This window comes from Lissotriton vulgaris, chromosome 2_1 (genome assembly GCF_964263255.1).
Source record: "Lissotriton vulgaris chromosome 2_1, aLisVul1.2, whole genome shotgun sequence".
Taxonomy (NCBI): Eukaryota; Metazoa; Chordata; class Amphibia; order Caudata; family Salamandridae; genus Lissotriton; species Lissotriton vulgaris.
The window spans coordinates 1,125,088,322-1,125,232,500 of record NC_141687.1 but is presented as its reverse complement, the minus strand read 5'-3'; positions in this window follow the sequence as shown (position 1 = coordinate 1,125,232,500).

Sequence of the window (144,179 nt, the reverse complement as noted above, 5' to 3'; positions counted from 1 at the left end):
TATAAATCCTTTGGCACAATCTTATAGTAAAATTCATTGTGGGACCTTCCCAATTCCCCCTGTAAAATACCAGCTAAACTCTACTTCTTTTTCATCATTGTTTCAGCCCTAAATTTTTTTAAAACACACTGTTCGCCTCTAGTTTCCCCAAATGTTTTTATGGCAATGCTTTCTGTAAAGTTATTTTAAATTAGTGGCAAGTTAAATTAAAATGAAGTTGGTTCGAATTATGAAATGTCTCACTTTATTCAGCAGATGAAATTTCCTAGACTTATATGAGGTAATGTTTATCCTTTATGGCCTTCTAGGTGTGATAATTACCAGATGTAGAACATCACATGTAGGAAATCCTCACAGCAAAATGATTTAGAGTGTGGAGGCTGGACCTCCATCACTTGAGGTAAGAGGTGTGGAAGGGAGGGGTCTAAGCTGAGGCCCGCTTCTTTTTTATTAAAAAAAAGACCTTGATAAGCTTTGTATTGCACAAACCTTGAACAGTTTAGAAATTACATAAAGTTGTGTGTCAGCCTACTTTACAACTTTACACCCTTCTATTATAAATCCCATTAAATCGATAGGATTTAAAATTAGACTGCGAAAAGGAGATTAAGTGGCTTTAATCTGTACCTTAAATAAACACACATATTCCTTCACACAGAATCACTTAGGGCCCGATGTAGGTAGGGCTTTACCGATCGGTATCGGCCGAAAATACCGATTTTTGGCCCTTACCGATCGGTAAACAGCCATCGAGATGTAGGGAACCAAAAACAGAACGAATCGGATAGAAAACCGATTCGGAATGAGTACCGAATGGGAAAGAATCCGATACGTACATACCGAAAATCGGATATGTAACGAATCGGAAAAACACCGAATCGGTTACAAAGACCGAATCGGTCCATGTACCGATTCGTTAGTGACACCGAATCGGAAAATCACCGAATCGGGCCAAGAACCGATTCGTTAGTGACACCGAATCGGAAAATCACCGATTCGGTCCTACTACCGAATCGTTAGTGACACCGAATCGGAAAATCACCGATTCGGTCCTACTACCGAATCGTTAGTGACACCGAATCGGAAAATCACCGAATCGGTCCAAGAACCGATTCGTTAGTGACACCGATTCGGAAAATCACCGATTCGGTCCATGTACCGAATCGGAAAAAATACCGATTCGGACATGAGCCAAATCGGAAAACATGCCGATTCGTATGAATCTCCGATCGGGAAATTCCCCGAATCCGACAGTTGGGGAGATGTAGGCAGGCACAGAAACACCGAAATCGGCTCAAAATCGGTAGAATTCACTCGGTATTTACCATGGATTGCAATCAGGTGGTAACCAACTCCAACCCATATAAACAGTCCCAAAATGCATTGCAACTTGCAGGATGGCAGCTTTCTATGTCATTGCGAGGCGGCTACGGCTACAGCAGGAAGGACAGAGGGAATGGCTAAGAAATGAACAGGTCTACAGACAGAGGATAACCCTGTTCATGCTCACTGAGGCTGAGATCCTACAGAGATACAGGCTGGACTCTGACACCATACTTGAGCTCATCAGGGACCTTAAGCCATACTTGGACCACCACACCCCAAGGGCACACGACATCCCTGCGCACGTCCAGGTGCTATGCAGCCTACACCTGGTAGCGTCTGGCAGCTATCAAAGTGGAGTAGCAGCAGCAGGAGGGGTGAGCCAGAGCAGCCTGTCAAGGTTCTTCCACATATTCCTTGACGCCATGATAGACAGGATGGACCAATACATCTCATTCCCTGCAACCCACGCAGAACTGCTACAAACCAAAGCTGACTTCTACCAGATGGCACAATTTCCCCAAATCATCGGTTGCATAGATGGCACGCATATTCCGATTTGCCCACCAGCGGACACCGAATACATATACCGCAATCGGAAATCTACACACACCATCAACGTGCAGGTGATCTGCAATGCCAAGTGCACCATCACAGACCTGGTAGCAAAATTTCCAGGAAGTACCCATGACTCCTATATATTCCAACAGAGCGGCATATATGCATGGCTGATGGCTGGCGATTTTGGAGAAGGATACCTCCTAGGTGAGCCACATCATCAGACCCCCATAACACATAGTAGGTAGGTGTAATACATGTATGCATGTGTCTAATGTGACCCCTTTCTCTTCCAGGCGACAGTGCATATGCCCTCCGCTCATTCATACTCACCCCCTACCTCAACCCCTCCACACCCAGCCAAAGGAGGTATAACCGGGCCCACATACGCACCAGGAATGTTGTTGAACGGACCTTTGGCATCTGGAAAAGTAGATTCAGATGCCTGCACAAGAGTGGAGGTGCAAGGCAGTATACCCCCATCACCTGCTGCAAGATCATAGCTGTATGTGCAATGTTACACAACCTTGCGGTCAAGAAGGGCACTGAGGTGGAGTTGTCTGACTACGAGGACTATGACGACGACGAAGCTGTGCCACTGACACAGCCAGCTGGGGTGTGTACGCCAAGTGATGGCAGATACAGACGTGAGGAGATCACTGAGAACTATTTCTGACTGAGTACAGATGCAAAGACAGCTAAATGTTGCTTGCAAAGAATACATTTTTAATAGTGATGCACCACAGTTACAGCACTGATGTGCATCAAAAAATGGAGATTGTAAACTCAAATAAAGTCCAGGGTTCTGGTTTGCTCATCCCCCCTTGCCAGGCTATTTTTTGGCCCGCTTTCCAGACCCACTGGGGTGTCCCTCGGCCCCCTCCGAATGCCCAGCAGCATCAGCGGATCGCCTGGTGCTCCTCCGTGGCTCTGATGCAGCGCTGGCTGGGCTGCTGCGGCTGCTGCTGTCTCCAGCATCACCCAGGTCCAGGGCAGGATTGGAGGCGGTGTTTGATATTATCATGGCCTCCATGGCCGTGGTGATCCTGGCCATCCCCCTAGTCAGCTCAGCCGTATGCTGACTGAGCACAGACTCTTGATTGGAGCTGCGATGGCACAGTTGTGCGGTCGCCGCTGCAAGGCGGGCCATGGCCCGGTTGAGCACCCGGGCATCCCTCCTGCGTGCAACCTCATGCTCCTCCTGTCGGGCAGATGAGTGGGTGATGGCAGTGGTCAGCCTGCCTAACCCTGCTGCCACCTCCTTGTTGCTGTCCACAACAGCCTGGAAACCCTTCACCAACTCCCCCATCTGCATGTTGTGCTGCAGGAGCTGGCGTTGGCAGGCCATGGTGGATCTGGCCTGTTGGCGCTGGATTTTTACCATCTGTCCCTCCAGGCCCAGGAACACACTGCCCTCCCGTGCTGGTGCAGCAGTGGTGGTGGTGGTGGCACGGCGTCGGGCACTGCTGCTTCCGGCCTGCTGAGTGGGCTGGGGTGCCACTGGTGGGGGTGTGGTGCTGGCCGGTCCCTGAGCCCCTGCTCCCAGGACTGGTTGGACAGGTGGCAAGGCCACGATTGTGGCAGGAGCTGGTGTAGGCGGAATGGTCTGCCTTGTAGGGGAGTTATCTGGTGAGAATTGCAAGGGGGGTGTGCTGGACAGTACTGGGGAGTGCACTGCTTGGAAATCAATCACCAGGACTCCCTCCATTCCTAGCCCTGGGGTGTCTCCTTCCTCATCCTCCTCCTCCTCCTCCTGGCCAGCCTGGCTGGTGCTCGGCCCTGCGACTGCAGTGTTGGACGTTGCTGCTCCCTCTGCTGTCACAGTTGTGCCGCCTGATGGTGCCCCTAGGTACAAAGAAGCATTTGTAAACTGAGTGCCGATGTATTACAGTCAGTACAATTATGGCATTCCACATGTCCTTGCATCTCCTTACACCGTGTCACACTGTTTCCTGTCTTGTGATTCTGCACTGACATATTTGGCTAACTTCTGCTGACTACATGTACCATGATGCTTGTCTCTTGTATGTTGGTGACAGTACAGTCCTGGTGTTTGCCTATGCATTGTGTCTAATGGGGAGGTGTCTGGTAGGGTGTGTCATGATGCGCATGCTTCTTACCTGTAGCTGTGGCTCTCGCAGAGCTGTCCAGGGTCCCGATTCCTACGATGCTCTCCCTCTCGATGGTGCTGGAGACAATTTCCTCCAGATCGGTGAGGGGTGGCGCCGGGTTCTGGCCTCCTCCAGTGTGTCCAGCCTGCCTTTGAATGTCAGCCAGCTTCCTCTTCGTGAGGCTGCGGAGGTCGTAAAACCTTTTCTTCAGTTCCTCAATGGACCTGGGGGTGACACCAGCAGCATTGACCTTCTGGGCGATGTCGGCCCACATTCTCCTCTTGGTGCTGTCTGGCACGTTGAGGGACAGCTTGCCAAACAGCTGGCGGTGCACCCTCACCACCTCCTCAACCAGCACCTGAAGTTCGGTGGTGGTGAACTTGGGCTTCCTCTTTTGGGAGGACTTCTGGCTTCCTGCCTGATCTGCCATTTTCTCCTGTTCAGTTTGCAACCTCCTTCTCCCACTGCTGCTAACTGTGTGTGTTGGGCTCAGGCAGGCTTTCCAGAAACTTCTAGAAACTTCTTAATTAGCTGCACCTGCCAGGGTTGCCACTCCCTGTTTGGGTGGGGGAGGGGGAGCCACCTCATTGGCTGAATCGCCGATGGCCGAATCGGCTTTTACCGATTCGGTAATATCCGAATCGGTAAAATCCGATTCGGTATTATCCGATTCGGTAAAAGCCGAATCGGTTCATTCAATGCATTCCTATGGGCTTTTTCGCCATGGGTCTATGATTGCCGATTCGGATTTTACCGAATCGGCTTTTACCGAATCGGTATTCGCCGAATCGGGAATATCCGATTCGGTGGTAGCCGATTCGGTGATTTCCGATTCGTTGTTGGCCGATTCGGTAATTTCCGATTCGGACCGAGCAGAATCGGAACGTACCGAATCTCATTACCGATGCCGACCGAATCGGTATTCATTCGGTATTTTTTTCCTACATCTCGTTTTCCGATTTCAGAATACCGATTCGGCCCGCCTCGGTATTTTGAAATCGGAAAATCGCGTTTACCTACATCGGGCCCTTAGTGTGCAGCTGAACACCAGAATATCAATGGCACAGAATATTGAATCCAAAATATCAAAATGTAAGTAAGTATAGTCTTTCTCTACCTTATTCCACATATATGTGCCTTTCTGATATATATATCTTCAAGGTATGCAGATGTAGAGTTAGGAATAGTACCTCATTACTTTGCTATGTGCACTTACCTTTCAATATTCTATCCTCTAAATTCTTGCACCCTGGTATTCTAGGGGCGATATTTAGCTGTCTAACCAGTATTTGGTAGTGAATGCACTAGCATAGCTTTAATGTTTGTCATAGCTGTGGTCCATACCTCCCTAAAATTATACTTATGGCTACATGCCTGGCCTGGCCTGTGATTCATTTGGCAATGCAGTTTACGTCAAACCTCTCCTGAATAAAAACATTCCCTTTTTAGAGAAATCAATATCACGGATAGCTGGAAAGGTTTCAAATTGATAATGGCATTTTCATAATTTCAGTGTAATTATGAGTGACATTCAGCGACTACGAGTGACACTTTCTAGCGAGCAAATTCAAGCAATGAAGACAAAGGAAACATATAAATCTCAGAAATTGCATCCATTTGAGCAACAACAAGAAACTGTAAGATCATCTTAAAATTCCCGCTGGGTGCTGACATCATTTGAATACCATTGTTCATGACGAGCTCAGCTCGTCATAAGCACACAACCAGTGTACTGCATGACGAGCTGAGCTCGTCAGGAGCAGCAAAGGGGTTAAGACGGCTGCGTAGCACCAAAAATGGAGGGCACCTCAGTGCCTGCTCTGTCGTGCCATGAGAAACATGTAGGACACCGTGGGGCACGCGTTTTACTGGTAAATAACAACAGCAATGTGTCACCATCAGGATGCACAAGAGGGCACTTCACTGCCGGTGCCGCGGGTCCAGATAAATGTTTATATTTATCAAACATTTCACTGAGACACCGCAGTTTCATGGTGTCTGTATTCAAATTTAAATTTAAAACAACTTTATTCGGTTTTCGTTATGAAAGCCATAAAAGTACAGGTATACACAATAAAATCTTTTGAAAAGCATTAAGTTCATACTATGTTAAAATTAATCTCTCTTTCTTAAAAAGAACAGAACATTTACTAGAGTTCATATTTAAGGCAGGCAGCTCTATGATTTTCATAAGTTCATGAGATGCCTAAGACACAATTTTAGGTAATGTGCCACAGATTTTGACACTAAGCTGTTTTCCAAAAACTGCAACGCCAGATATGCAGGGCGGCATCTTCGGATCTTCATTACTTTTAAAATTGGTAAAATCCACCTCTTATGGAGTGGCATATAAAATTTACAGAAGAAAAGAACGTGAATTGTGGACTGAGGGGAAATGGAGTCACAGGGACACGCTGAAATGTTGTGTGTCCAAACATTCTGGGAAGGGAATAAAACCATAATATGAAAAAGATTGAACCTAAAACGGGTGAGAAGAAGTTTTTCAAATTGTGTCAGGTCGTGCTGCAGATATGGTTGGATGGATGGAGCCGATTGTATCATTAGGCAGTGTTGAACTGATGTCTTTCCTATTTCGATCATCATCCGTAATTGGGTTAGATGGGACAGGCATAGTTTTTTTAGATCTTTTTTGGTTATGTCTGTTACTGACTGTGGTTCATCAAAAAACCTCGGGAGACCAATGTCTGAAAGAAAAGATTTTACGTAGCACAACCATTTTATCTTTTTCATACACTCTAGTTTCATGCAGTCCTCGATGATTGCTCTTGTGAGCTGGCATTCATCCGTTGCCCAAATTCTGCGCCATAACAAGATGGGCTGGATCTTAATGAGATCTGAGATATGATCCACTCCAAGTTCTAAGTGGCAGCCAAAGGTAGTTGTGCTCTTTGGGACAGCCAATAGGAATTTTAGGAAAGAGTTTTCAACTTTCTGAATTTGTTCGGCGTTTGTTATTCCCCAAACTCCTGCTCCAAAGATAGCTGTACTGATGCATTTTGCATTATAGATCTTTATCATCTCAGCCAGAGGTCGTTTTCCTAGACGGAGAGAGAAAGCTTTTAAAGCGCCCACTGTTCTTATGAGTGACAACTTACGTGAGATGATTGCTTCTTTCCAATGAAACGCCTCGTCAATGGTGATGCCGAGATATGGGTAAGTTTTAGTTCTTTCAAGGGGCAGTTTGTCCACAAAAATTGTTTTCACTTTTTTCCCCTTGGTACCGGCATGCATCACATAGGTTTTCTTTATATTGACTTTTAAGTTTAGACTTGTCATAAAAGTGCAGTAGTTATTTAGGGCCCGTTGTAGCTGGATCGGGGTTCGTGCAAGGATCACCGCATCGTCGGCATATAACAATGCTGGGATCGATCGCCGGCCCGCTTCTGGAAGATCTTTTACGCCCTGTAACATTGCAGCTTCAAGTCCATTAGTATAGAGCGTAAATAAGAAGGGGGCCAGCACGCACCCTTGCCTGACCCCCTTCTGTATTGGGAAGCTATTTGTTAGTTGGCCTTCCATCCCGAATCGTACCTTTCCCGTAGCGCCGGAATATAACTCACGTAGAAAATCTACTATTGGTGGCTCGATCCCCATTTGCAGCATTATTAACCAGAGTTTTGAATGTTCCACACAGTGGTGGTGTCTGTATATTTATGAGTGGCATTCAGCGACCAAATGTGTGACACTTAGAGTGACACTTTCTCGCGAGTAAACCCAAGCAATTAAGTCAATAGGAACAGATAAATATCAGAATTGACTTCCTTTCCAGCAACAAGAAGCTCCTAAAAGATCTGAAAACTGCTGAAAAGCACCTGAATTGGAAAGTCTTTAAACTACTGCCTCTTTGTAAGCTGATTGCATTGTAAAACTGTTGTGTAACCATGGTATTAAACAATAACCAAGTCTTCCAGAGGCAGCACCTTTCATTAACAAAACGATCACATGAAGATCAAATGATGGCCCCCCTCTCCCCTCCTGACATAAGTGCAGGAACTGCGCTGTTTGTCAAATGACCATAAAGGGTTCTGAAATAGTACACAATCAACAAAGAATTTAAAATTCTGAGTTCACAAATTGCAATACCACAACTGTACTGTGCAGCAAGACGTATGTGGGAAACACAATGCAAGAAGTACGAAAACAAATAATTCAACGCAAGTCTTGGACCCAAAATAAAATCTTGAATGCTCTGGTAGTTTTACATTTTGCAGTGTATATTTGCACAGAAAATGATTTGGCATAGAGAGTCTTAAAGCATGTGCTATCTAGACATTCAGATATCGAAAGAGCACTACTGCAAGCCGAAGCACAGCTGAATTAAATTAAATGAGATGTCAGAAATGAGTAACACTTAAGGATAACATTCCACTAAAATGACTTGAACTCATTTTAATGTTCATGAATGTCTGGTTTCAAGGGAAGCGAACACAATTTCCATTGATTGGCATCGAGAGAGTGAGGTGGAGGTAGGAGGTAGTGTTGCTTATCATGCCACGGTCTTTCACAGAGGTTTAAATTCGCCTTTGTCTCAGCACGCCCACTGACAGAGTTACTACACACACAGAAGTCAGGGAGTGTGTGGCACAGGCACTGCAGACTGTAAAGCCCGCCTTCTTTGGGAGCCAATGAGAGATCATCATGCCTCATCTCGGCCACCCGCAGATCTTCTGCTAATCCCTAGGCTATTGCCCCCACCATACCACTCTATTTGGCAGATGGTGGCGGCTGTGCGAGGAGTGGGTCAGAAGAGGGTTTGAAGGCTGGAAAAAGACCGTGGCGTGATGACAGAGCAGGCCGGGGTGGCAACTCTAGGCAGGGCTGTAAGTGGGATGAAAAAACTAGGGGTCCCTCAAAGGGGCGTGGCCAATGTAATTAAGGGTGTGGCTTTAAAATACATATACGTTAAAAATCTGTGCTTACATAGTGTGCTGTCCGACTTGTATTGTGCCGTTTCTGTCATGGCATCCATATATGATACAAGTGATATCACACCTACAACAAATCAGGACTATTGGCTTTGTCAATGGTTTAGTTGCATAAGATAAATAAGCAGCAACTGTGGCTTGCATTTAATATTGAAAAAACTTCCAGTAACTGCCCTGGTGACACCACGACAATGTTGCTGCTCCTGAGTTTCAAAAAGAGAAGGGAAATCCAGAGAGAAAATGACTCTTTGGAGGATTTCCCTTCCCCTACAACGCTCACCTGGCATAACGGTCATGCCGTAACTTCTCTAATAGTGAGAAGTGAGCAGTGTGAGCATGCACACATCCATGTGCCTGCTGTCACTGCAGTCCAGAAAAAATACGGACCGCCTGTGCCAGGGCACAAACAGATCAAGATAGAGACCCATTTCGAGGCCTCCTTTAAAAAACTGCTGAGGCTCCGCACAGGTGAGACCCGGCCCACTTAAAGCCCTGACTCTAGGGTTCAAAATCATGCTCCCTTTAGAAGTGCCCCGCTGCAGGAACCTGCTGTGCAGACCCGCCCACGGCTGCCCCAAACCTCATTGAGTACTTGAATGCTGCAGTGCTGTAAATGCAGCTCTGACGGTCCCGGTCACTCTACCTGCGTCACCATTCTAGCACACAGGTGGTCAAGGTGTTGAAAGAGAGTGAATATTGCATGTTAATGCAGTGATGCAGACCCCCGTATTAAAACGCACTAATCTAACACTTGATGCATGGCACTCGGCAGGGCTGATCACGTTGCCTGCACAAACTTTTGGTTTTCTGGTTTGGCTATTTTCAAAGAAATGCTGTTCTCTTTATTCCTCAGGCTTATTCCTCTGTTAGCCTGATGTGCTGTCCTAACGTTGATGTTTGTAGCGTCGTGCTGCTAATAATGACGCTGGACACTGTTGATATGCACAAGCTCTTTATTTTACTTCTTCACTGTTCCCCGTCCCTACTCTATCTAACCCATTTCCTGTCGCTGCTCCTCCTCTTCCTCTGTCCCCCTAGCTCGACCCACCAATGACTAGACTGCACACAGTATTACATCTCTCCCTTTGTTAACAAAATGATGAAATAAAAGTCTGACTTGATCATAGTTCTTCGATCAGCCGCACAGGTCGTCGAATGTCTCTTCTGGGTCGCAGGACCACACCTCTCTCTTCCGTTTCAGCTTCGGCCGGAATCTCAAGTCTCTGTACGGCAGCTGCACTGCCAGGTCTCTCGGAGCCTGGTTGTTCATTCATTTTGCTGAGGACATCCTTAACAGCCGGAGTACACCGTTGAAAATGCGAGACATTCCGAGTAATCCTCCTGTTATCCGACTCAGCTGTTACCATTGTACCCTTTTGTTGGGTAATCATTAAAGGTTCAGCTCTGAACTTGCAATCTGTCTTTTTCTGTTGTTCCTGCTTGACCAACACACAGTCCCCTTCGTGAAGAGACGGAGATCGGGCTCTTCTCCGGGTGTCAGCATAGGACTTCATTTTGTTCTTGTGCTTGTGGTCGGCTACCACTAGCTCATTATGTACACGTGTTGGCGACACTGGTCGCAGGGCTCCTTCCCACGTAGGTATCCATGTTCTGATCGGTCGTCCTAACATGAGTGTGGCAGGACATTTCCCCGTAGTGGCATAGGGTGTCGTTCGATAGGCTCTCAGAACTTTATTGAGGGCCACTTGAAAGTCCCTTTTATCAATGGCGGCCTGTTGGAATGTTTTCTTTAGTGTTGCCAAGAATCTCTCTACCATTCCATTAGCCTGAGGCCATAGGGGAGTGATCTTGCGATGCTTGAAATTTAGATGCCTCGCAAATTCTCCAAACTCATGTCCATTAAAAGGGGGGCCGTTATCCGTCTTGAGTTCTTTAGGGACACCCCAGGCAGCAAACACTTCATCCAACACAGCAATGGTGCTCGTGGCACTGGTGGATGATACAAACTGTGCTATGGGAAATCTCGAGTATTCATCCATTATTACTAGGACATATTTGCCCGACTGAAGGGGTCCATAGAAATCCATGGCAAGCTCTTGCCAGACACTAGTAGGTAGGTTTGACATCTATAGAGGAGCTGGAGGATCTCCATGATTGACCAGTTAGCACTGGGGGCAATCCTTTGAGGTGAGTTCTACCATCTGATCAAGTAGCGGGAACCATACTCGCTCTCTGAGCTCTCTTATTGTAGCGATCACTCCATGGTGTCCCTCATGGGCTAGATTGATGACTCCCTGCCAGAGTTGCATAGGGATGACAATTTGTTGATCCCTCAGTAGGAGCCCCTCTGAAGTGGCAGACAGTTCTTCACTCACTTGCCGGAAAGCCTGCATCTCTTGACGGACATGTGGGTCGCACCCTTCCTCCTCATTGTTGTGACGCCATTGATTGGTCCGCAGTCGACGCATCACTCTTTGAAGGATATCGTCTTGAGCTGTGGCCTCACTTATCGCCACCAAGGGAACCGCCCGTGGTCTGGCTTGGTCCACTACGAAGTGGATGTACTCTTCGGCCACGGATGGACGTGAAGCCTGTGATGCTTGAGGGTGTCTCGACATGTAATCGGCTGGATTCGCTGATTTTCCTGGTTTGTGCACTGTTGTATGGGTGTACTCTTGTAGACGCAAACCCCAGCACTCAATTTGAGGTGGGATTTTGGCTCTGGGGTTGCCGAAAATGGTGACTAGCGATTGATGATCTGTCACCAGCGTAAAATGCTTGCCATATATGAAAATGTGAAAGTGCTCACAGGCCCACACAACAGCAAGGCTTTCCTTTTTGGGTTGGGAGTAGGCCTTCTCAGTGTCTGACAAACTCCGGCTGGCATATGCCACGATGTGTCTCTGGTCTGTTTCATTGTCAAATTGAGGCAGTATTGTACCCAGTCCCACTGGGCTGGCATCTAGGGTGATTTCGGTGTGTCTCTTGGGGCTTGAATATGCCAAGTTGTCCGCTGACTCAACAGCTCATTTGATTTCCTGGAAGGCCTGCTCACATTGGTGAGTCCAAATGAATGGTTGCCCTGGTTTGGTAAGGACACGTAGCGGGTGACTGATGGTGGCGTAATCCTTTATGTATCTGGCACAAAAGCTTGCCATGCCTAAGATCGATCAAATGTCGCTCACATCTTCTGGACTTTTGGTATCGTTCAGTGCTATCACCTTCTCAGGATCAGGCTTCATCCCTGCTCCAGAAAACACATGTCCAAAGAACTTAAGAGTCGATTGATGGAACTCACACTTGTCTTTGTTGAGTGTGAGGTTGGCCTCCAGGAGAGCATGGCACACCCGGTCTAGTGCCTTGTCGTGCTCTTGGACATTTGAACCGTAAACTAGAATGTCATCACTATAGTTTAGTGTATTTGGTATGCGATGTATGGTCTGGCAAATGGCTTCCTGAAAGATCTCCGCCGCAGATGAAATTCCAAAACTGAGTCATTTGTAGCGGAACAACCCTAGAACAGTGGCAAATGTTGTTATATAGCGCAACTTTTCATGTAGTCCCTGCTGGTGGTATCCTTTATTCAAATCTAGTTTGGAAAAGACTCTTGCGCAATTTAAGGGTGAAATCATGTCACTTAAATGAGGCCCTGGGTGGTGCTCCCTTTCGATGGCAGTGTTGAGAAGCCTCATATCTACACACAGGCGTACCTTTTCGGGTGTACCGTTCTTTGGCACGATGACTACCGGTGAAACCCACGGTGTTGGCCCTTCCGTCCGCTCGATAATGTCCGTTCTCAATACCTCTTGGATTTCATCCTCCATGGCTTGTTGAAGGTGGAAAGGCACCCGCCTGTGATGTTGTGCGACAGGACGTATTTGTTCATTAATGTGCAACCGGATCTGGCATTTATTCATTTTTCCCAGTCCGGTGAATAGTTTAGGGAATTTGTGTATGATGTCCGGATCATCGTTTACCCTATACAGAATTTCAACCAGCCTGAGACGCTCCGCAGTGGGCAGACTGAGGAGACAGTCAGCTTCCAGGCCTTCAATGACACGTACATAGGCCGGCACTGAGGTGGTTTTGTGCTTAAGTGTAGTTGCAAATTTTCCCAGGCATGGGAGAGGTTTCTTCTACATCCATGTGAACACTCTGACATGGGCCGGGCTCAACTTGGGTTGTGGTTTCATTTTGTTGTATTCAGTTACAGGGATATAGTTCAGTGATGCCCCACTGTCCAGTACAAACTTGGTTTCATGAGTTCCCACACTGATGTCTAACCTTGGGTATTTTTTTAGTTGGTCTGGATCAGCTACCATGCTGGCATACTCATCAGTGTACACCGATTCCAAAGACGCTGACCTGGGTTCTCTGGATGGAGACCTTCTCACCCATTGGGACCTGCGAGACTCTCTGCTGGAGTGTAAGGAAACCGAGGACGACTCCGGCCGATCCTGCACCGCCTTGGCATGATGTCGCCTTGTGTCTGGTCGAGATGATCTTGTTGGTTCTTTCATCCTTTCTTTGCGATATTCTCCACACATGGCGTCAAAGTGATTTTCCCTTCCGCATTTACGGCACTGCTGACCAAGCGCTGGACAGATATCTGTGTGCGGAAAATCGTACCCGCATCGATAACATTTTCGTGGGTGATCTCGTTTCTTGTCTCCACGGCCAAACTCATGGCGTCTGCGGCCTGTGTACTGTTGGCGGGAAGACGGCCTGGATGACCTCCGTCGATCTCGCGAGTGTCTGCGAGTGCTCTTTACTTGTACACAATAGACTTGTTCCCGTCTCTCACCGTGTCCCGTCTCCATTCTTCTAGCATGTTCCTCTGCTTGGTCATGCACCCGGGTCATCTCTTCAATCTCGTCAAGGTTGTGACTCTTCCTGAGTAGCCGCCTTTTGAGCGTTTCAGATTGGCACCCTTCAATTATTTGCAACCTTATGTCATCCTCCATGGAGAACGTGTCAAACTCACAGTACAGAGACAGTCGTTGTAGTCTCATTATAAACATAGTCATCAGTTCCTCTTTTTCTTGACGGGCTAGGTGAATCATCTATCTTTCATAGTCCACATTCTTTTATGTAAAACACTTTTATTTAACGCATCTCGCACCTTGACATATGATCCTGTTTCAGCTGTTGGCAATTCCTTTATTAACTTACTGACTTCTTTCCCTACCAGATTTCGTAATGCAATTAACTTCTCATCGTCATCCGTGACTTTCGATCCTTTCATATAGTCCTCAAAGTCCTCGAACCACTCCTGCCATCTGGGGCCCATGGCCCCTCCAGCTATCAGGGCCAGTGGTTCTGGGGCACGCAAATATGAGATGCCCACCGTACTTGGCGTGGTCGCCGCTGTGGCCGCGACATTTCGCTGCGGTGACGTCAACATTTTGGTGTATTACTTTATCTCTCTATCTTTGCTCATGTTTCCTTGTCTTTCTTTTCTCACTGTCTTTGCCTTGGCTTATGCTTGTTTTCTTGCTTCACCTCTTACATTTGCATGTACTTGTTTGCTTATTTCACCCTTTGCATTAGCTTGTGCTTGTTTGCTAGTTTGTCTCTTGCATCAGCTTGTGCTTGTTTCCTGATCTGCTTTGCACTTGCTTGGGCTTGATGACGAAACTGGAAACTGCCTGACTTCAAAATGGCCGCTTTTTGGCCTCGAAAGGGGATTGGTGGGGACAGCCTGACCTCAAAATGGCCACCATGCTCGAAATCTCGTTCTTCCTGAGATTTTGCCTCCCTCCAATGCAATGCAGTCACCCGCCGGCTTCAGGACACTCACCGGGCACATGAGGTCTACACTGGATGCTGGGGCCTCCGTTCTTCGCCCCCTCCACTCGCGCAGAATTTCCTCTCACCAGGTAGAACCGGGGTGAGCTCCCGACGTCGCTACTGCGCCTGCAATTCCTCATCCGTCTTGGGTGAGCACCCGATGCTAGCACTCGGCAGCGCTTTTCGACTGGGCAGCTTCGGCGCTCGACCGCGCTTTTCTTGCTGGGGCTTCACGCGACCGGCTGGTCGCAGGGCAGCTCGTATTCACCGCTGGCCGCTTCTTTCTCGGCGGCGGTTCCTGCCAGGCACACGTGTCGGGACGGCGACTTCCTCAGTGTGCTGCACGGGACGGGGCACTCATCTCCATGAAGGACTGGGCTATTCTAAGGCCCAGCGGTGCCAGGGAACAACACCTGAAACCTTCGTGGGTTACCTGTTCCGGCGTACAAATCACAGAGACACAGAACACTTCCTTCGGCGTCAAAGATCAGTGTTTATTTACTGCAGGGATACAGAGATCGAAAGAAGTACACAATGTGTAGGTTCTGAGAGACTGCTTCGAATTGCAAAAGTGGGTCGCTCCTTTTATACACATTTTCGTCATTGCACAACATGGTGAACAAAAGGTTACAACTCAGTTCCCGCAGTAAACTTCAAAAGGGTTGCTTTCATGTTTCAGAAGCCCGGAACATAATTACAGTAACATCGCCGGTTCCCAACTGTAAAAGCACGTTATCCCACCATTAAGCACATTCCATTCTGGCTGTAAACGAGCTAAGAGAAGAGACAGAAACAGGTGCAAGGAAGACAAAGACAGACAACAAATTGGAGAAGAGTGTAGGGGGCAATATCGGAAGCATGATTGCAGGACCAAAAGGATTCGTGCCTAATGCATGCACAGCTGAAACAATAGACCGACACGCAAGATGAGCCTCGAGCAGAGCCATCTGCCTTTGCTTTGTCATCCCCCTCGTCATAAAGACACACTCAAAGGAACATGTGTCTTCCGCAAGAGCTTGGGAATCCCAGGGTCACGAAGCGAACAGTGTCCGTTCGCTGGCTACTTGAGGGCAAGAAACAAAATGGATGCCGTATCTAAAATGGAACCCGTGGGCTCAGATGGAGAAACCCACGAATAAGACAAACGGTGCAAAGTAGTGTAGCGAAAGCGCGTACACCCACTAAACTCGTCGTTTGCGGTTCATAGATATCAAACTCGTCCATATTCGAACAAGTCAAAAACATCATTACGATTCTCACAGAACCTCAGACGCTCCTTTTGCCCTCATGTAGGCAAGCACTAGTCGATATCAGAATCGATCTCGATATTCATCAGATCGTTCAGATGTTGCTGCAACATTATTCTATCCATCAATGCTTCTTTGGTAACAGATGGCCGTCTTATACACGTTGTAGCACAGAGGCCACATAAGGCAGGACCACACTGCACGCAAAGACAGCACGTGAACAGAAACGCCACAACAACCCCTACGATCATCAGAAGTTTCCAACCCCAAGTCGACATCAGGCCCCAAAACCATCCTAGTAGTGTCCAATCACCTACGTCCACGTGTATGGACTCGGAGATCTTATGCAACTTTGAGATGGCTTGATATACAGTTGGAGCGTTATCAGGAATGAAAATACAGCAACTTGAATGGATCACCTTGCACACACCACCTCTATCTGCAATAACAACGTCTAGAACCATACGGTTCTGCAACGTCATAAGCCTATCCGCCTGAAGCTCTGCTGTCAGATTACCAAGAGCACTTGCAGTTATGTTAGCAGTTGATTCTACCACACGAGTCAACTGTCTCAGGTTCCTACTATTAACCATAGGTCCCCAAAACGGCAGGAAACCCTTAAAGAAGTCTCCTGCTTCTTGACCGGCAGTGTCCTCTTTGCTAATAACGCCTCTCACAACTCTAGTCTTGTGATAGTCCGAGGCAACAGTGAAAGTCGGTGGCAAAAGATTTGCAATATAACAGGTGCCCGAGAAGTCACGGGGCAACCACGTATATGCGCGATCATAACATACAAAGAAGGTACCCTTGGCAGTCAAGAAAACAGGGGAAGAGAGCATTGGTAAAACATACGTTTCAGTACAAGCACTCTTCCCAAGCTGAGCTCTCGGATTTCGACCAAGACCTTGCAAGCAGAAATTACAGAGATGGGGTACGATCCAGATCGGAGACAAGCTCTTAAGCTGTCTATCACCCACTGATATGCTATACTCAGCCTCACTCAGATCCTTGTATGCTCGCACCTCTTCCTTCGGAATAAGCGACACATCAAAAATATCTCTATCTAAGTCAGCAATCGCTATTGCCAAAGTCTTGTGGTACGGGCCGGGACCAAGGTCTGCAGAGCGTGGCTCTCGATGGGGGTAGGAATCTAGTGCACTACGGAACATAGTTTGGAATGCCCGAGCTGACCCCTGGGAGCTGTAAGGAAGAACCAAATACGGAATACCCTTATCCATGGTATGTGGCATTAGCCCACACACCCAAAAGTTAGTAGTATTCATCACCAACTGATGCCGATGTAGGAGCTGGACAAAAGAGTTGTTCATGAATTCCGCACGTCTAACCTGTTCATGTTGGGGCAGAGGATGAAAGGAATGTGGAGAAACAGTGGGAATAGAATTCAGTTCAGGAGAAGAAGAAGTAGGTGAAGTGGAAGGCAATAACGTCTGTATTCCAAAATACACTCCACCCACCAGTAGTACAGAAACAGTCAGAAACAACAGGAATACCTGAAACAGAAAACATTTTGTTCGTACAACCTTATGGAATTTTGATCTTTGCGCCGACATCCTCTCTACTTCCGACAGCTTAGAGAACTCCATCCTCTAAAAACCGTCCGTAACGTTCTTGACGCACTTCGTTCTGAGTAGCGATTATCAACTCCCAGGAGTTCCCAGGAATCGACAAAAGTAACCGACCTAGTGTCAGGAACCTGCTAAACAGAAGGAAGTACCCGCACGGCCCTACGGTCAACCCTGATGACAGGTTTTCTTAAACAAACTTTCAATTTAATACAAGTCTCCTAGCTGTACAAAAAGAGGAATACACATGAAAAAGAACCCAAAAATCAATAAAAAGATGCAATTGTTCATAATGTTCATAGCAACAGTGAGGGGGGTAATATGAATTCAAAAACAAAAAGGGATTTTTTTTTTTATTAGTCTTTGTCACATGAACGAAGAAAATATCGACTTCTTCCAGGTCGAGTTTGCTCTTCAAATAACTGTTCAGATTGCGAAACAATGTTCGATCGATCAGATGACAGTTCAGACCTTGAATTCTCCAATGCTGACGATTCAACAGATGTATCTGGCTGCGCTGAATTGTTTCCTACAGGTTGAGCATCACTAAACGGCACATAACGTAGAGGGGTCTCGGTCTCCGTTGCGGCAATTCCAGTTCTGACCCAGTTATCTGCTGGCAAAGGAATTGGGACTTTATTTGTATGAGTGGCATGCACCCAATTCTTCCTGCCTTCCAATCGAACTGCAGTCCTTGTTGCCAGCAGAACTTGAAAGGGTCCCACAAATCTTGGCTCGAGATTACGCTTTCTCCCAAAGTTGCGGGTGACTACCCAGTCACCCGGTTGGAGCCGATTTCCAGGACCCTCTGTCTGTGCCGGTAGAGCTTCAAAGACATGTTGATGAATTGGATCACTGACATAATATAGAATGACAAAATATAGACTTACCAAAATATAGAATGCCAAAATATCGAATTCCTATCTACAAACAGGTAAGTACAAAAATATTGAATCCAAAATATAGTCTGTAAAAAATATAGTCAGTCAAAATATCGAATTTTTTTAAATGTCTTAAAAGTAATTTAAAATAAATGAAATAATAAATATAATTAAATAAAACATACTTAAAAATACTCAAATAACCTTAAAATTAAGATATAATTAATTTAAGTTATTAATAAAAAATGTACAATATTTTACCGTAGGATAGCAGGAGGGTAACATTTAATATTACCACTCCAGTGAGTGCAACAGTAGGGAAAGCGTTGGATAGCGTAGGGGTAAAAAATACTATTCCCACTCCAGTGAGTGCAACAGTAGGGAAAGCGTTGGATAGCGTAGGGGTTAAAAATACTATTCCCACTCCAGAGTGCAACAGTAGGGAAAGCGTTGGATAGCGTAGGGGTAAAAATTACTATTCCCACTCCAGAGAGTACAACAGTAGGGAAAGCGTTGGATAGCGTAGGGGTAAAAAATACTATTCCCACTCCAGTGAGTGCAACAGTAGGGAAAGCGTTGGATAGCGTAGGGGTAAAAAATTACTATTCCCACTCCAGAGAGTGCAGCAGTAGGGAAAGCGTTGGATAGCATAAGGGTAAAAATTACTATTCCCACTCCAGAGAGTGCAACAGTAGGGAAAGCGTTGGATAGCGGGAGGGTAAAAATTACTATTCCTACTCCAGAGAGTGCAACAGTAGGGAAAGCGTTGGATATTGGAAGGGTAAAAATTACTATTTCCACTCCAGAGAGTACAACAGTAGGGAAAGCATTGGATAGCGTAGGGGTAAACATTACTATTCCCACTCCAGAGAGTGCAACAGTAGGGAAAGCGTTGGATAGCGTAGGGGTAAAAAATACTATTCCCACTCCAGGGAGTGCAACAGTAGGGAAAGCGTTGGATAGCGGGAGGGTGAAAATTACTATTCCCACTCCAGTGAGTTTAACAGTAAGGAAAGTAATGATTTAATATATTATTAAAAATAAATTAAATATCAATACCAATAAAACATGAATTGAAATTAATAACCAATTTAATATTATGTAATAATTAATTAGAAATACAACAGCATATTAGGTATTAAAAATTAATAACTTAGTTCATAATTATTTAACAACTAATTCATTTTCAATAACAAAAACTAATTAATAATAAAAATTAATACCAATTAAAAGTTAACAGTAAATTAATTATCAATACACAATAAGTATTTTTAATATGTCATTAATTACAATTACATTACTTCCCACCCTATTCCCCTATAAACCCACATCCCACTACAGAAAATACATTAATACACTTATCATAATTATTAAATATTTAATTAATACAAAATAATTACCAATTAATAAAAATTAATTTCCAATTAGTATAAATTATTTACCAATTAAAAATTAATTAACAATAAATTTAAAATCAATACCAATAAATGAAAAAAAATATTTACTTAATTACAATTAAATTACTTCCCATCCTATTCCCCTATAAACCCACAACCCGCTACAGAAAATACATTTAGAAAATAAACATAATTAACAATTAATACAAATTAATTGGCAATTAATAAAAATTAAATACCAATTAAAAAATAACAATAAATTCAAAATGAATACCAATAAATAAATAAAAATATTTAATTAATTACAATTAAATTACTTCCCACCCTATTCCCCTATAAACCCACAACCCGCTACAGAATTAAATTACGCAAAAATTAAATAACATAAAATTCATTAGTTAAAATACATTAAACATACATTACAAAAATTATTATACACTTTTCACACATATACTAACATACAAAACACTTTAAAAAAATTGATATTATTAAAAAAATCGATATATTTAATGCCTATATTGTATACTTCGATATTTTGACTTCTATATTTTGAAAATCGATATTACTTACCTTAAATTCGATATTTTTAACCACTATATTGTGTCCATTCGATATTTTGTCCATTCTATATTTTTACTTCGATATTATGTCCATTCTATATTTAAGAATCGATATTATGACTGTTTACCTGATGAATTAACCTCAATTTAGCAGTCTGATCATAAAGATACTCAATCAACATTGGATATTCGAGACTATCAAATGCCTTAGGCCTCGGAACTCCCCAAATGTTCGCAGGACGGCCGAACACAATCTCATATGGGCTAAGCCCTACTCGAGAGCGCACAGTCGCCCTGGTTGACAAAAGAGCTAGAGGCAGGGCATCGGGCCATGACAGACCAGTCGTCGCTTGAATCTTAGCAAGTTTCATTTTCAGAGTACCATTGTACCCTTCCACTAAACCTGCTGACTGGGGATGATTAGCGCTATGGAATTTCTGCCGTATTCCAAGGCCCTTACACACACTCTTCATCACACTCCCCACAAACTCACTTCCGTTATCCGACCATACGATCCGTGGCATTCCATACCGAGGAAAGTATTCCTTCAGTAGTACTTTCACTGTGGACAGGGCAGTATTATCTTTAAGAGGATAGGCCTCAATCCATCTGGAGAACGCGCAAACCACAACCAAAACATATTTCAGGTTTTTGCATCTCTCCATATGGATGAAGTCCAATTGGATAACTTCAAAGGGACATGTAGGAGGAGCAAAATGACCAGGTGGAGTGGGGGTGCCCTTGCCAGGATTATACATCACGCATACCATACAATTCTTAACCGCCCTCTCAGCACACTTAGCAATACCATCATTCTTCCATACAGGAGACAACAACTTACATATACCTTTTGCGCTAATATGTGACAAGCCATGCGCCATAGTCCCAACGGCTAGCACATATGCATCCGGTAACATCCACCTCTGACATTCTGACAAATCAACCCAGCCTCCATGCGCGTCTAACTTTCCCGTGCTTTCTTTCCATTTAGTCTTTTCAATTTCGGTAGCCTCATTCTGAATCGCTTTCACGCTCTCAACAGTGTCCTCACACATACCAGTCTCCGTCGGCCACCTCACTGAACTCGTAACGTACATTCGGGTTGCAAGATTCTTAGCTGTTTCTTTAGTAACCTCATCCGCAAACGCATTACCCCGACCAACATCATCCGTAACCTTTCGGTGCGTGCTGCATTTAATGATTGCCACCTGCTTAGGCAATGTAAGTGCGTCCAAAAGATCATTCACGAGCTGTCCGTGTTGGATCTTCGTACCATGCGATGTCATAAATCCTCTTTCTCTCCACAATCGACCAAAGCTATGTGCAACGCCAAATGCATATTGACTATCAGTAAACACATTCACTCACTTTCCTTTAGACAAAACACACGCTCTTGTTAACGCAATCAACTCTGCCGCTTGCGCTGAATTCTGGCTCAATCTCGCAGTTTCCACAATCGTACTCAACGTCACCACAGCATACGCAGTCGTCACATCACCATTCGGCAACTTAAAACATGAACCATCAACATACAGAGTACCATCAGGATCTGTCAAATGAGTGTTTTTTAGGTCAACACGACCCTTCATTTCTTCTTCAGTTCTTAGATAACAATCATGTGGTGGTACATCATCTGATTCCATATTAGTCGGCAACAAGGTCGCCGGATTCAGCACATTACAACACTTTATTTGTATATGACTTGTCAAAAGTGTCAACTCATAACCAGACAACCTTGCGCTCGTCAAATGTTGAGTTTTCGTTTAAATTCAAGAGAGTGTCAACTGCATGCGGAACCATCACCGTAAGCATATTATCCATGACCAGGCCTGCAGATTGCCGGATGGACACCGCAGCTGCCGCTGTCGCTCTCAGACAACTCGGCAATGCTCTAGCTACTGGGTCCAAGGTCGAGGAAAAATATGCACATGGATGCTGTTTACCGACAAATTGTTGCGTCAAGACACTTAACGCACAACCCTCTCTCTCGTGAACGTATAGTGTAAACGGCTTACTGTAGTCAGGAGTACCTAACACAGGAGCCGAACACAACGCATCACGCAATTCAGAAAAACTTTTCTGACACTCTTCAGTCCATGGCAAAGGAGTCGGAACATCCTTGCACGTGAGAGCTAACAATGGCTTCGCTAGCAATGAAAAACTTGGAATCCATTGCCTGCAGTATGACGTGATACCTAGAAAGGCACGCACATCTCTCTGAGTTGTTGGCACAGTCATTCGAGCAATCGCTGCAATTCTTTCCGGGGTCAACCTTCTTCCCTCCTTTGACAATAAGTGACCTAAATAGGTTACTTCTTGACAACAATATTGTAGCTTAGAAGGTGACACCTTGTGATGTAAGTCACATAGATGCTGTAACAGCGATACTGTAGCAGTTTTGCAAATCTGCTTAGTGTCAGCAGCCACTAACAGATCATCGACGTACTGAATCAAGGCCGCACCAGCTGGTTACACAAATGCATCAAGTTGACTCTTAAGGGCTTGGCTGTAGATCGATGGACTCTCACAGTAGCCCTGAGGAGCGCGTTTAAACCTGAAGCTGCGACCAACTAATGAGAAGCCGAATAGATCTCTGCTTTCCTCAGCAATCGGAATGCTAAAGAAAGCATTCTTCAGATCGATTCCCGAGAACCAAGAGGCAGAGGCTGGAATCAGAGTCAGCAAAGCTGTAACGTCAGGCACCACAGGAAATTGTGGAATCACAATTTTATTTACCTCTCTCAAATCAATGACAAAACGGTACACAGGAGGCTTGGATGGATCAGTTCGTTTCAAAATAGGTAACACAGGACTATTACACACATTTCCCCGAGTTTCCTCAATAACATCCTTCTTGATCAAGTCATAAATGATCGCTAATAGCGCTCGTTCACCATCAAGAGAAATACGATACTGGGGGATACGTGGTAATCGCACATTCGATTTCAATTGGACAACATAAGGTGATATGTCCAACAGGCCCACGTCATTGGGACCTGTTGCCCACAAAGACTCATTAAGAGAACTCAATTCCGGTGGGAGCTTATCAGTTGACAGGTACATAGGAGAGATCACTCTCTGACCTAATGCAAGCTCCACTCCCGTAGGAGAGCAATACAGAGTCGCATATAACCGCTTCAACAAATCCAGGCCCAAAAGATTCTCACCACAACCAGTAGTTAAAATCAAAGGAGCTTCTAGCTCACGTGGCCCAATTGTAAGGGGCAAAGGGCTAGAAACTGGATTGCTAACCGGGGCGCCAGAGAATCCAACAGAAACATTCATTAAGCCAGACAAAGGTGCGCCAGGGAGTTTTGAATGCATGATGGAACTTTTCGCTGCACCAGTGTCCAACAGAAAAGGCTCAACTACGCCCGCTGTGGCAACTGCGACATAAGGCCCTCTCTGATCAACCGGAACTGATACTACTCCCTCTCTTTGTCTATGGCTGTCCTAGTAATTACAGTCAGCATCAATATCATGTTCGACGTAATAGTCGTCCACATTATACTGTGCAGATCTACCAAACGATGAATCGCGCTGATCAAAGCAATTGTTCGAGTCCGATGAAGTAGTAGAACGCTCATTCTGATTTTGAGAGATACCGTGACCTCTACCACGAGATGCCTGTTGAGGACCACTACGACCTCCTCGAGCCGAAACACCATTATTTCGGTCACGTAAAACCGGACAATTAAACTTCAAATGACCCTCACCCCTACAATATGCGCATTGATTATACCCCAGCATAGATATTGGTGTAGAGGAGTCAGTACGCGACTGCGTCCTAGAAGACTGTGATTGCGATCGATTTTGCTGTTGTGAGTCATTTTGATTAGAGCGCGGAGGATACGCTTGCTGCAACAAAACCTTAGTTTTAAGCTCCTTCGTTTTTTTATCTGCCCGATCACTTTCTTCCTTTTCTCTATTTTCATAATATTGAGCCGTGGCTAATATTTGAGCAGTGGTCGAAACAGCCCACGAACTTTCGGAATTTTTCAATGTGTTGCTTAGTTCAGGCAACAAATTTGACACAAATTTATCAACAAACAGTCGCTGACCTCCCTCAGTGCTCATGTCCTGACCACTATGATCGATAAATGCCTCCTCAAATCTGGTAAAGAAATCGGAGACACTCTTGTCTTTCTTTTGCTTGCACGCAGACAGTTTATCCCAGTTAACTCTCATTGCTGGCATAAGTGTCTTCATAAGTGTAATGATCCTCTGGGGCAGATCCGTAATGATCTGTTCAGGCTTAGCCCCACCAACTTGTCGTCCGTCAGCCGCCGCAAAAGCAGCCCAATCACCACCTAACTCAGCTACGTGATTCTCTTGACGTATTTTTGCCCAAATTGGTTGAGGTACTACGTTACCGAACAACATGTCAATATTGGCGAGGTTCATAATAGTAGCATCCACTAATTGGGATAACTCCTTATAATAACCTGCCAGATTTTTCCGGGGGTCAGGTAAAGATTGTTTCACCTGCAAAACTTCTGATCGCTTCCATGGGAGGTGTATCCAAACTCTCTGGAAGTGTGGCAAAATTACAGGGTTAGCAGCAGGATTACCTGGCATCCACACTGGGGGGACTTCTCGCATGGGATACTGACCAGGTTGTGCTTCCCAATCTTCAGTGTCGTAATCAAACAATACTCGAGGATGCACTGTAGATCGAAAAGCTAACAGACGCTCTAAAGCACGTCGGACATTACCGCCCACAATCATACCGTTCGAGAACTGATTCTGGAGTTCAGTCATTTTGGGCGGTACATTGTCTACCTCATCATTATGCCACTCCTCTCTTAAGGATTTACACATTTCCTCAAACACGAATCTTTGTGTGGGCTCATTAAACTGAGAGAACGTGTCGAAAACTATGCGCGGGGTGTACTTAGCAGGATGCCTAATCCATTTACGCGTCATTTTCACTAACGTCTCACTCTCCCTACCACCAGGAATTTGACTTTGTCTCTGAGAAACATCAGAAACATCGGACCCAAGTATCGGTCCGAACAGTGGAGAGTAAAGATTAGCCACAGCATTAGGTATGCGACTACGGACAGAAGGAGAAGAGGAGAGAAGTACAGGGGCAACAACATGAGGACTGAACGTAGGAGCAGTAGGAGTAGCCAAGAGAGCAGAAGTAGCAGGAACAATAGACTGAGAAGGTATAGGCAGTGGAACAAATGGATTCGGAGGAACAGGACCAACGGCAGGCTGACCAGCAGCTGCCGGAACAACAGGTTGAGGGACAGGAGGAACCACAGGGGCTGTAGTATCCTGTGCATATGGAAGTGGCGATTTCAGTAGATAGGACAGCAAAGGGTCCTCTACCGCTTCTTCTCCCTTTTTATCAGAACTCGACGGTAAAACCGGATAACATTTATCCACCGCCATATGATGCAGTCTAGCAAAAACTTCCTTTTCCTTCTCGTCTTTGTCTCGCTGATACTGTTCTGCATTTCGCATCACCGTGATAATACCTTCTCTCTTATTTTTCTTAATCTGTTTGATTTCTTTCTGCTTGGCCTCTTTGCGCCATAACCGAAAGGAATCAAACATGGCCGGACTAGCTTTCTTTTTAAACAATTTTGCTTCAAGATTATCTAAAATTGCAGTTTCGAAACGACCATGGGGTGGCCAATTATGGACACCATCATCTTTAGTATAACGGATCCAATATTCATTATATACGATAGGGCCTACTCCGTGGCGACTATAGAGTTCATAAATTGGAGTTCCAACTGGAGGTATCAGACATGAGTCCTCCAATCGGGAATCCGTACCGCAACATTTAAGGAAACCAAACAAAGTACTACGGCCAGGCATCGTGCACACTAACCGAGTTTACAAACTTCAAGGGTTATCGAATTACGATGTCCTCGCAAAAATGCAAGACCCTCGGTTTTTGGCAATTGCAATTGTCAAATAAAAACTCAACAACTAAGAACCAACAACTAAGAACCACAAATGCAATGGAACCATGCAAACAACCAAGTTTCAATAACAACAACCAAGGTTTCTGGGAGCGACCCACCAATACTTAACTGAAAGAACAATGGCGTCACCAGGAAGGCCCGTCTATCGTCTCGCCGTACAAAGGACAACGCCAGGCGCCAAAACAGGTCGACAGTCAGGGCATCAGTCCGTCGCAGCCGTCAGGAGGCGGGAATCTTCGCGGGAAAAGTCTTCGGACCACTTATTTCGACAACAGGATCGATGAAGCGGGGTGCACCTTCCCTCGGAGATTTCACACGAAGTTCCTCACGATCGTCAGGCTTTGGACCGGTACCGCTGATGTCGCCCTACGTTGGGCGCCAACTGAAGGACTGGGCTATTCTAAGGCCCAGCGGTGCCAGGGAACAACACCTGAAACCTTTGTGGGTTACCTGTTCCGGCGTACAAATCACAGAGACACGGGACACTTCCTTCGGCGTCAAAGATCAGCGTTTATTTACTGCAGGGATACAGAGATCGCATGAAATACACAATGTGTAGGTTCTGAGAGACTGCTTCGAGTTGCAAAAGTGGGTCGCTCCTTTTATACACATTTTCGTCATTGCACAACATGGTGAACAAAAGGTTACAACTCAGGTCCCGCAGTAAACTTCAAAAGGGTTGCTTTCATGTTTCAGAAGCCCGGAACATAATTACAGTAACATCGCCGGTTCCCAACTGTAAAAGCACATTATCCCACCATTAAGCACATTCCATTCTGGCTGTAAACGAGCTAAGAGAAGAGACAGAAACAGGTGCAAGGAAGACAAAGGCAGACAACAAATTGGAGAAGAGTGTAGGGGGCAATATCGGAAGCATGATTGCAGGATCAAAAGGATTCGTGCCTAATGCATGCACGGCTGAAACAATAGACCGACACGGCAAGATGAGCCTCGAGCAGAGCCATCTGCCTTTGCTGTGTCATCCCCCTCGTCATAAAGACACCCTCAAAGGAACATGTGTCTTCCGCAAGAGCTTGGGAATCCCAGGGTTACGAAGCGGACAGTGTCAGTTTGCTGGCTACTTGAGGGCAAGAAACAAAATGGATGCCGTATCTAAAATGGAACCCGTGGGTTCAGATGGAGAAACCCACGAATAAGACGATCGGTGCAAAGTAGTGTAGCGAAAGCGCGTACACCCACTAAACTCGTCGTTTGCGGTTCATAGATACCAAACTCGTCCATATTCGAACAAGTCAAAAACATAATTACGATTCTCACAGAACCTCATCCAGGGGTGGCAGACTGCACATCCCACCCTCGTCGCCAGCTGTAGCGCTGTGCTGCTAATAATGACGCTGGACACTGTTGGTATTCATGAGCTCTTTATTTTACTTCTTCACTGTTCCTCGTCCCTACTCTATCTAACCCTTTCCTGTCGCTGCTCCTCCTCTTCCTCTATCCCCCTAGCTCCACCCACCAACAACTAGACTGCACACAGTATTACAATGTTTAACAATTAAAGTATGGAAAGCTGAATTTATATATCGTATTATAAACAATCCAAGAGCAGAGCTATTTTAGACCTTGGGCCATATTTGAAATAGAGCGCACTGCCCTTATTTGTGCCACACCTTCAATTTGATGCGCCGGGTTCAAACTAGGCCAGGGCACCTTATTACTGATAGTGCACTGGTCCCACAGCAGACACAAGCTTGTGACTGCCGTCGAGCCAGTGCATTAGTGAAATACGGAGCAAATGCTTCAAGCAGCCACTCGGGCTTTCACTGTGCAGACAGCAACTACCTGACTTCAGAGGAGTTCATAGGACCACTTTTCGTCCTCCAGAGGGCTGCCTTCAGGAGGTGCACTGACTGTGCACCACCTTTTTGTGGCACATGATTAGTACGCAGACATGCCAACATTTTAGGACAGGGAAGTGGGAGATTTTGAAATAGAAATAGGGAGAATGTATTTTCCCCATTGACTTCTATTGAACAAGATGCAATTTCAGGCAGGAGATAGTAAAAGAAAGCCATTTTTGGCATTACAAATCGGGAGTCTATTGGCATGTCTGGGTACGCCACTAGAAAGAATCTTTGACTGTGCACTTGAATCCACAATGAGGTGCGCAGCTGAGGCAAAATTTTCCCCTCATTTGGATGTGACCAGGTTCCCATGCAAATGAGGAAGGCCCTCTTAAGGTAGCTCTGGTGTCATATATGTGTCAGTGCTATTTGCATTACAGAAGGGGCTGTACAAGGTCTGTGGTCCCTTCTGTAAAACTATAGTGCCCAGGGGGCCCCAAAATAAGTGTTCATGCCTGTTGGACCCCGGGGTACTGTACTTAATATGACCCCTGATCTTCATGGATAGATCTGCAGTTCAATACCCTTAGCAGACAATGAACCACCAAAGTCAAATTGAATAAATAAATAATCAATTTGTATTGTGAAGTGATATTTCATAGTTGCTGTGACTTCCTAATGAAAATACTACATGAAGAATGTATCACGTGCAGGTTACAATGAATTCCAGGTTACACAAAATGACCCAAACCACACAGGCTGTCCCTTATTCTGCAAGATTTAACATCAAAGTGCCTTATTTGCTTTTTCATTGTATTTTAACTTACACTATTGTAAGTATTCCTTGTTTTTTCAACATTGTTTTGCATTTTGTTACACGTTTTTCTCCCACTTGGTCCCCTGGAAAACATTTCCACGTATATGTCCTCTTTAGGTTTTCCTTACACTAATTCTGTGTAAGGAAGGATCCAAATAATCTAGTGCTGCACAGCAGAGCTCCTAATTGACTCTAGTTTCCAAGATCATATCATGACCCTTCAATGGCTGCTTGTCAAGGACCAATCAGAGATTAGTACCCTGACCTTGGAGGACAATTCTCTCAAAGCCTGTCTAAGTGTACATTGCCCTGTCAAACATTTCTACCTTACAGACCTGCCACATTAATACTAACTACTTCCTTCTGTCGAGACATATTTCAATATCAGACATATCTCTTCACAGCCTGAATATGCCTTGGACACCTTATCTGAACTTCCAAGAATCTTTTATGGCTTGCAAACTTTTTGCAGATACCTTTAATCCATCTCTCAAACATTTCCTCTGGGTCCTCCTGTTTTCAAGCAGCATACACTTGTTGATAGCTACCACCACATTCCCTTAAAGCCCGATGGTCTCCCGCTTTCCAATCACACATGACCTTTCATAGATAATTCACCTCTTATATTCTTTAAACAAAGACCCTTTTAGTTCATCTCAAAAAAATATCGGAACAACATCATCTCTGACCGTAACATGACACTTCCAGGGACCAGTCCCTGCCTCTGTATCATATTAGGGTTAGAGGCGATGCTTTGCTCATAATCCCCCAGCCACTTAAAGACAGAGCAATCTGAGATTTTCATAACTTTAAAAAAATATTTTAAAAATAATCTGTTTGAAGACCATCTGTGTCCGGTCTTTATGGCAACTCAATTGCTCAAGTGATTTGAAGCCTGCTGAAGACAGGCTGGACCTTTGCGTCTCTAGGTATCTATGCAGATATCTGTGGAGTGGTGATAGCTTTGTGGCCACCCAAGCACAGACAGTTCTTAAACAGCTCTAAAAGCCGAAATCTGCTCAATCAAAAGTGCCCGTTACAGAAATGTGTGCTTCAAAGAACGCAGCTACGCCCACCATCATGCCTCAGTCAGTTCTGGGCAACATGACTGAGAGTTGAAAGTCTTCGTGACATTTGGAGTCAGTAATCTTTTTTTTTTCTTTTCTTGAATTGTAGCCATCCGTAAAGAGCCTGAAAACAGCCTTTTTCTGAGAGCTGACATTTCTTAGATTGCAGTAGTCGAAAGTGGTCTGTGCACTCCTCTCAGATGAAGGGCGTTTACCTTGTGAATCTGACCTGAAGTACACAGTCGTAGGGGAATGTGACTTTTCCTTTAGCTGTGCATAAGGGCAGAAGTCGCAATGATAGATAGGCTTGTCCGTCTTTTGTCACTGTGTATTAGCAGGCAGTTAGTTAGTTGAGGGAAATATTTTTTTCAGTTTAATAAAGTTTTTTATTAAGCATACGAAAAATGATACATCATAATATCACAACATAAGATAACACAAAGTCAATAGGAGATAATCATGAAAGACATTTTTTGAGAATAGAAACAGAAAAACGGTAAAGTAAAATCATGTAATTGAAGAAAAATCTTATAGAGAGGAGAAAAGAAAAAGAAAGAAAGAGAAAAAGAGGAGGAGAGAAAGAGAAAGGAGGGAAGGGGGGTTAAGGGGGGGAGAAGAGGATAAGAAGGTGGAGAAAGGTAGCCAAGTAAGATCAGACTTAATTTTTAAGGTGACAGACGAAGAAGAAGCAATAGCAATTCTATGCTCATCACACACAAAATTCCACCAAGTCTGCACAGACAGTTTAGAGTTATCCTTCCAGCAAGACAGGATTACTTTGTATGCAGTTGCAATGAATAGGTCAAACAATTTTGCATTATAAGAGTGTAAGTCCAAAACCTCAGATATAGAACCTAGAAAAATATGCAACGATGAAAATGGTTCAGAAAAATGAAAAATACGCATACAGTATTTCCAAACTGATTTCCAAAAGGTGAGAACTCGTGGGCAATCAAATAAGAGGTGTTTAAGTGTGCCTGGGTGAGATGAACAGGACAAACAAAGGGGAGAGGAGGAAGAATTTGGTAATGTTTACAGGGGTAAACAGAGCTCTATGGTAAATGAAAAAAAGTGATTGAGTAATACGGGCCGAAACCGAAGTCTTAAACAGTTTGGACCATAATCGATTCCAAGTATCAATAGATAACGATAAAGAGAAATCAGTTTCCCAAGCAACTTCATGAACAGTTTTAGGTCTAGGACCAACATTCTCTAATAACATTTTATAAATCAAAGCAGCTTTGGGTATTTGTTGAGTAAACAACGGGTAAAGAGGGGTGGAAGGAGTAAGGGAAGGAAGGGTATCAAACGTAGGTAGGGTAGATAGGTGAGACACAATGGCATTCGTAATAATATCAAATTCATTACGATGTTGTACAGATAAATCAAACTTAGTTAGCATTTCATCAAATGAAATAATGGATGAATCTGAAAAGAATTGATAGACAAACATAATATCCTTTTCCTTCCAATATTTGAAGTAGAAAGATTTACCCTTGTATTTAAGATATTTGTTGTACCAAATACTGGAGGAAAGAAAAATCTGTAAGGGCGATGAGTCTTTTGAAAAAATATTGTGTAGCAGTGTATGGGAATATTTCAACACAGGGTAATGCGTCAAAAATGAGCAGTTGGACATAAAAAGGGATTGTTGAAAAGTGAAATCTTTTAACAAAGATCTCTCAACTACAATCCATCTGGGTAATGGGGTATCAGTAAAATCAAATGCCAATGAAAAGGCTTGTTTCAGTAAAAAGGCCGTATGGTATGATTGGAAGTCAGGGAAGCGAACTCCCCCTTCAGATTTAGGGCGTATAAGTTTTTGTAGGGAAATGCGGGGTCGTTTATTGTTCCACAAAAATTTAGAGCAGATGGAGTTTAGCTTATTAAAATACAATTTAGGGATCTTTACAGGAAGCATGGAAACAGTGTATAAAATATGTGGGGAAATCATCATTTTGATGGTGTCTAAGCGACCCCACCATGAAAGGAAAAGAGGAGACCACATCTGCAGGAGTGATTGAATTTTTTGAGTAAGGGAGGTAAAGGTCAGTTTGAGTGTGTCACGTAGGGTGGAGGAGAACCAAATACCCAGGTATTTGATCTTGGAGGGACACCATGCAAAATCCGTGGAAGCAAACATATATTGGTAACAGGATGAGTTAAGGGGTAGGACTTCCGTTTTGGAGAGATTAAGTTTATAACCAGAAACAGATGAATATACGCGGACTTCTTCTAAAAATGGAGGAAGGGAGGAGACAGGGTTAGCCATGTAGACCAGAACATCATCGGCGTAGGCCGAGAGTTTCGTCTCAATCGAGGATTGTGTGAATCCCTGAATGAGGGGATTAGAGCGGATTTTAATAAGGAAGGGCTCTAGGCAAAGAATAAAGAGTAAAGGGGAGAGAGGACAGCCTTGTCTTGTTCCTCTGGATAAAGGGAAAAACTTAGAGAATTGATTGTTAACAAAAACACTGGCGCGGGGAGCAGAGTAAAGGAGTCTAACCAAGGAAATGAAATGAGGACCAAACCCAAACCAATGCAATGCCTTAAACATGAATTTCCAATTAATTCGATCAAACGCTTTCTCAGCGTCAAGGGAAAGGGCAGCTAAATGGGCCTTGAAACGGTTGCTGTGGGAGATAATATTTGTAAAAACACGGGCATTGTCTGCAGCAAGTCTTCCTTTTACGAAGCCAACTTGATCGGTCGTGATTAACAGAGGTATAAGGGATTCTAGCCGGGCAGCAAGGATTTTGGCAAAAATTTTACAGTCGTAATTAATAAGGGATATGGGGCGATCATTTTTGCAAAGGGAATGGTCCTTGTCCGGTTTGGGAATGATGATTATAAGGGCATCCAAAAATGAACCCGACGCTTTGGCATTTGCAATAAAGGAGTTAAAAAGTTGTAAAAGGTGAGGAACAAAAATGGAATGCAAGTTGGCATAAAATTCGATAGGGAGACCATCTGGACCAGGGGCTTTCGCTTTCTTAAGGGAGGTAATAGCCTTAAGTATTTCCTGAGGGGTAATGTCAGCTTCTAATTGCTGAAATTCAGTAGGAAGTGATGGAGGAGGGGGAAGGCCTTCAAAGAAACGAGAGAGATCCTCATCACCAGGCAGTGTATCATCTGTATATAAGAGTTTATAATAATCATGGAAGACCTGTGCAATATCCTCATCAGAGGAGACCTTTGTATTAGTGTTTTCATTAAGAATAGAGCCAATCGATTTGCGTTCAGATTTGATTTTAAGGTAATTTGCTAACATTTTCCCCGCTTTATTTTGGCCCCCATGAAATTTGGATTTGATCTTTAAAAGGGTGTTGCAAGCTTCAACTGTGGCAAGTTGATTAAGTTCAGATTTGGCTTTAATAAGGAGACGGAGAGTGTCAGGATTCTTGGAAGAGAAGTAAGAATGTTCTAGGGTCTTAATGTTGGCGAGTTGGGCATTGTATTTGGCCCTGTTAAGTTTCTTCTTCCTAGATACATAAGAGATCGTAAACCCTCGCAGTGCAGCTTTAAAAGCATCCCAATTGTTTGAAACTGATGTGTCTTGGGGTAAATTGAGGGAGAAATACTCAGATATAAAACTCTTAACTTTAGACATGAAATCCGAATCAGAGAGAAGGAAAGTGTTAAATTTCCAACGAGTATAAGAGGTGGTAGTGTGGGACAGGTCAAAAGTGGCATACACAGGTGCATGGTCCGAAAGAAAAATAGAACCAATTTCAGACGTCTGAATAGCAGGGAGAAGAGATTTACTAACCAGAATATAGTCAATTCTGGACCTGGTATGGTGTACATTAGAGTAGAATGTATATTCGAGTGAATCAGGATTACATGTTTTCCACACGTCAAAAAGGGGACGGGAGGCAATTGCAGATTGGAAAGCTTTATGAGTCTTATCCGGCTGGAATTTGGATGAGGATAGTCTATCTGAGAATGGGTCCAACCATTGGTTAAGGTCACCAGCTATGACAACATTAGGGCAGTCAATAGATGAAATGAGGATTTTAATATCATTCCAAAATTTAGGGTCAGGACGGACAGGACCATAGATATTGAGTAGCACCATAGTTTTGCTTTGTATAGACACTTTTGACATAACCTTCAGCATCCGATTGAGAGGATAAAATTTGAACATCGAGACCTTTACGGAATAAAATAGCAACCCCCCCTTTCTTATCAATTGCAGGAGAAAACACCACTTGACCCACCCAAGCCCTCTTTAGTTTCAGCGATTCGACATCTGAACAATGCGTTTCTTGGAGAAAAGCAATCTGAGCATTCAATTTGGATAAGTGGGACAATACCTTTTGACGCTTAACTGGGTTGCCAAGACCACGAACATTCCACGTTACGAAGTTACACATGATGGGAGGTAAGGGAGGAGGGTAACAGTTGGGTCCAGTAGACTGCAGGTAAGGAACTAAAGGGAGATACAAGGAAGACAAACATGTTAGGAATACAAAACGGGTAAATATAGGAGAACAAAATATGAAGGAACATCACAATCCATATAGCGAGGCATAAATAAACATGAGGAACACTAGAGACTACGAAAAGAAAGACAAGAAGGGATACAAAGAAGATACCGGAACATGAATGAGCAAGGAATATGCAACAATGGCCTGTGAAAAAGAGAAGAAAAAGAGAGGAGAAAAAAAGAAGGAAACAGCTAAGAAACAGGACAAGGCAAAGATGCCAGTCCTGAAAAGAAAGAGAAGAGCTAAGTAGTAGAGGCATGGAGACGCCAGCGCGGGCGCCTATCCAACGGAGCAAGGAAAACGCGGGAATATAAGCAGGATATATTCAAGAAGAAATAAAGTTATAGCCAGACATGACAAGAAAGTAACCGGGACAAGGCCACAACAGTCGTCAAGACAGTAGGAAAATGATTGCAGAGAATAGAAGAAAGTTAGTTTCAGTCATTGGTGTCCATCGTGGGTGAAGCGACGGTGAGAAGATATTCTCGAAGCTTCTGAGGATCCTCAAAGGTACGTGAACGACCATTGTGGGTTATTTTGCAGAGACAAGGATGAAGGATTCCATATTGGATGTTGAGTTCTCTCATGCGTGGACGTAGATTAAGGAATTCCTTGCGACGAGCATTCGTAGCATTCGATAGGTCCTGGGATATGTAGATGGTGTTACCAGACCATATGAGGCGACGTTTTGCTCTTGCAGCTTTAAGAACAGTCATCAATTCAGTGAATTCCAGAAAAAGCAAGATGATACCTCTAGGTTTGGTTGGGTTGGACGTTGGTCGACCCAGACGATGCGCACGCTGAATGTTTAGTGGGACAGATTCTGGTTGGAGGCCCAAAAGCTCGTAAAGGAGTTTGCGGACGAAGGTCACCATATCGCCCTCCCCAAGGGACTCCGGAACACCATAAATACGGAGGTTGTTCCGCCTGTTACGGTTTTCAAGGTCCTCAGTGTGAAGTTTCAGCTGCTGTATCTCCTTTTCAAGAAGAGGAATTTTTGTAGATACATCCTGGACGTCACTAATACGTTGTTCTAGTTGCAAGACTTTGTTTTCCATGACTACCCATCTGTCTTCAATCTGCTTGAGCTTCTCATTAGTTGCCACCATGAACGGTTGTAAGCCACGGACCTCTTCTAAAATGGAGTCTAGCACCGGGTTTTGAGAGGTGCGAATTGGGGACGGAGGGTCATTCTTGAGGCGTTTTGGTTTTGTTCCGGTGACAGACGCTCTCGCATGACCTGCGTCCTGAGACATGATGCCACCAGAGGGGCAAATTAGGAGGACTGCAGGAATAGAAGCCAAACCAAATATCAAAAATTATGAGACCCTCAAAATAATGAATAGAGAATACTTGGTGGAAGAAGTCCTGGACGGGGTGACATGCAGCACTGGAGAAGCAGTAATTCCAACCTATAGGACAGGCGTCTAGAGGCAGCAAGAATCAGAGAATCACATCAAGGAACCAACCAAGGATATAATGATGAAGAAAGCAGCAGAGCGTCCATAGAGGTTGGAAACCATGTGGTTTATACGTTGAGCAACGAAGGGTTAATGGTGACAGAAATGCAGGAATAGAGCAGGTGCACAAGTATCACCTCAAAATGGCCGCCTATATGCAGTACTAGTAGTAAGAGAAAAGCTGAGAGGAACTCTGGCGCCAAGATTCATAAAAATGTAGAGGAAGCATTCTGCACAGTATTCATGGCATACCTTGTCCAACTGTGACCTGTGGCGGCAGCATATGAACAGGAACAATGGTAAATCCGCCAAAAAACGGGACGCGAGCGCGGCAGCACAAAATAGCGGCCGCCCGCGTCCCTGTACTGAAAGGAGAAGCTGCAGTGGAAAAAGACGTTAAAGCGGCAATTTGAGGCGCCGCCGCCGCTCGCAAAGTACGGGGACCATGTTCCGCCGTACGAAAGGAACTTTCCCCGGTGTCCGTATGAGGGAAGTATGCAGAAAAGACAGATTAGGTCCCGCGTCGTCCCGGAGCTCAGCCGGGCAGCGCCATTCCACGTCGGCGCGTAAGCCACGCCCCCCAGTTGAGGGAAATATGAACAAGTCACCTTGATGCTCATCACCGGACAGTTTGGTGGAATGGCGGATCCATTCTGAATTGGTGGTTCAGCCATATGCCGCTAACCCATGCCTCCCCCGCTTCACTTAGACATAGGTTGCTGTTGTCAAGGCCTCCGCTGGCTCTGCAGTTGGAAACCTTTGAATGGCATGCCATCTATCACCAGGATGGTAGCGACAATGCATCAAAGGGTCTCCCCTATTTAAGGTGGACCTTCCGACACATATTTTATTACCTGTGACCACTATCAAAAGGGAGAAATAATCAATTGCCCTGTTAGGAATAAGAATTTTTTTATATTTCAGAATCAAACCCATGCCTTGTGGTTCAACATTAAATTTTAGCAAAAAAGGGGTCCCCGCAGCTTCACACTCCCAGGTAACTGATCCTTGCCAAGCCAACCAAGTCCGAAATGCAGTGGACTGCCCGGCAAACCTTACGGGGCATATTTACTAGAGGTTTCTGTCATGCTTGTACCATGCAACCTGGAACATGCATGACGCAAACCTCTAAATCAGATTTTTGAAGCCACACAAAGACACTCTGCATGGTTTTGAATGGCTTAAAAAATCTGGAGTAATGAAACGCAGCGCAAATGGCTGTGTTACTTTACTCTGCACAAGTGAGGCATTCCATGGGCATAGCGTGGGATTTCCAATGCAAATCCCATGGTTTTTGACACATTCCCAGATTTACCACATCTAGTAAAGCTGGGAATGTGCCAAAAACATACGCCTCCCCAGAAGAGGTGTAACAAGGAGAAATATCTTTATTTCTCCCCCTTACTTCCTCTTTGTATGTGTGCTGCATTCAGCACCACACGCATATATATAGGAATATGCCTCTTAGGGTTGTTTTTGTGCAGGAAGGTGCCCCTTACTGCACAAAAACAATCCTGCATGCAACGTAGGCATCCTTGCACCATGTACAAAGGTACCTTCGTTGGCACTAGGCAGCCAATTGTGCACCAGCACAGGGGGAAAGGACAGAAATGTGTTGTATGCTTTAAATACGGTGGGTTTATGCCCTTTCCAGTGATGCAGTGCAGCACAGCAAGGTGACTTTCTGCCCTACGCTGCACCACTTTGCCATAAATATGACCCCAAATGTGCCCCCATGATTTTTATTTAACTCATAATGTACTACACTGCAAAGGAAGTTTACCTGAAGGTAGTGGATTGATATAGTCTATAATTCTGACCATAAAATCTATATTCAGACATACTCTTATTAGAATTAACACCTGAAAAAGTCATATACTTATGACAAATACTATATTTGCCTTGTACCTTAATTTGCAAATACCTGCAATGTAAATATGTAAAAAAAAAGATATTGTGTTTTGTACCGTATAACCAGGGCCTCGTAAATGAGGCCCTTATGCCGCCATTATGTCCCTTTTCAGTGACGCTGCTGGTGACGTAAACACTGCGCCACATTTTGCCTTATTTACAAAGTGACGCATCTAGGCAGATGTGTCACTTTGTAAACTCGTGCGATACATTATACAAGCAACAGGTATAATGTATGCAGGGCAGGCGTTCCGCCTCAGAAAAGCCTCGGAGAAGTGGCATAGTGAAATCTATGAGATTTCACTGGGCCACTTTTAGGGCGTCACTGAGTCAAATCTTTATACCTGCTTCAAGTAGGTGTACGGAGTGACGCTGGGCTTTTCAGATGGGGCTTTCCCCCTGAGAAATGACACATTGCTGGAATTACGTCTGATTTCAGACACACTCCAGCAATACGCCATTTTTGCGTCAACAGATTTGTCAGGATTACTGTAAACCCTTTTGAAATGGAGCGGGGTACTGGAAATGCGGCACATCCATGGTGTCGCAAGGATAGCACACTGAAAAGTATTGCATTGCTGTTTTACCCCAAGAATGCAACACTTTTCTTGAAGAAGACCCTGAGTCTTTAGTACAGTCATTCCATTCACTTTTGACTTTCTGTAATCTGGATCAGTTCCAGGGCCGGACTGGCCCCAGTGGCTCCGGGCATTTCCCTGGTGGGCCGCAAGGGTGGGGGCCGGTTTTGGGCCCCTGGGGGCCGTTTTTGTTGCCGGGTCCGGGAATATCAGCCGCCAGTAACAAAATCGGCTGAAATCGGCCCTAGAAAACAGCTCGGCCGCACCCTCTCCCCCTTGGAGGGGAATCAGGCCGAGCAGTTTGCCAGGGCCGGTTTCAGTTCCCAGTCCGGCCCTGATCAGTTCCGGCTTCAGGAGGGTGCAACTGGTACAGTCACAACTGGTGCTGAGTTCAGCGGTGGGCACAAAGATTGATGTTCCTGCTAGGGAGAGATCAGAGTTTGTCTAGTGGAAGTTTTGACTCATCATGAAGTAGCGCAGAGGGTGAATATGCATGCTGAAAAGAACATGTACCATGCGGATCACAGGACTGTACTTATGTGGATAGCTCAGTGAGTTACTGTTTTTGTCACAGAGAACCTTTTGTTGCCTGCAGTTCAAAAGTAACAATCCTAAAACTGCACCTATAAACGGTCATTAAAGAGCTGCATGCAAACTGCAAGGTATTGGTTAGAAAATTATGTTTTCCCTAGTCTTTTGTTGTTCTAATGTTGCTCAAAAAGGCTTGATTTGGATAAAAATGCATTCTTATTAATAAAGCCAAAGTCCGATGGCACTGCCCTCTATTAAAACATTAACTTAAATAGTTGATATTTTTCTTTTTAAATGCATCCCGTTTTCCAATAAGGAAAATGGGTAGCATTTAAAATGAAAAAAGACTTCTCTATTTAAAAGCAATCACAGACATGGTGGTCTGCTGACCTCAGCAGGCCACCATACCTCTAATGACAGTGAATCCTAGAAGGTCACAAATTGCAACCTATCTCATTAACCCCGTCAGTGCTGATGACGAGCCCAGGCTCGTCATGCAGCACGGTGCTCGTGTGCTCATGACGAGCCTGGGCTCGTCATGAGCCGTGGAACGCTCACACGCGGGGCTAATTCCCCCGCTGTGCTGAGCGTTCCATTGCGCGGGCGGGTTCATGACGAGCCCAGGCTCGTCATGAGCACACGAGCACCGTACTGTATGACGAGCCTGGGCTCGTCATGAGCACAGCAGCGCCGTGCGCGGCCCCCCTCCCCCCGCACCGCGGGGAAATTAGCCCCGCAGTGAAGGGGTTAATGTATGAATTAAGTAAAGTTGCGACCCATTAGAAATTGCTATTGAAACTCAAATGAGTTTCATACATTATAAATAGCGATTTCCAGAAAATCGCAATTAAGAAACTGATATTTCTTATTTTCGTACATCTGGCCCTGGTGCACATTTATCGAGAAATCATGCAGTGCGGCAAGCCACCTTGCTGTGTTGCATAATGGGGAAAGTGCAGGAATGCGCTGTATTTAACATTATACATCCTGTCTTTTCATTGTGCTGTATATAATGCGCTGCCTCGTGCCAGCTCACACACCCTTGCACCATCGAGCAAGGGTGCCTGCATTGTATGCAGGATTGTTTTTGTGCAGGAAAACAATCCTCAAAGCATTTTCCTCTTTCTATGTGTACTGTAGCCTTCCGGGGGCTGAGTAACGTAACACAGCAATTTGCACTGCGTTGCGTCACTCTAGATTTACCAAGCCACTCAGGGCCATGCAAAGTATCCCTGCATGACTTGATATATCTAACTCTTGGAAACATACTTTCTATAAACTCGTACTTTTAACAGAACTATGCTGCAACTGTTTGGATGTGTCAAACATGCATGTTTAAATTGTACTTCCAGGAGAAGGTGAAGGTTCCAAATATGACAGAAACATTAAGGGGCATATTTATCAAAAGGTTGCATCACACTTGTGCCATGCAAAGGGCCACAAGGGTGACACAAAACTAAGTAAGATTTATCAAGCAAAGAAAAGGCACTTTGGATGACCCTGAGTGGCTTGATGAATCTGGAGTAATGCAATGCAGCTCAAATCACTGCGTTGGATTACTCTGCACCAGGGAGGTGTTCAATGGGTGGAGTGGGGATGTTGCCACGCATCCACCCATGGCTTTTGTTGCATTCCCAGATTTATGATTACTGGTAGACCTGGGAATGCATCAAAATGCTACGCCTTCCCAGGTGAAGTGTAATGTGGTGAAATAAATGTATTTCTCTTCGTTACTTCCTCTTTTTATGAGTGCAGAAATCTGCAGCACGCATATAAAGAGGAAAATGCCTCACAGTATTGTTTTTGTGCCGTGAGGTGCCCTTTCCTGCACATAAACAATCCTGCTTACAATGCAGACACCCTTGCACCATGGTGAAAGGGTGCCCGCACTGGAGCTGTGTAGCACATTGTACGCAGTTCAAGAAAAAAGACAGGAATGCTGTATATAATGTTAAAAACATCGCATTCTCACAGGTGGTTGGGGCCCAAAAATATTGGAGTTTTAGTCATGTCCGCAGCCTTTTTTAAAATGCTTTCCATTACAGAACCTCACGTATTGTCTGAATACCCACAACACTTCCACCGGGCTCAGCTCCTATAACATGCATCAAATACAATAGCCCAAAGTGAATCAGCAAGATATTGCACCCAATAACAAGTGCCAGTCAAATTATGTAATAGTTAAAAGTTGTTTGATATTTCAAGAGAATAATGTTATCATGAAATGGGTTATTTGTCATTTTCTGTCCTCACCAGTCCATTATCCCTAACTTCTGTTATGTTGCTGTGGCAACATGTACTTAGTTGCAGTGTCCAAAGAGTGCAATTTACATAAAATGCTAGGGAGAAAATTTGATTCAAAACATAGAAAGAGGAAAACCACTCAAATTGTTCACATAATGGGTAAACACAAAAATGCATCAAGTGTATCTTTTCGTGGGTAATGTCTATCTCTCTGAGCAACATTAATTTATTTGTTGAGCATTCTAAAGTGACATTTGTGAGAGAATACTGACAAATTAAAGTGTGTCTGACTCATAACTGAGCAGCATCAGTGGGTCTCAGCACCAGTAATACATTACAAATATTCAGGCTGTAATGTGCATATTAGTTTTCGCTATTAGAGATGAAGTCTTCTATGTCTTTTACAGACACAAGCGTAATCCTCCTTCTAGATCAATCCCCTACTTACTCTCATCATTAAATATATAATATCCCTGCTTTTCTGCTGCCTGAGAAGCCACTAGTCACATTCAGCAAGCCTGCTACTTTCAAGTCAGCTCCATTATTCAGATAATAATGGCTCTTATATGTTCAATTATGCCAATGTTCAGGGGCCTGAATGTCTGCCAATGTAGGCTAGCACACTAAGACATTTTAAAGCATAGGGCACATAAGGCTAAAAAAGTTGATAAAATGTTTCATCTTATTTTCCTCATTGTTTACTCCTTATTAATTAACATTTATTCAAATTTATTTTTATTTATTTTTATTTTTTATTTTATGAACTTGTAAGGCGCAACAGCTACCCAGGAAGGGTTTCCCGGCGCCAAAGACACAGCAAACAGTGAGAGTGGAACGTCATAGGTCATTCAGAATTATTGATCGAATAACCAGGTTTTTATTTCTTTCCTGAACTTAGAATAGCACTCTTCTTTGCGTATGTGGATAGGTAAGGTATTCCACATAGAAGGACCCTGATGTGCAAAGGATCTCCCTCCCATTCTAGAAAGCTTAAATCTGGGCACACAGTATGTTGCTGCTGAGAGTGACCGTAAATTTATTTTAGGGATGTAGGGGTGCACTAATGCCTGAAGGTATTTGGGTGCAGTGCCTGCTTTTATTTTAAACATATAGTTTAAGGTCTTAAATTTGATGCGGTTTTCCTCTCTGAGCCAGTGTAGTTTGCGCAAGTAAGGGGTCACATGGGTATTTTGGGGTATTTGACAGAGAATCCGGGCAGCCGCATTTTGAATCATCTGAAGTCTTTTAATTGTTCCTTTGTTGGCACCTAGATATAAGATGTTCCCGTAGTCAAGCCGGGATGTAACTAAGGCATTGACTACTGTTTTCTGCATAGAGATGGACAGCATCCATAGTATCTTTCTGAGCCATCTCAGGATGGTGAAGCAGAGTCCAACCACTTTGCAGACCTGTTGCTTCATGCACAATGCGTCGTCCAGGATTACCCCCAGATTCCTAGCATGAGAAACTGGTATCGGAAGATTTCCTATCTGAGAAGGCCAATGTGAGGCATTCCATAGGTCGGGTTGTTTTCCCATTAAAAGAATCTCTGACTTGTCTCCGTTTAATTTCAGCTGATTCACATTCATTCAATTGGAGATGTTCTGGAGACCTTGTTTAAGCAGAGAAGGTGAAGAAGGATGGGATTCTGATAGCCTGAAGATAATCTGGGAATCATCCGCGTACGTCATAAACGTCAGCCCAGATTTTTCGGCTAAATCTGCCAGGGGTCCTAAGTACAGATGAAAGAAAAGAGGGCTCAAAATTGATCCCTGCGGTACTCCATGTGGGGAATTGAATAATTCCGAGCATGCCATAGATGAAGCTATCTGGAAGGTCCGTTGTTCCAGGAAGGATTTAATCCATTTCAAGGCATTGCCTTGAATTCCATTATTTTCTAGCATGATAAGCAGCTTTTTGTGTGACACAGTGTCAAAGGCTGCGCTTAAGTCTTGTAGAATAAGCGCAACCGTTTGACCATCATCAAGATGTTTCCGGATAGTCTCAGAGACTCCCAGCAGAGCGGTTTCTGTGGAGAAACCCGCTCGGAAACCCGATTGGGTTGGATGGAGAAGGGAATTTTCTTCGGCAAATGTGGTAAGGGCAGAATGTACATGTCTCTCCAGACATTTAGAAAAGGCTGGGAGAAGGGAGATGGGTCTATAAATAGCTAAGATATCAGGGTCTGCTGTTGTTTTTTTAGGAGAGGGGTTACTATAGCATGTTTCCATAGACTGGGTACTTCGGCGAGCTCCAAGGATGAATTTAAGGTGTCAACAATGATTTTAAGGGAGGAGGAGTCTTGCTCTTTCATTATGTTCATAGGAATAGGATCCTGCGGAGAGCCGGATTTGATAGACTTCAGGATAGATTGAAGGGTATCCATTGTTATAGGCGGCCAATTGTGTGGGTTTGATTAACAGTGGGAGTGTTCACCAGATCATGTTTGGTGGTGGTATCAGCGTTATTCTTGTCTATTCCAATGATTAATTTCTCTATTTTATCAAAAAAGAATTGGGCGAGGTCCTGACATTGGTTTTTGTTTAATGGGCGGGCCGGGGCAGTGGTTTGAGCTCCCGCTAGATCTTTAACCGTGTTGAATAAAGTTTTAGGTTTATTCACAGCTTCCGTGATGGTGTTAGAAACATATACGGCGCGTGCTTTCTTACATGCTGTATGATATAAGTTTCTGGCAATTTGATATCGTTTTTTCTTGTCCGGAGCAAAGTCTTTGCGCCACACTCTTTCAGGTACCTTGCATTTGGTTTTTTCCTCTTTAAGGGATTCAGTAAACCAGGGGGCCGGAGGGCGGTGTCTATTAGTGTTTGATGTAGGCAGACACGACTCAGCCGCTTTGGCGAGCCATTGTTGAGTGGCAGTTGCATTGCCTTCCATGTCTTGAATTTTATTAAGTACATTCGCACAGAGTGCAGTGTTGAGTTTAGAGATGTCTAGTTTTTTCCAATTTTTTCTCAATAAGACCTGGGGTATAGGGAGAGAAAGGGAATTGGACGGTGGTTTCAGAATAAGTTTGATTAAGTAATGATCAGACCAGCAAACCGGGGTATTTTCCTGCCAGATAAGTTCTGGGAGATTTGAAAGAATAGGGTCGAGCAGATGCCCCGCCTTGTGGGTGGGTCCAGAATTGATGAGGTTACAACCTAATGCTGACAGATCTTCCAGTAAGTTTACACAGGCGGTGTTAGATGGATCCTCTAAATGTAGATTTAGATCTCCAATTATAGAGAGGTTTTTACAGGCCAATAAAGGAGGGGTAATGCGGTCTGCAAATTCAGAAGCCCATTTGGTACCATTCCCAGGAGGCCGGTAAATTAAGGAGCCAGAAAAAGTAAAATTAGGATTTAGACAGAGTTTAAAAAGTGTGGATTCGCAGTCAGGAATCTGTAGCGTCTCGAGTACACATGTGAAGGTAGTATCGTAAATAATAGCAAGTCCACCCCCGGTTTTCCGGGTTCTGTCTTGTCTGAGAATCGCATATGTAGTTGGCAGGGCGCTAGCTACATCCGGGCCAGAGGCCTCATGTAGCCAAGTCTCAGTGAGGAACATTGCGCTAGGTTTTTCCTCTAGCAGCAGGTTAAAAATGTCCAATTTATGTTTGGGCAAGGATCAGCAATTTAAATAAAAGAATGTAAATACTTTATCAGTGGGGGAGCAATGTTTTTGATCTTTCCTTGTTCTAGATCTGCGTGGAGGATATGGTTGAAAGGAAGACAGTGACAGACTGCAATTAGGGCAGACAGCCTTACCCGTATGTGGAATATCTAGGAAGGTACAGTCGACATGCTTCCTGGGTTGGAGTGCTTTCAGCTGGGCGGATGTCCAACTTTGTAATGGTTTTGAGAGTGAGACATAGCCCTCTGCCCCGAGCCCCGTCCTGTCCCGGACGGGCCCAGACGGGCTAGTCTTTGGCGTGTCTTTGGCGCGGATGCGGCGCTTCTGCTGCACGTCATCGCTGCGCGTCTTAGATGACATCAGTGTTTTGTAGGGGCGTGCTATCGATCAGCACCGCCTCCCTACACTCTCCACCAATCGCTGCCCGTCACCGGGAGGGAACCCGGAAGAAAGGTAACGCCCTGCACCCTCCACAACAATCAAGCCGAGTGCTTGCGGTGGACCGGGGTGTCAGGAACAGCAATGATCGCCTCAGAGAGGTCTGCGAGTGGAGTTAAGTACAAATTAAGTACAATTTAAAAAAGGAAAGTGCCTTCGTGCAGTTAAAATACAAGAATAACACACAATGGTTAAAAACTCGTGGTCGCGCTCTCTAGTGCAAATATCAATCATGTACACAAAGCGTTAGATCAGGTTCGCGCTGCACAATCAATGCGCGTGTCACATTGGCAGATCTTGCAGTTGTTGCCGACACTGGACTTTCTCCCTGAATGCAAGCCAGCTATCCTGTTTTTGTGAAAAAAACTTTTTGTGATACTCTCTGAAAGAGATCAGGGGGCTTATTATTAACTGACAGCGATAAATATCGCTAAGCGCGCTTAGCGCCATTTTAGTTATCGCCGGCTATTACTGGATTTTATCGCTGAGATAGCACGTTATTATCAACAGCTATCTCCAAGGTGATAACAATTCCAGCGATAGCGGCGAAATGCTGGAATACGCTGGTAATCCAGCGGTAAAATTACAGCGACAGGGAATTCCTTGATAATAAGCCATGGTGGATTTAGCCTGATAATCCATCTCCCAAAGGGTAATATACCTAAGTCAGAAATTGTTCTGACATTAGAATCCAGCGTTAATGGGGGGTCTTAGCATGATTACTATTGTCGCTACGCGGGTATGTTTTTCCATGTAGTGAATGTGAGGAACGCCTACTTTGCATCTCATTAGCGATAAGATGCAAGGCGGTAGTGAAAAGGGTGCTAACACAAGGAAACGCAAGCTAAAGCCTGCTAGCGTGTCCTTGTTAATACTGTGATAGAATTATTGCCGCTTTTTGGCCAAAAACGGCTGCTAAAGCGGCGATGATTGTCTTGATAATATGCCCCCAAGATTTTCTGTATGTAATCAGGCAATTTTGGCCCAAGCCACCTGATAAGTCACATTATGTTTAGGGCTTATGTAATGTTTGAAATATCACCCCAACCCCTGGTGAGGGGCCTCAGAGCTGGAAGATTCACAGACAGGGAAGGAAAAGTGAATGTTTCAGTGAAACTGATATGTTCTGACACTGTGCCGAAATGTATTTAGGTGCTATTTTTTTTTTCTTAGCGTCATAGGCAGATTAGATTGCACAATCCCAAACAGCATATCTGACAAATTTGGTCTGTTGCATTTTGAGATAAAAAAGGTTCCTCATCTCTTTTTCAGATGCCTTAAAATTTGGTGTGGTTTGAAGAGTTAGCTCAAACAAGCATTGGAAATGCAATAGGTCTCGCATTAGAAAAGTAGGAGCTATAGGTCTTGTAAATGATTTTTTTTTTGTGTAGTTTTTCCAAATAGCTACATTGATAGATTTGTCATTTACAATGCCAATAGTTTTAATTTTTGTGAATGTGACACCTATAGCATTTGGAATGCCACATGATTTGTATTGACGTGACTTTGATGGCAGCTTTTGTTGTTATGCCACATTTCTAGAGAGCAGGAGAATGCAGCAGGGGATAGAAGCACAGCCCTGCAAGCTGAACGTCCTCCCATCGCACACCCATCTGTGGCTTGAGTGGTGTGAGGGTGAGGGGTGTGAGGGTGAGGGATGTGAGGGTGATGGATGTGAGGGTGAGGGGTGTGAGCGTGAGTGTTGTGAGTGTGAGGGAGTGTGAGTGTGAGGGGGTGTGAGTGTGTGTGATGGTGAAGTTGAGTGAGTGTTTGTGAGGCTGAGTGTGTGTGACGGTGTGTGTTGGTGAGGGTGAGTGAGGTTGTTTGATGTTGATTGAGGGAGTGTGAGTGTGTGGGTGTGTGACGGTGTGAGGGTGAGGGTGTGTGAGGGTTAGTTAGGGAGTGTGATTGTGTGTGAGTGGGTGAGTCTGAGAGTTAGGTGTTGTGATGTTGATTGAGTGTGAATGAGGGTGAGGGGATGATGGTAAGGGTGTGTGAGGGTGAGGCGTGTTGATTGTGACAAGTTGCAAAGCTGAGGGTGGGTGAGTGTGTGGGAGGGTGTTTGATGGTGAGGGTGTGAGGTGTAGTGAGTGTGAGAGTGTTGTGAGGCATGTGAGGGTGTGAGGGGAGTGAGCGTGTGTGAGGGTGATGGGGTGTGAGGGTGAGGGTGTGTGAGTGTGTGAGTGTGTGAGGGTGAGGGTGAGTGAGGTTGTTTGCGGCTGAGAGTGTGTGAGGTGTAGTGAGTGTGAGAGTGTTGTGATGGGTGTGAGGGGAGCATGGGTGTGTGAGTGTAAGGTGTTTGAGGGTGAGGGGGTGTGTGTGTGAGTGTGAGGGTGAGTGAGGGGGTGTGAGGCTTCGGGTGTGTGATGGTGTGTGAGTGTGAGTGTGTGTGAGGGTGAGTGAGGGTGAGAGAGGTGTTGTTAGGCAGAGGGTGTGTGACGGTGTGTGAGGGTGAGGGTGTGTGAGGGTGAGTGTGAGTCATTGTGAGTGAGTGTGAGTGAGTGTGAGTGAGGGAGTGTGAGGGTGTGGTTGTGTGACGTTGTGTGAGTGTGAGTGTGTTTGAGGGTGAGTGAGGGAGTGTGAGGTTGTGTGAGTGGGTGAGGGTTGGAGTGAGGGTGTGTGAGGGTGAGGGTGTGAGGGTGACTGAGTGTGTGTGAGGGTGACAGAATGAGTGTAGTGAGAGAGGGTGAGTGGAGTGAGTCTGTGAGGGTGAGGGTGTGCGGTGTAGTGAGTGTGAGAGTGTTGTGAGGGGTGTGAAGTTGTGAGTGTAGCGAGTGTGTGTGAGGGGCTGTGAGGGTGAGGGGGTGTGAGTGTGGGTGAGGGTGAGTGAGGTGGTGTGAGGATGACGTTGTGTGACGGTGTGTGAGGGTGAGTGTGTGTGTTTGATGGTGAATGATTAAGTGAGAGTGTGTGGGTGTGTGATGGTGTGAGGGTGAGGGTGTGCGAGGGTGAATTACGGAGTGTGAGGGTGTGTGAGTGGGTGAGTTTGAGAGTTAGGGTGTTTGAGGGTGACTGAGGGTGAATGTGGTTGAGGGGATGAGGGTAAGGATGTGTGAGGGTGAGGGGTGTTGATGTTGAGATTTTGCAAGGCTGAGGGTGGGTGAGTGTGTGTGAGGGTGTTTGAGGGTGAGTGTGTGAGGTGTAGTGAGTGTGAGAGTGTTGTGAGGGGTGTGAGGGTGTGAGGGGAGTGAGGGTGTGTGAGGGTGATGGGGTGTGAGGGTGAGGGGGTGTGAGTGTGTGTGAGGGGGAGGGTGAGCGAGGGAGTGTGAGTGTGTGTGAGCGGTCGAGGGTGAGAGTTAGGGTGTGTGAGGGTGATGGTGTGAGGGTGATTGAGGGTGTGTGAGGGTGAGGGGATGAGGGTAAGGGTGTGTGAGGCTGAGGGGTGTTGATGGTGAGAGAGTGTGAGGGGGGTGAGTGTGTGAGGGTGAGGCTGTCCGGTGTAGTGAGTGTGAGATTGTTGTGAGGGGTGTGAGTCTTTGAGGGGAGTGAGGGTGTGTGAGTGTGTGTGAGTGTGAGGGGGTGTGAGTGCGTGTGTGAGGGTGAGTGAGTGGGTGTGAGGCTGAAGGTGTGTGATGGTGTGTGAGGATGACGTTGTGTGAGGGTGATTGAGGGTGTGTGAAGGTGTGTGAGAGTTTTGGTGTGTGAGGGTGATGTTATGAGTGTGTGTATGTTAATAATAATGTTTTTTTTTGTTTTTCTTTTTAATATGTGTCGTGTAAAAAAAAACGTGATAGAGCTTCCCTTTGTAATTGTCCTGCCTTATGTGTATTTTTTTATGTAATTTAACTGTGTGTGTGTTTTAATTAATGTGTGGTGTTATGTGTGTTTTTGGTGTCTGTGGAGTCCCGTATTAATTGTATTAATTTAAAAATGGCTGACGCAATGCGTCACCTTGACGTTCCCTACGTTAGCGTTCTAGTTTTTTTTTGTGGTGTGAGTGTTTATGTTTCCTTGACATTTATTTGTAGCCAATCGGAGCGCGACGTTTTTGACGTTGCGTTCCGATTTGCTTACGTCAACAGTGGAATTCCCCAGAAGATCGAGAATGGAAAGGGGCGACCGAATCGGTCCCCCCGAACCTATGGCCGAGTGCCTCGATCCCCCCGGGAAGCCATTTTGGGCGGGAGGCGCGTCTCAGCTGGTATGCCCGAAGCGGCGTAGCTGGGGCGCGCTCGTTCCCGCCCTAGAGTGGGCTGGCCTAGACACCGACGCAGCCAGCCACGCCCTCAGGGGCAGGCAGGGGCGGGTATACGCCCGCCCTGAAGACGGATAAAAAGGGACGCAAGACCAGAAGACATCCTCTTGTTCTTGTGCTCTGAAGCTGCACCTCCTCGCTGCACGTGAGCTCGGGACAGAACGAAGAGCCAATTTTGAGCGTTTTAATCTCTCTCTTTGTCTTTTAGATACTTCGTCGAAAGGATGCCCAAGAAAGGAGCAAAGAGAATGTCGACTGACCAGTTGGTTCGGGCACTCATGAAGGATATGTCCGAAATTAAGAAGCGGTTGGCGGAGCGAGACGGCGAGGAGGGATCGGGGCGTCCACCGGCCGGAGGGAAGCCAAAGAGGCCGAGAAGGGGGCCGGTCGGGGGAGACGTCCCGGTTCCCTGTTCTCCGCTCGAGGCGCCAGCCCCGGTACCGGCCCCGGTACCGGATGAGGGGAATCCGATTCCCGTGATAGTTACCCCGACGTCTGCCGGAGATATGCCTCCCGAGTTGGCGGCACAGTTAGCAGCATGGTTGGGGGACAGTAATGGGGGCGCCATGGCTACCGAAGCGCAAGCTCTCATAAAGCAGTTGCGCGAGAAACGTGATACAGCCAAGGTGCCCGCGCCGGATGCGGCGATAGACAAGCCACGAGGGACGGAAGCAGCGTCCGGTGCAGGTAAGCGGCCATTGCCGATTGCAAGGGATGAGTCAACACCCTCTCGTAGAGAAAGATTGGGGCAACATGTTCCTTTGCCAATAAAGGAAAAGATTTGGGCGGGGGAATACGTTAACATTTTCTCCCTGCTCGTTGATCACTATGAGGTCGAAACTGTTAAGGGGCAAAAGGATCTGATGCATCCGAGTGTTTGGCGCGCAAAAATGGCCGCCTTTAAAGTGAATGAAAATATTGGTAACTGGGGTAATGCTTGGGGAATTTTCACGGCAATTTTGGGGGAACGTAGGCCTGATTTGCTCCCTGAATTTCCAGTATATCAGTCACGAATTATGGGGTACTCGACATCACACCAAGGTAACCAATGGTTCTGTTATGACAACCTTTTCAGGAAAGCGATGGAGCATAACAAAAGTTTAACCTGGGACTGTTACGATTCTTTAACATGGAATAAGATGAAAGAGTCCGGAATGTTGAAAGTGCCATTGGTGGGGAGTGCTGTTAGTGAGTCCTCCCGCCAAAATGGGGGGACGCCCTTTCGGTCGGGTACGGGTACAGACGATTACCCGAGACCCGCCGGCAATACAGGGAAGAGGGGGTTCTGTTTCAATTTCAACAGAAGCAAATGTACTAGGCCCCCGGGGTCTTGTAAGTTCAAACACGAATGTAGTGGTTGTGGGGCACCCCATCCTGAGTCCTCGTGCAGAGCCAAATCGGGTGAAAATGGGGGTAGAGGAGGCGCCAAACAGGTCTAATATAGTCCGAGGGGCGCCTTTACCAACCCCGATTGATACCCTGGCGATGATTCCCTGGCTCAGCGAATACCCAGATCGTACTTCTGCTGGGGTGCTACGAAACGGTTTTTCATATGGTTTCCGCATCCCGGTGGGTAGCTTTCAGGGTGTCGGGTCGTGCAAAAATCAACTTTCCGTCTTGCAGCATACTACTGTAGTACAGGATAAGATCAGGAAAGAGGTTACCCGATGTCGGGTTGCCGGCCCGTTTCCTGTCCCCCCGGTACCGAACTTTGTTTGTTCTCCTTTAGGGGTGGTCCCCAAGAAGGACCCGGGTGAGTTTCGATTGATTCACAATTTATAAGCCCCTCATGGCCTTTCTGTAAACGATGCAATTAATCCAGAAATGTGTTCGGTGCGGTACGCATCATTCGATGAGGCCGTAGCCATTTTGAATCGCCTGGGGCCCGGGACGCTGATGGCGAAATCAGATATCGAGTCAGCGTTCCGTTTGCTCCCGGTATACCCGGATGATCAACGTTTGTTGGGATTCATGTTTCAAGGTTTGTATTACATGGACAGGTGTATGCCTATGGGGTGCTCGATATCTTGTGCTTATTTCGAGAAATTCAGTAGTTTTCTGCAATGGGTTTACACGAAGAAAACAGGTTTTCGGAATGTGATGCATTACCTCGATGATTTTCTGTTCCTTGGGGCCGCTGGGGATGATGAATGTGCCCGGGCCTTGACTGAATTTTGTGTTTTAATGAATCAATTTGGCGTGCCGTTGGCACCAGGTAAAACTGTGGGTCCCACGACTTGCCTCGAGTTCCTCGGGATCGAGTTGGACTCTAGTGAGGGTTGTTTTCGTTTACCAGCTTCCAAAGTATCGAAATTCAAGACAGCCCTGCAAATGTGTATCACTGCATCTAAAGTTACGCTGCATCAATTGCAGCAATTGGTGGGGAAGTTGAATTTTGCCTTAAGGGTGATCCCGATGGCCCGCCCCTTCTCCCGTTCGATTGCACAGGCGATGGTCGGCCTAAAAGAGGGTCACCATCGCACGAGGTTATCGGCCGAGGTCCGCCAAGACATGCGTATTTGGTTAGCATTCTTGGCGGATTTCAATGGTCGAGTCGTCTGGAACAAACCGGCCTTGTCCTCTGAAGAGCTGGGTCTATGGACGGATTCAGCGGGAAGCATGGGTTTCTGCGCCATCTTCGGCACAAAATGGTCGGCACAAAAGTGGCCAACATGGTGGCACGATGAGGGGCTGACGAGTAATATTGCTTTCCTTGAGCTGTTTCCTATTTTGGTGGCCCTCAGATCCTGGCCCGATGGTTTCAAAAATCATTCTGTCATATTTTGGTCTGACAATATGACCGTTGTAGAATGCATTAATAGTCAGGCAGCACGTTGTAAAATGATTTTGAGGCTGCTTAAAGAAATTGTCTTACTGTGTATGCAACTGAACGTGGTATTCAGAGCAAAACATGTCCCGGGGGTGATGAATCAGGCTGCTGATGCACTGTCTCGTTTTCAAATGCAGGCTTTCTCGGGTTTCCTTCCCTCAGCGGACCCCGAGCCAGCACCCTTTCCCGAAGCTCTCTGGTCTCTCGGTGCCCCGAACTTCGTTACCTCGTGGGAGAGAGTCTAGCACCAAGGACGAGGAAGGCATACGAAGGGGCGTTTCGGGCTTATTTGGCCTTTTTGGGGACTGAGAGAGGGGGACTTTGGGGGCATGAGGATTGGGTAGTACATTTTCTGATGTCCTTGCGTAAGGCTGGGAAGTCGGTGGCTACAGCCCAGAGGCATCGTGCTGCCATCTCCTTTGTTGCCAGGGCTCATAATATCCAGGACCCGACAGCGTCTTTTGCTGTACAGAAAGCGCTGCGTGGGTGGCAACGCCTTGAGGGTCGCAGAGTAGATGAGAGGCGCCCGATAGGTCTGGATAGGTTGTCCCAGTTGCTGGCCACACTCCCCGACATATGCTCGTCTCAGTTCGAGGCCTGTTTGTTCCGAGCCGCTTTTACGCTTGCATTTCACGGGGCTATGAGGATAAGTGAGCTGGTGGCAAGGAGCAAGCGGGATGTGGCGGGGGGTTTGTGCCGGGAACACGTTCAGATCAGGGGTGAGACTATGACGGTATCCTTTGTCAAGTCAAAAACCGATCAAAGTGGGGTGGGAGACTGCATAGTCATTCGCAGGATTCCAGGGTCCTCCATGTGTCCGGTGAGGTGTTTAGAGGATTACCTAGCACAAAGGGTGGCATCATGGGGGGGGACAATGTTGAGACACGCGGACGCCACCCCACTGACAAAGTTTCAGTTTCAGCGGGTGCTCGCGATGTCAATTACCGCAGCGGGCTTGGACCCGGGTGAGTTTGGGACCCATTCCTTTCGGATAGGGGCTGCCACTGAAGCTGCAGCCAGGGGTCTTAATGTGGAACAAGTAAAACGAGTGGGGCGTTGGTCCTCCAATTGTTATAAGAGGTATGTGCGGTTGCACATGTTGTGAAGCTGTAACAATGTACTCACGCTTCTTGTCTTTTGTTTGGTTTTCAGTTACGCAAGCCTTCGAGGCGGGGCGGACTATGCAGTCGACCCAACACCGGGCCAGCGGTCAGACATCACCGGCTGTGAGAAAGGAGGTGTGGGTCGTGGGCCACTCATACGTGAGGCGTGCCGCAGACGTATTCAAAGCAGGTGACATGATTCACATAGCTGGGGAATACGGGTACAGGATGTCCTTCTACGGAAGGGGCGGTCTCTGTATTGACCAGTTTCAAGCTTACTTTGAGGGTTTGTTAGGGCGGATGAGGTCGCCGCCGTCTATAGTCATAGTACATTTAGGGGGCAATGATTTGGTCACCACCGGTAGACGACTTCTCCTGGAGGCAATGCTTTCCACCGTAAGTTGGTTGGCGAGGAAAGTTCCGGGGTGCATAATTGCGTGGTCTCATATGATCCCACGAAAAGTGTGGCGGGGGGCTATTTCGATCCCTGCTTTGAACCATTCTGTTAGGAAACTTAATAACAAAATGAGTAGGTTGTTCCGTTCCAGGACATTGCATTCTATCTCGCACGGTTGTATTAATGATGACAGTATGTATATGGGGGATGGTGTGCATTTGTCTCGGGTGGGAAATGAGTTACTCATAGGAGACTTCTTAGCATGGTTAAAAACGTTGGAACATGACCTTTAGCTAGGAGTTTTGGTGGGGGGCCCGGATAGCCGGTCAACTATCCGGGCCTGTGGCGGTAAGGTCATGATCGGTGAGCACTAATTAGTAGATCCCTATGAGTGGGCGTCACCCAACACGGATGGGAGCGCTCGGGAGAGGTGGCCATTGGCCCCTCAATGGGGAGGCGGTCCCTTCTAAGGATGGGTCGCCGGAAGTAAAGGAAAGGCGGTCAAGGCCCCTTCCTTTGTAGGAGGGGTTACAGCCCCCTCCTGGGGAATTTCCCGGGGCCAGTGACATCTGCGACGGCAGATGCGGTAAGTTGTGTGGGGTTGGGATAAGGGCCACGATACCTTCTAGATACCTCACACGAGTATTCGAACGACCTTTAACTGGCGTCGAGTTTTAGGTGCCCCCGTCAAGTCAAGGGAAATTGGTAGTAGTTGCACTTGAGGTACGCCTCCGTGCTGTCGCCCATCCCAAGTGGGAGGGGTAAGTCCGGTTAGGGATCTTGACACCGGTTATGACCTTGCCGTTGGCCCTTAAACGTTAGGTTGTACAATTTCAATATGTCAAGAAATGTTTTGTAGGTTGCTAGTTCGGCTAGGAGAACCTCTGTATTAGAGAATCTGTTAAGGTTAGCCAAACATCGCAATATGGTAATGAAATTGTACATAACATGAAACGTTTAATGTTTTAATTTTGTTTTAATAAATACGGCCGGGATGGTCACTCCATCCCACTTCCAAAAACTTCAAGAACTGTTTCCGGTTTCACTCCTTTTGGGGATTGTGTTGAGAGGGGGTGGCGGGTATCTCGGCTATATGGAAAGGGGCGACCGAATCGGTCCCCCCGAACTTATGGCCGAGTGCCTCGATCCCCCCGGGAAGCCATTTTGGGCGGGAGGCGCGTCTCAGCTGGTATGCCCGAAGCGGCGTAGCTGGGGCGCGCTCGTTCCCGCCCTAGAGTGGGCTGGCCTAGACACCGACGCAGCCAGCCACGCCCTCAGGGGCAGGCAGGGGCGGGTATACGCCCGCCCTGAAGACGGATAAAAAGGGACGCAAGACCAGAAGACATCCTCTTGTTCTTGTGCTCTGAAGCTGCACCTCCTCGCTGCACGTGAGCTCGGGACAGAACGAAGAGCCAATTTTGACCCACCCACCAGCCCCTGAAGACAGCCAGTTGTGTATAATAAAGTTGATTAATTTTGTTTTGTTTTCGTTTCCAGGTTGTAGTGCCATGTTGATTTTGAGTTAATAAAGAATGTTCGTTTTGAGTATGTTTGCCATTAAAGATATTCAGTTAGTGTCGAATTTTGATGTATGCTCTTTCGGTCATAGTGGCCAATGTATTCTTAGGTTAATTTGCACTGTCGTATTTATTTTGGTAGGCGGTAAGGTCATGATCGGTGAGCACTAATTAGTAGATCCCTATGAGTGGGCGTCACCCAACACGGATGGGAGCGCTCGGGAGAGGTGGCCATTGGCCCCTCAATGGGGAGGCGGTCCCTTCTAAGGATGGGTCGCCGGAAGTAAAGGAAAGGCGGTCAAGGCCCCTTCCTTTGTAGGAGGGGTTACAGCCCCCTCCTGGGGAATTTCCCGGGGCCAGTGACATCTGCGACGGCAGATGCGGTAAGTTGTGTGGGGTTGGGATAAGGGCCACGATACCTTCTAGATACCTCACACGAGTATTCGAACGACCTTTAACTGGCGTCGAGTTTTAGGTGCCCCCGTCAAGTCAAGGGAAATTGGTAGTAGTTGCACTTGAGGTACGCCTCCGTGCTGTCGCCCATCCCAAGTGGGAGGGGTAAGTCCGGTTAGGGATCTTGACACCGGTTATGACCTTGCCGTTGGCCCTTAAACGTTAGGTTGTACAATTTCAATATGTCAAGAAATGTTTTGTAGGTTGCTAGTTCGGCTAGGAGAACCTCTGTATTAGAGAATCTGTTAAGGTTAGCCAAACATCGCAATATGGTAATGAAATTGTACATAACATGAAACGTTTAATGTTTTAATTTTGTTTTAATAAATACGGCCGGGATGGTCACTCCATCCCACTTCCAAAAACTTCAAGAACTGTTTCCGGTTTCACTCCTTTTGGGGATTGTGTTGAGAGGGGGTGGCGGGTATCTCGGCTATATGTTGGTGCGCGGAAGGCATGTTCTTGTTCCTGTGCTGTTGCTGCGTCGTTTGACAGGTAAGAATTTATTCCAAAGTGTTTTTTTATGTAATGTAATGTAGTATCTATAGTATGTTTAACTTAACGAATTAATAGGAGTGTATTTTTATAACTGTTGACATTGTTTGTTTTCGATCGTAATATTTGTAAATGTTTATTATGTAATGTAAATTAAAATCTTGTTTTTATTCGTCGATATGTAATGTATATGTTTTCGAAAACTGTAATGAAATGTATTTTTAGCTGGTGTTTGTTATTTGACGTACAAGAGCTGTTGTTTGAACTTTGAAGTGCTATTTAGTTTCTATTATATTTATGTATGTTGTGTTTGCATTTTTTTTTCCTGTGATGCTGAAGTAGCCGGATTATATGTTATTGAGCTTATCGGTGTATTAAAGGAAAGTTTTTGTATTTGCTGTATTTATTTTCCCTATCAATGTATTAAGAGGATGCACAGTGATGTAATGTGTGTATTTTATGCGTTTTGTGAAAAATGTTTTATTTTCCAATCCCTGTTTGCATATTTGTGTATTAATAGCTGCACTCTCCTTGCGTTGCTTTAAGTTTGCATTTTGGAATAGCTGCAAGTGTGTAATCCGCGTTTTACGTATATATCAAATAGTTGCTTAACGCTATTTATGTGTACAGTTGGAGGCTGGAGTTGTATTTGGAGGGTAGAGTTGTAGTGTGGTATTGTAGTTTTAGGGTGTAGTTGGAGGGTGGACTCGGACGGTGTGAGTGTGAGGGTGAGTGGATGTGAGTGTCTGGGAGTTTGAGGTTGTAAGTGAGACTGAGCGTGTGTTTGTGAGTTATGGTGTGTGAGGGTATGAGTGTGATTGAGGGTGTGAGAGTGTGAGGGTGTGATGTAGGGTGAGGATGAGTGAGGGTGTGTGAGGCTGAGGGTGAGGGTGTGAGTGGTTGTGATGATGCCTATAAGTGATCATTTTTTTCCGTGATTATTGTACACTTCAAATGTATTAATGTTGTGAAGCGTTGTTTTAGAAGCTAATCAAGATCTATGTAATGTTGATTGATGCTGTTAACGCTGAATCAAAAAACAAACACATCAGTAACGTTTTTTATATAATGCATGTAAAAAGTTACCTTTTTTTTGTAAGGTACACATCAATTCGCACTGCAAAAGCTTGGCTTGCATTAACATAGATGCGCAGTGATTTTGTCTGTGTTTGCTCATTAGAGACAATGTTTACCTCCTTTTAAATTTCTGACTACAGATGCGCATTAATTGTGGCAAAGTATAAGTATGAAGCCACCTTTAAAAATTGTATTGTTTTTGTTGTGTACTTTGAGTGGAATCCTTAATTGTACTTATGGAAGAATTGCAATTAGGATGTGAGGTCTCGTGCTCTTGTGATTACGCACTTTGTTTGTTTTGTGGATTCTTTCCACCATTGTTTAATGGTTTATTTATTTCCCCTTACTTTAGTAACTGCTTTATGTTGTGAGTTTGTGTCCTTTAGATGTCTGTATTACTCGCTGTGTATTCAGATGTTTCCCTATTTTCTTTTTTTTTTTTCATAAAAAATGTTATATTTAACAATCCTTTTCTGCGTTTTTATGTATTAATTGGTGCACTGTCCTCGCGATGCATTAAGTTTTCATTTTTGAATACCTACAAGTGTGTAATCCGATGTTTTTTATTGAATTAAATGTTGCCTAATGCTATTTACGGTTGGATTTGAAGGGTGGGTTAGTAGTTTTAGGGTGGAGTAGTAGTTGTAGGGTGGTGTTGTAGGGTGGTGTTGTAGGGTGGAGTTGGAGGGTGGACTTGGGCGGTGTGAGTGTGAGGGTGAGTGGATGTGAGGGTCAAGGGGTGTGAGGGTGTGTGATGGTGTGTAAGGGTGAGTGAGGGTGACTGTGTGAGTATGAGTGAGGGTGTGAGGGTTGTGAGGGTGAGGGGGTGAGGGTGTCTGAATATGAGGGGGTGAGGGTAATGGGGTGTGAGTGTGTGTGATGATAGGTGTGGGTTAGTGAGGATGAGAGTTTGAGGGTGAGTGAGGGTGAGTGTTGTGAGGGTGTGAGTGTGTGAAGGTGAGTGAGGGTGTGCGAGTTTGAATGTTGAGTGTGTGACTGTGGGTGAGGGTGTGTGAGGGTGAGGGGGTGTGAGGGGGTGTGAGGGTGAGGGGGTGATGTTGAGTGATGGTGTGTGAGGGTGAGTGGGTGAGGGGGTGAGGGTGAGTGAGGGTGTGTGAGGGTGAGGGTGTTGAGGGTGAGGGTGTGTTGGTGAGTGATGGTGTGAGGTAGGGTGAGGATGAGTGTGGGTGTGTGAGGCTGAGGGTGAGGGTGGGTGAGGGTTTGAGTGAGAGTTGTTGTGATGATGCCTATAAGTGTTCATTTTTTCTCCGTGAATATTGTACACTTCAAATGTATTAATGTTGTGAAGCGTTGTTTCAGAAGCTAAGAGACCTATGTAATGTTGATTGATGCTGTTGTTAGCGCTGCTGTTTATTTTCTTTATTTTTTTGAATACTTAAATGCTTTGTTTAGATTTCTTTTGTTACTTTGAGTGAAATACTTTGTTGTATTTTTGGAGGAATTGCAATTAGGCTGTGAAGTCTCGTGCTTTTGTGATTACGCACTTTGTTTGTGTTTTTGATTTTTTTCTGGCATTGTTTAATGGTTTATTTTCCCTTACTTTAGTAAGTGCTTTATGTTGTGAATTTGTTTCCTTTAGCTCGCTTTGTCCACTTTAAAATTGTTGTATTATTTGCTGTGTATTCAGATGTTTGCCTATTTTGTGTGCATTTATGATCTTTGTGAAAGAAGTTTTATTTTACAATCCCTTTCTTCATTTTTGTGTATTAATTGCTGCACTATCCTTGCGTTGCATTAAGTTTAAATTTATGAATAGCTACAAGTGTGTAATCCGATTTTTACGTATTAAAATAAATGTTGCCTAACGCTATTTATGTGTGGAGTTGGAGGGTGGAGTTGTAGTTGGAGGGTAGAGTTGTATGGGGGGTATTGTAGTTATAGGGTGTAGTTGGAGGGTGGACTTGGACGGTGTGAGTGTGAGTGGATGTGAGGGTCAGGTGGTGTGAGGGTGTGTGATGGTGTGTGAGGGGGAGTGAGGATGACGGTGTGAGTATGAGTGAGGGTGTGAGGGTTGTGAGGGTGTACTTGGACAGTGTGAGGTTGAGCGGATGTGAGGTTCAGGGGGTGTGAGGGTGTGTGATGGTGTGTGAGGGTGAGTGAGGGTGACGGTGTGAGTATGAGTGTGGGTGTGAGGGTGAGGGGGTGAGTGTGTGTGAAGATGAGGGGGTGAGGTTAATGGGATGTGAGAGTGTGTGATGATAGGTGTGGGTGAGCGAAGGTGAGAGTTTGAGGGTGAGTGAGGGTGAGTGTTGTGATGTTGTGAAGGTGAGTGAGGGTGTGCGAGTTTGAAGGTTGAGTGTGTGACTGTGGGTGAGGGTGAGGGGGTTAGGGGGTGTGAGGGTGAGGGGGTGATGGGGTGATGTTGAGTGATGGTGTGTGATGGTGAGTTGGTGAGGGTGATTGAGGGTGTGTGAGGGTGAGGGTGTTCGAGGTTGTGGGTGAGGGTGTGTTGGTGATTGATGGTGTGTGAGGGTCTGAGGGAGGGTGAGGATGAGTGAGGGTGAGGGTGGGTGTGGGTGTGAGTGCGAGTTGTTGTGATGATGCCTATAAGTGTTCTTTTTTTCTCAGTGAATATTGGACACTTCAAATGTATTAATGTAGTGAAGCGTTGTTTCAGAAGCTAATAGAGACCTATGTAATGTTGATTGATGATGTTGTTAGCGCTGAATCCAAAAACAAACACATCATAAACTTTTTTTATATTATCCATGTAAAAAGTGTTCTTTTTTTTGTAAGGTACACATCAATTTGCACAGCAAAAGCTTTGCTTGCATTAACATAGATGCGCAGTCATATTGGCGGGTGGAGTTGTAGGGTGGTGTTGTAGGGTGGAGTTGGAGGGTGGAGTTGGATGGTGTGAGTGTGAGTGGATGTAGGGTCATGGGGTGTGAGGGTGTGTGATGGTGTGTGAGGGTGAGTGAGGGTGACGGTGTGAGTATGAGTGAGGGTGTGAGGGTTGTTAGGGTGGACTTGGACGGTGTGAGTGTGAGGGTGAGTGGATGTGAGGGTCAGGGGGTGTGAGGGTGTGTGATGGTGTGTGAGGGTGAGTGAGTGTGGCTGTGTGAGTATGAGTGAGGGTGTGAGGGTGGACTTGGACGGTGTGAGTGTGAGGGTGAGTGGATGTGAGGGTCAGGGGGTGTGAGGGTGAGTGAGGGTGACGGTGTGAGTATGAGTGAGGGTTGTGAGGGTGAAGGGGTGAGGGTGTGTGAGGGTGAAGGGGTGAGGGTGTGTGAACATGAGGGGGTGAGGCTAATGGGGGGGTGGACTTGGACGGTGTAAGTGTGAGTGGATGTGAGGGTCAGGGGGTGTGGGGGTGTGTGATGGTGTGTGAGGGTGAGTGAGGGTGACGGAGTGAGTATGAGTGAGGGTGTGAGGGTTGTGAGGGTGAAGGGGTGAGGGTGTGTGAGGGTGAAGGGGTGAGGGTGTGTGAACATGAGGGGGTGAGGCTAATGGAGTGTGAGGGTGTGTGACAGGTGTGGGTGAGTGAGGGTGAGAGTTTGAGGGTGAGTGAGGGTGAGTGTTGTGAGGGTGTGAAGGTGAGTGAGTGTGTGCGAGTTTGAAGGTTGAGTGTGCGACTGTGGGTGAGGGTGAGGGTGTGTGAGGGTGAGGGGGTGTGAGGGTGAGGGGGTGATGTTGAGTGATGGTGTGTGATGGTGTGAGGGTGATTGAGGGTGAGGGTGTTGAGGTTGTGGGTGAGGGTGTGTTGGTAAATGATGGTGTGTGAGGGTGTGAGTGTGATTGAGGGTGTGAGGGTGTGTGAGGTTGTGAGAGTGTGTGAAGGCGTCTGTTGAGGGGGAGGAGAAATGTGATCCTGGCTGTGTGCGTGGAGAGAGAGGGGAGGTGCTTGCGGCTGGGGGCTGGGGAACAGATGGCGAAGGCTGGCGAATTGAGTTGTGCATGCTCGCTTGGAGTCGTGGAGTTTTGCAAGTTACAGGCTGCATAGTTAAGACCAGGGCTTCAAACTGAGCCTGCAAAGGGAAGCCGCATTGAAAGCCCCCTCAGCCCCCCACCCCATCAAGGCACACGAAACAGATAGAGGGCTGCCATTTTATTTTGATATTGTTCTGAGCCTGCAAAGGGAAGCCGTATTGAAAGCCCCCTCAGCCCCCTCACCCCATCAAGGCACACGAACCAAATAGAGGGCTGCCATTTTATTTAGATTTTGTTGGGCTCACCAGCATTGGAACGCTGCCGTTCACTAGCACACATCTAGGGTAGTGTATTTATTGTTTTCGGTACAAGGCTAATTAATGTGTGTTAGTTATTCATGGCGAAGGCTGGCAAATTGAGTTGTGCATGCTCGCTTGGAGTCGTGGAGTTTTGCAAGTTGCAGGCTGCATAGTTAAGACCAGGGCTTCAAACTGAGCCTGCAAAGGGAAGCCGCATTGAAAGCCCCCTCAGCCCCCCACCCCATCAAGGCACACGAAACAGATAGAGGGCTGCCATTTTATTTTGATATTGTTCTGAGCCTGCAAAGGGAAGCCGCATTGAAAGCCCCCTCAGCCCCCCACCCCATCAAGGCACACGAAACAGATAGAGGGCTGCCATTTTATTTTGATTTTGTTGGGCTCACCAGCATTGGAACGCTGCCGTTCACTAGCACACATGTAGGGTATTGTATTTATTGTTTTCGGTACAAGGCTAATTAATGTGTGTTAGTTATTCCAAATTCTTTTAAGAAAATGAGGCTTCCAACATCTTTTAGTATTCAATGCGAAGATGTGAAATGCGGGTTTAAGACGAGACACAGCCGTGAAACTGCAGGGAGAGAGAGGGGAGGTGCTGGCGGCTGGGGAGGGGGAGTAGAAATGCGAGCCTGGCTGTGTGCAGGGAGAGAGAGGGGAGGTGCTGGAGAGGGGAGGTGCTGGCATCTGGGGAGGGGGAGGAGAATTGCGATCCTGGCTGTGCCCGGGGAGAGAGAGGGGAGGTGCTGGCGGCTGGGGAACGGATGGCGAAGGCTGGCGAATTTTGTTTAAGAAATAGTCTGTTTCAGTGGGCAAAAAATGAGTTGTGCAGGTTTAAGGGTTTAAGACGAGACACGGCCGTGAAACTGCAGGGAGAGAGAGGGGAAGTGCTGGCGGCTGGCGGCTGGCGGGGGGGAGGAAAAAAGCGAGCCTGGCTGTGTGCTGGGAGAGAGAGGGGAGGTGCTGGTGGCTGGGGAGGGGGAGTAGAAATGCGAGCCTGGCTGTGTGCAGGGAGAGAGAGGGGAGGTGCTGGAGAGGGGAGGTGCTGGCGTCTGGGGAGGGGTAGGAGAATTGCGAGCCTGGCTGTGCCCGGGGAGAGAGAGGGGAGGTGCTGGCGGCTGGGGAACAGATGGCGAAGGCTGGCAAATTTTGTTTAAGAAATAGTAGGTTTCAGTGGGCAAAAAATGAGTTGTGCAGGTTTAAGGGTTTAAGACGAGACACAGCCGTAAAAAATGCAGGGAGAGAGAGGGGAGGTGCTGGCGGCTGGGGAGGGGGAGGAGAAATGCGAGCCTGGCTGTGTGCTGGGAGAGAGATCGGAGGTGCTGGCGGCTGAGGAGGGGGAGGAGAAATGCGAGCCTGGCTGTGTGCGGGAAGAGAGAGGGGAGGTGCTGGTGGCTGGGGGTGGGGATAGCCGTGGGAGGGAGCCTTGTCACTTTCATGTGCATGCGCTTTTAATGTCAAGGCGCTTGCGCATTGAGCTTCAATTTGACGGGCACTGCAAGGAATCGCCATGGAATCGCAAGTTGGTTTAAGTCTGTTTAAGCCCCCATAGTCTCTCAAGCTCAATGCGCATGCGCATTGACAGGCGAGACCTAAAAAACATGCCTTCCTTACTGATTAATGCCTTCAGTCATACGCAGTGTTTAGGCAGATTGTGTTCAACATGGAGCCACTCCTTTTTAATGACAAATGATAATCCCAGAATAGATATTTCAGTGCCTTCGTTGCTGCATTTTGTAATTGTTGCATCTTGGCCAGGGTCTGCTTATTCGCATCAAGATTTGCAGTACTGCTAGCTCTTGGATGCAATAACCAAGGCTAAATAGTACCTTGATGTGGAAGCTAAAAAAGGTGATTTTTTTCAAAAGTCAGTGTGTTAAAAGCCTGAGATTGATGCTTTCCTTATCTAATCTTCCATTGTGACTCCTTCATCCGTCCTTATAGTCACCATGTACACCTTTTCCCCTTGAACCGGATAAGAGAAAAAGATAGTCGGTCATGATTACTTTGACTAATTTGTTGGTGGTGCTCCTACACGCATAATTACTGCCTTGTTCGGGTCATTTAAATTCAAGGAAGTAGTGTCGATCCACTTGACAATGTCGACTCAGAGACCCCTAACCTACTACGGCTAAGCATTTTAGGCACTATTTTTAATAGTGACTGCTAGGGTTTTACCCAGTACTGAGCCCATCATTGAATGTTTGGGACAATTTGCCTTAAGCCTTTTTTCTGCACAATGTATCCAGGCAAAATCTGAATGCACTGTTTTTTTTAATGAAAATGGTATCAAAGAAAGGTATTGCTGTGCTGGGATCACCACGTTCTCAGGTTTCAGGAACAGGCAGAGTTGTAAAATATTTTTTTTACAACAGTTATTACATGTTTCTAAATCCTAGTCCATTTATTTCTATTTTTAGAGTTTCTGTATAGGAGCTGTTTGTGGTGAAATGGATGAGCGCAAAAAACTATACATTTCAGAAAATTAGACAACATCGAAAATTCAGAAATGGTTTATGTAGATGCTCATGGTTTTCCCACAAAATCAAATCGTTGAAATTAAAAAAGAATGAAAACTAGTTAGAAAAAATAGCAGTTGGTGACAACGTTTTCATCTATGATTTTTTTTTACTTCTATGCACAAATAACAAACGTAGCTTACCATTATGTTTAAAAGTGGCCAGGTCCCAAACAGGCGGCCTGGGCTCACACAAGCACAGTAGGGGGGGGTAATACAATTATGATTAAATCCTGCAACAGTTTTTGTAACAATATTCAATGGAAAAACAATTTAACAATCACTTCATACAATTTTAATCATTGCATGATATTATATGTTGATATGACAACGGACATATTTAAAAAGCAAACATTTCCATACACATTGCAAACTCAGGTAACAATAATGCAATTCAAAAAATCCAAACCAAAAGCCCAATGCATTTCGGGACGTCTGTCCCTTCACCAGGGGCGAATCTGCAAAAACTATATAAATGCGCGTCATTTATCAGTTTTCATTGCACAGAGAAATTATCATACATCTTGTCTAGTCAATTAACAACCACAAAAATAAGATTTCCAACTTGTGCCAGCATTTTTATGCATGCCTTGTGCCAAGTGACAATGTGTCAAAGCCAACCACATCATGCATTCCCGGTGACATGACGTGCACAAAGTCTTAGTCCTGTGCATGTGAAGAGAGAACCACTAGAGTAACCGCCTACATCAGCAAAATTAGATATGTATCCACTTACTCGGAATGAAACAAAGTCTTTCAGTTCAATGAAAAGACTCAACAATCTAAGTGGGATAAGGACCATGCCAAAATGACTTAAGGATGAAGAATCATGTTAGATTGCCAATATTATCTCTCAACTGAATCCAAAAACATACCTTAGTGGACGCCCTATTCAGCGCGTTTCTACAAGCTAAAAACTGGAATCGGCAAAAACTGCAACCAAAAAAGAAAATGACTGTGTGCTGATTAATGAAGACGCTTCGAGTGTGACTAACTCTAGTGAACCCTAATTGTAAAAAAGGTCCTTACCTACATGGATTAAACAGCCCGGATTTGTTGTGTCGGTCAAGCTCCTTGTAAAGCAAATCTGTGAAACAAGTGAAATGGTCAATACTATATAACACCAATCACGTCACATACAACTATCTAACCTAATGCGACTTTTCCTTACCTAAAAGACTGAGGTTACCGATCGTGAAGTTCTCCAATATCCACAAAGCAATCACTGTCACTATGCAACGGCTTCCAGTTATCTAAACTTTCCTCGCTGTGTTTGAAATAACTCAAGCGTAGTCTTGCGAGGTTACTAAATCATGTGGGCGCCATCTTAACATGGACTGAAACAAGTACTGATCTTGTGTACAATGGAAAGTTTGCAAAAATGTCCATGACTCGTGGGTGAAACTGATCTGGTTAGGAATGTCCTTCACTGTGGAATGTGCGCACTTCTTACAGGGAACTGCTCGGTTCCTTAACATTACTCAAAAACCTTCCAAATGACCATAAAACCTCTTCGTGACAGGTTTAACCTTCTTTATTTACCTTTTTTTCATGAAATCTTTATTTGTTCAAATCATTATTTACACTACACATGAATTATCATCCAATGCATTTCGGGTCACTTCATGGACCCTTCCTCAGGTGTCTATAGAAATAATAAACAAGAAGTTAATTAATCATAGGTCTCAGATCATGCATGTACTTCAAAATATTAATCATTCAAACAAATTAATAAATGTATTTTTGTTGTTGCCCATGAGTATATGTCTGATTCAATTGTCACAATACTGCTATTCCAGATTGATCAGTTAACGCTAGTTGATAATCAAGTCCTTAAAGTAACAACATTGAATCATACAAAACGCTATATCTAACGTTGTAACTAAATGGAGTGACCCTAATTGACCACTCTATAAATTATAACTCATAAAGGCAATCTCTTCCCTGCTTGTTCATGCAATGTGGTATATTCATTCATGGTAGCGAGTTCTTTATTTCGCGTGACATAGCAGTTGCATATGGCAAATGAGTTTACGTAACGTAATGTTTAGATCCTGCTCAGCGTGTTTTATGAGAATGATATTTGTGCTTTACACGCTGAATGCTGCACGATCAAATACTTAAACGCAACTTCTACTTTCTCAAACCTAGTTGTACGTTGTCAAAGTATTTACAGTTAAAAACGCACTCGAAATTCACGAGTGTAGAGGCTCTAGTTCTGCAGGCTGCACGCCGTCCGATAAATGAAGTTTCAAACACTCTTCCTGATTATGTTATACGTGATATGCTCCGTGACGTAGTCATGTGTCTACCTCTCGTGGGATTTAAAGAGACCTGAAGTTAAACTGAACGAGTGCAATAAAGTTTTGCCGTCGAATGAACAAAAAGGCTACTACCATTATTTTGCTAATAACAAAATGTTTTGTGAGGCCTTAGAAATGCCAACCATATTATAAAAAGAACCCATTTCAATACATACAAAATAACCATATTTTCCAATTCCAAACAATCATACCTTATAAAATGCATGTCAATGACAAATTGAAATTAAAGAAAACATGATAATTCGATACGGTCATTCAACCCAAACGGTTGTAAGTATTCAGTTTTTTGATCCAAAAGAATTCTTATTTCAATAGCTGTTTGTGTGGATCGGTGCCTAGGTCAATTCTTACAGCTTCTAGTACAGTATATCTCAATTGTGACACGTTATGTCCTGCCTCTAGCCAATGCATGGTTACCGTTGACTTCGCATTTTTCAACCTGATGCTGCTTTTATGTTCCGTGATGCAAACTTTTATTTTCCTTTCAGTTATGCCAACATACATTTTGCCACACGGGCACTTGATGACGTACACCACATTTTTAGAATCATAAGTACTATTGCGTTTAACCCGTTGGCTGCTTCCGCTTTTTTGCAGCAGTGCGGCCGTATTAAAAAACTGGCGCGGTCGCGTCGGCCACTAGCCGACGGCAGCACCAGCGAGGTAGTGCTGCCGTCGGCCAATGACCGACGGCACAGCCAATGGGTTAAGATCGATTTTGAAACCTTTTAGGGGATTAGTCAGTTCTTTTCCTTTGATGACATTATTGCAATGCTTGCAATTTCCACAAATTTGCATGCCTTTGAATTTCATGGAAAGTTCTTTCATGGCTTTCTCAGATAACAATTCCTTTATGTTCCTTGACCGTAGAAAGGCAAAAATCATTTTCTGTTTATTAATACATTCTAAATCAGTCTCATTCTCAATCAAATGCCAGTGCTTTTTAATGATGTTTTTTATCTTGGTGGCTTCAGTGGAATACTTTAAAATGCATATGTTGAAGCTTCTCTCAGTTTTGATTCTGTGACTTAGCAGAGTTGATCTTTCAATCTCTTGTACTTTCTGTATGGATTCATTTTAAGGTCTCAGGATAACCTTGCTGTATGAACCTTTTGGAGAAAATGTTGAAGGTTTGTTGAGCTTCCTCTTTTGTGTTAGTGACTCATTTAAGCCTTAAGAATTGTGAGAATGGCAAATGTATTTTCAATGATTGCTGATGAAAACTTGTAAAGTGTGAGCCACTATTCCGATCTGTAGTATGAAAACATTCTTCAAGAGACAACATGGATCGATTATCTGGTGTCATTTAAACGATACATAGATGACATTTTCATAATGTGGAAGGAAGAGTAAAGTCACCTTATTGATAACATTCACAGGTTGAACGAGTGCCACCAACATATAAAGTTCACCTACACTATCACCATGCACACCATGCTTCATTTAATTTATAGTCTAAAACATGATACAATAGAATATAAATTAGATGAAGCCTATACGCCCAAAAACGATTCACAAGGAAGACAAATGTGGGATCATCTGAAGAAAGGGTAGTCACAGAAAGTGACACCAGAAGAGCTCCTTTAAGTATCACAGCCCCTCAAGGTCAAACAATAAGAATTGAGGATAACGGAGCGGCATATGAAAGTTCCTCATCTGCTCCTTTTTTAGGCCAAGAGGGGAGGTCGGGGAAACCACCAGAGACTCAAACAAAACAACAACAACAACAAAGGAAACCTGGCGAGGAAAAAGAAAAGCAAACAATTGAAAACAGGGTTGAGGAGCCAGGACAAAATCTCATAATCAACATTTCATCTATTACATTAACTAAATCGGAAGAGCGCATTTTGAATAAAGGCACATCGTTTGTGCCCACCTACACCAGCACTAAATTGGAAAACAAAATTGCATTTTATAAATTCTTGCGCACTTTAAGATTACAACATTTTTTCACAAACATAATGCTCTCAATTTCTACACCTGAGGAGTTGACATTCAAACCAAAAACCACGTTCACTGCCCCCGGTGTCGCATAAAATCCTAGACACGTTTGAAACCCTTGTGAAAAAGGATTTAGACAAAATAAACTATTCAAAAGCATCCAAAATGAGGAAGAATCTGAGTCGTGCTGAACACAGCACATTACAGAATTTAAGGAAAAATAACTATTGTTTTTCAAAAAGCTGACAAAGGAGGTGGACTCTTGATCATGGATCGGGAATTCTATGAAAACAAGGTGTACGCTCACGTGAACGACAGTAATACTTATGCCAAACTTGTTTACGATCCAACACTTGAAATAAGTAACCAACTGGAAGTCATTGTGAAAAGAGCAGTAACCACTGGAATAATTGATGAAAAAACCAAACAATTCTTGACAACACAGTTTCCCAGGCGACCAAAATTATACATGCTACATAAAGTGCATAAGAGTCCTATAGACCCGCCGTGTAGACCCATAGTCTCCAGCTGTGGATCCTTCTTTAAGAACCCCAGACGATTTATTGATGCACACTTACAACCTTTCGTGAAAACTTGGCATACATACATTGAGGATACCAATGATTTTCTAAGGAGTATTGATTCACTAACCGAAGACGTGTGTGATGACTGGTTGCTGTGTACCATTGATGTGGTCTCATGATATACCTCAATACCACATGCCTCGGGTATAGAAGCTGCAGAGTGGGCTTTGCTCCAACAATCAAATGAAAATGGAAAGAACAGTTTTGTGTTGGAACTCCTTGAGTTTTGTTACAGAATAGTTACTTTGAATGGAAGGAGGAATTCTTTCTGCAACTTAATGGCACATCTATGGGCTTTACAGGAGCACCAGTCTACGCCAATACCTTTATGGCAGAATTCGAAGCTGATTTCATCCCAAATAACAACTTTTGGAAGGAAGGACTGGTATTTATTGGACGCTACATTGATAATATTTTTTTTAATTTGGAAGGAATGTGAAGATATGCTGAAAAACAACATTAGAAGCCTGAACTCCATAGACGCAAGAATCCAGTTCACAAGCACCATCAGAAAAAGTGGAATCGTGTTTCTTGAGACATGGATTGAGATAGAGTCTCAACTGATCACCACGAGGGTACACAAAAAGGAAACTGACAAGAACAATGCTCTTCAGTTCTTGAGTTTTCACCCACCTCCACTCATTAAAAATCTCCCATGTTCTCAATTCTTGAGAATTCAATGAATAATCACAAAGGCTGATATAAAATGGAATCCATGGGAACTCAAAAAAAGAATTACATGGCAAGAGGATATCCAGAGGCATTATTGGAGCAACATGCAGAAGGAGCATGTAAATGCAAAAGATCAGATCTTTCACAGAAACGACCCAAAAAAAGTAGCAATAGAATGGTGTTCGTGCCCAAATTCTCAACTGTGTCATCCAGCATTAAAAACATTGTCAGCACACAATGGGAATTACTTCAAGAAGAACAGGAGTTCAACGGTTTATTCAATTTGAAACCGCTGTTCATATTCACTAGAGCACGTAATCTCAAAGAAATGTTATCACACAAAAAGGAGAATGTGCATGAGGGAAAACCAGGCATGACAAGATGCGGCAACTGCATTTATTGTAATAATGCCATTGTGGGGGATACACTAATGCATCCTAGAACAGGAGAAAAGATTAATATCAAACAAGCATTTGATTGTAATTCTTCACACATTGTGTACTCCATCAAATGCTCATGTAGTTTACTGTATGTCGGTAAGACTGATAGGAAAATGAAACCCGTTTATCTGAGCACAAGAGCAGAATCAGAAACAAAAACAGTTTGTCAAGCTTAGCAGTACATTGGGAAGAAGTTAGGCATACCATAGCTCGGATCTATGATGTTACAACGCGTTATTTTACAACGCATGCTGTAACATCGCAACTTTTACAAGGCAGGTTCCATTACATCGGATGCCATTACAACGCAGGATATTACATAGCAGATGCTATTACAACGCATACCATTACATCGTAAGTATAGGTAAGTATAACTTTTTTAAAAAAATGTAATTAAGTTAATTTAATTAATTTTATTTTACTAATATAATTAAAATAATTGTAACAATTTTATTTTACTAATATAATTAAAATAATTGTAAAAATGTATTTAATATAATTTATTTAAATAAGTTTAATTTAATTTTAAATAGGAATTAATGTAATTTAATTAAATTAATATAATTTTATTAATTTAATTTAATAAATTTTATAATACTAATTATTTAAATTTAATTAATTTAATTTAATTAATATAATTGAATTAATCTTAAAATTGTAATTAATTTGATTTAATAAATTTAATTAAATATAATTTATTTAATTAATTTAATTTAATTAAAGTCGTACTTTAAAAAAAATAAACCCTAAAAATACCCCTAAACCCCAAAACCCAAACCCAGCCCTAAAACCTAAAAATACCCCTGTACCCCAAAACCTAAACCCAGCCCTAAAACCTAAAAATACCCCTGTACCCCAAAACCCAACCCCTGCCCTGAAACCTAAAAACACCCCTGTACCCCAAAACTCAAACCCTGCCCTGAAACCTAAAAACACCCCTGTACCCCAAAACCCAAACCCTGCCCTAAAACCTAAAAACACCCCTGTACCCCAAAACCCAAACCCTGCCCTGAAACCTAAAAACACCCCTGTACCCCAAAACCCAAACCCTGCCCTAAAACCTAAAAACACCCCTGTACCCCAAAACCCAAACCCTGCCCTAAAACCTAAAAACACCCCTGTACCCCAAAACCCAAACCCTGCCCTGAAACCTAAAAACACCCCTGTACCCCAAAACCCAAACCCTGCCCTGAAACCTAAAAACACCCCTGTACCCCAAAACCCAAACCCTGCCCTAAAACCTAAAAACACCCCTGTACCCCAAAACCCAAACCCTGCCCTAAAATCTAAAAACACCCCTGTACCCCAAAACCCAACCCCTGCCCTAAAACCTAAAAATACCCCTGTACCCCAAAACCCAAACCCAGCCCTAAAACCTAAAAATACCCAAACACCCCAAAACATATACCTCAGTACCCCAAAACATATACTGCTATACTCATACTTATTTTAAAAATTACTTAAATTAATATATTTAATTTATAATATTAAAAAACATAAATAAATATATTTATTTATAATTAATATTAATTAAATTAATTAAATAATATTAAATAAAATAAAAAAAATTATACTTACCAATACTTACGATGTAATGGTATGCGTTGTAATAGCATCTGCTATGTAATATCCTGCGTTGTAATAGCATCCGATGTAATGGAACCAGCGTTGTAAAAGCTGCGTTGTAACAGCATTACGACGTAAAAGTTGCGTTGTAACAGTAAGTTACCCATAGCTCAGGTGAAGTTTCAGATCATTGAACAAATCTCAGCGCTGCATGGAGTGGACAATGCAAATTTACTATCTACAAAAAGAGATTTTTTTGATGAAAAAATGAAATACTATAATGCCTATGGGGCATAACGACAAGTTGGGCATGTCATGCTTCTTATAAAAAGGCAAATCATTTTTCACACACACAGGCACATCAGTGTAATTTCATTCAATTAATTATACACCACTCTGATTGACCAAATATTTAGCTTTTTTGTGTTTCTTTATATAACCATTCATCATCTTGTTGCCAATCTCAGTACATTGAATTTAACTGTGTTCTGGTAGCATGATTGTTTTCGCATACGATGTGTCTGGTGATGTGTCTTTGAGCACGGGCCTCATGCTGCAGGTCCGGTTGATATGGCGTGCACAATCACATTCACTTACAATACATAGTCAAGTTCACATCATTTATTTATTTTTAATTTGGCGTCAACAGACGTTTGTGGTTTTGTAGTCTAGTTATATGTTTTTTTCAGCATTGACATAGTGAAACACAAGGTAGTAAAAGGTCCCCCCACACCCCAATTGCGTATTAGCCCAAATTGTCAATTTCAGTATGGCACCCACTAGTCATGGACATTTTTGCAGACTTTCCATTGTACACGAGATCGGTACTTGTGTCAGTTCTTGTTAAGATGGCGCCCACACGATTTAGTAACCTCCCGAGCCTACGCTTGAGTTACTGCAAACACAGCGAGGAAAGTTTAGACAACTGGAAACCGTTGCAAAGCGAGAGTGATTGCTTTGCGGAGATTGGAGCACTTTACGATCTGTAATCCCAGCCTTTGCAGTAAGGAGAAGTCGCATTAGGTTAGATAGTTGTACACGACATGATTGGTGTTATATAGTATTGACCAGGTCACTCATTTCACAGAGTTGCTTTATACAGAGCTTGACCAACACAACGAATCCGGGCTATTTAATCCATGTAGGTAAGGACCTTTTTTACAGTTAGGGTTCACTAGAGTTAGTCACACTCGAAGCGCCTTCATTAATCAGCACACAGTCATTTTCTTTTTTGGTTGCAGTTTTTGCCGATTCCAGTTTTTAGCTTGTAGAAACGCACTGAATAGTGCTTCCATTAAGGTATGTTTTTAGATTCAGTTGAGAGATAATATTGGCAATCGAACATGATTCTTCATCCTTAAGTCATTTTGACATGGTCCTTATCCCACTTAGATTGTTGAGTCTTTTCATTGAACTGAAAGACTTTGTTTCATTCCGAGTAAGTGGATACATATCTAATTTTGCTGGTGTCGGCGGTTACTCTAGCGGTTCTCACTTCACATGCACTGGACTAAGACTTTGTGCACGACATGTCACCGGGAATGCATGATGTGGTTGGCTTTGACACATAGGCACTTGGCGCTGGCACAAGTTGGAAATCTTATTTTTGTGGTTGTTAATTGACTGGATGAGATGTATGGTAATTTCTCTGTGCATTGAAAACTGATCAATGTTGCGCTTTTATATATTTTTGCAGAATTACCCGTCGAAGGGACAGACGCCCGGAAAGGCACTGGGCTTTTGTTTTGGATTTTTTTAATTGCATTATTGTTACCTGAGTTTGCAATGTATATGGAAATGTTTGCTTTTTAAATATGTCCGTTGTCATATCAACATATAATATCATGCAATGATTAAACCGGTATGAAGTGATTGTTAAATTGTTTTTCCATTGAATATTTTTACAAAAACTGTTGCAGGATTTAATCATATTTGTATCAACCCCCCCTACTTTGCTTTTGTGAGCCCAGGCCGCCTGTTTGGGACCTGGCCACTTTTTGACGTTAATGTACATGTTTTGCTAACATTAGTCACTCGATGCACGTAGAACAAAATAATCACGGTAACATTGAGGTAATTTTAGAAACGCATAGGTGTGCAGAATCCACACGTCTTTTTTCATTACCATTATGTTTGTCAGACCCATCTGGTCACCATGATATAGATATAGGACCCGATTACGATCCCGTAAGGAAGGCCATTCCAGAGCCATCCGTAGCCTTACCTTCTGACCGACTCGTGACACGAGCCGGTTCATCCAAACGACGAAGTACGATGCACAAAACCCTTCAATAATATCCGAACAACGCATGCACTCAGGCACCATTTTCCCAACAAGGAGCCTCCGTAAATGCTCAATGGAGTTCTCTGGAGGCTTTTCCTAGTCAGATTCAGACCGGCCAAGTTCGACGCACACTTCCTATGCTTCAAACAGGTCGCCACTTCCAGCACGTCAGAGCATCCAGAAGGGGAGTATTAGCCATGTTTCCTATTGCGCATACCATTCCTATACTCTTCTCCTACGGCCGATACTACAACACCCAGACGCATTTGTCACAGACTGTAAGTCAGACACCTACCCCACACAAAAACGCTGCTACCCGCGAAAGGCAACATAATACACAGCTTGTGAGAAACCACAGTCAATATTGGGGTGGGGAGAATTCTTGCAGCAATGTAGAGGCAAGGGGGGTGGAGGATACCTAACACTGCCAGTGTTGCACACCCCATAGGGGGTGGATGTCTAACACTACCAGTGTTGCCCACCCCATAGGGGGTGGATGCCTAACACTACCAGCATTGCCCACCCCATAGGGGGTTGGATGCCTATCACTCCCACCATTGCCCACCCTATAAGGGGGGGGGTAAATTGCTAACACTACCAGCAATCCAATGCCCATAGGTGGGTGGATGCCTTACACTATCACCATTGTCTACCCTACATGGGGGTGGATGCCTATCCCACCAGCAATCTAATGCTCTTAAGGGGCTGGATGCCTAACGCTCCCACCAGTGTCTACCCTACAGGGGCGTGGATGCTTAACACTCTCACCATTGCCCACCCTATAGGGGGGTAGATGCCTAACATGCCCACCATTGTCCACCCTACGGGGGTAGATACCTATCACTCCCACCATTGTCTACCCTATAGGGGGGAGGATGTCCATCACTACCAGCGTTGTCCACCCCATAGGGTAGTGGATGCCTATCACTACAAACATTGTCCACCCCATGAACGGTGGATGCTATCACTCCCACCATTGTCAACCCTATAGGGGCTGGATGCCTTTCACTCCCACCATTTCTCGACCCCATAGGGGATGGATGCCTAACTGTACCAGCAATATAATGCCCATAGGGAGGTGATTGCCTAACACTCACACCATTGTCCACCCCATAGGGGGTGGATGCCTATCACTGCCGCCATTGTTCACACCATAGGGGGGTGGATGCCTATCACTCCCACCGTTGTCCCCCCCCCATAGGGGGGGTGGATGCCTAACACTACCAGCAATCTAATGCCCATAGGGGGGTGAATGCCTAACACTCCCACCATTGTCCATCCCATAGGGGGGTGGATGCCTATCGCTCCCACCATTGTCCACCCCAAAGGGTGTTGGATGCCTAACACTACCAGCAATCTAATACCCATAGGGGGTGGATGCCTTTATCACTCTCACAATTGTCCACTCTACAGGGGGTGGATGCCTAACACTACCAGCAATCTAATGCCCATTAGAGGTGGATGCCTAACACTCCCACCATTGTCCACCCTATAGGGGTGGATTCCTATCACTCCCACCATTGTCCCCCCCATAGGGGGGTGGATGCCTAACACTACCAGCATTGTCATGGCAAATGTGTGTTTTATGTGCAAACCCTCAGCAATGTGTACACAAAATGTGGTATGGGGGCTAACCCCACCAGCAGTTTAGTGTCAAGTTGTGGCTTGTGGGACTCACCCCCCCCCCCCCCCCAAAATGGTCCAGCAATTAGGGGTTGAGGCAAAATCCCCCAGCACCGCTGTGACAAATTGGGGCTTTTGGAACTCAACCCCCAGCATGGTCCAGCAATTAGGGAGTTGTAGGGCTAACCCCCAGCACTGTTGTGCGAAATTGGGGCTTGTGGGGCCCAACCCCCCAACATGGTCCAGCAATTAGGGGGGTTGGGGGATAACCCCTCAGCACTGTTGTGGCAAAATGGGGCTTGTGGGGCTCAACTCCCCAGCATGGTCCAGAATTTTGGGGGTTGGGTGGTTAACCCCCCAGCAGTGTTGTGGCAAATTGGGGGATGGGGGCCAAACACATGTAGCACTGTTGATGCAAAACATTTGGTGGGGGTTACATACCCTCAGCCATGTGCAGCCAATCAGTGCCAATCAGTTGGGGGGATAACACTCCCAAAAATGTGCAATTGGACAATGTGACATGTGACCATCAAAATTGCATCAACACACACATTTGGGGTAGGAGCAGCAGAAAATATAAAGGATGCAATCACAAAGTCCATATTTGATGAGCTGTAGTCCCACACTGTGGCAGCAACGTAAACTGTCAAACCTAATGAATGTGTAGAGTGGAGATGTAGGAGGCTCAGGGCCAGTAGAGAAAGAAGCAAAACACACCATCCACTCAATGCCCTTCAAAGACAGCTGAAATACACAGGGGAAGATGCACACAGACAACCGACCAACCACCCAGGGCAGAACAAACACAACATGTGTGTGAGTGTGGAAGTTGGCTTAGCTTTGGCCGACACACATAATGGGTTGCTGAACTCCACTGAGCCATATGTGTGTTCAGTACAATCAGGAAGAATTCCATATAGGTTTTGGTTTGGCAATGTGGGCAATCAGTCATTGGTTGATGAGCGGGTGCACCAGACTCAAATGCAGGCCAAGCATAGGGGACCACCAGAAACCACATCAGGAGACGGACTCACTTCAACAGTTCCCTCCAGGCCACAGTACTGTGGTACCTGTATCCTGTCTGCTGATCCCCTGTGTTGCAAATTGTTGATGGGGGCCAGACTTTGGAGCAGGCTCACTGTTGCGCACTGTGTCACGTGCCTTGGAAGAAGCACTGTCATCTCACATACCCAAACATGACTTCCATGGCATGGCCGGGGCAGGGAGTCTGCATTGGAGGTAGCTGCCTTGCCAGGAGCCAAGTCACATTTGGCCAGTCTAAAAACACCAACCCCCTTGATCAGCAGCATCGTGCCTCATCAAAACCTCACTTGACGGGTGACATTGCAGAGGCCACCTTCACAGCGTGGATCACTGGATGTCTGATGATGAATCCATTATTGACACCCATCATTGGGATACCAATACAACTATGTATCTGTGTACTGTTTTGTATGGCCAAAGGGGGAAACTCACCATCAGGTAGGTATACCCAGCATGCCACATACTAGTACAAACACACATTTGAGGGTGGAACAGAAGGTGTCAGACAAACACCTGTATGTGACACAAAGTGACAGCATCTGTCTACCACAGTACATACTCAAATCCTGCAGGGCATGAGGGCAACAGGAGTACACATACTCACAGAAGAACATTGTGATGAGTCAGTGTACACTGAAGCACAGAGGAGACTGGCCCAGACACCACACAAGTGCACAGACACACATAATAGAATCATGAGCCTCCCACTACAACAAACCAGAAGTGGTTGTGTCACAGCTGTCAGCGCTACATTTCTAGACCACATTCCTACCTGCTATGGAGGAAAACATGGATCCAACAACCATGTAGTAGACAGTCACCATGTATGGCCTGGGGGCGTTGCACACAACTCAAGATCAGAACATGTACACTGTCAACTTGGTTGCATGTCTTTCACAGCAACTCTGCATCTAGCTACAAAAGCTGCAGTATGTGCAGCTAATGACTAATGCCACTTTGATGATGAAGAGTGTGTACAGCAAAAGAGTTGGAAAACACATGAGTCACCAGATAGAGGTCACAACAGCAGGGTTTTGAAGCTCAAATGCACAGCCAAATGTGAAGGAGAATCTGCCTGCACTGGTGACAACGACAGGGAGGGTGCTCAATCTGTGACTCACAAACACAATCCACATAGCTAGCCACAATCCATGGGAAATGGAGACATCCTGTGAGGATGGAGGGCATGTGCAAAATGGATTCAGCATTGGCCTGGTTTTGCACTTGAACACTGGATCTGAATCCTTAAATCCATTAAGGAGACCTACAAATAAGTCATGTTGCTCTCAGGCTCCAGAGCAGGTTACAATGTACTGATTGGGAGCACTCATTTACACCTACAAGATCACCCTTACAAAACCAGATGACAGATTTCTAAACTGCTGATAATGCAAACACCAATGTAACTGGGTGAAATGTTTCTGTGTCACATGTGTGTTTGCTCACAGTGCAGGCTGTTGTACTCAGCACAGCCAGGGATGTTTTCACAATGAGTCCACTTCCCTGGTGCCCCCACACTTTGTACATTCAAAGTCAAAATTCCATGATTACCCATGTGTGTGTAGTCCACTGGGAAGTGCAGCAATGGATATCTGGACAAGTATGAGCACAGGTGGGATGTCAACACACATGCCTGAATATTCATTCGAGGGGACAATACCCCCTTTAGCAATGTACTGCCAGCCAATGTTCACACATCATGACTTAACATCAGAAGCAATTCAGAAAAGGGGGTGGTGATGGACAGAGTATCTGAATTAAACAGAACACTCATACCCAGTCAACAGATCAGGGCTTGATCCATCACCGTTTTTTAGCTCACTGCACCATCCCAGCTCAGAACCTGGCTATATGCAAATTAGTCTGTCCCTGGCCCAGTGCATCATGGGAACAGGGCAGACCAAACTACCAAGCCAATTCTTATACTGGGAAGGAAACAAGCTTCCGGGACCGGTTTCTGGCATTACAGCCATCTTCGGCCCGGCTTGCTTGAATCCTGATGGTGCAATGAGCAAGGGACTCACATCTGAGTATACCCTTCCACGCTCATGGTGGACAAAACGATTCAGAAAAGGGGGTGGTGATGGACAGAGTATCTGAATTAAACATAACACTCATACCCAGTCAACAGATCAGAGCTTGATCCATCACCGTTTTTTAGCTCACTGCACCATCCCAGTTCAGAACCTGGCTATATGCAAATTAGTCTGTCCCTGGCCCAGTGCATCATGGGAACAGGGCAGACCAAACTACCAAGCCAATGCTTATACTGGGAAGGAAACAAGTTTCCGGGGACCGGTTTCTGGCATTACAGCCGTCTTCGGCCCGGCTTGCTTGAATCCTGATGGTGCAATGAGCAAGAGACTCACATCTGAGTATACCCTTCTACGCTTATGGTGGACAAAACGATTCAGAAAAGGGGGTGGTGATGGACAGAGTATCTGAATTAAACAGAACATTCATACCCAGTCAACAGATCAGGGCTAGATCCATCACCGTTTTTTAGCTCACTGCACCATCCCAGCTCAGAACCTGGCTATATGCAAATTAGTCTGTCCCTGGCCCAGTGCATCATGAGAACAGGGCAGACCAAACTATCAAGCCAATTCTTATACTGGGAAGGAAACAAGCTTCCGGGGACCGGTTTCTGGCATTGCAGCCGTCTTCGGCCTGGCTTGCTTGAATCCTGTTGGTGCAATGAGCAAGGGACTCACATCCGAGTATACCCTTCCACGCTTATGGTGGACAAAACGATTCAGAAAAGGGGGTGGTGATGGACAGAGTATCTGAATGAAACAGAACCCTCATACCCAGTCAACAGATCAGGGCTTGATCCATCACCGTTTTTTAGCTCACTGCACCATCCCAGCTCAGAACCTGGCTATATGCAAATTAGTCTGTCCCTGGCCCAGTGCATCATGGGAACAGGGCAGACCAACCTACCAAGCCAATTCTTATACTGGGAAGGAAACAAGCTTCCGGGGACCGGTTTCTGGCATTACAGCCGTCTTCGGCCCGGCTTGCTTGAATCCTGATGGTGCAATGAGCAAGGGACTCACATCTGAGTATACCATTCCACGCTTATGGTGGACAAAACGATTCAGAAAAGGGGGTGGTTACGGACAGAGTATCTGAATTAAACAGAACACTCATACCCAGTCAACAGATCAGGGCTTGATCCATCACCGTTTTTTAGCTCACTGCACCATCCCAGCTCAGAGCCTGGCTATATGCAAACTAGTCTGTCCCTGGCCCAGTGCATCATGGGAACAGGGCAGACCAAACTACCAAGCCAATTCTTATACTGGGAAGGAAACAAGCTTCCGGGGACCGGTTTCTGGCATTACAGCCGTCTTCGGCCCGGCTTGATTGAATCCTGATGGTGCAATGAGCAAGGGACTCACATCTGAGTATACCCTTCCACGCTTATGGTGGACAAAACGATTCAGAAAAGGGGGTGGTGATGGACAGAATATCTGAATTAAACAGAACACTCATACCCAGTCAACAGATCAGGGCTTGATCCATCACCGTTTTTTAGCTCACTGCACCATCCCAGCTCATAACCTGGCTATATGCAAATTAGTCTGTCCCTGGCCCAGTGCATCATGGGAACAGGGCAGACTAAACTACCAAGCCAATTCTTATACTGGGAAGGAAACAAGCTTCCAGGGACCGGTTTCTGGCATTACAGCCGCCTTCGGCCCGGCTTGTTTGAATCCTGATGGTGCAATGAGCAAGGGACTCACATGTGAGTATACCATTCCACGCTTATGGGGGTCAAAACGATTCAGAAAAGGGGGTGGTGATGGACAGAGTATCTGAATTAAACAGAACACTCATACCCAGTCAACAGATCAGGGCTTGATCCATCACCGTTTTTTAGCTCACTGCACCATCCCAGCTCAGAACCTGGCTATATGCAAATTAGTCTGTCCCTGGCCCAGTGCATCATGGGAACAGGGCAGACCAAACTACCAAGCCAATTCTTATACTGGGAAGGAAACAAGCTTCCGGGACCGGTTTCTGGCATTACAGCCATCTTCGGCCCGGCTTGCTTGAATCCTGATGGTGCAATGAGCAAGGGACTCACATCTGAGTATACCCTTCCACGCTCATGGTGGACAAAACGATTCAGAAAAGGGGGTGGTGATGGACAGAGTATCTGAATTAAACATAACACTCATACCCAGTCAACAGATCAGAGCTTGATCCATCACCGTTTTTTAGCTCACTGCACCATCCCAGTTCAGAACCTGGCTATATGCAAATTAGTCTGTCCCTGGCCCAGTGCATCATGGGAACAGGGCAGACCAAACTACCAAGCCAATGCTTATACTGGGAAGGAAACAAGTTTCCGGGGACCGGTTTCTGGCATTACAGCCGTCTTCGGCCCGGCTTGCTTGAATCCTGATGGTGCAATGAGCAAGGGACTCACATCTGAGTATACCCTTCCACGCTTATGATGGACAAAACGATTCAGAAAAAGGGGTGGTGATGGACAGAGTATCTGAATTAAACAGAACACTCATACCCAGTCAACAGATCAGGGCTTGATCCATCACCGTTTTTTAGCTCACTGCACCATCCCAGCTCAGAACCTTGCTATATGCAAATTAGTCTGTCCCTGGTCCAGTGTATCATGGGAACAGGGCAGACCAAACTACCAAGCCAATTCTTATACTGGGAAGGAAACAAGCTTCCGGGGACCGGTTTCTGGCATTACAGCCGTCTTCGGCCCGGCTTGCTTGAATCCTGATGGTGCAATGAGCAAGAGACTCACATCTGAGTATACCCTTCTACGCTTATGGTGGACAAAACGATTCAGAAAAGGGGGTGGTGATGGACAGAGTATCTGAATTAAACAGAACATTCATACCCAGTCAACAGATCAGGGCTAGATCCATCACCGTTTTTTAGCTCACTGCACCATCCCAGCTCAGAACCTGGCTATATGCAAATTAGTCTGTCCCTGGCCCAGTGCATCATGAGAACAGGGCAGACCAAACTATCAAGCCAATTCTTATACTGGGAAGGAAACAAGCTTCCGGGGACCGGTTTCTGGCATTGCAGCCGTCTTCGGCCTGGCTTGCTTGAATCCTGTTGGTGCAATGAGCAAGGGACTCACATCTGAGTATACCCTTCCACGCTTATGGTGGACAAAACGATTCAGAAAAGGGGGTGGTGATGGACAGAGTATCTGAATTAAACAGAACCCTCATACCCAGTCAACAGATCAGGGCTTGATCCATCACCTTTTTTTAGCTCACTGCACCATCCCAGCTCAGAACCTGGCTATATGCAAATTAGTCTGTCCCTGGCCCAGTGCATCATGGGAACAGGGCAGACCAACCTACCAAGCCAATTCTTATACTGGGAAGGAAACAAGCTTCCGGGGACCGGTTTCTGGCATTACAGCCGTCTTCGGCCCGGCTTGCTTGAATCCTGATGGTGCAATGAGCAAGGGACTCACATCTGAGTATACCATTCCACGCTTATGGTGGACAAAACGATTCAGAAAAGGGGGTGGTTATGGACAGAGTATCTGAATTAAACAGAACACTCATACCCAGTCAACAGATCAGGGCTTGATCCATCACCGTTTTTTAGCTCACTGCACCATCCCAGCTCAGAGCCTGGCTATATGCAAACTAGTCTGTCCCTGGCCCAGTGCATCATGGGAACAGGGCAGACCAAACTACCAAGCCAATTCTTATACTGGGAAGGAAACAAGCTTCCGGGGACCGGTTTCTGGCATTACAGCCGTCTTCGGCCCGGCTTGATTGAATCCTGATGGTGCAATGAGCAAGGGACTCACATCTGAGTATACCCTTCCACGCTTATGGTGGACAAAACGATTCAGAAAAGGGGGTGGTGATGGACAGAATATCTGAATTAAACAGAACACTCATACCCAGTCAACAGATCAGGGCTTGATCCATCACCGTTTTTTAGCTCACTGCACCATCCCAGCTCATAACCTGGCTATATGCAAATTAGTCTGTCCCTGGCCCAGTGCATCATGGGAACAGGGCAGACTAAACTACCAAGCCAATTCTTATACTGGGAAGGAAACAAGCTTCCGGGGACCGGTTTCTGGCATTACAGCCGTCTTCGGCTCAGCTTGCTTGAATCCTGATGGTGCAATGAGCAAGGGACTCACATCTGAGTATACCCTTCCACGCTTATGGTGGACAAAACGATTCGGAAAAGGGGGTGGTGATGGACAGAGTATCTGAATTAAACAGAACACTCATACCCAGTCAACAGATCAGGGCTTGATCCATCACCGTTTTTTAGCTCACTGCACCATCCCAGCTCAGAACCTGGCTATATGCAAATTAGTCTGTCCCTGGCCCAGTGCATCATGGGAACAGGGCAGACCAAACTACCAAGCCAATTCTTATACTGGGAATGAAACAAGCTTCCGGGGACCAGTTTCTGGCATTACAGCCATCTTCGGCCCGGCTTGCTTGAATCCTGATGGTGCAATGAGCAAGGGACTCACATCTGAGTATACCCTTCCACGCTTATGGTGGACAAAACGATTCAGAAGCAAGCACCACCTTCATCTAAGGGCACCATCACAGGGCATTGATGACCAATCAGTGACCACTACTGACTACAAAGTGCAACTTTCTACTTATGCCCACACACGACTCACACAAGCCATGGTTAGGTGAAAGCTACTCCCCACTGTGGTGCCAATAGCAAATGCACACACCAGTGTCATGACAGTGACCATCACAAAAAGCATATTTGAACATACATTGGCAGACAGCAAGCTTCAGCAGACATTTGACATAGCCACAGAGTCACTCTAGCAACTCTCACAGCCCACTCACATATACATGATCTACACATATGCACATGTCAACTTTACCACAAGTTCTACATCAACTCAACACTTGCAGGGATTATCCCTCCAACACCCATGTCACACTACAGATCCATCTCTCAGAAATCACAAACACACAAGCACATCACAAGTCCCCTCTGGTGTATCTAGACGGAAAATCTAGACAGAGAAGCATGTCTGCACCATGAGCTCCTGCACAGTACACATACCATTACAACTCAAGATATACAAAACCACATGGGTGCGGCCCTCATCACATCTACACCTACACTGGCAGCACCAATCTCCATCACCATGTACTCACCACCTCTCAGATACATGATATGCACACAATATCCTCACTGCTGCGGCGGCTTTTCCTGCTGTGTGTGGCAATTTACGAAAAGCCGCGTTACGTGACCAGCTCAGCTCGTCATCCGCACACGACTACCGTGGCTGATGACGAGCTGAGCTCGTCATCAGCAGCGAAGCGGATATACAGTGCACATTCCCTCTTTAACAGATGACAAATGCAACATGTCAGATGGACCACTGTCATCACCAGACGCACACTCAGTGATGGCTTGGACTGCACTCATGCCACAACATGCAGCATCACAGCACGCCCAGACATGCAAACTCCACACAACATCGCATCTCACAACAAGACACATACATAGTGCAATGGCTGTGTACTCAGTCATTTGCATATCACTGCATAATCACCAAAAATAGCGCCTGTACAAAGGATAGTCACTCGAGAAAATATGCTTCCAGATATTAAAATGCCACATACTACAACTCTACAATACCTCATATTTCAACATCAGGCACACATGTATATACCTTCAAATTCACAAATCCACTCAGTCCCATATGACTAGACAAACCTTGGCTGAATGTTGCCCTGTCACTTCTACAAATGACTTTCTTTGCCAATAAGATAATGTGGATACTCCATGTCCACTACAAAAGAAATGACAATAAACATTACTCACATTCCACACCTCCTGACACCATCTCAAATGGTCCTACTGCTATTACATAGGAGTCTACACTCCATGCATACATATGATACACCAGTCTACATCACCTCTACCCTTGTGTGTACCAGCTCAGCACATGCAACATCATCCTTGATAAACACACCTGCAGCTATGCTGCACAAACAAATTTACTATTATTCCCCTGTGTGCCAATGAAGAGCAGGATGTGACACAGGCGAGTGTCAAAGCAAGCCTCACCTGCACAGTCCGTGGCAGGGGGCCAGTGGGGTATTCCGACCAGCACCCGCGCCGTGAGGGGAACGGCCCGAGCAGACAAGGAAAGCCGTGAGGGGAACGGCGGTAGTTCCCATCGGGGAACTACAATACCCAGCAGCCCCGGGACACGCGCACGAGGAAGGAGGCATCAGCGCGAACGGAGGCGCATAACAGCTCGCACTCTCGGCGAGCCAGTGGGAGTTCAAAGCAAGCCTCACCTGCACAGTCCGTGGCAGGGGGCCAGTGGGGTATTCCGACCAGCACCCGCGCCGTGAGGGGAACGGCCCGAGCAGACAAGGAAAGCCGTGAGGGGAACGGCGGTAGTTCCCATCGGGGAACTACAATACCCAGCAGCCCCGGGACACGCGCACGAGGAAGGAGGCATCAGCGCGAACGGAGGCGCATAACAGCTCGCACTCTCAACTCGCCACGCGAGTCGCGCGCGGGAGAAGCCCGGGAAAAGGGCGGGCCCTCTGTGGCCCTCAGAGGACCTGAGGAGGACGGGGCGGGCCACCCCCCTTGGCTTATACACCTGACATTACACCACGAAGGTAAAGACTATTTCGCATGCATCTGTTGGTATTCCCTGATTAACATGAATACTAAAGTAGATCACCCACCTACCGTAGCAGGAACTGGGCAAAAGTTTTCTTGGTTAGACGAGCTAAACCTCTTATGTCAAACCACCTATGCACCATCAGAAACCCCCCTTTCGCCCAAAAGCGACATCATACTACCAGTTAAGTCTACTCTTTCGGAGCAGCCCACATTACCCAACAAAACTTGTAGTCCTCATATCGCACCCCCCCAGGTCTCATCGGTGAAAAGGACTCAAACACCGCCCCCAGGTTCACGCATTGTTAATTCCCCAACGATACCATCGACTCCTGAGGCCCAAGATCCCTTAAGCCCTTCTATACACCCGCTTTTAGTACCGCTCATTGAAAAACTGCTTAGCTCTTTGATAGCCCCGTTGTTGGACAAAATTAACATGTTAGGGGATAGGCTTACTGGTCTAGAGTCAGCAATCAAATCAAATTTGTCGGCTGACAAGCACCGTGACACATTCAACCGTCCAAAGTCACCTCCTACTCACGAAGGCTCTAAACGGGATAAAAGCTGCCAAACACAACTAACTGGCTCTAGTACAGTGGGGCAAAAAGTAACCAAACACTCTCCAAGTGTCTCCTTTCCCCAGTTGACCTCACCTAGAGCAGTTCATGATAAGATTAAATCAATCCATCTACCACCAGAAGCGGCCCCATTTGTGTGCATACTTGCTGGCGTCCCTGCTCTTCCACCTGGAAAAATTGAGAGCCAACATGACTTACTAAACAAAACCAAATTCTGGCTGTCAAAAAATAGGCCACTGCCCCGTCACCTATATGGAGCAATAAGGAGCGTCAGGAGGGTGGACTGGCTGGGTTCTTTTCATAAGGATCTTCCTGGGGACCTGGTACTCGTAAGATTCAGAGACACAAACATTGTCCCTTACTTGAAAACCTGGCCGCCACAAGAGACAGACGGCCCAATATCTATATGGGACTTATATGACTTTTATCCCTCAATCCCTGGTTTTCCCCCTTTCTTGAAATCATACCCTACATCATGACCTTTTTGGGAAATACTGGGAGTGGTAATAATTAATTCTAACCCCCATTCTCACCATCTCAACCCGGGGGTGGAAGGGAACTAATTATGTTTGGGACCCTGTCCTACTGTTTTTGGATTAGATTGGACTTGGCAATCATGGAGGAATGTTGAACTTTGCAAGGTCCTACTTAAATTTACTCCTTTTTTTAGACTTTTAAACCTTTTTAATCTTTTATGTAACCTGACACTGGTTCTTTTGATTTTTCCTTTTTTTCTCTTTAAATGATGATCATTTTTTCCTTTACCCTTTTTATTTGAATGAAATTGTCTAAATGTACTGTATTATTTTTTTCTGTTATTGTATGCTTATATGATATTCTTTGGTAATATCGAATAAAGCTTATTTTGAACCTTTGACACAGGCTCCAGGGGAATATGCATGACAGATGGACAAACTACTCAGCTGGGCACCCACACCCCACTCTGCTCAACACATGTTGCATAGGGCCAAAAAACATCAATACTGCACCCTTAGGCCAGCTTTGAGTGACCAGATACAGCATCGTGCATAGCTGAAAAGGATTACATTATTGGTCAAGCACAAATCACAATACACAAAAGATACTTATGGCCAATTACATGAGGATTGTGGGTGAATACATGAAGTCAAAGCACACACAGAAAAAACCCTTAATGAGCTCGATATAGCCAGACAAAAGCTGGTTGGCACAATTCGCAATAGGTTGACAAAGCACTCGACTAATCGTACCATAGAAACCTTGCCAAACAGGAACATCTGCCGGGACTTGAGTCTTTGGAGGCAACTGGGTCTGAAGACTGAGATTCCTACTCACCTCACACACGCCATGGGCTCAGGAAATGTCACAGATGAACACACTGCCATGAGGGGAATTCCCTACAGTGGAAGGCCACCTGTGGCAAGCTTGTTCTTGGCAGGGGTCTACCATGTCAGAAGGACACTCAGACATGGCTCCAACACTTCCAAGTCACATCATGCTTTAGTTCCATTAGCTTGTGCACATGGGTGTGTCCAAAGTCACAGCCACATACACAAACTTTATATGTATCAAGTTGTACTGATGAGACAGATGTCTTGTTGCACACCACCACCCTATACTGCATGGCCATCCTAGACGGTTGCACTGTGAAAGACTTGCACAATGTCTACAAATGTCACCACGACCTATGTGTTAAAGTGTAAGTAAAACATGCTAGTGTGGCAAATTCATATCACCCTCATGGCCAAAAATGATGTGAATGATGATACCCTACAAATGTATACAATGAGGACTCGGATATATACTGTAATAGGTCACACACTCCATGGACCATATGCAGTCCATGACATCACAACATTGACTCTGAGAATTTCATCTAACATCACTTCAAACTCCTTCTCTGTGAACCTGGGATTCTTCTTTGGGGGCATGGTGAGGGGTGGTGGTGGAGATGGAGGTGTGGGTGAGTGTGAAGGTGAGGGTGAGTGTGTATGAGTAAATGAGTGTGTGTTTGAGAGCGTAGTTGATCAAAGGTGTCAGATGTGTGCTGGTTGTGTGGTGGGTGAAGTGTGAGTGTATGTGGCAAGAGCAGTGAATCAGTGACTCTGTCCTGTCAGTTGTTGAAATTTAGCAAAGGATCCTGGTCATTATTTTGGCCCTTTATATACGTGGATTTGTGTGTGTGGTTGATGCCTAGATTTTTTTATGCATTGTTAATGCTTGTTTGGCCATTTTTTGTCTGTTTCTGTTGTACTTTATTGAGCAAAACTGACACGTTCTGTAGATCGCACAGGATGCTTACTCATGTATTTGCAGGGTGATCTGAGTGTGCCCCATACACGCTAAGCTATCTTGCAGCATTCGCGTACGAGTCGCTCGCATTAACATTGTTTCAGGGGGATTCTCTGAGACAGATTGTGTTCTGTACGAGTCGTTCGTCCGTATTGCAATAATAAGTCACCATGAACCCTCTAGACTTTGGTATCTGGTATCCAATTTGTAGACTTCCATTACCTCTTTCCACCCTCCTCATATCTTGGCAGAATAGCAGATTTCCAATTCCTCGCAATATTCAACCTAGCAAGAGAGAGGACATATGAGACCCAGTCAGTAGTATTTAAGCTAAGCAGACTTCTTTTTGCAGTATCTGTCCAGAAGAAGGTTGCACAAGAAGTATTTGCTGCTTGACTGAGAACTAAAATGATTTAAGTTTGGACAAGTGACAAACATGTGAACATTATCGGCCACTCCGGCTGAGCAAGGTGGACAACTGTATGATCCATTATACCATTTCCTCAGTTTGGAGCGGCTGACATAGAAATCATACAATATACAATAGATATGACCTCTCAATCTAATAGGAGTAATAACTATGCAGCATTGCCCTAGAATACAAGTGAGGTCTTTGCCTGTGGCCTCCTTACCTAGGCTATGATCCATTTATCGGCCCATATTTCCAAAACATTAAAAAGAGACTGAATAAGACAGCTATACGTTTCCAAAATACTATATAGATGTTTACCAAAAATCAGTTGTGTTATATCAGGCTGGGCCAGTGGAAATGTGATGTTGGTCTCCCTGCTCAATAGGAAGGTCCGGATCTGTAGATATTTTAGAAAATCGCAGTGGTGTATGTCAAATTTTGCCTGTAGATCCGAGAATGTTTTTACCCCAAAATCATCCATCAAATCACCTAACAGCTTAATTCTCGAGTTCCCCCAGGAGCCAATGTAGGAGGAGGCGAAGCTGTTGGGTAAGCCCAGATTGTCTAACAGTGGGGTAAAGTCATGAAAAGATGGAATTTTCAGAGTCCTCCACATATTACTCCAGATCTTTTCCAGAGGTAACATGGTCTTAAATCTAACTTTTTTGATAACTCTCTGCTTTTAAATTTAGTATGACTAGTATGAGGATCCTCTGAAAAAGAAATCGTATGGAGCCAGTTCTCAGGATCGGATTCAAACATCATACAGATACAACTGGTCGTGCTAGACCAGTAATAGAGCACCAATTGGGCAGTATCCATCTACTTCAAATTACTGGCAGTTTACATTTTTTTTTAAATATCTCTGCTCTTTCTTACCCTTCCAATTAAATCTTGTGACTATGGAATCTAGAATTTGTAAGTACCTATAGGAAATGTAAACAGGTAGTGAACAAAATATATTCAGAATTTTGGGAATATTATTAATTTTAATTGGATTAAAACACTCAATTAGGGAGATAGGTAAATGCATCCATTTATCCAGTAGCAACCTAATCTTCCGTAGCTGTGCAGTAAAATTATATTTGTAACATTGCTTAGTGGTGGGTGCCAAAATAATGCCCTGATACCCAGCTCGAAGTGTCACACACTTATCAGAACTACTTGCTCTGCATACTTGAATACGTTGTGTTTTGTGGGCATTTAATCTGTGCCCTGAAACTTGGCCAAAATCATACACTGCGCTTTCTAAACGTTGAATAGTTGACTCCGAGCAGTCTGAGAATAAGAATACATCATCTGAATACACTGCCAGGGGGAAGCAAGCAACAAGTCCTGATTACTGGGGATGCTTCTACGTAAAAGCCTAATATATGGCTTCATATATAGAGAGCAGGGGAGAGCGGACAGCCTTGTTGAGTGCCTCATGAGATAGGAATAAAAGGTGTTAATTCCTGATTTATGCTGATCCGAGCTCTCTGAAACTTGTAGATAACCTTAACCATAATAATAAATATGTGGTTAAAGTTGAATTGGGCAAGTAGGTCCCAGAAAAGGTTCAAGGAAACACAAACAAATTCTTTTTCAGAATCAGTATTATAATGTTAAGCGGTTCCTGGTGAGTCTCTGCACTTTCTAATAGTGCAGTAATTAGGTTTGTATGAGAAGACTTATCCTTTCTTGAAAAGAAGCCACGTTGTTCAGGGAATGCAAGCTGAGGAATGATCTTATTGAACTGATTTACCAGAAGCTTGGTAAATATTTTAGAGTCGGCATTGAGAAGTGAAATCAGCCAATAAGAGCTACATTCTGATGGGTCTTTATCTTTTTTAAGAAATATTGTAATAGTAGCTTTATTCCGGGAGGTTGGAATCCCACCGGTATTTTGAATCCTTTTAGAACATCCAAGAGAAGTGGAATGATTAACAGTGCTAAGATTTTATAAACTTCCAATGGAATGCAGTCTGGCCCTGCCACTTTTCCTGATGGTAAGCTAGCTATAATCTGTCAAAGCTCATTCGCTGAGAATGCACCATCCACCATAACCTTATCACTGTTAGCTATTTTTGGTAAGTCTGAAGGGGCCAGGAAGTCCTTGATATTGGCTGTGCTGCACTCCAGCTCCTCCTGATACAGCTTAGAATAGAAGGCCATTAAGATAGAAGAGATCTCAGAATGATGAGGTGTTGGAAGTGGAGGTCCCTGTCGCTTAACGCCACCACCTAATGCTGGAGGCATGCGTCCCTGATCCCTCGCTTCAATGTTAGGCTAAGTAAGGACACCGTCTGAGATAGCCCTGCTCACCCCCTTAGTAGCTTGGCATGAGCAGCCAGGCTTATCTTCAAGGCACGAGTGTTCAGTATGTGCAACCACGCTCACAGTAACCCCATGATGTCATCACAAATAGACTTCACACGAGTATTGATAAAATGAGTATAATCTTTATATAAGCAATTATACGATACGACCACACAATACAAAATCAACATATAAGAATGAGTAGTATTCTTTCCGGTGGGTTGGTAGGTTCTAATCCCAACCACTGCTTCTAACCAACAGTTAAGGTCACTTCTAACCATTTCCTAAAAGGTTAGGCAAGTTGCATTGCTAGAATCACACAGGTTGCAAAAGGAAACAATACTGCAGTGCGTAACGATATTCTCTTATACTGTGCAACTGAGAAACAATGCCATACATAGTGCCACAGTCATGTACTTTGCAATCGAAGGAATAATGAGATGCGTGTCACCACCAGCATGCCCTGTACCAGGAAGGAAACAAAGCAATGCGTCACACTACAATTCTGTACAGAGCAATGAAGAAATAATACACTGTGCCACGTTATACTCAGATACTGTGCACTGAAGAAATAATGCAATGCGCCACGTTACAATCAGGTAATATGCATGGGAAAAATAACGCAGTGCGTAGCGCACCATGCATAAAGTTAGTCAGGCACAAATGACGTCAGGCATCATATGACAATTCAATAGTTCGTTAGCAGAAATAATGCAAAGTGTAATACTACATTTTTTGCTTGCTCCATTAACAGGGCCCCCGCTATGGATCAAATGATGACACAAAAAGTACTTCTTCCCACTCCGGCCCCAATACTGCCCCGTATTGGGTCAGCACGGGCCAGGATCCTAGCCAAAGCAACAGCTTGCGCAGCTGACTGAAGCAGGATGCCGAAAGAGTGTCCCTCCAGGCCCACACTCCACCTCAGGTGTTGATCCACATTACCTAGGAGGCACGATCCCACTCTCCTCCCGATATCAGCAACTTGGGCCTTGATCCAGAACTCCGTCATGGCTTGCGGCGGACTAGGGCCGGCAGCTCAGCTCTTCCGTGGCTGCCGGTCCAGGCCACTACTGATTGACTCCAAGGGCCCCAATGACTTGGCCCTCACTCCGGTGGTCTCATTCCACACCAAGACCCGCCCTCAGTACCGTGGAGACTTTACTTCAATTTGGTGCACACCCGAACCAGGCACTCCTCACCAGCGCCTCAGGTTGCACTTTGACACGCACACCATGCGTCTGAGCCTCGCCTCTTCTCTGGTGCTCACAACGATCCGGCGCTCTTTACCAACGCTCCGCTTGCACCTCAACACACACCCTGCGCGTTCGAGCCTCTCCTCTTCTCCTGGTGCACATGATGTCCAGGCGCTCTTCACCAACACCTTGGCTGCACCAGGAAACGCACTCTTGTGTGTCCGAGTCTCACCTCTTCTCCCGGTGCACATGATGCCCAGGTGCTCTTCCCTAACACCCTGGCTGCACCACAACATGCACTCTTGCACGTCAGACTCACTTCTTCTTTTGGTGCCTACGAATCCCCGGCACTCGTCACCATCACCCGGGCTGCACCACGACAAACACACACAGCGCGTCTGAGACTCACTTCCTCCGTTGGGGCACACGATGTCCAGGCGCTCCTCACCAACGCCCTGGCTGCACCACGACACACACACTGCGCGTCCCAGTCTCGCTTCTTCCTTTGGTACACCCGAGACCCAGGCGCTCTTCACCAACACCCGGGCTGCACCACGACACTCACCCAGCACGTCCGAGTTTTACTTTAAACACCCAGTGCCCAAGATAACAGGGCACAACTTGGAAAGGTCTCAGGCTAGACAGAGCACACGTGCCCAAGGGGTATCTGAGAGTCTTTGCTAGAAACGCTTATGTTCCTGTGTTTTCAAAACAGGGAGCCAGCTCACCTCAGGCCCATGGGGGTTACAAGACACAGCACCAAGCACAGTCTTCATCAAGCAGGGGGACCCACTTCCTCCAAGCACACTCCCAACAACCTCTTCCTTAGTTAGAGCAGCAAACTTTAGTGTAGCCCCAGATCATGAAACAAGAATTGGTCTATCCACAGCAGTCTCTTCAGTGGCTCCTTCTTTAGCAGAGGTTCCTCGTGACCACAGAATGGGTCCAAGCCTTTTCAGTCTCAATCCATATCTGTTTCATTCCCCGTTCAGGGGCTTCAGCTCTCATAGTTATACCTCTTAATGTCTTTGAAGTTTGTATGTGGTATGGGGTCCCGTACCAATCCCTAAATCAGTTCTGAGTGTCTCCCCCCCGAGTGTCACCTCTCTCCCTTTGATACTGGGGTCTGGATCCTTAATCACTCAGAGGGAGATTGGTCAATTGGTTTATAGCACCAGCCCAGGCCTTTTTACCTCACAGGATTCTCCTCCCCCTACTTTCCAGATGCTGGGCAGTCTCTTGCCTTCTCAACCCTTCCATGAGTCAAGACCTCTCCAAGCTCCTCTCTCCTTTCAGTTCCAGACAGACAATCCACATTTCAGAGACACACAGAGATGCTCAGAGCCCAGAACTCAGCCTCTTACTAAAAGAGTTGTTTATAAACACACAGTGACAAAATCACATTCACGGAAAGATGCATTATGACACTACCAAACTTCACCTCTCCATTATAAACTGACAAGAAACTAGGCTAACACACACAACGCCCAGCCTCCCCCCTTTTGTCCTATGGGCAGAACGGCCTTTCAGCAGTGAAAAACGAAATGGAGAGTTGTTTACTGCCAGAACATAACATACACACACAGTTTATGTTCTGCCTTTTACCTACACTACACCCTGCTCAGGAGCTACCTGGTACCTACTAAAGGGGTGCCCCATGTGTTTCTAAAACGGAAAGTCAGGCCTGACAAGTGGTTACATTTGTCAGGACTACATGCTAACTTCGCATTCTGCGTGCGGGCCGTATACTGAAGGCCTGAGTTCCCTTCTCTGCATGCCCTTGCATTACTAGCCCTTCCACATACAGTGCACATCACTAGGGACTTTTACTAGTAAGGCAAACATACCAATCATGGCCAACCAATCACCATTACATTTTACATAGGGAACACCTGGGAACACCTGTACTTTGACACTGATCAGCAGTGGCAAAGCACCCAAAGCATCCAAAAGCAAAGGTGGTAGAAGCAAAAAATCAGGGGTAATCACTCCAAGATATGCCTGGTCTACCACAAGTGTAAACTTTGCCTGCAGCATCTTGAATTTGTTTAATCACAGTTCTTGGCGTGTCAGCTCGGCACAGACAGGCCAGTAGTGTGCCTGATTACTCTCCTAATTTGCACTCATGGCTCACACTTGGAAGGCTTTTTTGTTTATGCAAGCCATTATTAAAGGAGAGATGCTGCCTCACATGCCCATTATTTGTAGGTGTCTCACTTTAGGAAGCAATGAACGGGCTTTAACCTTTGTCATGTGTAGTTGGGTTAACTTATTCAATTGGCTACTAATAGCTTTCCCCTCTTCACTATGTGCTCTAGAGATCTGAGAAATGAATGATAGAGCATTTCCCCTATTATATGCTTGCAGGGTGTCCCAGAGCAAAAAGGGGTGAGCTGATCCTAGATTAGTCACAAGAAATTCCTGTGTGAATAAGCATTAATTCTTGATGTAGTCAAAGCAATATAGCACATACTTGGGGAAGAAAAATTGATGTGGGTTAGTATTGGCACAGGAGTTGCCTACCCATTTTAGTTCAATTGCGGTGTGGTCAGGGTGAAGCAATTGCAGAATCTTAGCCTTACAGTTTGAAGAGAATGAAGCACTGGTCAGGCAAAATCGATAAGAGAAAATTGCCTATGTGGCCTAGAAAAAAAAAGTATACATCTTGAAGGTTCGGTTTTTGCTCTCTCTATATAGCAAGCAGATTCAAGTTAGCCATCATGTCTAAAATACTAGTTCTGGTCCTACCCAACCAAGCTGTGTGGGAAGTGTTAGTAGTGTCACGTGCAGAGCTCAAAGTACAGTTAAAATTGCCAATTCTAATAATGGGTAGACTAACATCACTCTATTCAATCATCATATTAGAGAAGAAAGTCTGGTCCTCTTTATTTGGTGCATATATAGTTGCCAAAATAAAATGGCTTTTACATTGTTGTTCGACTGTTTTGACTCTTTCCTACCTACTCTTGCAATCTACTTTAGGTTGTAACTAGGCTCTAAGTGACTAAATAAAAATAATAGTCTAGATTCCCCATTGACCTGAGCAGTATGTGGCATTTACTAGATAGATTCTTAGTGCAATACAACCTTGACATTATTTAGATATACAACCAATATCGGACTCTTTTTTTTTTTGGTAACATGCATTTCTTTCAGGACCAAGATATCTGGTTTCATATGGCAAGCTTATGAAAAAATCCTGGACTTCTTCTTCCCCCTTTGAAACAATTTATAATCCATGATACAATGTTAACCATCTGCCTTCTAAGACCTTCTGTTTCTCCTGTCTAATTTTTCAAATATAAAGCATGTGTGTCCTCTCTTTTATCTTTTACCCCGTAACACCCATCCACGCACTCAACCAACCATTTTGCCCCCACTCCCTCCTCGCTCTGTACACCCAATCTTCCCCAACCACCCAACCCACTCGGCCTCCAGGAAGCCTCCAGCTGCACAAGCCTAGGGGATGGACAGCACCCAAACCCTTGAGATGTCAGGTCTAACATCCAGGAAATATTGCAGTATCACCTCCCACTCAAAATAGAAATAACCCCAGAGAGATGGGACCACATTGTGCCCTCCTTAAATTTGAGTACATTACTCGCTTATCAAACAAGAACACCTGTGACATCATAATCAAAGTGAAGTGCATTTAATATCTAAGAAACACCTGGCTTGTTCAGGTTCAGGATATATATCAAAGAGCCCTTCCAATTGATTTTAGAGAGGACCCCCCCTGTAAATGAGACTGGAATGGATGCAACCTTGAACTTAGGTATATGGGTCTTCATTTCTCGAATCCTAGATGCTGTCTAACAGGCAAAGTCCTGGAAAATAGAATAGTAGCAGTCATCTGGTTAAGAGAATCTCCTATGTTGGCTAGCAATTCTAGCAATTGAAAAAATGTTATCTTTGACCTTATAGTCCTGAAAAAATTATAGTGGTACATAGCCTAATTCCGGCCTTATATGGCCCTGACGGAACCCTGTTTGCTTGTGCAATTGAGAGTAGTTCACCTGAGCGTTGTTCAAAGTCCCGGCAACCAGTCAGCACATGATTGGAAATAGGGTTAGAAATCCATTTGATCATAACAGTCTCTGAGTGGTCATTACCGCCTTTGATCTCTGAGACTTCTGGTACCTCTACAAACACAAGTTTGATCTCTGTGAGAGGTTCTCCAGGTCTTCACATTTACACTTGAGAGACTTTATTTACTCATTCATCGCTTCTTCTTTGCTCTCCGCCTAGGTTGAATGCGTTTCCATCCTCTGTATCTTGGTTTCAACAGCTTTATACATGTCAGCGAATTTCCCAAGCTGTTCAATAGATGACACTTTAAGCATCAGGCTTTCAAATCTGTTGGCTTGTGCTTCTTGGCCATTTTCACTGCATATATTTCTTTCAAGATATTTTTCGACATAGATTTAGTAGCTATTGAAGTTGAGGAACATTTGGAATTCGCCTCTGATTCCTTTTTCTCAGAAGTGAAAGGGGCCCAAATAGCATATGGGTTGTGATCTTATCTTGAGTGCCCTCTGATCTTCTTCCCTTACTAGATACCTCTTGGGGAAAGGTTGGTAGTGGTTGATAAGCATCATCTCTTGCCTCAGGAAACATTGATTGTAGAGCATGGGTAGCGTAGCTGAGAAAAGTATTAGAGTTTGACTAAGCATCTTGACACTGGCACAACTTAATCACCATCTCCTGAGATCAGATTTGTACTTGGGCAGGATCCAAAGTGCTCTCTGAGTGAGTGGTTGGGAGTTCTCTACCCCCTCAAAAGTGTGACTGAGAACATTCAGCAATATGCGTCTCGAGAGTAGAGGATTAGTTCTTCTGCTGACTCCCGAATCGCAAAATTTGTGCTGGGTCAATGTCTCTAAATGGCCCAGGTCAACCATGGGCAGTAGCTTCGCTGCCCCTCCAGAGATAGTCTTTAATGAGCAATGCAAAAGCTGTGTTGGTCCTGTATTCATATAGGTCATTTTATGTGCCTCCGGAATGAGTTTTCACCCCTGTCATTAGCAATGTTCGCTATAGGGGACCCAACTATAGCGTCTACCACTCCTGCCTCTTCTACTGCTGCCACGCTAAGTTGCTTGGGAGCATTGTTAGGATGATCTAGTGGCCCTTAAGAGATGGGCTGAGAGCACATAGGCACTAGATTTTCAGGCACTGTTTAATTCCTTCTACAGGCGTCGAGACCTTGGCTCAAAAATGGGGAAGATTTTGAAAGATGATTGAATCCCCCACATGCAGGAGAGACCGGCAACACTAGGTAATCAGGAGCACTTGAGTCAACTCTGTCGTTCAGAGCAGTGATATCCGCATCAAAAGCATTAGACATTTTGGGCAGGGTTACCATGGCCCCCAAATTCACTCACTTGAGTACCCCTTTAAACTAGGCCTGGGTGAGGTTCAGAGAGGTTAACTCCTTGTTTTGTTCATTAAATTAAGCTCTCTTTTTCCTACCAGGTGTGGTATCTTTTCGTATGGTATTTTCACAGTTTTATTGTTTGAAGTGTTGCACAAATACTTTGCACATTGCCTCTTAATTTAAGCCTGACTGCTCAGTTCCAAGCTACCAAAGGGTGAGCACAGGTTAATATAGTAATTGTCTAATTTGTATCTGTTTACACCAACTAGGATTGTGGTTCTTGCTTGGACATGCATACCGTTACCAACCAGAAACCCAATTTCTAACAATCCCTTTATTTTCTATAGGCCTTTTTTGTCCTTGATATCTAGAGGGGTTTTTGCCCCCATGGGGACAGATTGGGGATAAACACCCCAATCTACCCCCATGCTTTGGTTGTGTACATAGAGATATGCACATTAATATCTTGCAAATTTGTTTTTGTGAAAAAGGTGAAGTGGTTAATTGGTTTTCATATGTTCATGGCGCTGTGGTTCCCTATGAGAACAACATAAGGAAGTAATTTAGATATTGGCTGAGGTGCTTCTGTCCTGACAGTCTTGCAGCCCTCTGTTCTGTTCAGAATAATGGGACCCATAGGTTCACATCAGCAGGGCTTCCATTATCATCGCCTGCATAATCCCTCCATGGCTAACATACTCATCCGACATCCCAACAGATTATTAGCCATTGGAGGTTCACATGCAACTCTGTCTGCCCCATTTAGAGTGGACTGTCTCATAAGTTCTTTTGGCTGGTGGCACCTTTCAATGTTTAATGTTAAATGCAGGGTTGGTGGACTGAATTTGGCAGGTGGAGAGGAGAACCCTATGCATGGCAGGAGTACCTTCTGTATGGTGGGAGTAACTGCCACACACATTGAAGAACTTATCTCTGCCCGCCAAACTCAAAATCAGCCCCTGTGCTTTCAAATATGTTACTTTACAGACTATTTTATTGATTCCAGTCGACTTTCTGCTGCAATTTCACAATTATATATCACAACAGCTAGGTTTATGTTCCATGGGTACCACCTGTGCATAGATGTGCAGTCACCCATTTCAATCTCTGGATTTTTCAGCTCTTCGTTAGCATAAAGGTGTTTTATCAAGTTTTGGGGGGATTTTGATACACAATCTTCTGTAAGCAAATAGACTGTCTTTAATACAAAATATTCTGTATTCAGCAGTGATATAGTGGTAGAATCGTATGGAGAAACCTTAAAGGTGACATAATAAATATGTATCTTGCACTTATAAAAACTTAATTGAATTTATTCACATTGGTTTACCTTTAAAATGTTGGCAAAAACACAGCTTTGGCTGTTAGGAACACTTTAGATATCATGCTTCTGTTCTGTTCTTCCCAAAACGCTGTTCATTACCTGGGAGAGACGAAGGACCCACGGACCCACGGAGCTGCCCTGCCTGCTCTTTATCCCTCGGGATGCCACTTCTTCCGCTACTGCTCGCCGCACCCGCTTCGCGGGTGCTGCTTCGCGGTTTGCAGCGAGGGGCTAAGGCTGGAAGGCTGTTGGGCGGTTGGAATAGCAGCAAGGAGGACCGAACCATCTGCAGAGGGCGTGTGCAAGCAGGGACTCAGAAGACCAGGAATCCCTGCGCCGCTCAGGTGTGCACGGCTGCGCCCCCAGTGAGACACGCCCGCCGCCTGACCAAGAACAAAAGGGTGTGCTTCCTCTTGCCTGTGGGACGCCCAAAACGCTGTTCGTTACCTGGGAGAGACGAAGGACCCATGGACCCACGGAGCTGCCCTGCCTGCTCTTTATCCCTCGGGATACCGCTGCTTCCGCTACTATATAGTGGTAGAATCGTATGGAGAAACCTTAAAGGTGACATAATAAATATGTATCTTAATTTATTCACATTGGTTTACCTTTAAAATGTTGGCAAAAACACAGCTTTGGCTGTTAGGAACACTTTAGATATCATGCTTCTGTTCTGTTCTTCCCAAAACGCTGTTCATTACCTGGGAGAGACGAAGGACCCACGGACCCACGGAGCTGCCCTGCCTGCTCTTTATCCCTCGGGATGCCACTTCTTCCGCTACTGCTCGCCGCACCCGCTTCGCGGGTGCTGCTTCGCGGTTTGCAGCGAGGGGCTAAGGCTGGAAGGCTGTTGGGCGGTTGGAATAGCAGCAAGGAGGACCGAACCATCTGCAGAGGGCGTGTGCAAGCAGGGACTCAGAAGACCAGGAATCCCTGCGCCGCTCAGGTGTGCACGGCTGCGCCCCCAGTGAGACACGCCCCCCGCCTGACCAAGAACAAAAGGCGTGTGCTTCCTCTTGCCTGTGGGACGCCCAAAACGCTGTTCGTTACCTGGGAGAGACGAAGGACCCATGGACCCACGGAGCTGCCCTGCCTGCTCTTTATCCCTCGGGATACCGCTGCTTCCGCTACTGCTCGCCGCACCCGCTTCGCGGGTGCCGCTTCGCGGTTTGCAGCGAGGGGCTAAGGCTGGAAGGCTGTTGGGCGGTTGGAATAGCAGCAAGGAGGACCGAACCATCTGCAGAGGGAGTGTGCAAGCAGGGACTCGGAAGACCAGGAGTCCCTGCACCGCTCAGGTGTGCACGGCCGCGCCCCCAGTGAGACACGCCCCCGCCTGCAACGGCCACTACTTAACAGGTTGCTTGGCGCTCAGCGGGACTGTCAGAGGCTGTCAGAGGCTGGGCTGGGCCAAGCCCCCTTCATCTACCATCTTTTGTGCCTGAGTTAGTAGTTTCCTTGGGGGTTTAGAGGCCCACATGTCTACCCGTTCAGGGAAAGCTCTGAGGGGTGGGGGAGAGGGTGCTGCGGGGAGCTCTATGATAGGCACAATGGACAAATTCATCACAAGAGTAGCTGCTGTCATTGAAAAGGAGATTGTGATGACGGAACGCCGCCTCTCACAAGAATCTTTCCCGGCCAGACGCTCCTCGCTAGGAGCAGTGGCACATGCTCTGTCTCCAACTTTTACCCATCCTACCTCCCCTCTTCCTGGGACTATGTCCGAGCAGCCACGGATTGCAGCAATAGGGGCAAGCATTGATAGGCTGGAAAGTTTGGTAGCACAATCTTTGCCCGTTAGCTCTAGTCCAGTGGTTATAGGACCCCGATATATTACACCCCCAAGCCCTTCCACCGGCCAGGTGTGTCAACCACCCCTTCAGGACCTTTCCCTGGCTCCTAACCCGTCGTGTTTGGCACGTGTCACCCTGGTTCGTACTAAGAGAAAAAGGGTTACTAGTACACGGAAGGGTAGCTTTACATCACTTCATAAGCGCCCGAGGAAGTACGTCCCAAGAGGCCCTGCCCTACTAAACAGCCGTGGATCTGCCACACCGACCACCGAACCAACTGGAGGAAATGATCCCCTGGTAACTGTGGCTGAAACTACACAGGCAAACTTCATCGCCCCTGCACCATCAACAGCACCTCATGAAGTGCCTTCCCCTATGCTCATTAAGAATCTGGTTAAGTCCTTACTGGTCCCTCTCATCCACCAAGTTAAGAGTCTGGGGGATAGGCTAGATAGGTTCGAACAGACCACCCGGGATAACTTCTTTTCCCTGAAAACTCTTATCAAACTACAGTCTAAATCTAGGGAGGACAATGCGGGTGGGAATGTCGGGAAGGGGGATTTAGAGGGCTCAATCCAGGCAACACCACCGTCAACGTTTGTATCTGCCTTAGCAGCAGGGAAGGACTTGACAATTGTCTCTGAGACCCCTGCTACTGTAAAACCGGGAACTATTATTCATACTGTCCAGGTCCATGCTAGTACCCCCCGATAGCGAGGAATGCAAAGTCCAAACCAGACCAAAAGAAGTTGCAAGTGGGTGTGGCCCTTACTAAGCCAAAACGACCAGCTCACCCAACTGTTGATGCCAGGGTAGTTGCCCCGGTCTCAAAGGCAAAAGCAGCAACGAGCCATCCTGGAGCCCCTTCTCCTGCGGTCATACCGCAGAAGGTAGCTCGAAAATGTCCCCCAGTTAATCTCCCCCCAGAGTGCCATCCATACGTTGCCGTCCTCATTAATGTTCCCATTTTGAAGGACGCTCAGCTGGAAACCCACCAGGCACTGAAGAATAACACCATCCACTGGCTAAAAGCCAATAGACCCCTTCCCAGGGGTGTGGATGGGTTGATTTCTGGAGTGCGTAGGGTGGGTTGGATTGGACAGGGAAAGAAACCGTTCGAGGGTGATTGTGTGGTAGTCAACTTTCAAGATATGAGAGTTGCCCACGCAATATGCAAATCTGAGCAGGTTACGGGTGGACTAGGTATTGATGCGGTTGACTTAACATACTTTTACCCACGGCCGGTTATGAAATGTCCTGGCCAACTCCCTGTGGATACCTACCAAAACATCACTAGCAGCCAATGGCGTCCTGCAATACCTTTGTTCCAGCTGCATGCGGTATGGCCGAGGCCGAGCTGGGGTCCCAGGGGGTACTGACTTGTTGATTCTCTTGGGGAGGCTCGGGGGGATTCAAAATCTGTTGGAGCTTTCCACCCATCCCTAAAGTTGACGGGTCCACCTACCCCAACAGGGAAGCAGGTAGCCCTAATGGCTAGACGGGAATCAGGTGTGGTGCGGGACCGAAATGAAGCTGTTATTGACCACCCCATTTTGGCAGAGGCAGGTTCAGACGGCACTGTCGCGTCCAGTAGCGCTGCAGCTGTGACGGACCCACTTATTAGGGTTTTCAGCTGGAACGTGGCTGGACTAGATAGGAAGTTGGCCTTGCCTGACTGGAATGCTCTTGTGGAGGAGTACTCCATTTGTGTGTTCCAGGAGACTTGGAGTAGGGAACCCTCACACAAGGCGGGTTACTCATCCCACTATATACCTGCTGTCTACCCGGAATCAGGCAGGGGACGTCCCTTGAGAGGCCTCCTTATTTGGGTAGCTTCCTCCCTTAACTGTAGGGTAGAGGAGCACCAAACAAACTGTCCGGATCTCCTTAATATCACCTTAAAAAATTCCAGGGGTCGTGTCATTCTTAACATCTTCAATATTTATGCGCAGGGCACAAAAGGAGGCAGACAATCACCCACTATAGCTCTTTTAGAGGGTTTGCTTAGATCTTCCCCCCACAAGTTATGTACCCTGGTCGCGGGTGACTTTAACTGCACGTTTGAGCCTCTTGGCTCAGAAGTCACCCAAGACCAGGAGGAGGAAGACTATAGGAGGGGGATACCGGCTCTAGAGCTTAGCCCAATCAAGAGATGGACGGAAGTGGCACTCCAGGTCAATTCTCTCACCATGGAGTTTGACCTGAGGGCCCTTAATGGTAGGACTAGATCCGACAAAGAGGGAGCCCATACGTACAATAGGCCTAACCACACGTCAAGAATTGACTACATTCTGCTTGACGTCCACCTATGAAGCTCAGGGGAAGATATGGAGATTATACCGTCCGTTGAGAGCGATCACAACTTGCTCTCTCTTGCCTTGTCTCCTTGGTGCATTGAGGGCATAGGGGGTTCGCCTTCATGTGCTACTGTTCCCGGTGAATCAGTTGTCTCGAACTGAGGCAGACGGCTGAAGTGGGCTAAGCTCACGCTCTCGGTTGAGAAGATGTCCATCATAACGCAGCTCCTAGCCACAGTCTCAGACATTCTGGATTCTATTGAGGGTGGGCCGGTGGAGTTGTTCGACCGGTTCTACAATCTAACCCAGGCCATAAGAAACTTGTTTATTGTCCCATCCAGCCATAATGGGACGAAGACACGCCCCCGGAAAGACAGGGTTGGTATAACCACAAGTGTAGGGTATCTAAGACACTGCTCGTCGAAGCAGTGAAATCTAAGTCCCAAACAAGGACCAGGGAGGCCAGAAGGTTATATTCACATTGCTTGAAAATTGCTCAAAAGGAATGGGAGGATAACTTTTGGCAGGATCTCCTGGCCGCAAGTCGAGGGAGAGACGCTAAAGGCTTTTGGGACTTGGTGGGCAGTAGGAATCGTCCTTATGACACCTTGAGGACTTGCACGATCCCAGCCCAGACGTGGTTCAACCACTTTAAGGCCCTATATTCAGCTGTAGAAGGGCCACTTGACGACCCATTTTCCCTTCCCCCATTTTCATTGGATAGAGCCACTGACCCCTTCACTGCACGGGAGGTTACGAACCTGATGAAATCCCTGATACCCCTGAAAGCAGCTGGTCCTGATAGGCTGCCAGGGGATCTTCTCCAAGCCTATCCGGGTGAACGGGGCACACTGATCTCTGCTCTTTTGAACGCCATCCTAGAGGGAGGTCCTGTCCCTGAGTCTTGGAAAGGGGCAGAGGTAGTTCCAATTTTTAAAAAGGGCTGTTGGGACCAACCGGAGAACTACAGGCCAATAAGCCTCATAGACTCAACCCAGAAGATGGCGGGGAAAGCGATCTTGGGGAGGATTCTTCACTGGGTGGACGAAAACCAGATATTGTCCGACTTGCAGGCAGGCTTTCGTTCCGGTACAGGAACTATTGAGCAAGTGTTCAGACTGTTGCTTCTACACTGGAAGGTGGTGGAACTGGGCAAATGCAGTCTGTACCTGGCCTTCATAGACTTAAAGACTGCCTTTGACCTGGTTCCTAGGGAGGAACTCTGGAGGGTCTTGCAGGGTCTCGGGCTGCCCCCTTATATTCTACTGCTTCTCATCAAACTGCATAACAACAACTATGCCCAGGTGCGATGGGGACAGAACGGGGAAAAGACCGATAGGATCCCGGTTAACAGGGGTGTCCGACAGGGTTGTGTATTAGTTCCCACACTATTTTCCCTGTACGTGAATGGTGTGGTAGAGCACCTGCTTGAAGAACCAGCAGACGCCCCCTCCTTGGGGGGCGTGAGGATCCCAACCCTATTTTTTGCGGACAACACCCTCCTCATCTCAAAGACTCCCCAGGGCCTCCAGAAGCTTTTTCAGGATTTTTGCTCAAAAAGAGAGCTGGTCATTAATGTGGACAAAACTAAATATTTGATCATGCACCCTCCACGCAAGCTTGGTCGTCCTCCAGTACTGAATTCTGTTCCCCTTGAGAGAGTCTCAGAATTTGATTACTTAGGGATTCGCTTGAGTGATGTCATGAGCTGGTCACCCCACATCAACAAAATGACCCTTAGCCACAAAAGGGTGGGGGGAGCATTGTTGAGTGAGTATCGTAACTCATCTAAGCAATGTGTAGCTCCAGTAATTGACATTTACAAAGCCAGAGCTGTCACAGCATCTCTCTACGGGGCTGAGCTTTGGGGCCTTGGTAACTCGGAGGTTCTATCCAAGGCTGAGAATAAATTTCTGAAGGACCTTCTGGCCATCCCGCTAAGCACTCCAACAGTCCCAGTGCTTTTGGACGCGGGTTGTAAATCAATTAAGGACCAGGCCCGCCTCCGGCCCCTTCTCTTATGGGCTCGTCTGTGGAGGGTCCCCGAATTGAAAACATATGCGGACGGGCTGTCAGAGGTGATGGGAATGGGTGGCTGGCATAAGATCAAGTGGCTCAGGGACATCAAAAATCTCCTGGGAGACCTAGGTCTGGGGTCTTGCTGGACTGCACAATCTGCCCCGCCGAAGGCGACCCTAAAAAAACTATATTGGGAGTGGGTCTCTGCCCAGCTCATCAGCAATCCACGCCACTGCAACTCCACCGCAGCCTACCTGAAAATAAAAGACGTTGTTTCCTTTGAGCCCTACCTGAACCTAATTACAAATTCTGCTGACCGGGCACTCTATATTAAATTTAGAGTAGGCACCTTACCCTTAGGAGACCTGCTCTCAAGATGGAACACGCCTATGCAGGCATCACCACATTGCGCCCTATGTACAACTAGGCCTGAAACTGTGGCTCATTTCTTTTTTGAGTGCCCTGATTACACCCACCCAAGAAGGCATTGGCTCAAACCTCTCTGCAGACAATTGGGAACTCGCCAGTATATGGTGGCTTTACGGATTTTATTAACTGACACATCCTCCTCCATAGTTTGTGGCGTGTCTAAATTTTTAAAATGGGCATGGTTGATCCACTTAAAAAGACTGTCTATATCAATTTAATTCCTTTTTAATTAACTTATTTGTTGTACAATTAGAAATGTTTTATTCGACTTGTGATTAATTTGTACAGTTTTTTACGATGTGCTGTTTTATATATTTTTGTAATGCTTTTATGATATTTGCATATTGAAATAAAGCTATCAACCAACCAGCTTCTGTTCTTGCATGATTTTTTTTTACAGATTTCAGTCCCCCGAGTGATTTTTCAGATGCAGGGAGAGAAGTGCTGCAAGTCCCCCAATGAATAAGTGACAAACGTTCAAATTGGTCAGCAAGCACAACTATTTCTTTTTGAGCAAATGGACACCCCAGAAATGTTCATATCAGTGTCTGCAGCATAGTAGCCATTCACAGATGCCCATAATACATGTTTGCACTGTGTACTTTTCATAAACTTCAGATGAGGACTATTAAGGTTACGTAAAAAAATCTGAAATCCACCAACTATGATGAGGTGTGCAAATATAACTTCCGTGATTCGTTGCTCATGACCTCACAGATGATGTCACCGATTTTTTCACGAATTATAGTATCAAAGACATCACCAGTGAACTCATATAGCCATTATTCTTCTTCTAAATAAGAAGAGGTATGGTAGTGTTTTATCAATATAAAAAACTGAATATTTTTTTAACGTTTTTTTCATACTGTAATGTCGCTTCATCCGTAATGTGGTTGTGGCATTTCCATGTTTTTGTTCTAATACACACATTACTGTTTCTTCTGTGTAAACAGCCAAAGTTTACCTTTACCATAACTTTTTGAATTTGAATTTTAACTTTATATGGTGGACCTTGCCCCCATGCCAAAAAAAAGAACAGAGAGCATGACACATACTTTGGCTTTGCCCTGCAAAACGTCCCTCTGCCCTCGTGACAATACCCAGCCAACCCCGAGAACAGTATGAAAACACCCACCATCATCTACAGCCAGTTCAATTGTCCGCAGAGTACTTGGCAAAGGACAGGGCCTTCAGCCACATGACTTGACCAGTTCCCTTGGCATCAGAAGCTGGTAAATGATGGGCACAGAGCTGGGTCTCAGGGGCGGCTACTCCATTATAGCAGAGGAGCGTTGCCCCACTGATAAATAAAATAATAATAAAATCAGTTCATTATCATTTTATTTTTCTTGCTGAGCCAATTTCCAGTGTTAGGTAGGGGGGCGGGGCCATCCGGCAGAGTGTCACTGAGCTGCAGGCTGGAGGAGAGTTGTGCACTGTAAGTGCGCATGTCGGTTTTACCGGCAGTCTTAGGGCGGCCAAACCGACATACACAACTACATTTCTCCACCAAGCTGTGTTGCACAGCCGGGTGGAGAAAAGGCACAGACTCCCAGTGTCTGAGCGAGTGTTAGTTCTGCCTACTCAGGCCAATGGCAGAGCTGATATACACTGGTATTACCAGCAGGGGAACAGCCCCGTGATTGGGCCCTGGGAGCCTGTGCAGTGTGCCCAACGTCAGAAGAGGTGCATCGGGGCGGAGATCGCAGCGGCAGGTAAGTGCCTTTAATTTATTAATTCCCCCTCACCGCCGGCCCCTCCCCTCAGCACCCCACACCAATCCCCGGCATTCTTGTGAGGATAGAGCGCCCACTACTACCGGGTCTTAGACTAGAACCCATGCTCAGTACCCTTCCTTTAAAACACTAACATCCTTTGGCTGTGCTTGACACACTAAATGCAGGTTTATTGTTCTCCCAGATCATGCCCAGCACTTCCGCCACAACCTGTCGGCACAGGGTTTGGTCTCTGTCATGCACTTCCCTCTGGTTGAAGCTTTCCCCGGAGAGTCTAGATAGTGCTCACATAAGCCCGGCACTCACTACAAGTTGGCAAATATCCTTAAAAGATTTTTATTTGTTCTCACTAGTCAGGTTTATTTACCTTTGTAATCCATCATGTTCCCAGTTAAGTAGTTCCATGATACAAAAAATCAGCCTGAAAACTGCAGTTTAGTGAATAGGTCCCTTACTTAAGGGAGATCATGAAATGTAATTTCACAGCTCACAGGTTGATTGATTTACAGCAACCTACGGAAAGTTTCCCTCAAAGAAAGACTGATCAACCAGATCATTAAAAATTAACCAAAATCCCCACTTACTTCCAATTTTTAACCAAAATGATCAAGTTAATTCAATTGGAAAAGTTTATTTAAAACTACGAAAAACGCTGAAAGACATAACACTTACGAAAATCAGCAGGAAGTTGAAGAATATTCCATTATATTTTCTTCAAACAAGACTGAAGTACAAAACGAGAGTGTCATTTTATGGCATCGGCCCGCGTACAGTAACTTGATTGAGGGATAAAGATACAGGGCCATATTCATTAACATTGCGTCAGGATTGCACCACTTTTGTGGTGCATCCATGATGCAAAATGCTAGTAGATATTAACAAAGCCACGCGAGGGGCAATTTGCGCCATCTTGAGTGGCTTTGGAAAAAAAATGCAATGCAGTGACTTGCGCTGCATTGCTTTCCATTCCATTCTGGGTAGCGTACCACGGGTTGAAAGTGGTTCCTGTGCACACGCACGTTTGGTTGATGGTCCGATTGTACAGACTACTTTAACTACTTGTGCAGAGTAGGGTTGTAAAAGAAGCGTACAACTCAAATTTCTTGTGAAAAAGTTTTTCTAAGTCAAACAATGGACAGTACAGTGAGGAGGTAGCCAGCCGACACGTGTTTTGTCACACCGTGAAGGAGATGTGACTCATCAGGGCTGTAGGGCTACAATGAGGAAGTATCATAGGGCTGGAGGAAATACGGTGGAAACGTTTCGTCCGCCTAGAACAAGCGGCGTGGAAACGTATGTTGAAAGATTGCCGGGTTTAGTTGCCGGGTAAAGGCAAAAATAACAGGGCCAATGGCGTCCTGAATACGGCTGAGTTAGAAGGGAGTGCACAGGGTCCGTGCGTCCGACTGCTGAGAGGTGGTATTCGGGTGGTGGATCCGTACAATCGGACCATCAACCAAATGTGCGTGAGCATAGGAACCACTTTCAGTACATTTGGTCTAGACCTGCCTAGATCATATTCAGGGGTCTCTTTTTTGAAGGGTTTGTGTTCCCTGTCCTGTTTTGCACCGCGTGCTTACTGCACACCATTCCCAGCTACAGTATCATACTGCTCAGAGCGCCACTACTTCCTACTCCATAACACAAACCCAGTCTCCAACCGGAATTCAGCGTACCATGGGTTGAATGTGGGTGTTCCCATGCATTCACCAATAGATTTCACCCAATCTTAGATTTACAAATGTTTGAAAACCTAGGATCGCGTGAGATCACTATGCCTCCCAGAAGATTGTGAAATGAGGAGAAACATCTTTTCATTCTCCTCGTTATTTCCTCTTTCTGTGTGTGCTGCAATGTACAGCACACATAGAAATAGGAAAAAATTCTCCTTGTAACGCAGGCACCCTTGCACCATGTTTTAAAGGTGCCTGTATTTGCCAAAGTCTGTCAGCACTATAAGAGAGCAGATGTTCACCATATCTTAGTTGATATGGGTCATTTCTGTTTTCCCCCTTCCACACAACGTAGCACAGCAAGTTGCCTTACTACACTGTGTTGCCTGAAAGGTTAGTAAATCTGTCCCTCACTCGTGAATGAAGTAGGACAGCCAACCAGAGCAAACTTTGGAAGACTGATTGTAGATTTTAGCGTCCCAGATCCATGGAGATGTATTGCTTCCATAAGTATAACATGTTATTAGATAAAGGTATAGTACATCATACTGTCAACATCACCCAGTATCTCAAGCTTTAGGTATGCTGTACTTGGAAAAAGGGCCTCAAACGTGGTCAGATTTCTCATATCCCTGGTTAACGGCTTTCTCTGATGGGGTCAATTTGACAGTTCCGGTTGAGAAATGTTATGTTATGTTATGTTATGCTGGTTTTTTATAGCGCACGGCTACTCAGAGAGTGTCCCGGCGCTTTGGTTGCACACCTATCTCATAACACAACAAGAGAGAAAGAGAAAATAAAAAACAGAAGATACAGAAAAGAGAGAAAAACAGAACCCAGGGCGCAGCTAAGAGGTGAAAAGCCAAGTTTTAAGCCCTTTCCTAAAATCATAACCAAAACCAAATTAGACATGTTGAAAATGAAGGTGAGTGGTGGTCGGAAGACTGTTGATCTGTGCTAATTAAAATCTGAATTGGTCAACCCAATGAAAGGTGTGGACACCCTAACTTACGAGAGGAAGGAATTGACATGGCCAGTGTCAAAGGTCGCATCATGATTCCCTGCACTTCATGGTACATTGGTATGATATGTGAGCACTCCGCCTAAGGCACATGAATAATTATCAACAATCAATATTAGATGAATTAACATTATGTCTTGGAATTAAATTGATGGGTAGAGATGCACAAGGATAGGAAAGATCTGTCGCCATGTTATGCTATTATTTCATGATCATTTTAGAGTAGTTCTAAGGGCTGCCATTCCCTGTTTAAATGAATTACCACCTCCTTTGAGGTGTTGATAAAATAATGTTTCAAGACCAGATTTCGGTCACAAACCATTGATACATTAAATAATGATTTAACGCCCCTTTCGCGCACCGAATTGTTATCCATTCCCAATCCTATTTTCGGAGTCAGAACTCCTAAAAAGAGGTTGGTACATAAGATAAAGCATTTTTAGGGTTGCAAACAGAATTGGAGCATTTGTGAGGGGTAACGTGTACTACATCCGGCCCACCCTTATTTAATGAACTTGTTTTAAATACTGAAAACACTATTGCCCTTTTTTTTATAATCATTGAAGTGTAAAGGTGGATATTAGATATGTGTGCAGCCCCAGCTTCTGCCAGAGCTTTGACTATGGGGTGTGCATGCCATAATACATTAAAGGGGTGCAAGGAGGCTGTGCTGTCAACTTGGAAATCCACGAAAACACCATTAATGCCCCAGATCATCCCTTCTTCACCTCCAGTGAAGTTGTTTCCAGCACATATGAATAAAATGCACATATCTTCTATATAGCTCTGTTGACTCCATTTATCGGTTGTATTTGATAATGAAAATTTTTAATAACTGTAATCTTCATTACCCTTATCATAAATCCTCCTTGTTAAAGTAATAACGTGGTGAGGCCCCTTCCATCTCCGACAGAACACTACCCAAGCTGTTTTCTATTTTTTTTAAAATAGTAATATGTAGTACGTATGTAGATCCCTCTCGTTTCCCACACCTCCTGTTCATTTATAAGCCTGTATAATTGTGTTATAGGATGGGAGGGTTTGGATGTTACTATAATGAGGAGGACTCATGCTAAGGGTAATGAAGGACCTTAACAAAAATTGACAGATACAATGATATGCTGCTGAAACTTAAAATGTATTTGCATCAATTACTTCATTGCTTTAAATCAGAATAAACACATTTGACTGTAGCATTAGAAAGCATTTCTAATGAGTATTATGGTTCACCCATACGGCTGCTCTACTTATATCTGCACCATCTGTGCACCCTTCTTTAGGATTTGGGGGGACAACCACCAGTAAAGGAGGGTACCTAAGTGGCCGATGTATATGTTTGCAGAGAGGAAACTTGGGCACAACAGAGAAATAGTTCCCTCTCTGCAATAAGGTGGTCCGCCTTCCCAATTTATATGTGGCAGACTATAGTTTTGGCTACAGCGATACAACTCCATCACGGCCATAGCCAGACATCTTTGATGGCCCAAAGTAGTAAGGGCCATATGTATTTATTAGTATAACACTGTCTACTATGACACAGTATCTCCTACATGGGGATAATCATGAAGCACACAATACTTAAGCACATAAATGACAGTAAATACCACTAATACACACTGGGCCCCGGGGGGATCAAATCATATACTAAATGAGTGGTATAAAAATCATGACTCGAGTCAAGACAGTGTTGAGAGGACATAGAATTGATGGGACCCCAAGGAACCAGCAGAGGTGAGTAGATAGGGGCCCACAGAGTGCGTCTGCAGTGTGGGAACACAACTGTGTGCTCCGTATAAGCCTCCTGTGTTGCCGAAGCCTTCGGAGTCCGTAAAAGCTCAGGTTCAGAAGACCGGTCATCAGTGTTGGGGTAACTGCGAATCCAGGGGTGTGACTCCTTCACTCCAAGGGAGATTATCTTCAGGTGGCTTGGATGCTCCACAGGTCCTACATGGATACTGTAGGGTGCACAGGCACAGACGATGCAGAAGGCTGAGAGGGAGATGATTTCAGGCACAAATGAAGTCCAGCAAAGTCCAGAGCGCTCAGATAATCCAAAGGCAGTGGTTTATCTTCAGAATCTTGTCCACAGCGAATCTAGGGTCCTACAGCCAGGTAAGCCCTTATGTAGGAAACCAAAAGATGTACAAAGTTCCCCAAAAAGGTAGAATTAGTGTGACTAAATGGTCTCTCTCTCTCTCTGAGTGAATATGTGTCAAAGTGTCAGGGAAAAGATTATCCCTTGTCGGAACTAAGGATGCCTCACACAACTTACTAGCTTCATGACTACTGTCATTTTGCCAGAAGGTTGTCTCGTCTCATCATCGGCTTCCTGCTCCTGCGTCAGGCCGGCGCTGCAATGCCTGACAAAGTGCTACGCTTTTGTGGAGTTCTTTTGTTCCTGGCCGCAGATCGAGTGTGTGTGAGGGGCCTAAGTAAGTGAGGTAGTGAGAGTGAGGGGGTGTGTGTATTAAAAAAGGTTAGTATAGTCCACTCAGATACATTTATTCATGTGGCTAACTTCCTTGTTAAAATTGGTAAAGGGAGGGGTACCGGGACTCAAAAACTAAGTAGATTGGTCTCGTTCAACCCTCGCCTATGATCAGGTCGACATGTTTCATGCCCTATCGGCAATTCTTCAGGACCTTGGTTGTGCTCATAAACTCATAATCAGCCCGGGACAGGCTAGGGAGTGTATATTATACAACCTGAGGGGTCAAAGACAGAGGCAGGTAGGTGTCCTGCGTGGGAATCCACCCCTCAGTCTCTTACTGTTGGTCCCCACAGTCTGTTCTCGTGGGACCTGCGCTGGGAGATAAGTATCTTAGCAGCTCGGTGATACTGCCTATCGGTACCTAAACCCACATACCGGCGATGGGCCATGGGAGAGGGTTGGCAAGATTCAGGGAACCCTCCTAGGGAGGGTCTGGACAGAGGGGAGGTTACTCCCATGTCCTTTGTCCAGTTTCGTGCCAGAGCGGGAGCCAACGGCTCCAAGGACTGGTTTGATCTGGACTATGCACAAGGACACCAAATGTGCCCCTCATGCAGACTTTCCGTCACTGGCAAGCTCACCCACCAAGTCCTAATACACTAAATCCTGTCTGGGAGGTGGTCACACCTCCCTGGGACAGGATGCCTATTGTTTGGCCTTCCCCTGCTCAAGCTTGGCTCAGCAGCAGGAGGGCAAATATGTGTCTCTGGTCGGCAGCAACCATTTTGTGCTGTCCAGAGCTAGAAGGCTGGTACCGGGAACACCAGGCACCCCACAAAGCTCTCTTCTGAAGGGTGGAATCATACCTCACACACCGGTTACCGGTGTGGGGCTATGATTCCAACATGTTTGATACCAAACACAATATGCTTTGATTCAATCGTTTTAGAGTTTGGTGACCAAGCACCCTGCCTTCAGGTTGTTTAAGGCCTACTCTAGGGGTGACTTATAGGTTTTAAGTGCAGTGACCATTAGATATAGTAAACCTATATCTTAAGTAAGCGGTGCATGCACTAACTTGCACAGGCAGCAATGGCAGGCCTGTAGTTCCATTTTGCATGGCCTCTCATGGGTGGCATAATACATGTTTAAGCCCATGGGAGGATTCTGGGGTATCTATGCCCTGGGGACATGGGTGCCATATACCAGGAACTGACGAGGGTAACCCAGTATCCGATCTGGAGTGTACCTAAGTACATAACATAACAGTTTAGGGAGAAAGCAGATAGACTGGGGTCCTGGATAGGTAACCATAAGAAGCAGATTCTACTTTCCTAACCCCCCCCAAAGTAAGGAGATGAGAATAACCTTGCCCAGTTGAGTCTTCATTTTCTAAGTTGAAATATCTTGAGAGTCCATCTGCATTGGCATGGGTACTCCCATGTCTAAGTTCCACTGTATAGTCCATTCCCTGTAGGGAAATGGACCACCTCAAAAGTTTGGGTTTTTCACCCTTCATCTGCTTTAGCCATAAGAGGGGCTTATATTCAGTCTGAACAGTGAAGTGAGTGCCAAACAGTTATGGCCTCAACTTCTTTAGGGCCCAGACCACTGGAAAGGCTTCCCTATCTATAGCTGATCGACGTTTCTCACTGGGTTAACCTTCTGCTGGATAGCAGAATTCCAGTCAGACTAGTCAAATACAGTATTACATTCAGGAAAAAGTGGGGGTAACCATAAGAAGCAGATCCTACTTTCCTACCACCACCCCCAAAACTTAAGGAGATGATATGAACCTTGCCCAGTTGAGTCTTCTTTTTATAAGTGAAAATATCTTGAGATTCCATCTGCATTTGCATGGTTACTGCCATGTCTATGTTCCACTGTATAGTCCATCCATTGTAGGGAAATGGACCACCTCAAAAGTTTGGGGGTTTCACCCTTCATCTGTTTTAGCCATAAAAGGGGCTTATTGTCAGTCTGAAAAGTGAAGTGAGTGCCAAACAGTTATAGCATCAACTTCTTCAGGGTCCAGACTTCAGCAAATTATTCCCTTTCTATAGCTGACTGACGTTTCTCTCTGGGGGGTCAACCTTCTGCTGATAAAAGCTACTGGTTGATGCTGACCCTCTGCATTAAGTTGTGACAACACAGCCTCTTCCCCCAACTCAGATGCATCTGTTTGGACAATAAATTGTTTGGGGTAGTCAGGACTCTGCAGAATGGGAGCAGTGCACATGAGCTGCCTGAGATCATCAAGTGCTTTCTGACAGCTGTGTGTCCTCTGAACTTTCTTGGGGATTTTCTTAGAGGTGAGATCATTCAAGGGAGTCACCATAGACCCATATCCTTTTCCAATACTCCTGTAATGTTGTATGGCATTTTAGATTCCGAATGGATTTTCTAGTTTCATGCCCTTATATAGGTATAATTCACAGTGCCCTTATATAGGCATAGAAATCAAGCCCTTATTTAGGCATAGCCCATGCTACCCAAATACAGGCATGGCTACTTCCATCTGTTCCCCAAACGTCACAACGATTTCTTGGAAAACCAGCTTAAGCCATTAGGGAATTTCTCCTTGCTTGAATATTGATTTCTCCAAGAACACAGTTACTTTACAATGAACAATAATTCCGCAGGGGTTCATTTATGACGTTCATATGCCCGACTTTACGTCAAACTATGGTATTCCTAAACACCTTCAAGGTATAAATATACCTTCACTTGCTATAGCAAGATGCGGTGGTTCGGAGCAGTTCGAAGACCTACTTGCCCGACGCAGCTCGCTACTGCAAGTGCCGAAGGAAGCAACTCTCCAGCTGACACACTGATCAGGAGGCTGCCTTTCTCCTGCCCAGAATCAAACTTCAGTTTTTCCGGCTCCCCTTGCGGGGTGTTGGAAAATCGAGTCCCCGAGAAAGAGATACCAGACCTCTTTCATTCTTAGGTAAGGAGCTGATTAGAACCTAGCAAAACCTTCGGTAGATTCTTGGCAAAACTAAACCTATGCTAAACAACACTTACTTCTTCCCTCATACTAGACTTAGGTTAGGTACATTGGGGTAGACGTATTTTAGAAGCACCAGTTGAGTATTTTAGTCTATGTTATTTATGTATTTATTTTTATATGGCTTAGAAACCATACAATGCTCTTACAGTGTTATTTCATATTACTATTTACGCTGTACGCATTATACTTTGCAGTCTGCCTAACAATTGTAGCAGTTCACTTCTCTTGCATGAGAAAGAAGACTGTTCAATAAACTCTTTTTAATGAACACGCCCATCTCACTATTTCTCCAACTCTGTAGAAACAAAGCATGCACGATGAACTAGTTATCTGTCGTTTCCACGACTCTGAAAGATATAGTCTTGTTCTTGGGAAACAAATTTGTCATGTTTATGCGGTTGTCAGAAACGAATCCCTTCTTGTGTATTCAAGAAAGTTTCTAGTGACCTCTGAGTTAGCTGGCACACAAACAATTAAGTTTAGTATATTCGAAAGAGACCTATTGACATAAGTCCTAAGTCAAATCTATAGGATATAATATTCCAATGCGCAGAGCCTATTGGGAATATAGGAACTACCCTACAGTAATACCCAGTCAGGCCCAAGAAAACTCTGAGCTAAGTCCGGGTAGTTGGAGCAACCCAGTCCAGGATGGTCTGGATTTTGATCTGAAGTGGTTGAACCTGGCCTCCACCCACAAGGTGCCCTGGTCCACATCCTTGCTCTGCTCTATCTGGTACTTAGTAGCCTGAGTTCTGCAGAACCTCCAAAACATTCTTCAGGTGGACCAAGTTATCCTCACAGGTGGAGCTAAAGAAAGCTATATCATCAAGATATGCTGCACCGTAGGCTTCTAGACCTGTAAGGAGTTTGTTCACCAGCCTTTGGAATATGGCAGGTGCATTCTTCAAAGCAAAGGGCATCACACTAAATTGATAATGTCTACTAGGGGTTGAATATGCTGTTTTTGGATTGGCATCCTCAGCTAGTCTGATTTGCCAGTAGCCAGCAGTGAGGTCAAATGTGCTCAAGAACTTGGCTGAGGCCAATGTATCAATAAGCTCACATGCCCTTGGAATTGGGTGAGCATCAGTCTTAGTGACTGCATTGAACTCTTTGTAGCCTACACAGACCCTCATCTCTCTCTTACCATCCTGGGTGTGAGGTTTTGGTACCAGGCCACTGAACTATCCCAGGGGCTATCTGAGGGTTCAATCACTCCCAACTCCAGCATTTTATGGACCTCTGTCCTGAGGTAATCTCAGGCATGGTAAGGCTGCCTGTAAATCTTATTTTTAACGGGTAGACTATCATCTGTGTCCACATCATGGTTACACCAGGTGGTGCGTCTAGGAGTTAGAGAGAACATGAGCCTATTTTGACTGAGGACCTTCCTGCAGTCCATCTGCTGTTGGGCAGTGAGGCTGCCTGCCAAGGCTGCACCATCTACTGACCCATCACCAGATTTATGAGAGAGGAGATCAGGGAGAGGGTCACTCTCTCCTTCCAGTCCCTCATCAGTTGCCATGAACAAGCCCATGCCAGCCCTGTCTATGTAAGGTTTGAGCCTGTTCACATGGAGCACCCTGTGGGGGCTCCTGGGAGTGCCAAGGTCCACCAGATAGGTGACCTCACCTTTTTGCTCAATTATGGTATGTGGTCCACTCCACTTGTCTTGGAGAGCTGCTGGGGCCACAGGCTCCAACACCCATATCTTCCGCCCTGGCTAGTAAACAGTCAGAACTGCCTTTTGCTCATCCCAAGCTTTCTGTAATTCTTGACTTGCCCCAATGTTTTTGCTGGCCTTCTTTAAGTACTCAGGCATCCTGGAGCGAAGACCAAGTACATAGTCCATAATGTCTTGTTTAGGTGGTTTGAGTGGTAACTCCCATCCATCCTTCACCCAACACAGGGGACCCCTAACCGGATGCCCAGACAGAAGTTCAAAATGGCTGTAGCCAACCCTTTTCTGTGGAACCTCTCTGTAGGCAAATAAAAGGCAGGGCAATAGAAGATCCCATTTTTGCCTAGGCTTTTCTGGGAGGCCCATGATCATGCCCTTGAGGGTTGTGTTGTACCTTTCAACTAACCCATTGCACTGTGGGTGATAGGGTGTGATGAATTTGTAGTTCACTCCACACTCGTTCCTTATTGCAGTAATATAAATTGACAAAAGTTTGTGCCTCTGTCAGTTAAGACCTCCTTAGGGAAGTCGACCCTGGAGGAAAATTCCCAAGAGGGCCCTTGCCACCACAGGTGCTGTAGTGGTCTTAATGGGAATTGCCTCTGGATACTTAGTGGCATGGTCTCCCAGTACTAGAATATAACTGTGTCCAGATGCTTTGGAGAATTCATGGGACCAATTATGCCAATCCCAACCCTCTCAAAGGGAACCTCCACCACAGGTAGTGGTATGAGGGGGCCTTTGTGGTACCACCTGACTTATCACTGGCTTGACAGGTGCTGCAGGAGCTACAAAACCCCTTGGTGTCTTCTGACATGTGAGGCCAGTGAAAGTGAGGGACAAGACTGTCCCAAGTCTTGCTTTGGCCTAGGTGTCCTGCTAAGAGAATGCCAACCTCCTGGTGGCACCAGGCTTGGGATCTCTATTCTATGAGTAAGGAGTGCCTCATCCCAATAGATCCTGTGGGATTCACTGACACTTCCAGCAGCCTCGACAGCAGTTTGCTATCTGAGGAGTCACAAGAGGGGCAGGTTTGCTGCTCCAAACGCAAGTATGCCCTGGAAGGGCCCCCTGTCCCTAAGAACTCAACCTGATCAGTTGCAAGCTCATCTGGGACAGTACTTTCATAAACTGGGATCATCTTCCTCAAGAGGCTGATCCACACTCTGAGTCTGGGGGGGAAGACACAGCCTTATCCCTCATGCTCCTTCTCTTGGAAGGCCCCTGGCTCATTGTTCCAGGATCCAGGGCCTGTTCAGTGGTTGTCAGTTTGGCCTCTGACCTGGTAACAGCAAAGACTTCTGCAGAGATGCCCAGCATTGCTGTATGAGTCCTACGTTCCACTTCAGCCCAGGCCGAAGTCTCCAGATCATTGCCCAACAAACACTCCACTGTAAGGTCTGAGTTAACCACAACTTTCTTAGGGACAGTTAACCCTCCACAGTGGAACTAACAACTGCCAAGGATGGTCAGTCCTTCTTGCTTGCATTGGTCACTTGGTACATTTGTCCAAGTATGATTTGATCAGGGGCCAAAAGATTCTCTGTCACCAGAGTGACACTTGCACCTGGTTCCCTGTATGCCATGGCCTCCTTAACAATGTATCAAAGGCTGCTGTCTGCATTTGCCCAGAGAACTGGGACTGACAAATAAGATGTCAAGATCACAGCCTGTGCTAGAGTTCTGACTAGGCCATAACCCATCTCAGATCCCAAGGTTAACCCTATTAATCCCTTGTTTTCTGTATCACCACTTGTACATGTGCTAGGGGGTGCAGTGCCTCAGGGGAAGTGGTGGTAGGAGGATTTTCCTCGGCTTTTAGACAATTAGCATCTTTTGTCCAATGGGTCTTTACCTTACAAAAGTAACACCAAGGTTTCTTTTTGTCTTTACCTTTGTTGGATTGTGACTCCCCCCCAGATGCAGGTTTTTGGGATCCTGATGAAGGCTCCTTTTTGTCTTTACCCTTGTCCCCACCCTTAACTTGAGTTTTAGAATTTTGCTTCTTCTGGTTAACACCAGTGTTCTGGTTTTTCTGCTTCACCCTGGTTCTGACCCACTTATCTGCCTTCTTTCCCAATTCTTGGGGAGAAGTCAGATCAGAGTCCACCAGGTACTGATATAATAACCGATTTTGGCAATTATTAAGGATCTGCTCACTCATAATCAAATTATACAATCCTTCAAAATCATGTACTTCCAGGGCCTTAATAGTACTATCCACAAAATCTACCCAGTCCTGATTCTGTGCCTTCTGGGGGTGTTTGAACTTAATCATGTACTGTTCAGTAGTTAAGCCAAACCAATCAATGACAGCACTCTTCAAAACTGAGTAATTGTCAGCATCCTCTTCTTTAACAGTGAGGAGCTTATCTCTACCTTTGTCAGCAAAGGAAAGCCACTGCTCTTGAGGGACCCTCTGAACTTTGCAGGCCCTCTCTAAATCAGTTATCTATTTGTGGATGTCGTTCCCAACATGGTAGGGAGGGACACTCTTGCTCAGGTTCCTATTATCAAAGGAATGCTCTTTAACTCTAGGGACACTGTTGCTGCCACCATGGGACGCAAGTCCTAACTTTTGTCTACCTCTCTGGACCTTTAGGGACTCCTTATCAAGGGCCAACTGCCCTTGCCTGAGCCTAAGCCTGGCTTTCTCAGGCTCAATAAGTTGGTACTCCCTATCAAAAGAGTGGTCCCTCTTGCTAGAGACAGAGGTCCATTTAGACTGTACTGAGGTATTAGACTCTGCAGAGGGAGATCTATATAACCTTGGTAAACTCTGCACTCCAGGAGGCTTAAAGGGGAGACCCTCATGGCTCCTCTATTCTCCTCTTGAGGATATGAGTTATCCAGGTGGGAACCATAAGGTTCCCCCTTGTCCAGGTTAGAGTCTAAGTCATAAAAGGTGACACCTCCTGACCTATCCTCATTCCCTATCCCACCCACTCTCTAATGTTCATCTGACCTAGTGGTTTTCCTTAAGTCATAGAAAAATAGCACCTCTACTAAGTGTTGAGTGATGGCACTTCTCCCTGTCTTAAACTTTCTAGAAGCACACAGGGCCTGGAATGAAAGCTAACTGTGACTAGAAGGCAGAGAGCCACTGGCATCTCCTTTAGTAGACATAATAAGTGTGGTGTGGTGTTGCACCTACCTAACCTAGAGGGAACAAAACTCTCTGAGGTTGGAGAAAGGGTGTGCTAGACCCTCGACTTGCCCAACCCTAAGTTCAGTAGAACTTACTGATTCTAAGCTTGTATTATATGTATCTAGTACTAGTGGTTTTTCAGTTAATCAATACAAAGATTTATCTGTTAAAACAATGCAGGCTTGAATCCCAACCGCTGCCACCAATGTGAGAGGATGGCCTGCTGTATGCTATCCACTATTTACTGTGGGAACCCGGTACCAGTCCAGACAACCCTTTTGATGATTTTAGAGGTCTCAGGAAAACCTTTAGAAAGCTTTCCAAGTGGTAACTGTGGAGAGCAGTCTTCAGGCACATTCTTGAAGGAGTGTAAAGCAGACTGTTGTACCAGAATGCAATGTTATAGTATTGATTAAATGAAAGAAGAACCATACAGTAGTTATAGAAATGTGTATTTATTAGTGTAACACTATCTAGTACGACACAGTATCTCCTACACAGAGTTATTCATAAAGCACACAATACTTAAGCACAGGAATGACAGTAAATACCGCTATTACAGAGTGGGCCCCGGGGGGGACCAAACCATATACTAAATAAGAGGTATAAGAACAACGACTCGAGTCAAAAGTGTTGAGAGGACGTAGAATTGCTTGGACCCCAAGGAACCACCCGAGGCGAGTAGATAGGGACCACAAGGAGTGCGTATGCAGTGTGGGAACACTACCGCATGTTCCGTACAAGCCCATGGGAAAGTCGCAGTTAAAGTTTTAGAGTTTAAGGACCCTTCCCTGAGGACTTCGAAGAAACCCCATGGAAAACAGAAGGTTGGAAAGCCACCCCACTCGTGGATAACAAGGTACCCAAGTTACCTATCCCAGGGAAGCCGAGTGCATAGGGATGAATTGGTGTCAGAAACTCCAGTTGAACCCAATGGAGGACTTCAAAGAAGAGCTGCTGCTGTAAGGGTGAAAAGGGTCTGTTGGAATCCAAATGTGGATTCTTGTTGAAGAGAACCTGAAAACAGAGGGGACAGACTCTAGGTCACTTGGGAGTGACCAGGGGCTAGGTAGATGAGTAACCACCGATGCCGGGTGCTTCAGGTTGGTTGGTTGAGTCATTGACCCTGCAGCTGCGGGGGCCAGGAGACGTTGAGGACAACCAGGAACCAGATGTGAGCTGTCCCACAAAGGATGTCGAGCGCTGTGGGGTCGGTGTCCGGCGGGAGCACTAACAAGCCTTGTTTCGGTTCGGGCCAGCAAGGTCCAGGAAACTCACCAAACATAGGGGAGTCAGAGTATGCCCCAAGCATGCTGGAGAGCCCATGGAAAGCAAAGTTGAGCCTCACCTGGACTCACATGCCGGAAGCACAGGAGTCGCAAGAGGACCTCAAAAAGCTCTACAAAACAATCGGCCACGGAGCACTCAGTGTGAGGTGGGTAAAGATTTTTGCAGGAGAAGTTGCTAGAGGTCGGGCTACACGGAGCCCCGTGCACTTGTTACAAAAAAGCCAACAAGCATTCACACTTGCAAAATATGTGCGGGGCACAGGGGTTCAGGTATTGCAGCCCCCATGAGGGATTCTGACCTCAAACTTGGTGAGAGGGATGTAGAAACCAACCTCCTGTTTTGCTGAAGCCTTCAGAGTCTGCAAGAGATCAGGATAAACAGACCGATCAGTAGTGTTGCAGTGCCTGCAAATGCAGGGGACTGACTCCTTCACTCCAAGGGAGATTATCTTCAGGTGTCTTGGATGCTCCACAGATCCTACACAGATCCAGTACGGTGTACAGGCATGGACTATGCAGCAGACTAAGAGGGAGATTAATTCAGGCCCAAACGAATTCCAGCAAAGTCCAAAGTGCCCAGACAGTCGAAGTGCAGTAGTTTCTCTTCTGAATCTTGTCCATAAGGAATCTAGGGTCCTACATCCAGGTAAGCCCTTAAGTACCCATGGGAGACACACAGGAGGACATTAATCAGTCCTTTTATGAATATTACACAGCGCTGTATGCAGTCACCGTCGTCCACAACCCAGCCTCCATACAGTGCTTCCTCACAGAGATTCAACTCCCGCAAGTCACACCAGCACACTACAACACCCTAGAAGACCCCATCATGATAGATGAGATTACGGAGTCAATCAGGCAGCTGGCACGGTTGGCCAGTATGTACACCGAAGCCTTCGAGAAGGGTAAACTCCCGCTCACCCTGAGTGAGGCGAGGCGACACTAGTTCCTCTACTGAAACCAGCCAAGACCCACTTCAAATGGCCTCATACCACTCCTTTTCGATGTTGAACATTGACTACAAGATTTAGGGGAAAATCCTAGCAAATCGGCTGATCTCGGCTGTCCCCTTGCTGGTCCACGAGGACCAGAACAGTTTTATACCGGAGAGGAATTCAGGCCTGAGCATGCGTCGCCTATTTGCAATGCTGGAATGGGCGAAGGGGAAAGCGGAGATGTCCAAGATAGCATCTCTATATATCGAAAAGGCGTTTGATACACTGTGCTGGGATTATCTGTTGGGTTCAGCCTTTGCCCCAACTTCCTGCAGTGGATATGGTTGCTATACCATAGGCCACAGGCCAGGATAAAGACGGGTCACACTTTCTCCTTGCTGTTTATGATAGCGTGAGGTACACGCCAAGGTTGCACCATGTCACCAATACCTTTTGCCCTGGCCATGGAGCCACTGGCATGTAGATTAATACAATGTGTAACGGTTAGGACCTGCATGCAGATAGTCGGGGGCACGTAGTGTTGCTGTACGCTGACAACGCATTAATTTACCTGCCGGCCGGACTGAGGTACTGCAGTTAATAATGGACCTCTTACATGAGCATGCACAGGTCTCCGTATTACTGGTTAATTGGTCTAAATCGGCGGTGTTTCTAATAACGCCTATGTCACCAGTTCAGAGGCAAGCTGCACCGAGCACGCCGCTGGAATGGGAGATTGATACTTTTAAGTACCAACGGGTCCAGGTTTACCATTCAGGGATGGACACCATAGACAGCAATCTGGGGCAAGCCATTACCAGAGCACGGTCCACTCTCCCAATGTGTCTGGGCCTTCCATTGTCTCCCATGGGGCGGGTCGCCATCTCTAAGATGCTGGTCCTCCTGCACCAACTGTATTTCTTCTATACACTTCCCTACCACCTGACACGAAAACTCTGTAAGGATCTGGAATCCTTTTTGGTCTCCCTAATATGGGGGAATATTAGGGCCAGGGTGGCTTTCCATAAGTTATATCTGCCACTGTCAGATAGTGGCCTCGGTGCCCCAAATTACGAGCGCTACTATGCCGCAGCACAACTGCAATGGCCAATGCGATGGTTGGCTAAAAGCAATCTCACCGAATTGATCACGGCGGCCATATCCTGGGACCAACCGGTACTACTGGAATGGTTGTTGAGCACTACCACTTTCAACCAGAAACACTGCAGCAATGTCCTAATTGTGATGGCCAGCTGTAACTCGATTAGATACGTGCTGCCCAAGGGTGGTACCACTTCATATGCCCCTGGCCTGCCGCTAGAGGTACTCCTGGGTACACTCGCTTGTCACAGATGCATGGAACTTGGGCCTTGGAGGGAGCGGGGCTTAGACACATGGGGGACATGTATGCAGACTCACAACTACAAACATTCAAGGAGTTAGTGGACACCTACGAGGTGCCGCGGGGCTCATTCCTGTTGCATTTACTGCTAACATGCCATTTCCTACAAACATGGAATAACGACGGCACCGTAACCCCCCACATCACACCTCTTGCAGACGCTGGTGGTGCATGGACGGGGTCGACACGCTGTAACAGCCATTTATCCCTCTTCCAGACTGGACGATCCACCCGCACTGACAGCATTACATGCATACTGGGATGCTAAGCTGGCCACAACCGTTACTGACAAACAATGGACGCAATCCACCGGCCACCCGAAAATTATTTCAACCAATGCTGGGATGAAGTACACCCAATTTAATTACTTGAATTATACATACCTCAGACCTCACAGGCTAACACGTATGTACCCAACAACAGTGGACAGATGCCTCAGGTGCCGAGACTCAGGGCCACATTTACACATATTCTATAGACCTGGCTGATATTCAAACATACTGGGCCGAAGTAGCCACTGTCCTCACAGAGGCAGCTGCCATCCAGATAGAGGCGCAGCCCACTCATTTGCTATTGAGCATCACGAGGCGCACCACTACTCGTAAGGGCCTGAACAAGTTCCTAGATCTCGCCCTGGGCCTCCCCAAACTTACAATAGCCAAGACATGGAAGGTGCATCTAGGCCCAATATACACTCATGGCTGCTTGACCTTTGCAGGGCACTGGTGTCAGAACACACCAATCAGCTGGTGACGGCTGCATGAGCATCAGCGCCCCGCGGGCGAACCCCATTCAATGGCAGGACTATCTGACACTAATCGAGACCAGGCTGTCCGCGGTGCCCGCCTTAACCCCTGACATTAGCACGGGGTTTGGTTCTCTCAACTCTACAGGACCCGCACTCCCTATATATATACATAAATATATGCCTTCCTTGCTGCCGGGCATACGGGCCTCCTCCTCCCCCTTCCAGCCTCTTCTCCCCTGGCCTCCTTCCCATCCCTCTCCCTCCTCTCCTGCACCCCACTCCCCCAGCTCATCCCCACCAGTTGGGCCTCTGCAATCATTTAGCTACACACATGATGCCCACTGCTAAGCTCCATCAGCATGCATGCTTTGACCTGTGCCTACGCATAGAACTCGATCTTTAGTTTTTCATTTCATGGTATTTCACTTTGTTGCCTACTTATGACTCAATGATGCAATTGATCTGTGTAATAATAAAGGGTTTTCCTTTTGTTACTATGACTCATGTAATTGTTGGTAAATGTACCATGTCAGAGAAAAGTGAGGCGGCACAGATGACAAAGTGAACTCTTTTCATCACTGAACCGGATTCGCCTAAGCCCCTCAACTTAGTGCCATTGTAATGTCAATGCTTGATTATGTTGTCATGCAAATGCTCACGATATCATTATGTCAAAACTAATAAAAATCATTTACAAAAAAAAAATAGTACCCACATGTGAGTGTTGGCAAGATTCAGGGGACCGTCCCAGGGTAGGGTCTGGCAGAGGAAAGGTTACTCCAATGTCCTTTGTCAAATTTCATGTAAGAGCAGGAGCCAACGGCTCCCAAGACTGGTTTGAACTGGACTATGCACAGGGAAACCAAATGTGCCCCTCATACAGTCTTTTAGTCACTTACAAGCACACCCACCCAGTCCTAATACACTAAATACTGTCTAGGAGGCGGTCACGCCTCTCCGTGACAGGATGCCTATTGTTCAGCCTTCCCCTGCTCAAGCTTGGCTCAGCAACAGGAGGCCAGCAACATGTCTCTGGTTGGCAGCAACCATTTTGTGCTGTCTGGAGCTAGAATGCAGGTACCGGGAACACCAGGGGCCCCACAAAGCTCGCTTCTGAGGGATGGAATCATACCTCCCACACCAGTTATCGGTGTGGGGATATGATTCCAACATGTTTGATATAAAACATGATAGGGTTTGATGCAGCTGTTTTAGAGTTGGTCATAGCGCGGTTGCATAATGCCCATCTATACTAGTGTATAGCTATTTTAATGGCAACTCAGGAGAATGGACTCCGTAGGCAGCAGGTGTGTCCTGCTCATGCAAGGAAACTCTCTCACTTAGAACCAAGAGCCCTGCCTTGAGGATTGTTAAGGCCTCCTATAGGAGTGAATTATAGGTTTTAAGTGCAGTAAACCTATATCTTAAGTAAGTGTTGCATGCAACAACTTACACAGACTGAAAAGGCAGGCCTGTAGTTCCATTTTGCGTGGCCTCTCATGGGTGGCATAATACATCCTTCAGCCCATGAGAGGCCTCTGGGGTACCTATGCACTGGGTACATGGGTACCATCAATCAATCAATCAGTCGTTTATAGAGCGAGCTACTCACCCGCGAGGGTCTCAAGGCACTGGGGGAGGGGGTGGGGGGGGGAGATGCTCTGGATCAGTCAAAAAGCCAGGTCTTGAGTTCTTTCCTGAATGTGTGCAATGTTGGGGAGCGTCTGATGTTGACAGCGAGGTCGTTCCAGGTCTTGGCTGTGATGTAGGTGAACGACCTCTAACTCGTCCTGCTTCTGTGGATGCGGGGGACCTCAGCCAGGGTGATGTCGGTGGAACAGAGGTTCTTCTTGGATGCGTGGGACCATACTCGCTCTTTGAGGTATTTGGGTCCAATGTTGTTGAGTGATTTGTAGCTGACCCTCTTCTCAATGGGGAGCCAGTGAAGGTCTTGCAGGTTTTGGGTCATGTGTTCGTGGCGCGGTGTCCCAGGACAAGTCTGGCGGCAGCGTTCTGGATGGTCTGGAGCTTACGTAGAAGAGTTTTGTTGATTCCGGCGTAGAGGGTATTGCCGTAGTCGAGTCTGCTGGTGATGAGTGCGTGGGTGACAGTCTTTCTGTAGTCAGGGGGATTCAATTTAAAGTCTTTTGGAGGATGCGAAGGCAGTTGAAGCTGAGACAGCGTTGATTTGGCGGTTCATGGAAGGGAAGGAGTCGAGGATTATGCTGAGGTTCCGAGCGTGTCTGTAGGGGAGGGTGGGCTCCTGAGGGCGGAGGGCCACCGAGTGTTGTCCCATATGGAGGTGCAGGATCGGAGGATGAGGACTTAGGTCTTCTCAGAGTTGAGCTTTAGGCAGCTGTACTTCATCCAGGCTACCATGTTTCTTATACCTTCCTGGAAGCTGAGTCTGGTTATTTCTGGGTTCTTGGTGAGGGAGAGGATGAGTTGGGTGTCGTCAGCGTAGGATACAATGCTGAGCCCATGCAGTCGGACAATGGAGGCGATGGGGGCCATGTAGATGTTGAAGAGCATCGGACTTAGTGAAGATCCTTGGGTACTCCGCAGACAATGTCAGTGGGGTCAGAGAGAAAGGAGGGAGTCTGACCCTTTGGGTTCTGCTGGAGAGGAAGGATTGTATCTAGTCGAAGGCGGACCCCTGTATTCCTGCGTTGTGGAGCCTGGCGGCTAGTGTACGATGTGAGGTGTTGAAGGTGTTGGAGAGGTCTAAGAGGATGAGGGCTGTGGTGTGCCCCTGGTCGAGCAGCATGCGGATGTCATCGGTGGCAGCAAGCAGGGCAGTCTTGGTGCTGTGGTGTAAGGTCCACCGTTGTTTTTTTGAGGAGGGGTTTCACCTCTGCGCATTTCCAGTCATCGGGGCAGGTGCCAGATGTGAGGGAGGAGTTGATAGTATTGCCTAGTTCGGGAGCGATGGCAGTGGTGGCCCTGTGGAAGATGTGCGGGGACAAGGGTCCTTTGGGGCGCCTGATTGTGATTTCTTCATGGTTGAGGTGATGAGCTCGACGGATGCGGTGTCCCAGGAGGTGATGGTTGGTTTCTCGTGGTGGTTGGAGGTGTGATGCTGTCTACTGTTGGCTCGCTGAAATTGGTGTTGAGGGTCTTGATCTTCAGGTGGACGAAGGATCTGAGTTTGTCGCAGAGCTCCTGGGAGGGTGCGATGTCAATGGCTGCGCAGGAGGGGTTAGTGAATTGCTGAATGACGTTGAATAGCTCCTTCATGTTGCATTCTTTAGTCTTGACCTGATCACCGATGAAGTTCTTTTGGTATCCCTTATACACTGGTGGTAGTCCTTCATGGCGATCTTGTGGTTGTTATGTGCTCACTGCTTGCGTGGTCTTCTGGGTCTGCCAAGTTTTTTCAAGACGCCTGCAGGTGTTTCTGGCTTCTTGGAGTTCGGTGGTGAACCAGGCGGTCTTGTGCGGACGTTGTTTGGCAGTCTGTTGGAGAGGTGTCAGCTTGTCGATGCAGCACGCAACGGTGTTATGGGGCTCATCTGGATCTGGAAGTGGAGGTGTTCCATGTTGGAGTGTGGGTCGCTCGAGCTGGGTGTGGAGAGTCAGAGGGGTGTCTTGTGAGCGATGATGAGTCCCCCACCCGGGTGGTGTGGGCGGTCCTTTCTCTGGATCTTGTAACCATCACGGATAGCTGTGGCGATGTCGGGCCGGAGGTGGCGTTGGTCCAGGTTTCCATGAGGAATGTGACATTGGGCGCGAGGGTGTCGATCAGGTCCCAGATTTCTACGGCATGTCAGTGGAGGGAGGGCACATTGAGAAGGATGCAGTTCAGGATTTCAGTGGGTCGTCGTGTAGGTGGTCCTTCAGTAGCTGTTGGCGTTGTGTTGATGCTGAAAGATTTACTGTAGTGTGCACATGAGAACTGTCCCTGGGTGTTATTGGGGACAACTCGTGCGCTGTCGGCGAGGCGTCCAGGGTTGAGTGCTTGGAGGCTAGCCGAGTTGCAGCGGTGAGGACCAGGAGAACCAGAGTTTCTGGTGCGGGTCGCGGGCGGGTCGTGGGAAGGTCGCAGACAGGCTTGCTTTAGGCGCTCTTTTGGCGCATCAGTGGTGCTCTCGCTGCGCGTGACTGCGCAGCGGTTGCCATTATGTAGGGGAGGGGGTGGAAGTGGAGGTGGAAGCGGGAGTGGGGCTAGTCAAGGGGGTGGGGCTATGAGGAGGAGCGGGAGTGCCTAAAAACGGGAGGCGGGAAGTGCTAAGGCGCTGCCAGAAGCGGAGGGCAGAAGCTGAAACCTGAAAAGAAAATAACAGGAAAGATGGCAAAATACACGCACACAGAACTGAGGCAATTAGCGAGAATCCACAAGCACACAAACAAAACCTGAGGCAGAGTCGGGAGCGAGGCTCAAACTCTGCTGGCGAGAGTCAGACTGGCAGAGCTGCTGGAGAGAGTGCAGCATGGACCGAGGTCAAGGCTTTACACGAGGGACTGACAAGGGTACCTCAGTAGCCAATCTGGAGTGTACCTAAGTACATAACATAACCGTTTAGGGAGAAAGCAGATAGACTGAGGTCCTGAATAGCAGGATCCGTCAGACTAGTCAAAAACAATATTACATTCTGCAAAAAGTGGGGGTAACCATAAGAAGCAGATCCTACTTTCCTACATTGGCTATATGAATGTACACCCAATAAGAATTGGTGAATATATAGCGATTTTTTACTGTCTATCACATACAGGCAAACCCTGGTGGTAAGGGATAGTAAAAAACAAAAAGTGCCCCCTTCGCCATGGGTGATGTTTCCCAAGGCGAGGCGGGCTTTTTCCTTTTTATTTTCAAAAATAAAAATCTGATTCAGGATTTTCTTTTTTAAAATAAAAAAGGTTGGTTGAAGGCTCCATCATGTTAACTGAGCCATGCACCAAACTAGGAAAAACATTTACAGGAACCAACAAGACAGCGGTTCCTGCCAATGATTAATAAATAGAGACCAGTTTGGCGGTCATCGCCGTGTTGGTCAAACAGTCTGTCTGCCAATATTTATATCTGCATTAGGTCTGGGGATACTGGGAACTCCATCTCATAGTCCAAGGTAGTTTGAGACTAATATGCTAGAACTGTTGTACTAGTGGTTTGCGATAGAAGCGTGACCATGGTACTACTGCAGTGCAAGAGGATATTAATCCTCAATTTTCAATCATTGCGGAGGTGGGGCTGATTGACTCCACAGTAGTTTAAGGAGGTGGAACGGTAAGTTCTCTTCCCTCTTACTCTCTCAATACTTTGACTTTCGTAAAGTCAAACAGTGCCCTAATAAACATTATTTGATGAATAGGTATCTATTGAGAATTTTCTTAATTTATCAGGAAATCCAGAGATGCAGGGTTCGTGGATATCAGGTAAACATCTTCCTCTGTGCTTGCAAAAGAAGATGCAACTTGTCTTCAAGATATGAGTATATATGCATGACATTTATTTGTAAATGAGCCTCTATCAGAGCTAGTAACAACTCTTCGAGAAGAGGGAGAAGAGGCTAGGCCGAAAGATAGAACTTTGAAATGGTAATGTTAGTTTTTGATTGCAAAGTATATATACTCCTGGTAATCCTGGTGTCTCAGTATATGTAAATAAGTTTCCTGTAGGTCTAATGTCTTTAGAAAATCTCCTTCTGCAATTAGGGGAATCATCTGTTGAAGAGATATTTTGAACGTGATATGTTTGACACACTTGTTCAGATTTTTTCAATTCTGCACTGGGTGGAACCACTTCCTTGTTTTGGACCAGAAATGAAATGGAGTAAAAATGTTTCTGCTTCTTGTTGAGGTGAACTTGAGGTACTGCTGCTTTGTGGAGTAAAGTTTTCATTCCTTGAGGAATTGCTTGCCTTTTAAACATTTCCTTAGGCATTGGGTTGTTGATGGAGGAAAGCTTTCAAGGAAGTCTAGGAAATCTATCTTGTATACAAAATGTACAATTTCTAGGACCAATATGTCATAGACCAGTTCTTGCAATGAGTGAACAGGTGGCTTATTCTTCCACCCACTATATCAGGTTGATTGTCATTTGTTCTGCTGTGGCTGTCATTGAGACTGTGTTGTTAGTTTTGGTCGGCTTTTCCTACCTGGCGCAGCTCCCTGGCTATGAGCCTGGCCGTGAAAGGGCTATTTGGTATGAGATGATTGATTTTAATGTTTCTGTACAAAACATTCCTTGTATTAAATTGTCTAAAAGGTTGTAAAATATTTTTCTCTTCTGTTGCTTTCTTAAGTAAGTGGTCAAGTTGAGACAAAAATAATGTATCACCAGTGAAAGGTAGACATCGAATCAGAGCTCCAGTTTCTAAGACTTTAGCCTGAGGTGTCTTTGGGTACAACTGAAGCACCTACTGGAGGTGCCAAGGACCAGAGGAAATCAATTGCCACATAACTACATTCAATTAATCAATCAATCAATCAATCAGGGAATTGTGGGCTTGCTACTCACACGTGAGGGTCTCAAGGTGCGTGGCGCTGCTCGGTTTAGTTGAAGAGCCATATCTTGAGCATCTTGCTGTAGGTGTTCAGGGAGGGTGCGAGTCTGATGTCTGGTGGTAGCTCGATCCAGGTCCTGTCTGCAATGTGAGAGAACGATCTTCTGCCTGCTGTGTGGATGCGGGGGGTTTCAGCCAGTGCGAGATTGGATGATGGCAGGTTTCTTTTGGGTATGTGGAAGTTTATTCTGTTGTTGAATTATTTAGGTCCGTTGTTGTGCAGGCATTTGTTGGCGTGGGTGAGTATTTTGAAGGTGACTCTATTCTCCATGGAGAGCCAGTAGAGTCGTTGCAGGTGTTGGCTTATGTGTTTGCATTGAGGGATGCCGAGGGCGAGTCTGTCCGTGGTGTTCTGCATTGTTTGCATTAAAATTTCCATATGTCTTTGAATTTCTGTTGGGTCTTTTTGTTCCTGCAGACTAGCAAAAATTAGTTAAATGTCTTTTAGTATTGTCTGAGCGTATATGCTGAATACGTTACTGCCCAAAGTGCAAAACTGGATGCAGCATAAGACATTTTAAGAGAAGCTTCCACGTTTTTATCCTGTGGATCTGACAATGATTATTCTTCTGTCACAAAGGAGGATGCTGAAGTCCTGCTGGCAAAAATTTTATTTATTTTTGATTTTCCGGTGAAACGTCTCTTCAAAAGTTTGCAAAGGATACATTTTTTTAATGAAACACAGAAACCTTATTTTATCTATTTCCTTACATTCCTTAAAATTCATGCCAATAATCTCATCATCGGGTTGAGAAGTTCATCATCAGGTAGATTTTTTTATGCAAAAAGATTTCCCCGGAGGAGGAGCTACGACAGCAAGCAAGATGGCCGCATAGTCTCCCGGCTCCGCTGACCTCCGTCTTTCGCTCAAAGATCCTGTAATTTATCCTGATATTCCGCCCCATGTCAGTGTCTATGAACTTATCTGCAGTCCGATGGAGCAATCCTGAGACTTTTCCGACATTGTGGAGTGGAGTAATGTCGAGGTTTGACTTGAGGCCTAACCCAGTCTAGAAGCCGGGGTCTCGAGTGCTGGTCCAGCCGGGTCCTAGTTGAACAACAGCGGACCGGTGAGTGGGGCAGGGTCCGGTCCATGGAACTTTTGACATCTTTTGGATTGCTTTGCTGCTGATCTGCTGCCTGGTCTTGTATCGAAGGTGAGGAGATGAGTGATACCCGAGGCGGTGTGGCGGGGGTCCCTGACCCGGAGGCCTAGCGTTTGCATCGCCGGTGCCTTTGGGTTGGAGACTTGGCGCGCATGAACGCATGTTGACGATCTGTCCCTCACGGTTCATTCCTGCTCTGACTAATCTTCCCCCGGGGAGGGCGACTCTCCGGGGGGATCACTATGCCTGATGTTATGCGAAACCCGTCGGAGCGGGCTAAGTGCGGCCCGTCATTGCGGTCAGTGCTGGCAGCCCTCGAGGCACTTCAGGTGACTATGGAGTCCCAGGTCTGGAAACTGATGTCGGCAGCGGATGGAATTAGAAGATCGGGACCGGACCCTGACTCGTTGCCCGGGACCCAGAAGCCAGCTCTACTCCCGATAGACACCCCAGCGGTGCATTCAGACCCAGTGCATGGAGCTGTGCCTGCCCCTACAGAAGTGGAACTGAGTGAACATGCTGAGATCTGCGTATCAACTATATGGTCGGAATCTTTGGTTTCGCTACCAGCGGAACACTTAACTGCTGTTCCCACTCTGGAAACTTTTGGTCGGAACTGTGAACTGTTTTGGATTGTGTCTCACCCCCTTCGCAGCTGGTCCATCAAGATGGCGGATGGGACAGTGTCTGGCCTTGGAGTCGGGAAGGGGCATCGTTGGAACCGGCCATCTACTTTGGGATTTGCCATCCTTTCTCCATCTAACAAACTATGTTTCGGCAACTTCTGTGTATATTTTGACAATTTGACGATGGGGCTCTACTTATCGGAGGGAATCAGCAAATTTGATCGACGGGGTCAAGGCTGAGACTGTTGTTTTGGGTTTCACACTGTGGTTTCATCGGTAACAGGATTGCTTTACTAGGTTAACGGAGACCGGGTGGGGTTTATAGTTTCCTCCGGTGCAATTTTCTATTGTGTTCTGCTCGATTGTGTCAGCTTTGTAGGGGATTCTTTGTTAAGGCGGTGGGGGGAGACCGGGAATGCGTACGATAAGCCCTCCTCCATTTCTACTTTTAGTGTAGGGGTTTAGTTCTTCTTTATTTCTCTTTGTTCTTTCTATATTTCGGGTTTCAGTTATTTGGGGCGACAGGCACGCTGCTAGGGGGGTAGGCCGTAGTCATCTGCAGGGGTGCAGGGTGGAGGGTTGGGGGAGGGGATTTTTTTGTTTTGCCTTTATTGTTTTTATGGCCTTTTTTCTCTTTCGTATCTTTCCTTTTGCCTTTTCTTTTTTTTCTTCTTTTTTTGGGTCAGAGTAGTGGGTCCACTCTTCAGTCAATTATCGATTTTTTCTTATCTGTGCCTATACTTTTCACGGTATTTCAGTATCATTGGGAGGGCGCTTAACTGGTGCGAACTGTGATTGTATGCTTGTTTATCCTGAATTATATGCCTTAGCGCCACTGTCCTAAATGAGATCGATCTAACTGTGGAAATCCTACTATTTGCCCGCCCTTTACGTGATTATGTGATATTGTATGGCACCTGATCCTTCTATTTTTATATTGTAAAATGGAGCCTTTAGCATCCTGTCATTCGCATGGTATGCTTCATAGCCAGTTTTAATCGAATTTGTGGTAGTTTCGCTTCCCGGGCTGCCGAGCCGTGTCCTAACTGACTTGCTGTGATGAAACTGATTAGCGGCCGGCCCTGGTGGTTGTAGGCCCATATTTGTAACTGGTTGAAGTAACAATAAAGGTTTTCCTAAAAAAAAAAAAGATTTTCCCACATGAGGATCCTTCTGTTGAAATCACTACCTTTCACTAGTATGTTTGAGCATATCTTGTAATTGTGGGCCTTGCAAATATCTCTCCCTTGAAGTGGAGTCACCTTCCTTATCATCATCATCTGGCAACACCCTTAATCTCTTTAATGTTGGTTGAGATAAAGCAGCATTGATGTAATTCTCTAACATAGCATGAAGGTTTGTTCTAGCTAGAGTAAATACTTCCTCCTCTGTTAAGGCTGCTTCTGCTATCCCAAGTAATTCCTCAATGTTTACCTCCTTTTCAAGCTATAGCAGCAACTGTTTTTATAGGTTGCTTTGGCAACTAGATGTCTACTCATGAGAAGAAATCTGTTGACAAAAACAGCCCAGTCCGACAGAGGTGACTCATCCATTTGAGTGGAGCAGCATCACCCCACAAGCCCCAGAGCTGAAAAATAAAACGGTAATAAAGTTCATTTAGTACAGTTTTATTTTTTAGCCACCCGTCCTGAACTAAGTGTCAGGATGGAGTGGGTCCAACGCTGCTAAGTCGCAACAGCAGGGAGCTGTGCACTTTAAAATGTGCATGTCTCTTTGTCTGGCCATTTTGATCCGGGTAGCAAGACAGCTGGGTTATAGAATGTGCAGACCTCCAGTGCTCTAAGGAGGGCTGGGAGAGCCCTCTCCATCCAATACTGGTACTGCTTTCATGCTGTTAAAGCAGCGCCAGGAATGGGTAGTTCAGTTTCCTGTGTCAGAGCTTCCTGTGGGAGGAGGACGTTGTGCTGTAACTCATCAAGGTAAGTCCATTTTAATTTTTTTTTTTTGTACACCCCCACCCTCAGTACAATCCAGCCGCCACTGTAGTACATGCCTACCAGGATAAGCACACTTGTTGGAGGACTGTGCTGTTGTGAGACAGATCAACATGATCCTCTAATGGAACAGGGCTGGAAAGTATCATCATAGCCACTCCAACAGGAAAAAAAGCGCACAGAACTGCGAGCACCTTCTGCTAGACCGCTACCGCAGATATCGGTAAAGTCAGTCATTCATCCTTTAAAAGATCATAGCTCTTCAACCAAACAGTAAATAATCTCTTTTTGCTCATCTATTAATGCCACCAACCATGTGCATCAACTGACATACCCCTCTCCCATTAAAGATTGTGCCTAACTCCCATTAATTTTATAGACAACATTGAATTTGGACTAAATGTATGGAGTTGTTTCCTTGAGAGCACAAGATTAATTATAACCAACAAGAACCACTGAAAAAATTACCCTTGGGTTATAGAGCAGCGTGCTTCCCGGGTTAAAGTTCTTTAATGCCTCATCAAGGACAGTAAGTGCTATATAAATGCAATCACCGTACAATAAAATATATAACCATGCTGGTCCACGCTCATACTAATACCATAACACTTAGTGGCCAGGCAGTTGATTGTAATTCATACAGGCTGCGTAATAATTCAGTCATGCTGGTTGAAATTCTTTAACTCATAAATCAAAATTGCTATAGGTTTTTTTCCATCACCCAGTAGTGTACCAGTCCACAGCGTTAAACCATCCATCGCCAACTGAACGGGAATAAAATAATAACTGAAGACATCTACCACATGCTGCTGGTCAATGGAGCACTTTAATTTACTCCACCACTGCTGGCCCCGACAAGGTACACACTGCGAACATCTTTAGAAACCTTACAATGACAATCACCTGTGTGATAATATTAACACGTATATCCCAGGAGATTTGTCATACCTATGCATGCTCAGGACCATCAACTTTGAACAAAGTATCTCAGAATGGGCAAGCTAGTGCAGTAACCAGCTAAGTGGACTATGATCATAAGAAATAATAGAAACGGATTGACAGAGCTGCTGCTAAACTGCTAGTTTACTGAAGGCCACTGTGTCAGACTTCTTCATTAATCACACTGCTAAGCGCTGAGTCCTAGAACAAGATACCCGTACCATGGTGGTCATCACGCTCAACATGGAAACACTCCCCACATAGGATCAAAACAAAGATAACATACAACCAATCACACAACCTACACAGTGTAGCATGCAAGCGGGTCAGCGCCCCATATTTGGGAAGAAAACACGATATAAATGTTACAATACAATATAATCTGCCTTTTATTAACTGTTTTCGTGCGGGTAATATCTTCTAATGGCTTCTCCAGTGTGATTTCTTCAGCCAAAACACTCTTTTGTCCAGCTAGGCTAAATTTGAACATATCTGCAAAAGACAGATGCCATTTACATGTTACTACTGTCCCTGGATTAAAAAGCCATTTGCTTTCACCAAACTGTGAATCTATTTACGAACGACAACAGTATTGTATGTGAAATATTGCAGTTGTTTGCTTGCCTTCCCGCACTCTGAAACTCCACCTATTCCAGTGGCGTCTCAAAACACCTAATCCCTGCTTTGTTTGCTGTAAGCTGTTTGTGCTGTCGCATTAGGTATACACAAATGTTCCTGTCAGAGACATGTTAGCCCGAGGCGCTGATTACATGTCCTGGCTCCCAGGTGAAATCCTGCTTATATTTCTCTAGAAATCTTGCATCAATTAAGATTACATCGGGCACAGGGGACCCAGACTTAAGCTGCTAACCTAACATTGCACATTCAATTAATTGAAGATAATTAGCAGAGCTCATATGGGGAGCCCTGTCTTCCGTGATACGGTGACGGAGGCATGCCGTCCACTTCTCACCACAGCTGTGATGGTCCATCTAGCGCCAAGGGGACGCTAATGAGGGTATGTGAGCTTTTGAAGCTGCTTCACACTTTACAACAACCTTCTCCGTACACTCAACTGGGATCATAACTGCCCCATTAGTGGAAGTCTTTGACAAATGCAGCTTGTGTCAGGGCTCAGAGTAATTCTGCATCCTATCTTTGACCCACTTCGGCAGTTATGCCTCAGTGGGCGTTAAAGTCAATAGATGTTCTGCAACATGCTCTGCTGGAAGAGATCTTTAAGGCAGCCGCATGAGCAATGCATTGTTAATTTGTAAACAGGAGGCATTGGAAAGGGGTTTGTTTGATCAAGCCATGTTGAAGATTATCTGTAAATAGGTGCATAAAATGTCAAGGTCAATGGGACTAGGATTACTATAGACAGTACTGTAACATGTTGTGGGAAATTGGGTTACTGGTTGAGGAGGATGAAACCCTTCTCAAGCAGCAACCATAAGCCCAGCCAGGATGAAGTCCCAAGCAAACCCCAAATTGACCTATGCTTAACCCTTGGTAGCTTGGCACAAGTAGTCAGGCTTAATTTAAAGGCAATGTGTAAAATATGTATACAGCCTTTCAGACTGTAAAAGCACAAAGCGCTAGCTGTGGTCATCTGGTCACCCTGGGCCAGGACAATATCACAAGTTCAGGCCTATCACGATGGAGCGCGGGCCAGGTACATGCCTGCTGAACAAAGTACTTTGAATCCTGGTTATGGAGCGTTGCGACATCCCGCATTGAGGCTGCGTTGTGCTTTGGGTGTTCAGAAGAAGCTGCGATTAGAATTATTTATTGCCTTTGAGGTTGCATTGACGAAGGGCTTGTGGTTCAAAGTTCTGCAATGAGGTAGTGTCATAGAGTGGTTGTTCTGAGGAAGCAGTGGTCTGGGATACGAGATCCTGAATCAGGGATGCATTGTGCGGTGGTGGTTTTAATGTGGCTAAGAGGAGATGCACCGTGCTATGTCGATTCTGCTCACAGGATCACAGCCTTGCTGGCAGAACATCTTCAGGTCCACTTCCAAGGGACCACAACTGGGGTGGCATCCCTTAAGGGTAGGTCTCACAGCGGACAGACTCCAGGTGCTGGTTTCAAGATGGTTGAAGCCTTTTCTGTTAATGATGATGATGATGAGTGGAGCTTATAAAGTGAACAGAGTGTCCCCACACTAGAGGTTCGCGCATGACATGACTGCACAAGGGGCCAACTCAGCTCTTAAAGAGCCAGGTTTACAGCTGTTTCATAAAGATGTCAAATCAGTAGTTGCTCTCAATGCGGCCAATAGTTGGTTCCATGCTTGAGCACCCAGGAAGCCAAAAGATTTACCACCCCTTCATGACAGTCGTACCTTGGGGATGCAGGCGAAGTCAGAGGAGGAGGATCTTAGCGATCTGATGGGTACATAGCAACAAGAAAGCCTTCTGAGGTATTCAGCGCCCTGATCATGGAGGGCTTTAAAGATTATTACCATGGTCTTGAACTTTATCCAATCCTGCACTGGAAACCAGTGTAAGGCCTTGAGATGAGGTGCCATATGAGATCCGGGTTTCAGCCTAAAAATCGCCCTGGCCAGTGAGTTTTGCACCACCTGGAGGCGCTAGAGAAGGTAACCCGGGAGGCCCAAGTAAAGGTCATTGGCATAATCTAATCTAGACGTCACTAAAGCCTGAACCACTCACTATCTTACTGGAATCAGGTGGAAGGAGCAGAAGGAATTTTGTAAGTGTGCGAAGTATGCCAAAACAAGTACCCACCAGGGCCTGGACTTGGGATCTCATAGTGAGGGCATAATCAATGTAGATACCAAGGTTTTTAATCGTTGTTTGGGGAACGCTTGGGGGAGGGACAATTCTTCCGGCCACTATAGACTCCAGTTGCTCACAGAAGGCAGGCCAAAGAAAACTATCTCTGATTTGTCAGGGTTGCATTTAATCTGGTTTACCTTCAGCCATTTAAAAACCTTTGTGAGACAGGATCTGATTGCATCCCCGTCGAAGTCATTACCTTTGTCACAAGAAAAGATAAAATAAGCATTGTCAGTTTATGAGATTATCTTGGCACCATTTGCATCAGCCAATGGTGCTAGGGGAGACATATATAAATTAAAAAGAGTCCGGATTAGTACAGAGCCCTGAGGGACTCCTAACTTCATTTTGGGAATGGGGGCTGCAAAAGGGGGAATCCATATTTCCTGATTTCTATCCTTCAGGAAGAATGTTATCCAGGTTAATGCCAGAACCCGATGCCAATGTTCCTCAGTCTATTGAGGAGCATCTTGTGTGGCACCGTGTCGAACGCTAGAGACAGGTCAAGTAGTATGAGAATCGCTCGGCCCCCCTGAGCAAGCTTTTCCTTAAGGTTCTTCGTCACCTCCAACAGAGCTGTCTTGGTGCTGTAATTAGCCCAAAAGCCAGATTGAGTAGGATGCAAAAGTTTGTGATTTTCAGCAAAACCTGAGATCGCTCTGTTGACATGCTTCTCCAGCACCTTGGAGAAGGCCAGGAGGAGGGAGATTGACCTATAATTCATTTGAACATTCGGGTCTGTGGTAGGTTTTTTAAGGAGTTCAGGCAACATGCCCGTGGAGAGAGAGTTAAGCACCTTATTAACTGATTGGTTTATAGTGGAGGCTAGGGCGGGTAATAATTTAGCTGGGCAGGCGTCTCCCGGTGAGCCTGAATTAAAGCCCTTGAGGTATGCAAGTGATTCATCCAATTCTATAACCGGGAATTGTGACAGTGATGGTAGTTGTGAAAGTCCCGGGCGAGATTGGGGCCTGGTTTTTCCATTGGACATGTGAAATGAGGGCAGGTCCCCCTCTGTCTCACCAGGAAAAGACTGATGGATCATCACAATCTTATTATGGAAGGATCGGGCCCCGTGGCTGGTCCATTCGGACGAGTGGGGGGCTTCCTTGCTGGCCGCCTTAGGTGCCGTAAAGGACATTAAAATGTTGAAGATCTTCTTGCCCTTGTTGTTAGTAGTCACAATCTTGGTCTGTAGATAGATTATCTTGGCAATTTTCACTTTCTGATAATGAGATTTTAGAGCAGCCTTATAGATAATCTTCTGTCCCCGAAGCTCTAATCAGGAGGCCAGCCAACTAGCCCTTAGAGTCACTCTGTCACTCTGGTGTTCCTGGGTCTATGATGAAGAGATTCAGTCCTTTTTACTCAGACAGCAGGCAAGCAGAGTAGAAGTCTGTCTTCCATTACAGCACAGCAGTCCTTCTGAGTCTTCTATTATTATTATTATTATTATTATTATGTTTCTTATATAGCGCCAGAATCGACCCCCGAAGGGGTATCTCCGCGCTTGCCTTGGGAACCCGTCCTGGCTTTTCCCTGTGAGATAGCCCCTACAGGGCATCCCCAAGGTGAAAGCCAGGCATCCCGCCGCGGGGGGGCCGTTGTGGAGATTAAGCAAGCTTAATGCCCAGAGTTGCAGAGTGTGAACCCATGATTAGGTCAGGCACCGAAGCGAGAATTATCGAGTCCATTGACATTTGAGCTCAAGACCCTGCCGCGTCGGGAATTGAACCCTGGTCCTGGGTCTGACCTCTGCTTCAGGGTCTGCCTGCTCTAACCAGTGAGCCACACTTCTCCTATAGGTCCAGATGTGTACTGAAGAGTTGGGTCTAAGGGTCCAATATTTATACTGGTGCCAACTTTGAAGTAGGAGACATTTTTAGAGGCTCCCACCCCAGAGGTGCTTGGAATTTCCTGCCTTACTTCCCTGTACACCAGCTTTTCTGGGGCCACATAAGACTGGTCGTAAAACGTTTGTGCACAGGCAGAGCCTTTGTGATGTGCAATTGTGGAAGGGGACAGCACCTCACCCTCATCAAGTCAGAGATGGCCCATCAATGCCTGGGAGCAATACACAAGTACGAACTGCCAGCTGCACCCACTCTTTAGATCTAGGATACAAGCTGCACGCTGCACGCACCAATGGTTGGGACAAGAAATTACCAACTTTCTAAAAGTAGCATTTTCAAACTTGTGATGTAAATTACGACTTTGCCATTAAAGAGGGTTTTAAATTACGATTCTATAGACACCAAACTCGACATTCCCATCTGCTCCCAACCGAAAGGTACCACTTTCCAAATGTGATAAGGGAACCCTGTGTTACCTTAAGGGAGAGATAGACCTCACAGTCGTGATAAACAAAAGTAGGAGTTTTTTACTACTGTAAAACTTAAAAGTGAATGCCCAACTTTTAAAATACACTGCACCCTGCCCTTCAGGCTGTTTAGAGCCTACCCTAGGGGTGGAATATGTATTAAAAAAGAACAGTTTGGGCCTAGCAAAAAGATTATTGTGCTGGGTCAAATTGGCAACTTAAACTACATGTACAGTCTTGAATGCCAGGTTTGAGACATGTTTTAAAGGCTAATTAAATGGGTGGCACAATGAGTGCTGTGGGTCCACTAGTAGCTTTTAATTTTCAGATCCTGGGTACAGGTGGCAGCAATTTATTAGGGACATACAAGTAAGTTCAATAGGCCAATTGGGTATACACCATTTGTACCATGTTTAAATGAGGGAGCACAAGCATTTTAACACTGGCTAGTAGTCGTAAAGTGTGCAGAGTCTTAAGGTCATCAAAACGAAGTCAGCAAAAATAAGAGGATGGAAAGCAAATGGTTGGAGGAAAACCTCACTGTAGGACTTAGCCCTTTTTGGCTAAAGTCCCTAAACTTTTTGCTTTCCCCTAGACCTTATTCTGACATGTGTTGTCAACTTAGATGCTTTGGACACTATTGCCACTGCAATACAGTGTCAAAGTGTAAGTGGTCCCTGTATAAAGTAATGGTAATTGGTTGTCCATGATTGGTATGTTTGCCTTACTAAGTTAAGTCCCTCGTAAAGTGCACTTTGTTTGCCAATGCTGGTAATGCAACTGCTACTAGCAGGCCTGCAGCACAATTTGTGTCACCCACACAAGTAGCCTTAAAAAGGAAACTCAGGCCTGCCATTGCAGGGCCTGCGCGCAGTTTGTTAAACTGCCATGTTGTTCTGTCCTATGCATTCACTTACCAGGCCATACCCTTCCCTTTTTGTGTACATTAGACACCCCTATGGTAGGTCTAGGTACCCCCTGGACAGGGTGCAGTGCATGTGAAAGGTAGGACATGTACTAAGGTGTGTGTTATGTTCTGACAGTGAAATAATCTCCATTTCGTTTTTCACTGTTGAAAGGCCATCTTGCCCATAGGATAGAATGGGAAGGTTGTGTAATATGTTTTCCAGCCTATCTTCCCAAAGGCTCAAGATGGAAGGTGAAGTTTAGTATTCCTGAAATCACAATGTAATAACACATATTTTTATGAAGGTGTTTTTTTCATTGTGTGTGCAGAATCCACTATTTTAGAAGTGGCTGAGTTTTTGAGCTCTAACATTTCTGTGTGTCTATGCCCAGCGGTGAATTGACTGTCTGTATTTGAAAGCGATAGGATCTGGGGAATGTCTTGACCCAGGGGGGAGGTGAGACAGCAACAGGCTGACCTGCATCTAGAGTGTACGGGGAGGAGAAGCCCTTAGAGGTGAAGAGGCCTGGGTTGCTGCTATAAAACAATTGGCCCATCTACTGCTGAGTGATTGATAATCCAGACCCCACTATTCAAGGGAAGAAAGGTGTCACTTGCAGGGAGGCACACAGAACTGGTTTGACCAGGGGTCAGGGCCCCCTGAAGCACAAAGTCTTCAAAGCCATTGAGGGGTATAACTATGAGAGCTGAAGCCACTGTAATTTGGAGAATGGTTTGATTAAGAGTGAACAAGACTGGAGCTACTTTGTGGTCAAGAGGACCTTTGCCAAGGATGAAACAACTGAGGAGACTGAAGGATAAGACTGACCCTTGCTGTGTGATCTGGGACTTGCTGGCAGTTTACTGTTTCAACCAAGGAAAGGCTAAAGGGACTTTGCTGTGTGCTGTGTCCACTTGCTTGAAGGACTTTGCTGTGTGCTGTGTCCTGAAGTAACTTATCCCCACGGGCCTGAGGTGAGTTGGCTCCCTGTTCGGAAACACAGGAACACAAAAGTTTCCAGGAGAGTCTCAGCGGCACTGTGTGAGCGTGCCTGGTGTAGTCTGAGACCCTCGTAAGACCTGCCCTGTGATCGTGGGCGCCTAGTGTCCAAGTGAGTCTCATCAGCACTGTGTGTGTGTGTGTGCATTGTGCACTGTGAGACCTTCAGGATGATTGGCCCGTGATCGGGGGCACCTGGAATCCAAACAAGGATCAGCGACGCTGTGTGCATGTGCTTTGTGCAACCTGAACGCCGTTGTGAGGATTGTCCAGTGATGGTGTGCATCAGAATCCAAGTGAGTCTCATGGCCGCTGTGTGTGGGTGAGTTGTGTACAGGGAGGCCTTCGTGAGGAGTTGCCTTGTTATTGTGTGCACCGGAATCCAAGTGAGTCTCATCAATGCTGTGAGCGTGTGCATTGAGCACTGTGAGACCTTCATGAGGATTTGCCTTTTTATCGTGTGCACCACAATCCAAGTGAGTCTCATTGCCGCTGTGTGGGAACGTTATTCACCAAGAGACTTTTGTGAGGATTTGCTGTGTTATCGTGTGAAGTGTAAAGTGAGTCTTATCGACACTTGCGAATGATCTTCGTGCAGCCTGAGACCTGTGTGTGGAGTGCCCAGTTATTGTGCACCCAGAGTGAAGGAAGACTCAGTGGCGCTGTGTGCGTGTGCTTTGAGGCAGCCTGAGATCTTTGTAAGTGAAGCGGCCCGGACCGGCCGTCCCGGAGTAGCTGAGTTGCCGGCCCGATCCGCCACTGCTATTTCACATAGCTGCATTAGAGGCCCAGCCGCTGGATGAGGAGAGGAGAGTGGGTTTACACCCCCCAGGTGACGTGTGTCGACTCCTGGGTTGGGGCGTGTGCTCAGACGGAGATGCTCTTGGCCTCTCTCTTGTGTTGGCAGTGCGAGCCTCTGCTTTGGCCCGTATTGCCAAGGGAATGGCGGTACAGGGACTGGAGTGCGAAGCTGCACTTTGGAATTACATCGTACTGTGTTGGGGCAACTGTGAGAGGCTGACAGAAAGTCAGAAAGAGAGGCGGATAGACAGCCTGAGGCCCGGTGATCGGGGCCTGAGTGTACTGCACAGTATTCTATTTCTGCAATCGGAGTACCTGACTGACGTATTACATATTGGCTTGTTTCTGCATAACGAACTACCTGATTAACGTATTGCATTATTCCTGCATAATGAATTGCCTGATTAGTGTATACGCATTGTCTTATTTTCCCAGAAAGACATATCTGGGGGTTCTATTGCACATTACGTTATTTTACCTTGCAAAGCGCCTGATTGTTGCTTTACGCATTGCATTCTTTTCATTGCAAATTTCTGATAGCTACGTTATGCAGTACAGTATTTTTACATTACAAAAGTGCCTAATTCTAGCATTACAAACTGTATGATATGATATTAGGAGTACAGGAGAATGTTTAGAGGAGCTCATTGACATCGCCAGAACTTACAAGGGCTGGATGGCCTAACAAACAGCCAAGAGAAATATTACACAACCTCAAATGTTGGTTTTATATCGTGTGGTCTTATTGTATATCTTTTTACATAAAGTTTATACTTGTTTTATAAAACTTGTGTGGAGTCTATTTGTGGTGTCATCATTGAGTTATTGTGAACGTGATTTCGAATACTTTACACATTTGCCTTGAAGATAAGCCTGGCTGCTTGAGCCAAGCTACCGAAGGGGTGAGCTGGGCTATCTAAGAAGGTGATCTTCCTTTCCCTGACGTTGGAA